General features: G+C 43.8%; 2 protein-coding genes and 1 long non-coding RNA gene across 5 annotated transcripts; 1 reads left to right on the top strand and 2 right to left on the bottom strand.

Annotated features, from left to right (window-relative positions):
• Positions 1–22,537: 22,537 nt before the first annotated feature.
• Positions 22,538–77,745, bottom strand: TRIT1 (tRNA isopentenyltransferase 1). 2 transcript variants are annotated; one of them, XM_044945207.2, is made up of 11 exons: positions 77,649–77,745; positions 37,407–37,547; positions 34,594–34,692; positions 33,721–33,866; positions 30,274–30,416; positions 29,564–29,675; positions 29,075–29,187; positions 28,748–28,825; positions 26,067–26,176; positions 25,629–25,746; positions 22,538–23,402 (listed from the first exon to the last, which is right to left on the bottom strand). In XM_044945207.2, the coding sequence occupies exons 2-11, from the start codon at positions 37,476–37,478 to the stop codon at positions 23,233–23,235; spliced, it is 1,161 nt and encodes a 386-aa protein (XP_044801142.2). In that variant the 5' UTR covers positions 37,479–37,547; positions 77,649–77,745; the 3' UTR covers positions 22,538–23,232. The 2 variants fall into 2 exon arrangements, with proteins under 2 accessions (XP_044801142.2, XP_025144811.3); XM_025289026.3 differs by lacking the exon at positions 77,649–77,745 and adding an exon at positions 66,788–66,984.
• Positions 77,746–79,312: 1,567 nt separating this feature from the next.
• MYCL (MYCL proto-oncogene, bHLH transcription factor) lies at positions 79,313–86,251 on the bottom strand. Of its 2 annotated transcripts, none has more exons than XM_006061913.4 (3): positions 85,769–86,024; positions 85,167–85,671; positions 79,313–82,184 (listed from the first exon to the last, which is right to left on the bottom strand). In XM_006061913.4, exons 2-3 carry the CDS (start codon positions 85,660–85,662, stop codon positions 81,586–81,588), a joined length of 1,095 nt encoding a protein of 364 aa, XP_006061975.1. In that variant the 5' UTR covers positions 85,663–85,671; positions 85,769–86,024; the 3' UTR covers positions 79,313–81,585. The 2 variants fall into 2 exon arrangements, with proteins under 2 accessions (XP_006061975.1, XP_006061974.1); XM_006061912.4 differs by lacking the exon at positions 85,769–86,024 and adding an exon at positions 86,031–86,251 and having other exon boundaries at positions 79,947–82,184.
• On the top strand, positions 82,131–83,313 carry LOC123334157. Its single transcript, XR_006551971.1, has 3 exons — positions 82,131–82,268; positions 82,839–82,924; positions 83,067–83,313. It is a non-coding gene; the product is annotated as an uncharacterized LOC123334157 (long non-coding RNA).
• Positions 86,252–109,772: the final 23,521 nt, after the last annotated feature.

The raw sequence follows: 109,772 nt of genomic DNA, 5'->3' as shown, positions 1-109,772 counted from the left end.
CTGAATTACCCAGGCTTCCCAGGTGGCGCTAGTGGTAAAGAACCCGGCTGCCAATGCAGGAAATGTAAGAGATGCTGGTTGGATCCCTGGGATGGGAAGATGCCCTGGAGAAGGAAATGTCAACCCATTCCAGTATTCATGCCTGGAGAATCCCATGGACAGAGGAGCCTGGTAGGCTACAGTCCATGGGGTCGCAAAGAGTTGGACATGACTGAAGCGACTTAGCACGTGCACCCAGTCCATAATAATCTGAAGCACAAAACTATCAATATTTTTATTCTAGAAATGCAAGTTATTTGTCTGATTTTATAGTGATTCTTGCATATCAATAAATTCTCCAGTCTCGGTAGATTTGGACACAGTAATAAAAAGCTACCCCAAGCTGTGATGGATTATGGTTGTTGTTTCTTCTTCCTCCCGGGAAAGGAAGATTCACATTTAAACTATTTAAAAGAAATGTTCAGAACCATCCAACATTTCTTGTTTCTTCATTTTGGTGTTTGTTTTTAACATTTTACTCTAAGTCTTAAATTTACAGATATCAAAGCACTGCATGCATCTGACTGAACAAGAATGAAAATGAACCAATAAAAGCTCAGTGGAAACTAAAATATATACAAGCAGTAGAAGCTAGATAATTAGATGAGAATGATAAACTGGCAAATGTTCTAAAATACAAAATGTTCTGTAAAGAAGGCTCAATGCAGCTAGAGTCCCCCTGCAGCATGGGCCATCCTCCCAGCTGGTCCTGACATCGCTAATCAACCAGGAGATCCTGTCAGCCTACAACCACAGCTTGAATGGAAGAATTCGAGATTTACCAGGCACCACACAAGCATTTCGGAGAAAGCAATGGCACCCCACTCCAGTACTCTTGCCTGGAAAATCCCATGGACGGAGGAGCCTGGAAGGCTGCAGTCCACGGGGTCGCTGAGGGTCGGACACGACTGAGCGACTTCACTTTCACTTTTCACTTTCATGCATTGGAGAAGGAAATGGCAACCCACTCCAGTGTTCTTGCCTGGAGAATCCCAGGGACGGGGGTGCCTGGTGGGCTGCCGTCTATGGGGTCGCACAGAGTCGGACACGACTGAAGCGACTTAGCAGCAGCAGCACACAAGCATTTCAATATTCTAACAATTGGTTCAGCCCTGCCCTTGCTGTGCTCTTGACACTCTTGCTGTGCCCTTCACATTCTTGCCTAATCATCAGCCCTGGGTTGGTAAGATCATTCATTACAGTCTTGTTTGTGATAGCCAGAGTCTGGAAACAGCCCAAGTGTAATAAGGAAGGGACTGGCTGATGAACTCTGCTACACCCCATCATGTCCTAGAAAGCTCACAGAAGAAAGCTCTCTATGGACTGATTAAATGACAGAGCACCTTTTAAAATATAATCTATATTTTGAAATTATTTATTTATTTATTGGCCATACCAGATCTTAGTTGCAGCATGCAGAATCTAGTTTCCTCACCAGGGATCAAACCCAGGGCCCCTGCAGTGGGAGCACAGAGTCTTAGCCACTGGGCCACCAGAGAAGTCCCCAAAACACTTTTTTAAGTGAAAAAGGTAAGATGCAGAGTATAGTATGTCCTCTTTTAGTAAAAGAGGGGTGTGAATGAATAAGAATGCATATCCATATTTGATTGTATTTACTCACCTGAAAAGGATACATAAAAAGCTAATAAAGTGGATTACTTGTAGGGCATGTGCTAAGACACTTCAGTCGTGTCTGACTCTTTGCGACCCCATGGACTGTAGCCTGTCAGGCTCCCCTGTACATGGGATTTTCCAGGCATGAATACTGGAGTGGGTTGCCATTTCCTTCTCCAGGGGATCTTCCCAACCAAAGGATAGAACTGGCGTCTCTTACATCTCCTACATTCAGTTCAGTTCAGTTCAGTCACTCAGTCATGTCCGACTCTTTGCAACCCCATGGACTGCAGCACACCAGGCCTCCCTGTCCATCACCAACTCCCAGAGCTTACTCAAACTCATGTCCATCGAGTCGGTGATGCCATCCAACCATCTCATCCTCTGTCGTCCCCTTCTCCCACCTTCAATCTTTCCCAGCATCAGGGTCGTTTCCAACGAGTCAGTTCTTCACATCAGGTGGCCACAGTATTGGAGTTTTAGCTTCAGCATCAGTCCTTCCCATGAATATTTAAGACTGATTTCCTTTAGGATTGACAGGTTGGATCTCCTTGCAATCCAAGGGACTCTCAAGAGTCTTCTCCAACACCACAGTTCAAAAACATCAACTCTTCGGCACTCAGCTTTCTTTACAATCCAGCTCTCACATCCATATATGACTACTGGAAAAACCATAGCTTTGACTGGACGGACCTTTGTTGACAAAGTCATATGTCTCTGCATATGCTGTCTAGGTTGGTCATAACTTTTCTTCCAAGGAGTAAGCGTCTTTTAATTTCATGGCTGCAATCATTATCTGCAGTGATTTTGGAGCCCCCAAAAATAAAGCCTGACACAGTTTCCACTGTTTCCCCATCTATTTGCCATGAAGTGATGGGACCAGATGCCATGATCTTCGTTTTCTAAATGTTGAGTTTTAAGCCAACTTTTTCACTCTCCTCTTTCACTTTTATCAAGAGGCTCTTTAGTTCTTCGTTTTCTTCCATAAGGGTGGTGTCATCTGCATATCTGAGGTTATTGATATTTCTCCTGGCAATCTTGATTCCAACTTGTGCTTCATCCAGCCCAGCATTTCTCATGATGTACTCTGCATATAAGTTAAATAAGCAGGGTGACAATATACAGCCTTGATGTACTCCTTTCCCGATTTGGAACCAGTCTGTTGTTCCATGTCCAGTTCTAACTATTGCTTCTTGACCTGCATAGAGATTTCTCAGGAGACAGGTGAGGTGGTCTGGTATTCCCATCTCTTTCAGAATTTTCCACAGTTTGTTGTGATCCACACAAAGGCTTTGGTGTAATCAATAAAGCAAAAACAGATGTTTTCTGGAACTCTCTTGCTTTTCCGATGATCCAAAAAATGTTGGCAATTTGATCTCTGGTTCCTCTGCCTTTTCTAAAACCAACTTGAACATCTGGAAGTTCGCAGTTCACATACTATTGAAGACTCGCTTGGAGAATTTTGAGCTTTACTAGTGTGTGAGATGAGTGCAATTGTGCGGTAGTTTGAGCATTCTTTGGCATTGCCTTTCTTTGGGATTGGAATGAAAACTGACCTTTTCCAGTTCTGTGGCCACTGCTGCGCTTTCCATATTTGCTGGCATATTGAGTGCAGCACTTTCACAGCATCACCTTTCAGGATTTGAAATAGCTCCACTGGAATTCCATCACCTCCACTAGCTTTGTTCGTAGTGATGCTTTCTAAGGCCCACTTGACTTCACATTCCAAGATGTCTGGCTTTAGGTGAGTGATCACACCATCATGATTAGCTGGGTCGTGAAGATCTTTTTTGTATAGATTTTCTGTGTGTTATTGCCACCTCTTCTTAATATCTTCTGCTTCTGTTAGGTCCATACCATTTCTGTCCTTTATTGTGCCCATCTTTGCAGGAAATGTTCCTTTGGTATCTCTAATTTTCTTAAAGAGATCTCTAGTCTTTCCCATTCTATTGTTTTCCTCTTTGTTCATTGATTTTGTTCATTTCTTTGTTCATTGATTGCTGAGGAAGGCTTTCTTATCTCCTTACTATTCTTTGGAACTCTGCATTCAAATGAGTTTATCTTTCCTTTTCTCCTTTGCTTTTCGCTTCTCTTCTTTTCTCAGCTATTTGTAAGGCCTCCTCAGACAGCCATTTTGCTTTTTTGCATTTCTTTTCCTTGGGGATGGTCTTGATCCCTGTTTCCTGTACAATGTCACGAACCTCCGTCCATAGCTCTTCAGGCGCTCTATCAGATCTAATCCCTTGAATCTATTTTTCACTTCCACTATATAATCATAAGGCATTTGATTTAGGTTATGCCTGTTCATGGGGTCGCAAAGAGTGGAACAGGACTGAAGTGATTTGGCACGTAGCGTTTCCCCCTGGGTGCTAGGCTACTTGTGTCCACCAGGGGGCAGAGAGAAGCCAGATGTCCAGACACGGGCTCCATGTTTGCCTGAACTTCCAGCCTTTCTTTCTGGTGAGAGATCTTGGTATCAGGGATCTGACCCCCGTTTCTCATGTTACAATAGGATAAACCGGGTGAGGGAGGGATAGTGACCGACCCAGGTGGCAGAGCCAGTTAGGAGTACAAGGGGGACCAGAACCAGGCGCTGCCTGGGGAGAAGGCTTCTCTCAGTGGTGTTGGGAGCTTTTTCTAGGGAACCCCTCCTGAGTTCTTGCTCTGCGGTCTAGAGCTAGTTCAGGCCGTGAAGAGGGACCGCCTCTGGAATGGCCTTCCTTCATCCAGCCCAGGGAATATCCAGGTCAGGGGAACAGGGTTTGGCCTGGGAATCAGGGGCCAAGGGTCATGGTCAGGGATTTTCATCCCAGGCCTTGTTGCTCTGCATAAGCCACCTCACCTTGGATCTGCACACACAGAAACGAGAAGTAAGTGGGGGTTGAAGTTCAGTTCCATGCCCTGCTCCACTTGGCACAGCTAGGGGCCCTGGAGGAAGGCTGGGTCCACCTGGAGAAAGCAGCTTCCTTTTCTGAACCATCAGAAGCACCACTTGGGGTTAAGTGCCCCGGATGATAGCGGTCACTAGGGCACAGGGGTGGGGAAAGGTGTGCTGCTGGCTGGGGCTGGGAGTTGGACCTGGGGCTCTGGGGTTTTTTGAATGAAAGAGCTGTGGTGAGGTGGTCTCGTGCCCAGATTCATGCTCCTGAAATCTTTTCACAGGAAGGAGGGGAGAAAGGAGAAGGAATGGGCCATCGGCGGGCTATCCCCTCAGGAGGCTGGACCTCCCCTCTGAGGAGCTTCCAGCTTTGCTCAAGACATGTCCACCTAGAGCCACGCCACTGCCCTGAGGGGGGGTGTCCAGAGTCTTCTACCTTTCACTCTCCTGGGCCCCTGTGAAGACATCTGGGGGGAGAGTGGCAGTAACCGGAAGTCCAGGCAGCCCCAAAGAGTCCCTGGGCGGAAATGGGGTGAGAAGAAGAGCTCCCCCTGGGATGCCCACCGCAGAGAGCCAGGTGGTGTGCCCAGCCGGGCCTCCTGAGGCCACGTAAGGACCTGGCCTGGGCTGGCCCGGAGGTCAGATTCCTCAGCCTGGGCGCTGCAGGCACAGGAGAGGCGGCCGGTCGTGGCGGGAGGACTCTTTTGTTCCAGGTATTTTCTCAACGGTGGGGCCGGGCTGCCTGCCAGGTGCCAGGGCGCGGCTCTGGCCTCCCGCGCACAAGCAGCTTTGCCGCCAAGCCCTGGCCTGGCAGCTCCTTCCCGCGCTTCCTCTGCCAGGCCCGGCAAAGGGAGAGGCAGGACCTGGGGGGCAGACAGAGCGGTCTGGGCTCTCGGGCCCACCCAGTTTCATTGAGGACTCGCTCAGGGCTCCTGGTGGTGTTTAGCATTTAGAACGAAATTCTTCCAAGAGAATGCGTTAAAGATGTCTAAAAATACAAACTTCAGCTCAACAAAATATGGTAAAAGTGCAGTGTTGGGCGTGGGCTCTGTCTGGATGTGAGTGAATCCCAGCTCCACCACCTCCTAGCTGTGTGAGCATGGCAAGTTACTTCCCCTCTGTGCCTCAGTCTCCACATCTGAGAATGAGAGATGACAGTGCTCTACCTCAGAGAAATGTTATGAGGATTTAACAAGTTATTACATGTAAAGCTCTCAGGCCAAAGTGTGGGGCAGGGTGCGAGGCGTGGAAGTGTTTACTGAGAGCGTGATGGTGACATCAATGAGGTAAATGTCAGCCCAGACTCTTGGCTGCACGGAACAAAAACCGCTCAGCCAAGCTGAATAAAAGAGAAGAATTTAATACAAGTCTACCCCAAGGGTAGGGGGCAGCCAGGCCTCAAGGGAACAAGGTCAGGATCTTTAAAGCCATGGGGCAGGGGACTTCCCTAGTGGTCCAGTGGTTAGGAATCACCTTGCAATGCAGGTGATGTGGGTTTGATCCCTGGTTGAGGAACTAAGATCTCACATGCAGTGGGGCAACTAATCCCGCACGTCACAACTACTGAGTCTGTGCACTTCCGTGAAAGATCCTGCATGACTGAACGAAGATCCCGCGTGCCACAATTAAGACCCAATGGAGCCAAATAAATAAATAAATACTGGTGTGTGTGTGTGGTGGGGAAAACATGGAGAGGACAGGTGAGCAAGCTTGTCTCCCTCTCTGGGCCTCACTTTCTACTTCCTTAAACACATGGCCAAACGTGACCAGCTCTCGGTTCTCGGGGCAGATGAGCTCAGAAATGGACTGGCGTATCTGAAGCCCAACAGCAAAAGCAGGGCAGGGAGAACCCATTCCCTAGTCTGGGTCATGCACCCAGAGCCCATCAGCTGCAGCTAGTGCCCAGAGACGGCAGCACAAGCAGGCTGACGTCCCCCAGAGCATCCACCTGCCCCCCTGGTGCTCCGGAGCACGGAGCATGAGAAACCTGGGCACCAGTCCTGGTACAGCCTCGGGAAATCACCATGTCTCTGGACCCCTTTCCTCTTCCATCGTCTTTTATCTCAGCGCTTGGGTTGTATTATAATGATGTGCTTGTGGATCTGCCTTCCTCGCTAAGCTGTGATTTTCATTCATTCTTTCAACATAATAAATGTCTGCCAAGCACCGCCCGTGTGTTAGGAGTACAGTGATGACTCCAGCTCAGTGCTCGCTCCTTCCCAGGGGCTCAGTCTGGCTTGGGGTGTAGCCATGGGAAATAGGTCACAGCCTCAGTGTCTGTTCTGAAGACTGTCCTGCACCTCTGATACTCAGTGACAGGATCCCACCCTTTTCATTTTATGAGGCTTATAAGGTTCCCAAGCGGTTGTGGAAAATGAGTGTCCACAGGAAATGGCTCGGTGGGGGCATGGCATGGGTGGGCCCCAACCTCCTGCTGCGTGACTGATTCCAGGGCAACAGCAGGCAGCTGTTAAGAGAAGGACTTCACCGGCAAGTGAGGAGCAGAACGGGGATCGTGTTCCTCAGCACGGTGATGGCAGCGCGGATGCAGAGCGCCATGGATGGTGACTGGCGCTGGCTTGACTGTCCTAGCACAGCCTGACCCGGCCGCTGGGCAGTCTCTTGACACTGACTGTGCTCCTCTCCAAGGGGCTGCCAAAGAGTTCAGTGACTAAACAACAACACCTGCCGATTAACAACGTTGTGATGGTTTCAGGTGGACAGCCAAGGGACTCAGCCATGCATATACATGTATCCATTTTCCCCCAAACTCCTCATATCCCTCTTTGGACTGGGTGGCAGACTTAGTCCAGATGGCAGAGGCAAACTTGACTCCTCCCAAGAGGTGCCCAGTGTGTCAGCTCTGGTGGCACAGGCAGCCTCACAGCTGCCAGGGCCTTGCAGGGCAGCCCACAGGGCAAAAGTCCAAGTAGGTGAGCTCCGTGGCGCCACACCTGCGTGAGCTCCGTCGGATGCACTGGCCCATTGAAGACGCAGTGTGATGCCCGAGCCGGTTCACCTTGGGGCACCTGGGGACAGAACCAAAGTGTTTCTGACAGGGACAAAAATAACTCGATAGAGTTTCCCATGAGTTAAACCAAACACTCAAACTCTGAATACAAAGTGAATAGGGTGAAAGTCACGTCATAAAAACACAGCAAACACCAAAGCCTGCTCTTCCTGCGAAACAAGTGGGAGCCGAGGCCTGGGAGCTGATGAGATCATTGAGATCATTCAGGGAGGGCTTGTGGCCCTGGAAGAGAGGAGGGCCCTCGAAACCAGCTTCCACAGGGGGTGCAAAAGCGGGGGGGGGGGGGGGGGGGGGGGGGAGCCCTGACAGCCTCAGCTTATATCCCCAGGGCTGACATCAGTGGGAAGTCCACAGATGCTTGATGACTGGCTTGATTTGTGTTTTATCTTCTGTAGAATATAAAAAGAGCATGTGGGGAAATACATGTACCAATAAAAAAAACAACATGAAACCAAATACATACTTATTTTTCAGATAACTAAATTAAGTATTTGTGAAACTGGATTTCACTCAGAGAGGGGTTAAACTGTAAACAAGATGAATACAAAGTTATCTCAGAATAATGCCAGACTGTAAAGAATTTGCCTGTGCTGCAGGAGACCCAGGTTTGATCCCTGGGTCGGGAAGATCCCTGGAGGAGGGCATGGCAACCCACTCCAGTATTCTTACCTGGAGAATCCCATGGACAGAGGAGCCTGGCGGGCTACAGTCCATGGGGTCACAAAGATTCGGACATGACTGAGCGAGTGACACTTTCACTTACTTTCACTAGTGAATGAAGTGAGTGCAAATTCAATTGCCTTAAGACAACATTATAGGACTATAAAACTAGGGGGGAAAAAAAGAGGTAAGGAAGCACGAAGTTGGTGAGGCCGTGGGGAACAAGGGCCCCATGAGCTGCAGGTGAGAAGAGCATCATGGCCATCTGGACAGCAGCAATAGGGTGCACATCCTGGAGCAGGGCTCCTTAAACTGCACTTTAAAGAAATTCACATAAGCAAAACTGGGAGTTTTCAAAAGGAAATGGAGGTGTCCAGGAACCCCAGGAAGCGCCTGAGGCCCTGGGGAGGGTCAGAAACCAGGAAGTGGGTGGGAAGCCTGCAATAAGCTCTCTCCCCTCTGGGCCTCCCTGGCACATCTGCTTTTTTCCCTCTTTCTCTGCAGATCTTTTTTGCCATGCACCCATTCATACAACCAATATTTATTTTGGGTATGTGCTCAAACATTACATTTCCGTGTTTGATATACTCAGCAAAGATTGAGTTGTAATTTGAAATCCTCGGGAGGAGGAGTCTGATTGGCTCAGCCTTGGGTCCTACACTTGTGCAATCAGCTAGGCAGGGTTTCTTATCTCACAGTGGGCTGGACTCTCTGATTCCTTTTTCCACAGAAAGATGTCTATGTAAAAGTGATCTCTAATTTACATGATCACATCTAATCATGAATGGGATTAGATAAACTGGAGAGGGGATGTCCCAAGGCAGGGAAGCAGGTAACATTAACCATCAACCCACCCAGAACTTCTGAACTGCAGGCTTCCAGCCAGAACATCTTCTTCCTGCTTCCACATTCCCTATCCTTAGAGTCCATGTTCCACACAGCAGCCAAATTGATCTTTTAACTTGCAAATCAGATTATATTCTTCCACTGCTAAAATCAAACAGACGAAACAACAAAAGACAAACCACAAAGTCCTCTTCAACCCTTTCCAGTGGCAATTAGAATTAGGCATGGCCCGCAGCATTCCGCACTCAGGTGTTGTCACCCCTCAGAGGGTCTTCCCTGACTGTCCCACCTGAGCTAGTCACACCTGCCTCAACACAAATTCTCTCCAGGCCCAACCTGAATGTCCAGTTTCATACTGTACCTCCCATTAGGATTCTCTGCAGACAGGTCAATCTCAACAAGCTCCAAAGGGAACTCGTCCGATGCCTGCAGCCAATCCTCAGGCATTCTCTCCCTCCAGTGCTCTCCATATTGGCCAAAGGCCCCTTTTTACTGCCTCACCACCAGCATGTAACCAGTCATCAAGTCCTGTCAATTCTACCTGGTAAATACTGACGCTAGAACCATCCCCCCACCTCTATTGCCTCTAGCTGCCTCCAACCAATTCAGAGTGATTTCTCCGGTAAACCCATTGAGGTTATCTTGGGGTTAATGGTTTACAGGGCCCTCTATGAACTAAAGCCTACAGACCTCGCCAGCCTTTCTCCTAACATTCCCCTGACTCAGTCCTGACACTTTTTCTGGTGTTTGCTTAGATGTCATTTCTTCAGAAAGTCTCCCCAGGCTCCTCTGATCTGGGTCAGGTACAGTCATCTCTATTACAGACAGCATTTATCACATTCACTGAAACAGCCTGCAAGACTTGAACTTCTTTGAAGACAGGAATTGTCCTGTTCACTGATACATCTATAGCACCTAAATGGGGAATAGTAAGCATCCATTAAGTCGGTCGGACAATTTAAACATATGTTGCTAACCATAAAGCTTTTATCTGTTTATTGGATTAGGCTCCCAAAGTTCTCTACTTGCCTTCATGTTAGTCCAATTCAAGTTATCGTGTGCCTGAAGGAAAATACAACTACTTTGCTGGAGTGCTCATTCCAAATAGCTAGAAGCAGCATCAAATAGTAGAAAGAACACAACTCTGAAGCCGGGAGACCAGGCTTCCAGTCACTCTGCTCCTATCTATATTACATAGATTGGAGTTCAGGTGATGTTTTCTTTAGAGAAAGGAAAAAAAAAAAGGATTCACATTCAAAGCAAGTTTGAAAACTGAACCAGATGCTCACGAAATTCTCTGCTGTCTTTATGCGCTCACAGTTAGAACACCTGAAAGGCACAAGTGTCATTATCAAGAAGGCAGTGTCTAAGAAGCACGTGAGGGTTCTGATTGTGAACGTCTGAGGAGGTGGACTGGCACTACTATCTGCCATCAAGAACCCAGCGGTTTGCACGCAACCCCACTCCAGTACTCTTGCCTGGAAAATCCCATGGACAGAGGAGCCTGGTAGGCTGCAGTCCATGGGGTCGCTAGGAGTCGGACACGATTGAGCAACTTCACTTTCACTTTTCACTTTCATGCATTGGAGAAGGAAATGGCAACCCACTCCAGTGTTCTTGCCTGGAGAATCCCAGGGACGGGGGAGCCTGGTGGGCTGCTGACCATGGGGTCACACAGAGTCGGACACGACTGAAGCGACTTAGCAGCAGCAGCAGCAGCAGCTACCTCATTATGCAGATCTAAATCAAATCCCTTATGATTATACAGTAGAAGTGAGAAATAGATTTAAGGGACTAGATATGATAGATAGAGTGCCTGATGAACTATGGAATGAGGTTCATGACATTGTACAGGAGACAGGGATCAAGACCATCCCCATGGAAAAGAAATGCAAAAAAGCAAAATGGCTGTCTGGGGAGGCCTTACAAATAGCTGTGAAAAGAAGAGAAGCGAAAAGCAAAGGAGAAAAGGAAAGATATAAGCATCTGAATGCAGAGTTCCAAAGGATAGCAAGAAGAGATAAGAAAGCCTTCCTCAGCGATCAATGCAAAGAAATAGAGGAAAACAACAGAATGGGAAAGACTAGGGATCTCTTTAAGAAAATTAGAGATACCAAGGGAACATTTCATGCAAAGATGGGCTCCATAAAGGACAGAAATGGTATGGACCGAACAGAAGCAGAAGATATTAAGAAGAGATGGCAAGAATACACAGAAGAACTGTACAAAAAAGATCTTCACGACCAAGATAATCATGATGGTGTGATCACTCACCTAGAGCCAGACATCCTGGAATGTGAACTCAAGTGGGCCTAAGAAAGCATCACTACGAACAAAGCTAGTGGAGGTGATGGAATTCCAGTGGAGCTATTTCAAATCCTGAAAGATGATGCCGTGAAAGTGCTGCACTCAATATGCCAGCAGATTTGGAAAACTCAGCAGTGGCCACAGGCCTGGAAAAGATCAGTTTTCATTCCAATCCCAAAGAAAGGCAATGCCAAAGAATGCTCAAACTACCGCACAATTGCTCTCATCTCACATGCTAGTAAAGTAATGCTCAAAATTCTCCAAGCCAGGCTTCAGCAATATGTGAACCGTGAACTTCCTGATGTTCAAGCTGGTTTTAGAAAAGGCAGAGGAACCAGAGATCAAATTGCCAACATCCGCAAGAGAGTTTCAGAAAACATCTATTTCTGCTTTATTGACTATGCCAAAGCCTTTGACCATGTGGATCACAACAAACTGTGGAAAATTCTGAAAGGGATGGGAATACCAGACCACCTGATCTGCCTCTTGAGAAATTTGTATGCAGGTCAGAAAGCAACAGTTAGAACTGGACATGGAACAACAAACTGGTTCCAAATAGGAAAAGGAGTTCATCAAGGCTGTATATTGTCACCCTGCTTATTTAACTTATATGCAGAGTACATTATGAGAAACACTGGACTGGAAGAAGCACAAGCTGGAATCAAGATTGCTGGGAGAAATATCAATAACCTCAGATATGCAGATGACACCACCCTTATGGCAGAAAGTGAAGAGGAACTCAAAAGCCTCTTGATGAAAGTGAAAGTGGAGAGTGAAAAAGTTGGTTTAAAGCTCAACGTTCAGAAAACGAAGATCATGGCATCTGGTCCCATCACTTCATGGGAAATAGATGGGGAAACAGTGGAAACAGTGGCTGACTTTATTTTTGGGGGCTCCAAAATCACTACAGATGGTGACTGCAGCCATGAAATTAAAGGACACTTACTCCTTGGAAGGAAAGTTATGACCAACCTAGATAGCATATTGAAAAGCAGAGACATTACTTTGCCAACAAAGGTTTGTCTAGTCAAGGCTATGGTTTTTCCTGTGGTCATGTATGGATGTGAGAGTTGGACTGTGAAGAAGAATGAGCACCGAAGAATTGATGCTTTTGAACTGTGGTGTTGGAGAAGACTCTTGAGAGTCCCTCGGACTGCAAGGAGATCCAACCAGTCCATTCTGAAGGAGATCAGCCCTGGGATTTCTTTGGAAGAAATGATGCTAAAGCTGAAACTCCAGTACTTTGGCCACCTCATGTGAAGAGTTGACTCATTGGAAAAGACTCTGATGCTGGGAGGGATTGGGGGCAGGAGGAGAAGGGGATGACAGAGGATGAGATGGCCAGAGGGCATCACTGACTTGATGGACGTGAGTCTGAGTGAACTCCGGGAGTTGGTGATGGACAGGGAGGCCTGGCGTGCTGCGATTCATGGGGTCGCAGAGTCGGACACAACTGAGCGACTGAACTGAACTCTGTTAAACCATAGTGAGCTATATATCTCTGTAAGGAGTGACTGTGACAGATGACTGATGGTGAAGATAAATGCAAATGATACCCCAGTGGTTTGGACATTGCATAATCACCCCTGCTGCTTAGAAAAACAAGCATCTTGCTGACTAGGGGGCAGTTTCTCCAGTGCATTCACTGCTCGCACGTCCAATTACCCTCCCTCACAGCAATCCCCATGCTCCTACCTCTGAAAATCACTCCACTTCTACCTACTTAGTTTCCATGGGAACTGCCCTGTTCTTTCAAGATTCCATCCTACCCTGGCTGATGGGCCGCAAGGTAAGCACCAGATCCAAGCTGAGTTAATGAACCCCTTTCCTGGGACCTTTTTTTTTTTTTTAATTGTGGTAAAATATACATAACATAAAATTTACAATCTTAACCATTTTAAGTGTACAGTTCAGTACTATTAAGCATTTCATAGTTTTGTGCAGCCAATCTCCAAAGCTTTTTTCCATCTTGCAGAATTGAAACTATACCCATTAAGCAACTCCCCATTTCCTCCTTGCCCCAGGCCCTGGCAACTTCCTTTTTATTTTGTCTCTATGAATTTGACTACTTCAGATACCTCATGTAAGTGGAGTTGTACAAGTTTTTTTTTGACTGGTTTATTTCATTTACCATAATATCCTTAAGGTTCATCCAGGCTGCAGAATGTGTCAGAATTCCCTTCCTTAAGGCTCAATAATATTCCACTGTATGTATATACCACATTTTGGTTATCTGTTCATCTATTGATGAACAGTAGGGATTATTTCAACCTTTTGGCTACTGTGAATAATGCTATGAGCGCGAGTGTACAAAAACCTCAAGATCCTCCTTTTAGTTCTTTTGGGTATATATCCAGAAATGAAATTACTGGATCAGATGGCAATTCTCTTTTTAAATTTTTAGGAACACCAAATTGTTATCTATAGCAGCTGTACCATCTGATATTCCCACAAACAGCGCACAAGGGTTTCAATCCCTCTACATCCTCCTCAACACTTAAAACGATTTCCTTTTTTTAATAGAATCCATCCTGATGAGTGTAGATGTTTCAGCACTTTTGAACTTAGAACCAGAGAAAGCATCAGCAGAGTCTCTCAGATGTAAAAGCTGCAAGATGGAAAGTTTAGCTGCGATGGCAGTCCTGTCTCCCTCCACAGAGAAAGCCTGTTTGCAGTGACTGAAGCAAGGGGAACTCGCAGCACCAGAGCAGCGGCGCTGGTGGTACCTGGGGCCTTGATGCTTATCTGTGCTTGAATTTGATGAAACACCTCAGTAATTCTATCCTAAAACTCACTTTCTTGCTAAAGGTAGTTTGAGTCTGGCCTGTTTCATTTGTAACTGTTAAGTCTTAACTAACACAAACATCTTAGTAGAAGGGTTACTTCTTCAGGAATCTTTTTTTTTTTTTTTTTTTTGCCTTTTCTTGTCTTGATTCCTTCATATGTATCAGTTCAGTTCAATTCAGTCATGTCTGACTCTTTGAGATCCCATGGACTGCAGCACGCCAGGCTTCCCTGTCCATCACCAACTCCTGGAGCTTGCTCAAACTTATGTCCATGGAGTCAATGATGCCACCCAACTATCCCATTCTCTGTCATCCCCTTCTCCTCCAACCTTCAATCTTTCTCAATCTTCAATCTCAGGGTTTTTTCCAAGGAGTCAGTTCTTCGCATCACGTGGACAAAGTATTGGAACTTCAACTTCAGCATTAGTACTTCAATGAATATGCAGGACTGATTTCCTTTAGGATGGACTGGTTGATCTCCTTGCTGTCCAAGGGACTCTCAAGAATCTCCTCCAACACCACAGTTGAAAAGCATCAATTCTTCAGCGTTCAGCTTTCTTTATGGTCCAACTCTCACATCCATACATGACTACTGGAAAAACCACAGCCTTGACTAGACGGACCTTCATTGGCAAAGTAATGTCTCTGGTTTTTAATATGCTATCTAGGTTGGTCATAGCTTTTCTTCCAAGGAGCAAGCATCTTTTAATTTCATGGCTGCAGTCACCATCTGCAGTGATTTTGGAGCCCAAGAAAATAAAGTCTCTCACTGTTTCCATTGTTTCTCCATCTGTTTGTCATGAAATGATGGCACCAGATGCCATGATCTTCGTATTTTGTATCTTGAGTTTTAAGCCAACTTTTTCACTCTCCTCTTTCGCTTCCATCAAGAGGCTCTTCAGTTCCTCTTCACTTTCTGCCATAAGGGTAGTGTCATCTGCATATCTGAAGTTGTTGATATTTCTCCCAGCAATCTTGATTCCAGCTTGTGCTTCATCCAGTCCAGCATTTTGCATAAAATACTCTGCATATAAGTTAAAATAGCAGGGTGAAAATATACAGCCTTGACGTACTCCTTTCCCAATTTACAACTAGTCCATTGTTCCATGTCCAGTACTAGCTGTTGCTTCTTGTCATGCATTCAGATTTCTCAGGAGGCAGGTCAGGTGGTCTGGTATTCCCATCTCTTTAAAGAATCTTCCACAGTTTGTTGTGATCCACACAAAGGATTTAGTGTAGTCAATGAAACAGATGTTTTTCTGGAACTCTCTCACTTTTTCTATGATTCAACAGATGTTGGCAATTTGATCTCTGGTTTTTCTGCCTTTTCTAAATCCAGCTTGAACACCTGGAAGTTCTGGGTTCATGTACAGTTGAAGCCTCACAAGGAGAATTTTGAGCATTACTTTGCTAGCATGTGAGATGACTGCAATTGTGTGGTAGTTTGAACATTCTTTGGCATTGCCTTTCTTTGGGATTGGAATAAAAGCTGACCTTTTCCAGTCCTGTGACCACTGCTGAGTTTTCCAAATTTACTGGCATATTGAGTGCAGCACTTTCACAGCATCATCTTTTAGGATTTGAAATAGCTCAGCTGGAATTCCATTCACCTCCATCACCTTACTTATTTATATAGATGGAATATAAATAATTTGTACATTTATAAAGCCCTAAAGGAATGTCTTTGAAGAAGTACAACACAATGGCTAGAGCATAAGTTTTAAGTCAGCCCAAACTGATTTCATATCCTAGCTCAAGAAACATTTACTGAGTGCCTTTCAAGGAGCAGGCCCCTTGTAGGTGCCAGGGATGAAGCAGTTAACAGTGGACAAAAATCCCCATCCTCACAGAACTTTCTCTCTAGTCCTCAGCAAGTATTTGCATGTCTACTCTGCTGGCCATCATGAAGCTCTCTGTACATGTATGCCTGGTTATAAAATGGGAATAATACACTACCCTGTTCATTTGTTTAAAGAAATCATTATGAGGTATGCACTTGCGTGGGTGCTTAGCCACTTCAGTGGTGTCCAACTCTTTGAGGCCCTGTGGACCGTAGCCTGTGGGTCTCCTCCATCCATGGGATCCTCCAGGCAAGAATATTGGAGTAGGTTCCCAACCCAAGGATCAAACCCACATCTCCTATGTTTTCTGTATTGCAAGTGGATTCTTCACCTGCTGAGCCACCTAGGAAGCCCCAAAGTATACACGTACTTAACACAAAAACCTGGCACATGGCGAAGCACTTAAGGAAGAGTAGCCATGTTTAGGGACTTCCCTGGTGGTCCAGTGATTAAGAATCCGCCTTGCAATGCAGTGTACACAGGTTTGATCCCTGGTCTAGGAACTAAGCTATCAAGGGGCAACTAAGCCCATGAGCTGTTAGTTATTGAGTCTGTGCACCCTAGAGCCCATGCTCAGCAACAAGACGAGTCACCGCAATGAGCAGCTCTTGCACCGAAAGTAAAGAGTAGCCCCTTTGCGCAGCAACGAAGACCCAGTACAATTAAAAAAAAAAAAAAGAGTAGCCATGTTTATATTTAGATATGCAGTTGTGTCTTGTCTAAACCAGCCTTATATCTATTGGGTATCCACTGACCCACTGTGTCTCTCACATTCGCCTTAAGACAGGACTCACACCGTGGCAGGACTTACTCTCCAATGAGAGCAACAGACAGTTATAGGTGACAAGTGCGGTAGCAGAATAATGAGGTCAAAGAACATGGTGGAGAAGAACACAAGACTTTGGAGCCACCCACCTGGTTTCACATCCCAGTTTGGCCTCCAGAAAATTACTTTTCTACTTGGTTTCCTCAACTGAAAAACAGACCTAATAACAACAATGATGATACCACCTCAGAGGGCTGTTGAAGGACTTAATGAGTTATTATGTGCAAACTACTTAGAACATGGCTGCTGTGTAGTACTGTATAAAAGCACATGCTAATATCATGTATAAACTGCTATGGGAACATGAAGGAAGGAAAAACTAAGCCTCCCTTGAGGAGCCAAGGAAGCTTTGTCTAAGGAGAGGGCATCACATCTGGGCCTGGAAGTATGTGCAGTTTACAAAGTGAAGAGCAGGGGAAACGGCATTTCAGGTAAATGAGACTGCTCATGCAAGTATAAAGCATATGAAGAAATCATATGCTTTAAAAACAGCAACAACAACGACTAACAGCTGAAGCCTAGCTGGGTGACAGATAAAGCCTGAGGCACCGTTCCTGGCCATTAGTACAATGGAACATCAAGCCAGTCAGTTTCAAATATAATCTTGCCCTGATAACTTCTGGAAACTGACAACATACCATAAATCACCACTTAAGTAGCACTAACTATTTTTTCCCCAACAAAGCAAATAAATCCAATTTATGCCTACCACTTACTGGGCATTGCAGCACCAAACACTATGCTGCTTTCAAAAGGACCTCATTTAATTCTTACAATGTCCCTTGCAATGGAGGTAGTAACACGATTTTATAAACAAGGCAACTCAGGCTACTTGAGCAGAGCTTTCCCTGGGTCACACCAACAGCATATTAGACAGGCGGGCCTTCAGCTGCAGGTACAAATAGCAGTTTCTTTTTTTTTTCACATCAGTCTGGAGGTAGATGGTTACAGCCCTGACAGTGCTATCAAAATGCCTTCTGACTTCCCTCTCCACCACCTTTAGGGCATTAGCCATTGGCCCTAAGGCTCACTCAGTCTCATGTTAACTGTAACACTTTAATACTCATTTAAAAATCTCAGCAGCCAAGAACTTCTCAAGCTTTACTTTTCGAAATGTTTCAAAGGTCAGCTCCTATCACTCGCTGATTTCACAGATGGGGATAAGAGACGTGCCCCTAGCAAGCTATCAGAGCTAATTAGATAAGCCAGCGCTCTTTCCACGAGACTAATTTAGTGTAGACTGCAAGTCCAAAATCTGTTCTCCCATTCTTTTTTGGCACATGGCTTGACTCATTTCTCAGCCTTCTTTGCAGGTAGATATGGCCACATGACTAAGTTCTTGCCAAGGCAAAGTGAGCAAAATTATGTGTGCCATTGCAGGGTCCCAGCCTTCCTCTACGCTTTGTCCCCTTCCCACTGACTGGAACCAGAGATGACCCAGCTTTAACCAGGCAGTGCTGACAACGCCCCCCAGACGATGGAGAGGCAACGTGATATGGATGGAATCAGTGTCCCTGGATGACAGCTCAGCGGAGCTGCCCCACTGACCTGGACCGCTCACTTCGGAAATGCTAACTCCCCTCAGAGTTGTTACGTGAGAAGGAAACAAACTTCTTTGTTCTTTAAGCCACTGCATTGTTGAGTCTCTGTCACAGCAGCTTAGCCTTTTACCCTAACTAATACAACCATGCAGAGGCCTTTGTATGTATTCAAAACAGCTTTACAAATGACCTGTTAGCCAGCTTTTCAGAAAACAGTCCTAACCACCCAAGTAGGTGATAATCAAATAATGAAATTCCTTTCTGTGCCTACTATCCCAAGATTTCTTCATCCCACTTAAAGGCTATTTAACAATTAAAAAACAGATTACTTATGTAGAAACCCACCAACTTCGAGGCTTTCACACAATTAATTCAACAAACACTGAACTTCCTAGATGCTGGGGATATACAGACAGGTTGCTGAATTTGTAAAAGCCTTCTTTCTAGTTTTTTCTTTTTTAAATGTCATGCTAAGTGTTTTAAGCAGAAAAATCTTTGTAGAATGTGGAACTGAGGCTAAGACTATAAATAATTACTGAGAATTGTCAATACAAAGGTTCAAACCACAAACCTAGGCTATAGATGAAATGCTCTCTTGCTAAACTCAAAATATTTTCAAGACTAAAAATCCACCTCTTTCCAGAGTCAAAATATTTCCTGTCTACTTCAAACAGCATTGTCTGAACTACAAGAAGTGTCTAAAGCCTCATCAAGATTTCTACTTTATCTGTCAATTCTCTCTCGAAACTGAGGGGAGGCCAATTCATGTTGATGTATGGCAGAGGCCACCACAATACTGTCAAGCAATTATCCTCCAAAAATTAAGAATAAACTGAGGGGAAAGGTTTTTACTAACAGAGGTAGATGGCCCTAAATAGCTTGCTGAGAGTTGGAGCTCCCAAAGCCATTTAGACAGCACTGCCACAGACTAGAGACTCTAGGTACCTGCGCTGAAAGGCTCTGCTTGTCTAGGGATTAACCGGGGCACTTCTTGTCCTCACTCTAGGCGGAACAAAATGCGCACAGGGGGCCCTCTCCTGCTCTCAAATGAGATCTGGTATGAGGCTGGCAGCTGAGTGAGGAGACCTGAGCTTTGTGTTGGCTTTGTCACAACTTGCTCTGTAACTATGAAACATCCGTGTTTGGGGCCTCAGTTTCCCCACCTGTACAAGAAGGTGCTAAAGACCCTCTCACCTCTACATTTATGACAGTCACTAGGCAGAACTGTTTCCTTCCCTACTGCTGCTGCTGCTAAGTCGCTTCAGTCATGTCCGACTCTGTGCGACCCCACAGACGGCAGCCCACCAGGCTCCCCGTCCCTGGGATTCTCCAGGCAAGAATACTGGAGTGGGTTGCCATTTCCTTCTCCAATTCCTTCCCTACACACAGCAGCAAAGTCATTCACGGGGCAGCAGGCTGAAAGGGGCAATCGACCTCAAGGCAGGGCCTCAGACCAGGACACCACGTGGACTCCTAGTGAGGAGAGACTGGCTAGTGAGGATTCTGCCTTCCCCAAGGCCCTCTGCTGCGGGTACAGGAAATGTTATCTTGCTGAATTGACAGTTTCTAAGAACCCGGCAAAGAATCTGCCTGCTGACGCAAGAGATGCAGGTTCAATCCCTGGGTTGGGAAGATCCCTTGGAGAAGGAAATGGCAACCCACTCCAGTATTCTTGCCTGGAGAATCCCGTGGACAGAGGAGTCTGGTGGGCCACAGACGATGGGGTCATACAGAGTCGGACACGACTGAAACGACCAAACAAGAATAGGGACAGTGGGCACAACCACAGTGCTTCAGACTGAAGCGTTTCGTAAGTACTGGGTGCTTGGATTCTTGTCTTTCAAGAAATCCCTGATTGCCAGCTGCCACAGAGATAATTGGCATGGTTAGTTCAACGAGAAATTGTAGCTCCAGGTATTTCAGATGAATGCATTAAAGGCTTTTTAAGGAAGGATTATTAAAACTAGTTTTTCCTGCTTCTCCATTTAAATTTTTTTAAGGTTTAAAACATACTTAGCAACTTGAGTGAAGAGCATTTCAGAGACTAAGGTTCCTCTTTAAATTCTGCCAGCTTAACACAGGGCTCAGCAGCTTGAACCCTGAGTTCTGTGGCCTCGCTTCAATTCCAGCTTTGCCATGTACTGGCTTAGGTACCTTTGCTGAGCCCGTCTCCCCACTGGGAAACATACACAAAAGCAGTCTCTCTCTCCAGGGCTGTATGAGAAGCTAATGTATATACGCTGGTGGTGCTGCCTGGCTCACAGCAAGGATTCATCTCCACTTCCAGAGGGAAGGTGCCACCTCCCACCCCATCAGCTCCTGAAGCAGTTAATACACGGATTGGGAAAATTACACCACATCTAATATAGAAAATAAGATGATGTGGATTCAATGACAATTTCTTCTTTGACCAAAAAATACACTTATTCTTGAGATTCAAATCAGGTAATGTGGGTAAGGATCAATAAAACTCAAGGGACCCAGGACACCCCACAGACTGGGGGTGAGGGGTCGGGGGAAGGCAGTGAAGTTGTGAAATCTGGCTTCCAGATCACGTGCTACTGTGTGCAGTCTTTGCTCCAGACTCGTGCTGTGCCACATGCACCTCAATACACACCTATGCATGCACGCGCGCACACACACACCAACACACACACACACACACACACCAAGGAGGGGCAGGGCTGCAGATTACCTGTACTCACGGCTAGGGTCCTTTCTTTACAGCCCTTATCACAGCTGTAATTCTGTAACTATTTGACTGATGTGGGCTTTTTTAATCACTGAACCCCCAGAGTCTAGCACAGCACCTGGCTCAGTTCTAAAATATGTGCTGGCTGAATGAAAAAGCTGGACACAGCCTGAGAATTCCTCAGAGGCTAGTTTTGGCCTCACCCTGGCATCTGAATGAAGTTTAGCAAACATGAGTGAACCCTGCTTAACGCCTGGTGTCAATGGTAACCTTCAGGAGGGTGGTAAAGAAAAGAAACAGGAGACCTGCCTGAGGAGGCAGGAGAAAGCCACGCACGCTCAGGTATTGCCAACAAGGAAGGAAGCAAATGAAGCCAGTGTGCACTACTTGTTATCTTTTGGGTAAGGGGAAGGAACAAGAATACACATTTGCATTTGTTCTTATTTACTTAAAAAGACTCATGAGATACACATAAAAAAATGAATAAGTGATTATCTAGAGGAGATTATCAAGAGGAGAAGGGGATGGAAGTAGGAGTGAGATTTCTCAATGAATATCTCTTTTTATATCATTTTGATTTTTGAACTATATTAAAAAAAATCTAAAAAATAAAACTTCTGCATAGTTCACAATACATTCACCAAGAACTGCTTCTTAAGGTCTGGTAGAAATGCTCCTTCTTCCATGATCCCTCTTCTTTCTTCCCTCCAAGTGAAATTCTACACAGCCTCTATGGTTTTTGATATTCTCTTACCTAAATTTATTGTGTATAGATAACAATATTTCAAGCTCTATGAAAGCAAGAATCACATTTCATTTTGTCTCTGTATCCCTCTAGCCTACTCAGGGCCTCTCATATAGTGTGTGTGTGTGCGTGCTAAGACACTCCGTCATGTCTGACTCTTTGCGACCCCATGGACTGTAGCCCAACAGGCTCCTCTGCCCGTGGGGATTCTCCAGCCAAGAATACTGGAGTGGGTTGCCATGCCCTCCTCCAGGGGATCTTCCCAAACCAGGGATCGATTCCAGGTCTCCCAAATTGCAGGTGGATTCTAGATTCTAAACAAATAAAATATTGCATAAGTGGGTAGTTACTGCTTAATAAGTACAGTTTGTTTGGGATGATGAAAAAGTTCTGGTTGCACAACATAAATGCTGCTGAACTGTGTACTTAAAAATGCTTAGTTTTATGTTACATTCATATATGGCTGGTAGCTCAGTTCACTCCAGTAAGAGAGCTTCAACTGGAAATAACAAATCTCCAATTAAAAAAGAGTCCTCCTGGGACTTCCCTGGCGGTCCAGTGGTTAAGACTCAACACTTTAACTGCAGCGGGCACGGGACTGATCCCTGTTTTGGGGAACTAGGACCCCGCATGCCAAACAAACAAATGAAAAGACCCTTTCCAGATGTTTTCCAGGAATACAATTAAGTGCTCATAAACATCTGCTAAATAAACAGACATATTAAGAACGCTGACTTTGAGAAAAAGCTCTCATGTTGAAAACAAAGCACACAATATATAAGTTAGACATCACATATACATCTTTTTAAGCACTAGAGAAGCTCCTAAAAACTTTTTCTTTATTTAACTTTTAATAAAAATAGATTCCTAACTCAGTAGGAATATACCAGTGATTATCACACAGGAGGAACTCAATAAATGTCAAAAGTCTTCAGACTTTAAGTCCCAACCACCTCAGTCTGATTCACTGCTTCTTCATGGAATTCCTGAAACTGGTTTGGTTCACTTGGTTATCTCACTGGGGCTGATTCTTTCCTACCATTCACTCCCATCCAGAACTCCAGAATTGTGGCTCACAATAACTCAGTCAGCTATAAAAGTGTCTGGAAATTAGGTATTTACAGCCAGAGTCAAGGACATAAAACTGTTTTTAAAGGGATACAGTGAATCCCAGTAGTTATCACCAAGAAGATCAAATGTTAAAAAGTGCAATCTGTCCCTCTTTTAAAAATAGAACCTCTAAGATTAAAAGAAAAAAACAAAACCCTTTCCCGAACTCATCATTACCAGACCAGACACATCAGCCATACAGGGAGCTAACAAGACCTACTGTTTCCAGGACAGAGAACATGAGACTTTAAAACCACAGCACTGAATGAAAGAACTGGACTCTTGCCACCTTTGCAAAGGTCACTGGACAAGTCCCTTAAATGCTGGCTTTCAGCTCTTTATCATTCTGCCCAAGAGATTCCTTTTCTTTAAGCTCTTTGTCATGGTCTGGGGAAACACTCTGACTTTCTACGGTGGTGACGGCATCAGAGTCCAACCTTCTTCTTTTCTTCAGTTGGTGCAAGTGGGATTTGGATTTCATATGTGCTAAGACAAAACAAAAAAAAAAATTAGGATTTTCTACAATTAATTAATTCTGGTAGCATACAAAATTAACCATATAATTCTTGTCTCTAACAATAACAGGATCAACACATGTATTGGTATAGCTGCTTAGCATTTTAAAAGAAGAATAAGTCATATGCCCAGCTACCTAGCAAACTAGAGTGAGCTACAGACCACAAAACACATCTATCTGCTGGGTGCTTTCTATCACTAACCTGTACAGCAATCTTGTGGGACAGTATTATTCAGCTCATTTTTTTATACAGGAGACTGAAGTTCATGGAGGTCTTATATCTTGTCCAAGGTCATACAGCAGGTAAGCTCTTTGGTTTAGCTATAGCTCAAAAAGAGATTCAATTTTCCAGAATAGGGCTCTAGATTCGATTTTCCCATATGTGGCTGCCTGTTACAGATACATTTCAACCCATGTGGCTCAAAAGTTACAAATCCAAATTCTTGTCTGTATTGTAGGCCTACAGTACCCTGAGCTGTCTTCTCACTTCTTACCAGCTCACTCAGGCTGCCCCTCCTGGTGTAAGAACCCTCTGCCTGCGTCAGATAAGCCATCTGAATGGCTAACCCAGACACTCACACTCTCCAGCACACAATGCACAGAGAGATCACAGTGAGTATTCTTCTGATGGTCCCTTTCAAGGGGTCACAGAAGCAGTAAAAAGCTACTCTCGGCTGATATCAATTTCTGACCTTTCACCCCAAAGGCAGTTCTCAGCTTGTACCTCAAAGATGTTCCTTTTTACTAGCCTGCTCTTTTTCAAGGAAATCCTATTTGGAAATACCTACAAGGACAGAAAACGAGATTAAACTCTCTTTTACACTTACTCAAAACATCATTTTTAGGGATTTAGAAGCAAAGTAGGAAAGGAAGAGGTTAGAAGTCAAGGAAAAATTTACTTGAGGGAAAAAGTCAGCTTTTGTCTCCAGCTAGAGCCTAAGGCAAAAAATGACCTCTGGACTGACTCCCCATGGCAGCAGGAGATGGGAGCAAGGACTTGACAGATGGCACTATAGAAGGCTCACACAAGCTCCACTCACAAAGGCTCACAAATGTTGCTTCTCTATGGCAATCCCTGAAGGACATTCGACAAATCGAACCACTAAGTTTCCTTTAGAAAAAACAATCAGGCACTCTCTTTCTCTTCCCCTTTCATCATTATGAACCAACGATAATCGAGGCTTCTTCTGCTGCCTGGGCAATCACAGCCATCCCCAGACTCTGACAATGCGGTTCATTTTGCCAGCGTTAACAGTTAACAGAACTCATAGCTCTATTGGTTGGTATGGGGAGAAAAATCTACTTCTGTGAGAATCCCAACCATGCAAAGCAGTCCTCTGAACGGGAGGATTCCAGTCACTGGGTAAAATACAAGTCCTACTTGTGCGTAAAAGGAGTGAGCTTTAAACAAGTTTCTGAATACCACGTAAATCCAAGGCTTGGCAGCTAGGGCCCTTTTGGGCTTTGCTGGATGACTGTAGAAATCCAACAGAGAACCGCAATGCGGCTGACTCTGTGGCAAAGACAGACCTAGATTCTGAAACAAGGAACTAGAACCTTGGGGCAGGCCAATCCTGGGTTGTTTGGAAGCACCTTATGAAGAAGAGTACCGTTTCACCACTATCTTTCTGAGTATCTGACAGTCTTGCTTCCACACAGTTCCCCTTAACACTTTTCATCACAGTTTATACGACCAACAGCATTTCAGCACATTACCTTAAAAATTACCGGAGATACCACTTTTGAAGAATGTACTCAGGAGGAGTATCTGCACTTCCTGTCCCCTCTTAGTTGTTTCTGCCCCTTTGGTTTCTTGGGTGAGTTGCCTGGCTTCCCTTAAAATCCTACTTCACCCTCACTGAGGTCTAAACATGAGAGGCCATGAAACTCCTCCAAGGGAGGATTACAAAAGTCATAGGAGCTCTGGAAAGTTAACTGCCAACCTCTCAGTATAAAATATCTACTTGAGGCAAAGGTACAGGGCATACAATCTTCCTTTGAAATTCAGAATACAGAGACAACTCTCCCGTTTGAGAAGGCCTCCATGAAATCTGAACACAGGCTACTAGAGGAATCTGGCCATCTTTTTACAAACAAGCAGACTCCCACATTCAAGCTACCAAAGCCCTCAAATTTCATGAAGTCAGTGTGACCCGCCCTTACAGATTTCTCTGTGTTCTACCCCTGACTCTTACCTGCCCATTCACGGTCCCCAATGATGATTCGATCACAGAGCTCACACATGTGATAACTTCTCTTGTTCTCAGTTTCACTGCCTGGCATCTTTACTGGAGTGGCTGCAGGTTTGTGGCCCTGAAAGAACAAGGCAGGGATGGGGAAGAAGCATTTGTTCAAAGAGATCTGGATACCATTCTCTGATATTAAGAGGAGTGAGATTTTCCCAAGATTCCTTTTTTTCATCCCAGAAAGCAGGTGGGCTGTGAACAGATTTTAACAACAACCTTTCTGAATGTGAAAGTAGAAACACAGCCTCCAGGGATCTAAAAGCAGCCAGCCCTTCTGCTCTATTCCATGGAAAAGAATGCTTCATTCCCCAGCATAGCAACAAAGGTGTCAGCTACACAAAGCTCCCTGAAAATCAGACAATAGACGGGACCATGATTAATAATTACCTGGATGAAACTTCGCACAATTTCAAGCGCAGGTTCAAGAACAGACTCCTCCCACTTCGAAACATCAGATACTTCTAAGCCATATACTGGGGGGACACTGGTACCAGGTCCTAATGATGACAAAGAAAAGTCGCGAGAGGTCAGCTTCCAAGACCCAATCTACTCTGCTCCCAGGACTCCAAAATCCTCAAGGGAAAGATACGGGGCCAAAGGAATAAATATTCTGACCATGCCACTCCTTTTAATCAGTAACACAAACCGAACAACTACACACAGTCCAAGAAAGACCCAGAAGGTTGATGGGTCTGGATCCAACACGTCTGGCTGTATAATCTAGAGTCTGAGGTGTGGGATCTTCCAGATCACTCAGGAAAACAACACACAGTAACAGCCCCGGTGGCCACTGTATGGGCTGCGATATAAAAGGCAGCATGTTATAGGGGGAAACTAGCAGCTTGAAGTGAACACCTGTTCTAAGGTCCATATCATCTGATGGTGCTGTCACTCTGTGGCAAGAGAGTTCACAGCTTTCTTTAGAAACAGACACTAATCTCAGGTTTGTGTATCTCCCTTCAGCAGTCTGGCACTCACAAAACTCATTAATACCATACTGATAATCACGGGCTGGCAGCAGCAGGGTATCAGCCAGGGAGCTGCTGAATCTGAAAATTAGAAAAAAGCCTTGGAACTGAAGTAGTTGCGCCCTGTTTCTAAGAAACAGATCCAGAGAAGTCAGAGAAGTATTCACAAAATACCCTGTGGCGAATTACTTCTGAACGGAGGTAAGACCGGAGGTAGCCAAATGTACAGCTACAGGCATTTCATCCAACTGAGCCAACCATGCTTAGTCTCTGCTGCTGGCTCCCTCCGTGTGCGGACACACTAAACTGTCTTCCGCATCTAGGTTAAGTCAGTTGCCTAAAGGCAAAGGGCATCACCCCATGGACAAAAACACAAAGTCCTCGGAATGCCAACGGCTGGCAGGTGCTGGCCTTTGGACTGTGCCAACCACAAATAAGTGTTCATAAACTGGACTGGGCTGCACCTGCCACCACATGGAAAGGTGAGACTGGGAGGGTGCAGGCAGCATCCACAGCACACCTGGCCTTGGCTAAGCTCTGCACCTGTTTCCAGGCCACTCTATATTTTCCTTTCCCTTCTAAGTCCTTTGTTGGGCTTCTGTGCCCTGTCTCAGCACCTTTCAACAAGTTCTCGGCTCCCAGCTGCTATTTCTGGCTCAGGTCCAAGGCCAAGCTGGGGTGGGGAAGTCCCTCTGGCTTTGTGCCAGAACCGTATCCCAGCAGACCAGCCCCTGGCCAATCACACGCGGTTCCTGATTTACAGGGCAGCTGTGCCTTTCACTCCAGCACCAACGCTGTGTGGGCACACACACGAATGAGGAACGAGCATATGACGCACTGTGCCATCAACCCGAAGTGACTCAGAGATGGGGGGGTTATCGCGGCTTTACCACAGGAAGAAGTTCCAAATCATTACCCCCCAAAACCCCATCTTTTGTTACAGACTAATTGTTAGGTCTGGTGAGAAAAGAGGCTGTGTTAGAAATCTGTAGTAGTGAACTTCAGTTTCGGCTGACAAAAAGACTTCTGTCTAGAAGGATGTGCAGAGCAAGCAAGGTAAGTAGAAGAAGTGCATGGAGAACGCTGGCAGAGAATGAGAACTGAGAGAGCGATCCGTCCAACACGGACCAAGGCATTTCTGTTCAGAGGCACTGGGGCAGAGGGGAGGCCTCGGCTGTACTCATCTGTAACTAACTGAGAGCAGAAATTCAATGGCAAAGGTGAACAGGAGTTGATTCAAAAGCATATTTTAAAAGTGCCCAAAAGATAAAAACAGGGTTTCATTTATGCTTAACCTCCTTTAAATTAATCTTTTAGCTCATAACCACACCATTCCTGACCCAAGGCCCAATACTAATGGTATCCAGCTAAAGGTATGGGCTGAAGGAAACAAGCATGGTGGGTGTACAGCTGAGCGTGGACTTTGGAGTCAGGCCTGCATCCAGTACTCTACTGCTTATTAGCAAGGGGATTTTGAGCAAGTTATTTAACTTCTCTAAGCCTCTATGTACTTACCCTCAGAAAGAAAAGGAAAATGCCCACCTTGAAGTCCCAGTAATAAATGTATTGCACCCAATTTAGTGCTAAGGATATAGTACAGGGTCCAATGAATGAGAATTTCCTTCCCTTTTCCTTAAAAGTGCTATTCAACTGAAGTTAAGAGGTGCAGCAGCCTGAAACACCATGTATCTGAACACAAAAGTAATGCTAGAAGAACTGGTAAAGGCTTTGTCTTCTTATACTACTTATCTGGCCCCAAAACCATTTTAATTAGGAAAGCCTTCCTAGAGACATCTAATTGTTCTTCAGCTATAAAATTTGAAGCTAAGATCAACCCCAAACACCAACTCTACTAAGAAAATATTGCTACCTTGCTCTTACTAGCTTACAGACAGTACTCAGGTGTTCAAGGCATAAGGTAGCTTCTTCCTCAGGAAGAAGTGTTTCCTGAGGTATCAAAAGAAAATACCCCTGGATAATCACTTATGCAACACCCCCAGGTCAGATCCAGAAACTAAAGTTTACTTTTTGGGTGAGCTGAGAATGCCGACGTTCTATTGAAAGCAGACCCAGAGCATAAGGAAAAACAATGAGACTTACTGCTCAAAAAACGGTTTTTAACCCATCGATTTTGCTTCCGGGCATATCTCTTAGTCACTTGTTTCAGAGCCTCAATACCTGAAAGACAAAGCAGATATAAGAAGCTCTAAGTACTTCTCACTCTGCCGCAAGGAAGGTCCAGCCAGCCTGGCATCGGAGAAAACTAGCCACATCAGCATACTGGTGGATACTTGCTCCGTGAAAATCTCCGTTCTGAGCTGAAGGCCATTTGGGACTCTTTCAGCCTCAGTTCTTTCTCAGACCATACCAGCTAGACACTCTATCACCCAAGGATGTCCAAGGCTAGGTTAGATGGAGAATTCACACCTTTCTTTAGGAGCTGGTTTCTAATCTCTGGTGTGCATTTTCCTTCAGTGATCAGGTACTCGTGAAATTCCTTGAAGCCAATTGATTGGAAGATACCATGTTGATAGTCCTGGCTGGGAACAAGAAAGCATCAGCGGATAAGCCATTGCATCTGAGAGCTAGAGGGCCCTGGAGATGATCTAGCTGAACCATTTCATCTCACAGATGGAGAAACTGAGATCCTGAGCAGTCAGCACCTCTCTGAAATCCTTCCTCTACACCCCCCAATCAGCTCCCAAGTTATTTCTGTTGAAAATTAACTCCTGGGAATGTTGGTGAGATTAGAAAACTGCAACTGTAACAAGTACACCAACATCCTTCCCACAAGCCGAGCCAATGCCAAGGACAAAGGCTAATAAACAAGTAGATCCAAAGCCAGTATTGTGTTTATGGTCTTTTGACCATAAGCAAGGAATGAAGAGTACGTGGAAGTAACAGCCAAATTCTCACCTATTTTCTGCAACTTTCTTCTCATTATAGCGTTTGTGAAAATCTCTTAGTTCATCCAAGAGACCAGCAGCAAGCATGTTATCCACCCTCTTATCCAAGCGTTCATCTAGAACTTGAATCAAATTAACTCATCAACCAGCAAGCCTGCCGAAGGTGCGTACTATACATGATGAATGCATAAGCTGCCACAAAGAAGAGAATTTGTTCAAATGGAAGAAAAAGTTCAGAGTCCAAAGATTATCTAATAATTCATAATTATATTCAGTCACAAACTCTACAATTCAATAAAAACAGCAAGAATGAGGCACATCATCTTATTATATAAGGAGAAAGCACTAGCCGATTCAGAGAGTCAGGCCTCCTTCCACAGGAGACTTCTCTTTCTCCTTTGGATCTCTCTGGATAGCAGCTCCCTTCCCATCCCATCTTATCTCACCCTTGGTATCTTATACTAATGCCAGGAATACCTTTACCTGCTTTCCAGACCGGTACCCAGGGAAATGACACTGTGCCTTTGGTAATGATAATAAAATTAATAGTGACCACTTGCTCAGCACTTATTATGAGCCATTCATATGCCACTAAGAACATATTTTTTCAAAACAATGTTTTATTGAGGTATAGTTGACTTACTCTAAACATTTATATACAGCAATATATTACTATAAGCTTTATCTCAGATGGACTCGGGGATACTAAAGGACTTTTACCTGTCTGTTCCGCATGAAGCCAGAGGATGCATGGGTTAGGGAACTTCAGAGGGCCTCCAAGGGGACCACCACCTTCCTCCGCATGTTGACGATGAAGAAATTCACTATGAGAGATTCCCGTTTCCTCAAACACTTGCAGGCTCCTAAGTCATTTGAAAGAGCAGAGTAGGCACATCCATATAAACCATTCAGTTCAGTTCAGTCGCTCAGTCGTGTCCGACTCTTTGCGACCCCATGAATCGCAGCACGCCAGGGCTCCCTGTCCATTACCAACTCCCGGAGTTCACTCAGACTCACGTCCATTGAGTCAGTGATGCCATCCAGCCATATCATCCTCTGTCATCCCCTTGTCCTCCCGCCCCCAATCCCTCCCAGCATCAGAGTCTTTTCCAATGAGTCAACTCTTCGCATGAGGTGGCCAAAGTACTGGAGTTTCAGCTTCAGCATCATTCCTTCCAAAGAAATCCCAGGGCTGATCTCCTTTAGAATGGACTGGTTGGATCTCCTTGCAGTCCAACGGACTCTCAAGAGTCTTCTCCAACACCACAGTTCAAAAGCATCAATTCTTTGGCCCTCAGCCTTCTTCACAGTCCAACTCTCACATCCATACATGACCACAGGAAAAACCATAGCCATTAGGAAATATTAATTCTCAAGTAACAGGAGAGTGGCTATTTATTATAGAATGCCTCATTGTCATTTTCACCGTTTAAGCCCCTGAACGCATGAAAGTCTAGGGTTATATGGCAATCCTATAGCTACTCAGAAAAGAGTTATAAAGAAAACTTAAAAGAAATAAAACTACCCTTCTAAACATACATAAAATTCTCTGAAATCTTTAGGTTCAGCAACAACAGGTTTCTTCTACACAAACAGAATAGGACATATTCACTTTCAAGTAAGCAGTAAAAGCTTGCTGGGATACCTTGTTATAAGCCAACAAGTCTAGTCTCGCTGGAATGCCTTTCCCACAGTACAAAAGTATGTTGTATATCCAGCTCATCAACTTTCTTTTTAAATATGTCTAATGAAGAATGCTTCAGACTAATTCAGTACTCTACTACACACACAAAGATCACTGAAGAAAGAATCCACATACTTAAGCCACCATCTACTCTGTTAGTATCTACTGTGTTATGCAGCACTAGGTAATTTAACTCTCAAATCTATACTCTACCACTCTGGGTGATAGCAACTTATCAGCTTGAAAGTGATCTATCCCTTCCTGATCCAATTCTACTTCCTGAAACCTTAACACAAGAGTAGAAACCCCTCGTCTTCCCCCATCACTGGTCTCTCAAAAGAGGACTTACGAGGGAAAAAAAAGTAGTTTAATAGATATCTTACTTATCTGGAGGTTAGAATATACAGCCTCAAACAAAAAGAAAGATGAAAAAGGTCCTTGGATCTTCTTTTAGAGACTCTAGAATTCCTGCTCCGAACCTATTGTTCTTACTAAAATACATTCTCAACTCATTACTATTCTACAAGTAGCAAAACAAAGAGAAATGATAAGAATTGATTAATAAAGGGAATAGATAATCATACCATAAAACAATATAGAAATAATGTTCATTTAGTATCCCTGAGTTTTCAAAAAAAATTTTGGAAGATTTCTATTAAAACGTTTACAATAAAATGTTTGACTACTGGAAAATATATACTTCATTTATCTAGAATATGCATTATTAACAGGGTGATACTGACCTCAAGGGACAAAAAACACTTAGATATCATAATCATGTGCAGCCTTCCAAAGGGTAACCGTAACCAAAATCTTCAAGGAGAGGAGGGAGGGAGTTACAACAAGAGAAAAAATTTTCTAAAAAAGCTTCAAGAGCAGATTGGATAATAGAGAAGGCTTAAGAAAACATTGATCTAGAACACTTATTTGAGTGGAATATTTCATAACCCCTATCAATACCAAAGGTTGCTACAATATTTAAAGTGTATAAACATCCATATAGTAGATCCTCATTAGAGCCTCTACTCTGCCAGATATGGTGTCACCTCCAGCACTGCATAAAAATACACTTAAGTGGTGATCATACTGTAATGTATAGAAATATCAAATCACTATGATGTGCACTAGGAATCAACACAGTGTTCTAGATCAATTATACTTCAAAACAAAAGAAAAAGAAATCAGATGTGTGGTTACCAGAGGCTGGGGTGGGAGAAGGGGGAACTGAATGAAGTTAGTCAAAAGATACAAGCTTCCAGTTACAGATAAACAAGTACGAGGCATGTAGTGTGCAACATGATAAATAAAACTAACACTGTTGTAAGCTATAAATGAAAGCTAAGAGGGTGGCCTAAGAGTTCTCATAACAAGAAAAATGTTTTTCTTTTTTATTTTCTATCTATATAAGTACACTAAACTTATCGTGGTAATAATGTAATGGTGTTTGTAAAAATAATCATTATGCTGTATACTTTAAACTTATACAGTGCTGTATGTCAATTATATATCAAGAAAACTGAAAGGAAAAAAGTAGGTGTAATAACTGATAAAATGAAGATGTGGTCAGAAGTGAACAGAATATGGAGCCAATGAAGATGCATATTTATGGAGGAAAAAATAAACCATCTAATACTAGGGAGGGAGGGAGAAAAACACACCTAACACATGAGACTTCAATTTCAAAATAACCTAAGAAAACATGGTTAATGAACTAAGATCATCTCTTTCTTCCCTTCAAGAAAGCCTCCATGTGTTAAGGTGAGCTGATCAATATAAGACAATTTATAAAACTCACCTCCAAAAAAATAAATAAATCAAGTTATGGAAAAAAACAAAATTAAAACCTGCCTCCCAGTGGGCAGTGTGCTGGGGCAGAACTCAGCCACTGCTGCATGCCAGAAAAAATTTATATGAAAACTGTTATACAAGCAAAGATCAGATAGAAAACGAAGCAAGAGTACACAGTCCTTAGGGAACAGCTGTGCTGTATTACGAATTTTAAATGTGACAGCAAAGTAGGGTGCAACTATTAATTGAGGGAATTGGACTAAGGCAGTAATTCAGGGCCTTCTAACCTGCTGTCGGAGAAGGCGATGGCACCCCACTCCAGTACTCTTGCCTGGAAAATCCCATGGGCGGAGGAGCCTGGTGGGCTGCAGTCCATGGGGTTGCTAAGAGTCGGACACGACTGAGCAACTTCACTTTCACTTTTCACTTTCATGCATTGAAGAAGGAAATGGCAACCCACTCCAGTGTTCTTGCCTGGAGAATCCCAGGGACGGGGGAGCCTGGTGGGCTGCCGTCTATGGGGTCGCACAGAGTCGGACACAACTGAAGTGACTTAGCAGTAACTTGCTGTGCTAGAACACATCAATCTCCACTAGATGCTATTACCAAACCTGTCTCACCACCCAGGCACCCTGAAGAACTGACTGCCCTCTACCTCTCAAGGGGCTTGGGGTCAGTGGCCCCAGCTTTCTTACCTGGCCACTTTGCGCTTGTCATGTGGGTGCAGCTTGGCAGCCATTTCCGGGTCAACCTGGCTTAGGCGTTTGTGGAGAACATGGCCATCCTCCTTTTCAAGCTCTACTTTTCGGTCGATCACTTTCTCAGTGCCCATCTCCTGCGGCTATCAAACAAAGGTTTAGAGGTAAATTTAATTAAACAATTCAACAAACACTGATACCCTGTATGTGCCAGGCACTTTGGTTAAGTGTTAGGAACACAACTGAGATCAATCAGAAGGTCTTGCCATATAGTGAGAGATCATAAACAGAAAATCCCAACACACCACGGTAGTGCTATGAGGCCACAGCAAATAAAGAGAAAGAGGATCTACTGTCTAGGCAAGTACTCAGGTACACTGCTTCCTTATCAGAAGTATGAGCTACCCTGACTAATACATCTATATTAACACATCCAGAAGTCTAGCTTCTCACCAAGTGTGATCCAAGAATGGACCAGAATTTCCAGCACTTTATACTGAATAGTTTGGAAAGTCCTACCCTATGCAATACCATCTCTGTAAAATAGGTTGATGTCAGGTATCTCCCTGACATACCGATTGTTACAGCTATGAAATGCTGAATCAGACTAACCTACTGTTAACTTACATGGCGATGCTAATTAGTCCACAGAGAAGCATCTTTCCCACATACAGCCCCTGCCCTTAGGCCAGCCTAGGGGAGCACACTTCACATATGGAAATTGGCACTTGCTTCAGAATATTAGGTAGGAAAATTAGTACAGTTGCTGAGTATAAAAAATAGGCAAGAGTCAACTTTCCTCCCAATAAAATCAGCTGGCAAGAAAGAAGAACCCATTTCCTCATTGAACTACAAGGGAACTAAACATACCTTAGCATTGACAAGAACTTTCCAGAGCAGAGATTCGATGTAATAATTGGTTCCTCCCACGACAATAGGAATTTTATCTCGGGCAAATATATCTTCAATGTGAACGTTAAGAAAGACATCAAAATATTTAATATCAAGAAGATAATGCTGACTCACTTGGAAGTAGGAGATTAGTAAGAAACCACATTCGTCATATTTTTTATACTAGTCTTCACTGTTTCTCATGACTTCTCAGAATCATTTCCTATCAGTTCTGGAGAGATCTGTATAAACCAGAGACAGATGCATGATGGTAATTCCTTCCAGTTCTAGAACCTTCTAAGCCTTGCTGCTCAAATTCAAAGCTTGCTTAGTATTCCAAATCAGCTTAACAAGCACAAGCCTAAAGAACTCTCACAGAACCAAGTGTCAGCTGCTCAGGAAGCCACAAAAATGACATCCATTATGTGACTTTGCCTTCTAAGGCAAATTATGAGCTGGTTTCTCTAAGCCGTGATTCTTAGACTCAGTCAGTCTTCACCATTCTGGGGTAGTAGTATATATTTCACACTTGAAACTCTACCAGATGACCTGGGAAGCACAGGATGTAAAGACAAACAGATTTCAATTACCAGCTCCAACACTCGGCAAGTCATTCAAGCTGTCTAAGCTTCAGCTTTCTTACCTATAAAATTCTCCTGAGTTCTTATGAGCATTACATGTGACAATGCAAATAAAACCCCTAAGACAATGCCTGAAATACTTTTTTCTACTGAGTAAGCACTCCATTTACTTTAGTCATTATTGTTCTCATACCCCTGCTACTTGGAATTCTTCTCTTTAGAATCTCTGTTAAACAGATAATATCTACTTTAAGAGGAACTGTGCTTCTGAGGGTAACTGATAAAGAGACTTTCAACCCAGATAAAGACTCATTTATACACTTCTTCCCCTTGCCAGCCACTCTGTGGGCACAGAGAGATGACCTCTTTTCTATCAGAAACCCTCTACAAGAGGTTGGGGTAGGGTGGGGAGAAAGATGTTACCAGTCAAGGATTATAAGAAATATGTCCATTTTTTAAAAAGAGAAACAAATTATATGTCCCCCCTTTAATTACGTATAAGATTCTTCCTCCATAATGCGTGGAACTACAACTTCATCATTTTCACTGCTGATACAGTACTTAAATGAACAAGGCACATTTTATTTATTTATTTTTTTTTTAAGGCACATTTTATATATTCTTCTCTAAGGAGGAACTTGGGTATTTATATGTTTTTGCTGTTAAGAGCAATAATGTTGTTAAAATGAGATCTATCACTTATCTCCTGGTATACTTGTGGCAAGGTTTCTTTAGGATAGAAACCTAGGAACTGAAATAGTTGCAATACACTCTTACCAATGGCTAGTGGCTAGTGTAAGTCACTCGGTCATGTCCGACTCTTTGTGACCCATGTACTATAGCCCTCCAGGTTCCTCTCTTCATGGAATTCTCTAGGCAAGAATACTGAAGTGGGTTGCCATTTCCTTCTCCAGGGGATCTTCCCAACCCAGGGATCGATCCTGGGTCTCCTGCAATACAAGTAGATTCTTTACTGTCTGAGCCACCAGGGAAGCCAGTATTCTTACCAATAAATTCTTGTATTGGTAATACAAGAATATATCCAAATCTAGCTATTTTCCTTTAAAAAAAAAAAGAAAAGACTATTATGGGCATAGATGGTAGTGACAGCTGCTCAATGTGAATATACTTAAGACCACTGAACTGTACACTTATAAATGATAAATTTTATGTACATTTTAACACAATAAAAAAGAAAAAAATTGAATTAAAAAAATTTTTAAAAAAGACTGTATCTACAAAGTCCTTCCCTAATCTCACATAACTACTCAATTACATGTTATTTCATTTGTTTTAAAGTTTCATTAGGAAAAAAAAAAAAGACATTTATTTAACTCTGAAATCCATCTGGAACTTATATCACATATAATAAGGACCTGATTTCACTTAAAAAAAAAAAATTAACTGCCCCAGGAAAAATTATTAACTACTGCATTATTTCTTCATTGTTTTGAAACGCCACCTTGATCATAAAATACATACATATATACATACACACATACAACTTCAAGTTGTATCTGGCTTTTCTTATCTGTGCTATAAATTTGTCTAGATTATATAATTTTCATGCTATAACAATTATTATGACTTTTCAATATGTTTTAATATATAGCAGTCCATATAGTAAAGGCAGTTTGGACATTAAAATATAAGGGCAGCCCTCTCATGTTGTTCTTTTTTCCAAAATTTCTTTGGTGTTACCCAGAATTATTTTTTCCTATTATAATCCTGTTATATTTCTAAATTAATTTCTTGTCCCCATTTAAAGGATGGGAAACAAGCTCAGTGGGTAAATACTTTACCCAATGAAATGACATTTATATGGTCAAAAGAAGCAGTTCTAAAACTAGGACACAGGTTTTCTGGTTCCTAAGTCAGTGTTCTCTCCACTAAAACAGTACTTTCTAAATTTTAATATGCCTATGAATCACTTGGGACTCTAGTTAAATGCAGACTCTGATTCAGTAGGTCTAAAATGAGGCCCAAATCCAGCACTTCTATAAGCTCCTAAGTGATGCTGACCCTGCAGTCTGAGGACAAGATTCAGCAGCAAGGACACTGTATCTTTCAATCCAAAGAGTTCTGATGGGGATGCTACTGTTGTCTTGGGTATCTCTGCTTAGGAGAAACTGTCAGTACAAAGAAAAGTTCTTTCTTGGCTTGGACTGCCACGCAGCCACCAAGCCTAGCTGCTGTCTCCCTGAAGGATATCAGAGCAGTTGCTTTGTTCCTGAAGTCCACCACTGTGTAATTCGTCACGAGAGGATCCACAAAGCTGATCATGTGGTGCTGGCACAGCCTCTGCTCTTGGGCAGAAACTTTATTGGTGATGATGTCGAGACCTTCATAAACCTAGGGGAAAGAAAATTAGCGTGAAAGTCATGTATTCCATAAGATGCACAACTCATGGGCAGAAATGATGATCTATTGCTCGCTGCAGCCAAACACTTGACTGACCCAATCACCAGAGGAAATGTGTTCTAACCAGAGCACAGCCAGATCCACATAATCTAAAACAAAAGATGCAGAAGAAATCAGAACACTTTTTTTTGTTTTAAATCAAATAGTGGTTACTAACTTAAACTTAAAGATAAAAAGTATATGTAAATCGGTGCCCAAATAAGAACTAACTCTGTAAGATTAACTGGAGGTTCTTTGGCCTGAACTTCGAGCCTTTAAAAGTGGGCAGGTTGCTTTAATTACTCTACTTATCACAAGTCTCCAAAAAGGTAACATGTTGTGTTGCACATAGTTCTACTTCAAATGTTTAGATATTTTTTGGATTTAAATGGCTCTGAAAGATTTTCAGAATTTGTGTGAGACTGGCTCCATTTGTAGAAAAGTGGTCTATCTACAAAGATATATATAAAACACACATATACACACTTTGAAGTCAAAACCCCTAATACTGCTGAACTCTTAGCAGAAACACTGTGCCAAATTACTGCTTCAGAATGTCAGCAAATACAGTCTAAATACTCAGAGGCAATATCCTGTCTGTAAGCTCTTGATCTGCCAATTCAACTAAAAAGTTCAAGTGTACTTTTTCTAAATGCAAGGTCTCAGATGGAGAACAGATCTGAAAATACTAGTTTGAAAATAGGGATGAATGCTTTAGATTAAATGTTCTCTCTGTAATCACTGATTCTACAGGGAGCACTGAATGAACAAATAATAAGTTCCATAGAGCCCACAAAGATGTTAAGAACGTTTTTTATCTCACATTTCCCTTTACTTAAATGGGTGTCAAGTAAGTACAACAATAAAGTATAATGGTTAGGAGGAAGGACCCTGGCGCCAGGCTGCCTCAGATCAATTCCTAACTCTGCCACTTACTAGTTATTTGTACTTGGAGTAGTCAGTTTACAAATCTCTGTGTGCCTTAATGCTTCAGCAGTAAAATGAGGATAATAATATCTATCTTATATGGTTGTTGTGTAAATTAAATGAGTTAATACTTACTTAGTTTTTGCCTGTGCTTAGTTGCTCAGTCGTGTCTGACCCTTTGCAACCCTGTGGACTGTAGCCCGCCAGGCTCCTCTGTCCATGGGGATTCTTGAGGCAAAAATACTGGAGTGGGTTGCCATGCCCTTCTCCAGGGGATCAAACTCAGGTCTCCCGCATTGCGGGTGGATTCTTTACCATCTGAGCCACCAGGGAAGCCCAAAAATCCTGGAGTGGGTAGCCTATCCCTTCTCCAAGAACTTCCCGACCCAGGAATCAAATCGGGGTCTCCTGCATTGCAGGTGGATTCTTTACCAGCTGAAAATTCCATATAAAGGTCATTATATTACTACTATATACTACTATATATACTACTGCATTATATTACTACTATATACTACTATATATTACTATATATACTACTGCATTATATTACTACTATATACTACTATATATTACTATATATACTACTGCATTATATTACTACTATATACTACTATATATTACTATATATACTACTGCATTATATTACTACTATATACTACTATATATTACTATATATACTACTGCATTATATTACTACTATATACTACTATATATTACTATATATACTACTGCATTATATTACTACTATATACTACTATATATTACTATATATACTACTGCATTATATTACTACTATATACTACTATATATTACTATATATACTACTGCATTATATTACTACTATATATTACTATATATACCACTGCAACAACAGAAGGAGAATGGACAGTAACTTCAGTGTCACTATCACTCTGAAGCCTCTGTGCTCTTAGCTACTGAGGTTACATAACGAACAAGGATATGAACTATCTTCGAACAAAAAGAAAATGGTTAATGAGTAAAACAGCACAAGAAAACATATAAACAGAGCCATAGAGAAAGAACTAGCTCTGCCTTTAACCCGTTTATCTGTGCCTGACAACAGAATGACGTTCTTACGCCTGAGCAATGACGGAATCTTAAAATTGTAGGGAGCTCTTTTCTTTGTATCTTGAACAAGACTTCCTTCAAAAGTTATGAAGTGCAGTAGCATATACTGGGATCTGCTGTGCAAGATAAGAAAACTATAGGAGGGAAAAAGAATGAATAATTGTTTGTTCCTCTCCTTTTCCCACAGCCTTTAATTGGCTCTGCTGTAGTTTAGATTTCAAACGACCCAATGTTAAAAGAATTTACACAACTTGATTTTGCCAGTAGAGAACTTCTGACTATAAGTAGATTCTCATTTTTTTAAATTTATTTATTAATTTTATTTTATTTTTAAACTTTACAAAATTGTATTAGTTTTGCCAAATATCAAAATGAATCTGTCATAGGTATACATGTGTTCCCCATCCTGAACCCTCCTCCCTCCTCCCTCCCCATACCATCCCTCTGGGTCATCCCAGTGCACTAGCCCCAAGCATCCAGTATCGTGCATTGAACCTGGACTGGCAACTCGTTTCATACATGATATTTTACATGTTTCAATGCCATTCTCCCAAATCTTCCCACCCTCTCCCTCTCCCACAGAGTCCATAAGACTGTTCTATACATCAGTGTCTCTTTTGCTGTCTCGTACACAGGGTTATTGTTACCATCTGTCTAAATTCCATATATATGCGTTAGTATACTGTATTGGTGTTTTTCTTTCTGGCTTACTTCACTCTGTATAATAGGCTCCAATTTCATCCACCTCATTAGAACTGATTCAAATGTATTCTTTTTAATGGCTGAGTAATACTCCATTGTGTATATGTACCACAGCTTTCTTATCCATTCATCTGCTGATAGACATCTAGGTTGCTTCCATGTCCTGGCTATTATAAACAGTGCTGCAATGAACATTGCAGGGTACACGTGTCTCTTTGCCTTCTGGTTTCCTCAGTGTGTATGCCCAGCAGTGGGATTGCTGGATCATAAGGCAGTTCTCCTTTTTAACACTGAGATTAACATTAAGGAAATGCACAGCTGCAAATGTATAATTACCAGCCCTTACCTCCAAAAAAGCCAAAATGTAAACACAGTCTCTACCAGCACATTCTAACAGATATGTAGATAAATTTGTAGATACATTTTCATCCTATATTCTGCTTTTAGGTATATTTTCTGGAGCCCCTTAAAACGGCCAATTTTAACAAACACACATACATAAACCAATCCCAGAATTAAACTCACCTTATTTGCTGAAGGCAGTGGCTACCTATTGTACTATTTATGGTATATACAAAAAAGCCAACAAATACCAGGAAGAATAGTTTTAAATAACCAGAGTTCTTGCTCACAGAGTTAACAAACTAAAAACTGTAACGGAATCTTGGTTACCAATGTAAATTGTTATCTTTGAGCAACTTGTTAGTAATCCTTTGTCTCCTGTACCAGCAGACTAAAAGAAACTGAGCATAAAGATATGGGTGATACAAACAAGGTATCTGAAAAAAGAATTACTGTTAATGTTTAGGTATAATATGCTTTTATAGTATAAAAATATAGAATTTTTATTATATTTTTTACTGAATAATAATTGCCAACATCCACTGGATCATGGAAAAAGCAAGAGAGTTCCAGAAAAACATCTATTTCTGCTTTACTGACTATGCCAAAGCCTTTGACTGTGTGGATCACAATAAACTGTGGAAAATTCTGAAAGAGATGGGAATACCAGACCACCTGACCTGCCTCTTGAGAAATCTGTATGCAGCTCAGGAAGCAATAGTTAGAACTGGACATGGAACAACAGACTGGTTCCAAATAGGAAAAGGAGTACATCAAGGCTGTATATTGTCACCCTGCTTATTTAACTTATATGCAGAGTACATCATGAGAAACACTGGGCTGGAAGAAACACAAGCTGGAATCAAGATTGCCGGGAGAAATATCAATAACCTCAGATATGCAGATGACACCACCCTTTATGGCAGAAAGTGAAGAGGAACTCAAAAGCCTCTTGATGAAAGTGAAAGTGGAGAGTGAAAAAGTTGGCTTAAAGCTCAACATTCAGAAAACGAAGATCATGGCATCCGGTCCCACCACTTCATTGGAAATAGATGGGGAAACAGTGGAAACAGTGTCAGACTTTATTTTTCTGGGCTCCAAAATCACTAAAGATGGTGATTGCAGCCATGAAATTAAAAGACACTTAATCCTTGGAAAGAAAGTTATGACCAACCTAGATAGCATATTCAAAAGCAGAGACATTATTTTGCCAACAAAGGTCCGTCTAGTCAAGGCTATGGTTTTTCCTGTGGTCATGTATGGATGTGAGAGTTGGACTGTGAAGAAGGCTGAGTGCCGAAGAATTGATGCTTTTGAACTGTGGTGTTGGAGAAGACTCTTGAGAGTCCGTTGGACTGCAAGGAGATCCAACCAGTCCATTCTGAAGGAGATCAGCCCTGGGATTTCTTTGGAAGAAATGATGCTAAAGCTGAAACTCCAGTACTTTGGCCACCTCATGCGAAGAGCTGACTCATTGGAAAAGACTCTGATGCTGGGAGGGATTGGGGGCAGGAGGAAAAGGGGACGACAGAGGATGAGATGGCTGGATGGCATCACTGACTCGATGGACGTGAGTCTGAGTGAACTCCAGGAGTTGGTGATGGACAGGGAGGCCTGGTGTGCTATGATTCATGGGGTCGCAAAGAGTCGGACATGACTGAGCGACTGAACTGAACTGAACGGTGTTTCTACATAGCAGTATGTAACATACTGAGGTATACAGTATATTAAAGTACTGCAAATGAAAGCATACGTCTAAAAAAAAGAGAAATTGAAGCTGCGTAGATAAAGGATTAGTGGTTGCCAGAGGCAGGGGTATGGGGTGGGCAAAATGGGTGAAGATAGTCAAAATATACAAACTTCCAGTTATAAAATAAGTAAGTTATGAGGATGTAATGTACAGCATAGTTAATAATAACTACTACTGCATATTAACAACTTGCTAAGAGTAAATTTTGGCGTCCTGGTGGCTCAGATGGTAAAGAATCTGCCTGCCAATGCAGGAGACCCAGGCTAGATCCCTGGGTCAGAAAGATCCTCTGGAGAAGGAAATGGAAACCCACTCCAATATTCTTGCCTGGAGAATTCCATAGACAGAGGAGCCTGGAGGCTACAGTCCATGGGGTCACAAAGAGTTGGACACGACTGAGTAACTTACACACACACACACACAAAACAGTAAATTTTAAAGGTTCATCCCAAGAAAAATAATCTAACTATGAATGGTGACAGATGTTAACTACATTTGTCATGGTGATCATTTCACAATATACACAAACATCAAATCATTACATTGTTTAACTGGAACTAATATATATGTTGTATGAGAATATATCAGTTCAGTCGCTCAGTTGTGTCTGACTCTGCAACCCCATGAACTGCAGCATGCCAGGCCTTGTCCATCACCAACTCCTGGAATTTACTCAAACTCATGTCCATTGAGTCGGTGATGCCATCCAACCATCTCATCCTCTGTTGTCCCCTTCTCCTCCTGCCTTCAATCTTTCCCAGCATCAAGGTCTTTTCAAATGAGTCAGTTCTTCGCATCAAGTGGCCAAAGTATTGGAGTTTCAGCTTCAACATTAGTCCTTCCAATGAATATTCAGGACTGACTTCCTTTAGGATGGACTGGTTGGATCTCCTTGCGTAAGAATATATATACCTCAATAAAAGAATATTAGAAGTGATTCAAGGTAATGTTTAGGGCTTCCCTGGTGGCTCAGCAGTAAAGAATTTGCCTGCAATACAGGAGATGTGGGTTTGATCCCTGAGTTGGGAAGATCCTCTGAAGAAAGAAATGGCAACCCATTACAGTATTCCTGTCTGGGAAATCCCATGGACAGAGGAGCGTGGCGGGTTACAGTCCATGGGGTTACAAAAGAGTCAGACACAACTCAGCACTAAACAGCAAAGTTATGTCTATAATGATGTTGCTTCACTCTTTTCCATTCTAATATGACTTTTGGCAGTTATTGATATGCTGTTAAAATTGTGTTTACAAATGACTATGCAGCTTGTGATCATAATAACTGTGTATTACAAAATTTTACTCATGAATAAAATTGTTAACAAGCAAGAAGGCAAGGGTAGATGAAAAGCATAGGTAAAATATATCTATATCTGCACTGTACAAGAGCAAGAATGATGCTGAGAACATATTTGTTAGTAAGACACAAGAGATATGAATCACTGAATCAAATACATGGCTATGACTCAAGTAAAACTCACAAACATTATTTATAGTAATAATATTGTTTTATGCTTTGTCTTTCACAGAGAAAAAGAAAGTTTATATAAATCAACTATACTACTTCAATTTTTAAATTAATTAATTAAAGTTTATCATGACTGGTGTCTGAGTTCCAATAATGGGGGAGAAAGAGATCATCATTGGAACAAGACTAGCTAAGCTTTCACAATTATTGAGCACAGGTGACAGATACATGGGAGTTCAACTACTACTTGCTCTACTTTTTTATATCAGGAAATTTCTATAACAAAAAGACTCTTTAAAAAAACCTGGATGCACTTTATTAGGATGGTTATTATTTAAAAAAAAAAAAAAAAGTTGGTGAAGATGTAAAGAAATTAGAATCCCTGTACAATGCTGGTGGGACCATAAAATGATGCAGCTATGGAAAACAGTACGGCAGTTCCTCAAAAAGTGAAAAGTGGAAATATCATAAAAAAGTGAAAGTGACAGTCGCTTAGTCGTGTCCTACTCTTTGCAACCCCATGGGTGGCAGCGCACCAGGCTCTTCTTCCAGGAATTCTCCAGGCAAGAATACTGGAGTAGGTAGCCATTCCCTTCTCCAGGGGATCTTCCCCACCCGGATTGAACCTGGGTCTCCTGCACTGCAAGTAGATTCTTTACTGTCTGAGCCACCAGGGAAATACCTGATTCAGCAATTTCACTTTTAGGTATGTACTCAACAGAACTGAAAGAAGGGAGTTGAACAGATATATATATATATATATATATATATACACACACACACACACACCCATGTTTACAGCAGCATTTTTCACAACAGCCAAAAGGTGACAGCAACCCAAGTGTCCATCACAGATAAATGGATAAACAAGATGTGTCCTATATTTACTTACAAGGGAAGATTATTCAGCCTTAAAAAGAAAGGAAACTGACACTTGCTATAACATGTGTGTGAAGTCACTTCAGTCATATCCAACTCTTCATAACCTTATAAACTGTAGCCCGCCAGGCTCCTCTGTCCATGGGATTCTCCAGGCAAGAATACTGAAGTGGGTTGCCACACCCTCCTCCAGGAGATCTTCCTGACCCAGAGACCAAATTTGCATCTCTTACGTCTCCTGGTTTGGCAAGCAGGTTTTTTACCACTAGCACCAACATGGGTGAACCCCAAAGACATTATGTCAAGTGAAATAAGCCAGTACAAAAGGACAAATACTACATGATTCCATTTATTATATGACATGTATCATATTACTAGATGACATATCGTCAAGGTCTGAGACAAAGTAGAATGCTGGTTGCCAGAACAGTCCCTGTCATTCTGCCAGGGGCTTGGGGCAGATCGGAATGGGAAGTCAATGTATAATGGGTACAAAATTTTAATCTGGGAAGAGGAAAAAAGTCCTGGAGATGGTGAATGATGATGGCTGCAGAACAATCTGAATGTGCTTAGGGCCACTGAAATGGTAAAATGGTAACTTTTTTGTTGTGTACATTTTCCCAATAACTTTAAAAAGGCTTGATAGAATTCAGACACAATGAGAAGCTAATGAATATTAGCAATAAGATAAAATTTTCAAAGATTTGTTGAATTTTTCAATTCTTTTGAATATATAACCCAGAAGTAGAATTGCTGAATCATACAGTATTTTTCAAAATTATTCAGAGGGCTGGTAATGTTCTATTTCTTGAACTGAGTTGTGGTTACACAGGTATTTTTACTTGTTGATAATTTATTGAACTATGCAGTTATGAATTATGTGTTTTATGGTGTACATTATTTATCAATTAAAACCATACTGCTAGGCCCAAAAGTAAAACAGAGCAACATTTTATATATTTGCATTAAGGACAAACATGTAAACAAACCTGGAAACCAATCAGTTTTATAAATGTCACATTTGGTTCATATTACTATAAATGTCACAATTGGGCTTACAATTTTATTACCTGCCTAGAAAGCATCATTCCACCAGAATAGGTTAGGTATGCTGCTGATTGCGTGACATTCTGCCTATTTCCCAGCTTTACCTATAGTTTCAGTGAAACTCTGAAACTATCTACAGCACAATCAGCTCCAGGTGCTAGAAGAGCTAAAGGGATCTGTGTTATCTTTTAAAGCCAGCACATCACTCTGCTCCATTTCCCATTCTCCCATTGGACACCTGTGATCTGTCCTCACAGAAATGACTGGATATAATTTTTTTTTAATTTTTAAATAAAAATAAATAAAAGAAATGATGGGATAAAATGCTTCTCCACACAAATCAGATTTTGACAATACTAAGGGAACTCTGGCCTCTTTTTGAGGCCTGATAAATGCAATACTCTAAGAAACTGCAGGTTTAACCTACTTACCCAATTATCAACAAAACTGGCTTATCTCAGTAGACATTTACTGAGAGTGCACTATGAGCAAGATAATTTGCAAGATGTTAGGTGTGCAAAGACTTAGAAAAGGTCCTTGTCCTCAGTCTCTCCTTGCTATTCTTTGGAATTCTCCATTCAAATGGGTATAACTTTCCTTTTCTCCTTTGCTTTTCACTTCTCTTTTCACAGCTATTTGTAGAGCCTCCTCAGACAGCCATTTTGCTTTTTTGCATTTCATTTTCTTGGGGATGGTCTTGATCCCTGTCTCTAGTACAATGTCTCGAACCTCCAACCACAGTTCATCAGGCACTCTGTCTTATCAGATCTAGTCCCTTAAATCTATTTCTCACTTCCACTGTATAATTGTAAGGGGTTTGATTTAGGTCATACCTGAATGTTCTAGTGGTTTTCCCTACTTTCTTCAATTTAAGTCTGAATTTGGCAATAAGGAGTTCATGATCTGAGCCACAGTCAGCTCCTGGTCTTGTTTTTGCTGACTGTGTAGAGCTTCTCCATCTTTGGCTGCAAAGAATATAATCAATCTGACTTCAGTGTTGGCCATCTGGTGATGTCCATGTGTAGAGTCTTCTCTTGTGTTGTTGGAAGAAGGTGTTTGCTATGACCAGTGCGTTCTCTTGGCAAAACTCTACTAGCCTTTGCTCTGCTTCATTCTGTACTCCAAGGCCAAATGTGCTTGTTACTCTAGGTGTTTCTTGACTTCCTATTTTTGCATTTCAGTCCCCTATGATGAAAAGGACATCTTTTTTGGGTGTTAGTTCTAGAAGGTCTTGTAGGTCTTCATAGAACTGTTCAACTGGGGATGTCTGGCATCGTCTAAAAACATTTTTAGTTGTCACAAATTGGTGGTGGGGGTGCCATCTAGTGGGTAGAGGCCAGGGATGCTGCCAAACACCCTTCGATACACAAGACAGCCCCTGCCTCCACAACAAAGAACTACCAAGCCCCCAAAATGTCAAGAGTCTCAAAGTTGAGAAACCAGATTCAGAGAAATTTCACCTTGGAGATACTCTTCCCCAAATCTGTACAGCCTAAGGTCCCCCTCCTTTAAGCTCCAATCTTTTGGGGCTGTCATGCTGTGGGGTGGCTCCAAGGAGTGTGCTAATCAGAAGAGGCACTGGGCAGATCCTGGAGCTCTGTCTGAGGGCTGGTTGGCTATGATGCACCAACACAGTTGTCCACAAGCAAAGGGAAACACTGCCCCCAACCAGTTCGGTTCCATCCTCCAAGTTATCTTCCCCCTTTTGACTTCATTTACTTCCTAATCCAAATTATATCCTGAAATCCTTTCCTCACTTTCTCTGAAGGCATTTTCTTGCCTCTAGGGATTATACCTACCTTGAAAACCACAATCTTGGATTATGCGTTAATCTATAATAACTATCCATCCACCTTCTCTGCTGGCTGATCCCCACTGCTCTGTGGATATCTCACTCACTCAGATCACTAGGAAACCCTGACTGCCAAATATAACATTTTTTCTACTAAGCTCTCAAAACACATAATGGAGAATACAAAAATCTGATACACCCAAACTTTCCTTCATAAATCACCTCCTTTGGGACTTCAAATGGCACTGTCTCTTCCAGGTTTTCTTCCTATTCACAGGACCTTCCACTGATCTATTAGCAATGTCTGTCATGGGAAAAGGGGGCTCCCTCAGTGGCTCATGGTAAAGAATCCACCCGCAATACAGGAAATGCAGGTGACTCGGGTTCGATCCCTGGGTTGGGAAGATCCCCTGGAGGAGGAAATGGCAACCCAGCAGTATTCTTGCCAGGAAAATGCCATAGAGGAGCCTGGCAGGCTATAGTCCACAGGGTCACAGAGAGTCAGACACTACTGAGCTACTAAGCATGTCATGGGAACAATACTGAGAAATGGCAGTCTTTACAGCATCTATCTGCCATTTCTATACTATAAACTTTCTCTGGGTGACCCCCAAGGCCTCTATAACCATTTTTGTGTGTGTGTTGTTAACTCCCAAAATCCTATCTACAATCTAGTTCTCTCTCATGATGTACATTTAACTCCCTCGTAGACATTTCCATCATCAGTGAGAGCTATAAAATACAGTATTGATGTGGTTAACAGTAAGGACTCTAGATCTGATTGCCAGGATTTAAATCATGGCTTCACAACTTACTAGCTATGTAACCTTGGCCAAGGTATTTAACCTCTCTGTGCCTCACATTCCTTATTTATAAAGTAAGTGAAAGTCACTCGATCGTGTCCAACTCTTTGTAACCCCATGGGCTATACAATCCATGGAATTCTCCTGGTCAGAATACTGGAGTGGGTAGTCGTTCCCTTCTCCAGGGGATCTCCCCAACCCTGGGATTGAACCGGGGCATCCTGCATTGCAGGCGGATTCTTTACCATCTGAGCCACCAGAGTAGCCTAAGAATACTGGAGTGGGTAGCCGATCCCTTTTCCAGCAGATCTTCCCAACCCTGGGATTGAACCGGGGTCTCCTGCATTGCAGGCTGATTCTTTACTAGCTGAGCTATCAGGGAAGCCCCATTTATAAAGGAAGGATAACCTTAAATCGAACTTCAAAGGATTATTGTAAAGATTAACTAAATGATACAGTGAAGCACACGGAACAGGCCACCCTATAGGAAGCAGCAATACAAAGCTGTCATCATCTTTATCACCACCCCAAGCAGGCGCCTGAAACCTGCTATGTCCAAAACTGACCTCCTTACCTTTCTACCCATACCTGAGTGAACCACCAAATCACAGTAAAAACTAAATGATCCTAGTATCTCTCTCTCTCACATTTCTAATCTCCCTCAAGTTCTATCCATATGAGTTCCTAAAATATTCTCAAAGCTTACCACCATCACATTGCCCACTACCATTATCAACTGAAGGCTTTATGATTTCTCAACTGAACTGTTCCATCAGCTTCCTCATTGATCTTCCTTCCTTTAGGGTATAACCCCTCCAATTTAGTACACACTGTAGCCAGTGATTTTTCTAAAATGAAAATCTGGTCTCATGAGTCCCCAAACTCTTTAGCATCACCTCTGATGAAAGCCTGCTTTGAGATCTCTCCCCAATCTGTGCCTGTCCTCCATGCTCCCACATTACGTCTACCACAGAACTTCTTGTACATGAGAAATGCATCGATCTCCTCCACTAAACTACAAGTTCTGAGGGAAGACTGTATTTTATCTCTAGTTCCAACATGTAGCACAGTGTCTAATACATGGCATATATTCAATGGATACTCCGGGCTGGAGGTATAGAGTGCTAGATTTTATGCTCAAGTTATGTTGCCTCATTTCACCAGTGAGGAAACAGAAATGTAGATACGTTAGGCAATCTGCCCAAAGTCACCCAGCTATTTAGTGGCAGAGAGGAACTGTGAATCCATGTCTTCCTACTTCACAGTCAGTGTTCTTTTCCTACTGTGTTGCTAATCTCTGCTCCACACAATCAGCTTTATGAATTTGGAAAGTCAGTTTTTATTCCTGGAACCTCAAGTTCCTCACATCTAGCAACGCTTCTAGTTCTAATAGCCTAAGTTTCAAGAAAAGTTTTGGCACAGGAGGGTGAAAGGAAAACAAAAGTTTTTTAAGATGTTGACACTCAATAGAAAGGTGATTTTCTTTTTTAATTAAAATAATTTGAATCTGGTTATTCAGCTGAAGAGATGTTGAAGAGCAGACAAAAGGTCAGTCTCTTGGCTAACTTTTCTTTCTTAATAAAATGATAACTTTTAAAATAACTTACACTTTACTAGATTAGAAACAATGAATTAGCTGCAGGAACATCACGGCAGGCAACTACTTCTTTTAGCTTTGTTTAGCAGAGATCCAACTGCAAACATGCTGAATAAATCAGACAGATTAAGATGCCTCGAGAGCAGGAGAACCAGTACCTTGACATGTTTAGTCAGTCTGGTAAGAGAAGTGGTTTGAAATTTATAGTGCCAGTGATGGCTTTTACTTTCCTACAGAGATCTCTCTTCAAAGGAAAAGGGACTAGAATCACATAAGGCTATGATTCCTAAATTAAAAGTGCATACATAATATGTATGTATGTGATGTATTCTTTCAGCGAATCTATCTTTGTTGTTGTTGTTGTTGTTATTCAGTCACTAAGTCGTGTCTGAATCTTTAAGACCCCATGAACTGCAGCACGCCAGGCTTCCCTGTCCTTCACTATCTCCCAGAGCTTGCTCAAACTCATGTCCATTGAATCAGTGATGCCATCCAACCATCTCATCCTCTGCTGCCCCCTTCTCCTTTTGCCCTCAATCTTTCCCAGCATAAGGTTCTTTTCCAATGAGTCGGCTCTTTGCATCACATGGCCAAAGTATTGAAGCTTCAGCTTCAGCATCAGTCCTTCCAACGAATATTCAGGCCTGATTTCCTTCAGGACTGACTGGTTTGATCTCCTTGCAGTCCAAGGGACTCTCAAGAGTCCTCTCCAACACCACAGTTCAAAAGGACCAATTCTTTGGTGCTCAGCCTTCTTTATGGTCTAATTCTCACATCCATACATGACTACTAGAAAAACCATAGCTCTGACTATATAGACCTTTGTCGGCAAAGTGCTATCTCTGCTTTTTAATACAATGTCTAATCAATCTTACTTGGTGGCAACAAGCATCTGAAACATTTTGATGTCTAATAAATAGAGAGATCAGAACAGAGAATGCAAAATTAGCACATACTTTTAAGTGAAAATATGAGAAATTTTGCAATGCAGAGCCTTTGCAGTGGGTGCTTAGAAATCCACCTGCAAACACTGATGAAGCATGGATATAATGAAATTCAGACATAACATAACCAGTCTAATCTCCTGAACTTTTGTACTGAGAATACGAGGCTCAGAGAGCAACCCTGGCCACATAACTGATGGCAGGGGAGGTAGGACTAAAGCAGGGTGCTTTGCCTATAACCCAAGCGGTTTCTGCTGCCTTTTGGGGGGGGGGGGGGGGGGTGGACCATGACACATGGCATGCACAATCTTAGTTCCTCAACCAGAGATCAAACTGCAGCGGAAGCACAGTCTTAAGCACCAGACTGCCAGGGAAGTCCCCTCTGCTGCCTCTTATCAGTGGAATTTTTCTCCTCATTTGACCCTAGTCTGTTTGCTTGCCTGAAGTAATGAATTTCTACTGAGGTGAAATTAAATTTGAGAAGCTGAGGAGAAAACAGTTACCATACACTGAACCCCTTCAAAGTTTTCAAGAGGAAACATGACAGGGCCTCCCTGGGAGTCCAGTGGTTGGAATCCACCTAGCAATGCAGGGAACACCCATTCGATCCCTGATCTGGGAAGATGAGCCACACGCTGTGCAGCAGCTAAGCCCATGCGCCACGACTACCCGCCCGAGTTCTGCGCACCACAACAAGAGAGAGCAGCGCCACTCACCGCAGCTGGAGGAGGCAACAAAGACCCAGCGCAGCCCAAAGTAAAGAAAGAAAGAGTCAGTGTGACAGAAAGCTAGAAATAGACACGCGGACAATGCCATGTGAATATAATGCTAAGACAGAAACAAAAGGGCTGGTTTAAGAGAAGAAAACAGAGTTAATGATAAAGCTTCTATTCTGTGGTCATCTTTACAGCCTCAAGATTGGCCCACTCTTGATGGCTTCACTGATACTTTTTCTTAGGATAGAGAATAATAGCTGAGGTGCTCCATTATTTGGAGGTGTATGTCTAAGGCAGGGAGAGGAGTGTAGCACACTGGATCCAGAAAATCCAGGTTCAAACCTGGCTCTACTACCCAGTGGTAGCCTTCATGTGGCAGGTTTAGTCTCTAATTTCTCTTTGCCTCAAGTTTGCCTCTGTAAAATGGGGATAAAAACAGCACCTACACTCCTTGCTGGATTATTCTAAGGAATAGAGTTAATACATGCAAAGTGTTTAGAGCTGTGCCAGACAGATGGTAAGCAGTACACACAATACTCGATATCTATATTTTCCTCGGCTTTTTGTGGTGAGATCCCTGACTAGGGTTTGAAAGAACAGAACTGCAGAACACCAGAGCTGAAAGGGGTTTCAGACACTGTGACAAACAGATACTGTATGGCCCACAAAGTGTAAAATATTTACTATCTGGACTTAAACAGTTTGCCGATCCCTGATCTGATCCAATCAGTTTCCCCTCCCTAACACAACCAAGAGGAAATTAAAGCCTAGAGAGCAGTAGGAACTTTCCAAGGTTATATATACAGTGGTTAGTGACAAAGCTGGGACTAAAACCCAGTTTTCCCAGTAAATAAAACTGCCTACCAGGCTAAATGGGCTTCCCTGATGACTCAGTGGTAAAGAATCTGCCTGCCAACAATGCAGGAGACTGGGGTTCAATCTCTGGTCTGGGAGGATCCCCTGGAGAAGGAAATGGCAACCCACTTCAGTATTCTTGCCTGGGAAATCCCTAGGAAAGAGGAATCTGGCAGGCTACATTCCATGGGGTCACAAAGAGTCACACACGACTTAGCAACTGAACAACAACAACCAGGGTAAAATAAATGAGCCAATGAAGACCTCAGAGTGAAAACTAGGACTGTAAGTTAGGACAGAATACTGGCTCCTGAAAAGTTAGGCAAATCACGTAATATGAATCAACAGTATTTACTGACTACCATAAGCCCATGCATCAGCATTTTTTTAATGCTCTCTGGGTGATTTCAAAGAACAGCTGAAGGTGACAACCACTGTTCCAAGTATTGTGCTAGGCAGCAAGATGTGGAAAAAAGAGAGAGAGAAAGGAAAGTTGCTAACCAAAGGTATGCAGACCTAAGTAAGCCTGGACAATGCAGGATCATCTACATGAGACTCCAAGACGAGAGTAACATGCAGAGTGAAGGCAAGGAGGCCCTGGATGTATTTTCATTTACACTAGAGAATCAACATCTTTTATTCATATCTGTAAATTCCAACAGCTCAATGGATTATCAACTTCAGGCATGAACTCTTTCTAAAAGAATGTTAAAGCTAACTTGTACTCCTAAAAAGTGTACAAGAATATACAAATTAAAAGCCTTCATATACAAAAAAAAATCATAAAAGTCAAAAGACAAATGACCAACTGAAAAAATATTTTCAATTCATGAGACTGAACAAATCAATAAACACAAAAATGAAAACCGCTATATAGAAGTAAGCACAAGAGATATTGAACAGGAAATTCAAAAAAGAAAAAGACAAATGGGCAAGGCACCCTTGAAAAGACAATTTATCTCAAAATGAAATTTAAATAAAATCTATTTGTTGTCCACCAGACTGACAACAATGAAAAAGGTGGATAACACACAGAATTGCAAGGGTAAGGGGAAACAGACATACCACAGGTAAACCTTATTGAAAGCAGGCTGGCAATATGTGTACACTCACGGCTGATTCACATTGTGTGTGGCAAAAATGGCAAAAGCCAACACAATACTGTAAAGCAATCATGCTCCAATTAAAAATTTTTAAAAATTGATAACAAGATAAAAAAATGTAATGTGTGCAACTCAAACAAAAAACAACAGACCCAATTTAAAAATGAGCAAAGGACCTGAACAGACATTTCTCCAAAGACGATACATGAATAGCCTACGAACACACGAAAAGATGTCCAACAGTCACTAGGGAAGTGTAAACCCAAACCACAGTGAGACACTACTTTTAGACCCACTAGGGTGGCTACAATCTTTTTTAAGGTAAGTGTTGGAAAAGACGTGGAGAAACTGCTGTCTTCATACATTGATAGTGGGAATGCAAAATGATATAGCCACTGTGTAAAACAGTTTGGCAATTCCTCTAAAAGCTACAGAATTACCATATAACTCAGCAATTGTACTCCAATCCTAGGTATATTCCCCAAATAATTTAAAACAGATACTCAAATAACATGTAAACCTATGTTCACAGCAGCACTATTCACAAGAGCCTAAAGGTGCTAACGTCCATCAGTAGATGGATAAACTGTGATCTATCCATACACTGGGATATCTATTCAACCATAAAAAGAAATGAAGCACCAACACACGCTACAATCAGTGTAAGGGAAAGCAGTCAGACATAGAAGGTAATGTGTTATATATCCCATTTATACAAAATATCCAAAACAGATAAAATCTATCTGCTCCTAGATAAAATCTATCTGTTCCTAGATACAATCTATCTAGGAACTAAAAGCAGACTGGTGGCTCCCTGGTGCTGGGGGAAAGGGAAACTCAAAAGTAATGGCTTAATGGTTATGGGATTTTCTTTCAGGGTGATGGAAATGTTTCAGAACTAGATAGAGGTACACTGTGAATGTATTAAGTGCCAATAAATTATTATTATTTTTTTTTGGCTGCACCTCAAGGCATGCAGGATCTTAGTTCCCCAACCTGGGATCAAACCAGTGTCCTCTGCAGTGGAAGTGTGGTGTCTTAACCACTGGACCACCAGGAAAAGTCCCTGAATTTTTCATTTTAAAATAGTTAATATTACATTAATTTAACCTCAATAAGAAAAATTTAAGTACCTCCTCTAATAAAGCTCTTAGAAAACTGGAAGAAAGTAACACGTGCACCCACCCTCTCATCTGGCAATCCCATTCCAGAAATTTACCCTGAGAGAGAATTACACAAATAGGAAGAGATGTGTATGCAAAGATGTTTGTCTCAGCATCATTTATTAAGCAAAAAAAACCAAACCCAAAATTAAACTTATTAAATGTCCTTCAGAAGAAACATGGTTAAGTAAATTATGATACGCCTATGAAATGGAATACTACACAGAGATCAAAAACAATAATGTAGAAAGTTGTACAGCTTACACTATCTAATCTCACGACCTATTATAAAGGTACAGTAACTAAAGACAAAGTGATACTGGCAAAAGAATAGACAAACAGATCAATGGAACAGAACAGAGGCCCCAGAAGTAGACTCACAAAAATAGTCAACTGGTCTTTGACAAAGGTGCAAAGGCAATTGAACAGAGAAAGAATCGTCTTTCAATATCAGATCTGGTTCAACTGGACATCCATACATATCTCAGAACCCTATATAAAAATTCAAAGTAGATCACAGGTCTAAATGTAAAATGAAAAGCTGTAAAACTCACGTGTGTTTGTGTGAGTATATATATATATATGTGTGTGTGTGTGTGTGTGTGTGTTGTATATATAAACTTCTTTTTTAAAGAATAGGAGAAAAATTAGCATGTCTATGAGTTGGCAATGTGTTAGTGTTTTGTTTTTTTGTTCTTGCTTTTTTTTCTTTTTGGTCGGGTCCCCTGCTTATGTGATCTCAGTTCTCAGACCATGGACTGAACCTGGAGCCATGGCAGTGAAAGCACCGAGTCCTAACCACTGGATTGCCAAGAACTCCCTGCAGTGAGTTTTTAAGATATGACACCAAAGATACAATCCACAGAAGAAAAAATAGATGCACTGGACTTAATGAAGATGTAAAACTGTTCTGTGAAAGACACTGAAAAGAATGAAAAAATAAGATACAGACTAGAAGAAAATATTTGCAAATAACATTCTATATAAAAGATTTGTACCCAAAATACATTTTTTAAAAACCTCCTAAAATTCAACAATAAGACAGCCCCTCCCAAAAAGAGATCAGACAGATATTTCACCAAAGATATACGGAGAGAGCAAATAAACATATGAAAAGATGTTCAACATCATTAACCTTTAGGGGAATTTGAATTAACCACAATGAGATTCCAGTACACGCCTCTTGGAATTGTTAAAATTAAAAGCAACAACAATACCAAATGCCGAAAGAATACAAAGAAACAAAAATTTTCATTCACTGCTGGTAGGAATACAAAATGGTAGAGTCATTTTGAAAAACAGTTAGTAGTTTCCTAAACTATTTTAGGAAACTATTTTCTTAGTTAACCAGTCCTGTAAAGTTAAATCATTACCTATGTTTATAACAGCTTTCTCTAAACTGGAAATTCAGACGGCGTTTCATAGATGAAAGGACACATAATGTACAATGGAATAATACTCAACAATAAAGAGAAACAGACTCATGTAACTACACGGAAGAATTTTAAACGTATTTTGCTAAGTGAAAAAAGTCAGACCGTGGACTTCCCTGGTGGGCCAGTGGTTAAGACTCTACACTTCCACTGCAGAGGGCCTGGGTTTGACCCCTGTTTGGGAAACTGAGATCCCACATGCTACCACGTGGCCAAAAAAAGGTCAGACCCCAAAGGTTGAGTACTGTATGACTCCACGAATATGACCTTCTAGAAAGGCAAAACACAAGTGGAAAACAGATCAGCGGCTGCCAAAAATCGGTGTAGGTAGAGGAGGTGACCACAAAGAGGACACTCAGGCCATTTTAGTGAAGAAAGCGGCTCAGCATATCTGATGGCAGACACCTGACTCTCTCCATTTGCAACACCCAAAGAACTGCACACAGAAATGAATGTACTCTACCGTATGCAAACTTAAAAATAATACTAACCAGAATGACTGAGGAACCAGGACAGAGTGCAGTCTGCAATAAATGAATCTAATTATATTACAGATGTATGACATAATCTCACTGAAGGGGGAGAAGGGGAGTTGACCTAAATAACTTTGGAAAACAATGTTATGGCTAGATACTATATGGCTAAAACGGCAAAATGAATTATACACATACATTATACTCTAGTTGGTAAATTTGTTTCTCACAGGATTAACTAGTTCAACTATTTTACAGGTTGTACAAAAAAATAAAATATTTGTAGACAAGGAGAGCCAGGTTTATTACTCTGAGGAAGAAGTCACAAATAACAAGAAGGAAAGATCAGAATAAAACCTGTGATGGAAAAGAGTCAGAGATATCAGTATAAACTCAAGTTTATTTTAACATCTACATAGATAGATACAGAAATAAACATAGATATTTGGGTATGCATGAATTAGTGTATGTACATATGTTGCCTAGCTCTTCCCATTGAAGGGACTAGAAGCAGGACCAGAAGCGATGATATCCTAGTAGCAACAAGCACAATTAACACCCAGTACTTTGTATCTGAATACCACTCACCAGTAAAAGGAACCAAGGCTCCTTGGAAAAATGGCTGATTCTAGAACTGAAACAGGACAAATGTAAGATGAAAGCATCTTGCAGTGCCAGAAAGTAAAGAAGTGCTAAACAAACAAATACAGGCCATGCCAAAGGATGCTAGCATCAACATGAAAGAGCACCCAATAATCAAAGCTGAAACAGTCTGAACAGTAAAATAAATAACTCAGTACAGGATTATGGCAGAAAGCAAAGAGGAACTAAAGAACCTGTTGACGAAGGTAAAAGAAGAGAGTGAAAAAGCTGGCTTAAAAGCCAACATTCAAAAAACAAAGATCATGGCATCCAGTCCCATCACTTCATGGCAAATAGATGCGAAAACAACAGAAAGTGACAGACTTTATTTTTAAGGGACTCCAAAATCACTGCAGATGGTGACTGCAGCCATGAGATTAAAGATGCTTGCTCCTTGGCAGAAAAGCTATGACCAACCTAGACAGCATATTAAAAAGCAGAGACATTACTTTACCAACAAAGGTCCATATAGTCAAAGCTATGGTTTTTACAATAGTCATGTATGGATGTGAGAGTTGGACCATAAAGGAGGCTAAGCACTGAAGAATTGATGCTTTTGAACTGTGGTGTTGAAGAAGACTCTTAGGAGTCCTTTGGACTGCAAGGAGATCCAACCAGTCCATCCTGAAGGAAATCAAGCCTGAACATTCACTGGAAGGACTAATGCTGAAGCTGAAGCTCCAGTACTTTGGCCATGGGATGCGAAGAGCCGACTCATTAGAAAAGACCCTGATGCTGGGAAAGACTGAAGGCAGGAGGAGAAGGGGATTATAGAGGAGGAGAAGGTTGGATGGCATCACTGACTCAATGGACATGAGTTTGAGCAAGCTCCGGAAGATGGTGATGGACAGGGAAGCTTGGTGTGCTCCAGTCCATGGGATCGCAAAGAGTTGGACACGGACTATCTTTGACATCCCTGTGTAAATCTATAGTTACTTCAAAATGTAAAAGCTAACAATAATGTAGAACAGGGTTTCTCAACCTCAGTACACTGTATTGACATTTGGGGCCAGGTAAACCCTTTTTGGGGAGGAGCTGTTTTAAGTATGGTAGGATGTTCTGCAGCATTCCTGGCTTCTGCCCACTAGATGCCAGGAACCCACCTTTCCATTTGTTACAACCGAAAATGTCTCCAGAGATTGTCAAGTGTCCCCTGGGGTGGAGGTGGGAGGGTAAACTACCCCAGATTGAGACCACTGATACAAAGTTATATACATTAACACATAAAGAAAACTGTAACACATTGTTAAGGGTTGGGGGGGAGGATGGGCAAAATACAGAGCAGCATGAAATGTATGAGTCAACTTATGTTAAAAAGAATCACATGAATGAACCTGAGGAGGTTAGGCTAAGTGAAATAAGCAAGTCACAAAAAAGACAAATATCATATGACTCCGCTTATATAAGTTATGTAACAGTAGTCATCAATAACCTCAGATATGCAGATGACACCACCCTTACAGCAGAAAGTGAAGAGGAACTAAAAAGCCTCTTGATGAAAGTGAAAGAGGAGAGTGAAAAAGTTGGCTTAAAGCTCAACATTCAGAAAACTAAGATCATGGCACCTGATCCAGTCACTTCATGGGAAATAGATGGGGAAACAGTGGAAACAGTGTCAGACTTTATTTTTCTGGGCTCCAAAATCACTGCAGATGGTGACTGCAGCCATGAAACTAAAAGACGCTTACTCCTTGGAAGAAAAGTTATGACCAACCTACATACCATATTGAAAAGCCGAGATATTACTTTGCCAACAAAGGTCCGTCTAGTCAAGGCTATGGTTTTCCCAGTGGTCATGTATGGATGTGAGAGTTGGGCTGTGAAGAAGGCTGAGTGCCGAAGGATTGATGCTTTTGAACTGTGGTGTTGGAGAAGACTCTTGAGAGTCCCTTGGACTGCAAGGAGATCCAACCAGTCCATCCCAAAGGAGATCAGTCCTGGGTGTTCACTGGAGGAATGATGCTGAAGCTCCAATACTTGGGCCACCTCATACAAAGAGTTGACTCATTGGAAAAGACCCTGATGCTGGGAGGGATTGGGGGCAGGAGGAGAAGGGGATGACAGAGGATGAGATGGCTGGATGGCATCACCGACTCAATGGACATGAGTTTGAGTGAACTCCGGGAGATGGTGATGGACAGGGAGGCCTGGTGTGCTGCGGTTCATGGGGTCGCAAAGAGTTGGACACGACTGAGCGACTGAACTGAACTGAACAGTAGTCAAAATCAGACACAGAATCCAGGATGGTGGTTGCCAAGGCTGGGAGGAAGGAGGAATGGGGAGTTATTACTTAATGAGTACAGAGTTTTAGATTTTTTTTAATTTGAAATATCTAATTTTCTTTATTTTTTAATCATTGTTTTTTATTGAAGTATAGTTGATTTACAATGTTGCATTTATTTATGATGTATAGCAAAGGGATTCAGTTATATATATACACACATTCTTTTTTTATATTCTTTTCCATTATGGTTCATAATCAGATATTGAATATAGTTCTCTGTACTATACAGCAGGGCCTTGTTTATAGAGTTTCTGTTTTGCAAGATGAAAAGAGTTATGGAAATGGAGAGTGGGTATACAACACCATGAATGCATTTAACACCACAGAATTGTATAGTTAAAAATGGTTAAGATGATAAATTTTGTTACATGTATTTTATAATTTTTGTAAATTGGAAAAAACACATATACATACGTGTATGAATACACAAACAAAAGGTCTAGAAGGATGTGCACCAAAATGTCGAAATGGTTATCTTTGGACACTAAGATTATGGTGATATTTCCTTGGAACTTTTGTATATTATTTGGATTTTTTTTAAACAAGCATGTTTTCTTTTTTCCAAACACAAAAAGGCTTTGTTCTCCATCTTTTTTCCTTACAATGCTTCCAGTTCAGTAACCAAAATCCTATTGGTTCTGTCTCCAAAACATCAAAATGATTAACCCTTTTCCCAGCCACAAGTCAACTCCAGCCCCTCTCACCCAGGCTAATGTAACAGAATCCTAAACTGTTTATCCCTCTCTAACCCATTCTCCACCCAGCCTCAGAGTTACCGTCTGAAATATTTCCTATCATTCCCATGTTTAAAACCCCAAACCCCATGGCATGCCTCTCAAGAGCCTCAGGGTCTGTATTTTTAGTTTCCCCTCTGACTACTACCCTTCCAGTGTCCATGCCAATGACAGCTGCTGGCCACGCCTTGAAAACATACCATGCACTTTCACCCTCCCTTTACTTTGCTCATGCTGTTCTTTCATCAGGAATATTCTTTTTCCTTCTCTGCCCGATAAAATGTATACAGTGGTATATGGGAAAAGAATGGGATGAAGATGAATGGATAAACAAATAGGAAGAGATGGAGAAAAAAGCACAGAATAGCACTGAGATGAGAGTTCAAGAAGTAATTTTTAGGGGTGAGATAACAATAGTGTCTACCACCTAAGGCTGTGGTGAGCATATTAAATGAGATAATACACGACAAACTTTTAAAACACTGCCTGACATATATTTTTCTATTGTTATCATTTTCGGTATAATTATTATTCACAGCACAGTGGTAAGAGCTTGAACTCTGGCTGCTATGAGGAAGGAGCAGTGGTGAAGCTCCAGCTCAGAAGCTCTGGGTAAACTGAAAAAGGGAACCTGGTCTGATTCAAATTATCTAAAGAACCCAACAAACTACATAAGAAACCACAACCAATTCGGTTAAGCCATACTAGAGTACATACAGAGCACACAGGTGAATTCTTGTGTACCCCAAATAACTTACACCCCTCATATAAATACTCCTTCGTGAAATAAGGTGTTTCAGCACCCAGCCCCCAGCACTGAAACATCAGAGCAGCACCTCATCCTCACAAATCTGAAACTGCAACCCACATGTGCTCTCTTATGTCTTCCCATTTAGCCAGTAGCCACTTCTCTTTCCTTATATAACATGGCAGATTTAACTCTAAAGTTCTTCCCACAGCTGCAAAAAAAACTAAATATATGTGTACAACCCACCCATGCTTAATACGGTAGCCAAAGGAAAACCAAATTCATTCACAATGGAGGTGAACCCAGGGACCTAGAATGAATATATATATATAAACATATTTTTTTAGATGATATATTTTTTAAATACCCAAAATTTTGGGTATTTCCTCTGGTCCACTCTCATGCTTAGTCCTTTAAAAGACTGCCTCTGTCAGTTGTGGCAAGGGGACTCTGGACAGCCCTCATTCCTCTCAGTTAACAGGTTTTTGTAGCTTTCATTTTCATGTCCTAGTAAGCCACTGTAACCCACTATCCCATCTCTTCTTTCATATCCCTCCCCCATGAAAGCCAGATCTCCCTGAGCTCTATCAGACAAGCAGTCCTTTGGTTTAAAAAAAAACACTGCTCCTAAATTATGTCCCAAAGCAGACAAAGAACGCAGAAGTCCACATTTATTAGATGACACATAGCCTGCTCACTCGTCAGACTGCCAAAAATAACTTGCTTCTCCTCTTGGAGGTTTAGGCAAACACAAGGGAACTGTGCTCCTATGTATGACTACTGCTTCTCCACAGAACTTGAAGAACTAATAAGGCATTAGAGATACTTCCTCTCTATAAACCCAAATAGAACACTTTGTTTATTTTCTCTTGGCATATAGTTGGCAGTCTGTATTTCCAGGCAGCCACTGTACATCTTTTGGCAAGTGCCTTCAAATTTCTCAGTACAATGTTTCATCCAGTCACTAAAGGCGAAGCATTGTACCTTAAATTTACATGCCAAGAAAAAGACTGAAAAAAAGACCTTCAGTATCATCTTCCTGCAATATATCAGACACTACACGAGTTAGAAGATCCAGATCCAATTCTCAGGTGTGCAAGTGTCTTGTAGTGTGATCTCTAGTCTGCTCTTTAATCTTTCTGCAACTCAGCGTTTCCACCCTGGAAAACAGGGATTGTATTACCTGTCCTTTGAATTCAGACTTTTACTGCTAGCTGAGAATATGTATGCTTCTACAATTTGTGAAACTGGAGTTTGGAAAACTCAGAAAATTAAGCACAAAGGTTGTTTTTCACTTTTGTCAGACCTACCATGAAAAGTCCACAGTTGAGCCCAGAAGTCCCTAAGCAAGTGATTCCTCAGAGAGTTAGTTCTGACTTCGTACTCAACAAACCACTGACGCAAGAATAAGAGGTGAGAGGCAAGGCAGGGCCTCAGGTGTTATCTGGCTATAAAAGCAAGTCATTATCTACCACATTCTGTAACAATATTATCACCCTAGACACAGGACCCTTAACACCCCGTGGTTTTATCTCAAAGAAGCTACCTCAATACTTAGAGCACGTACTTCTTCAATGTTTACAAAAACAAGTACGTTCCTTGGATGAAAACTGCCCTGCTGGGATTGCCTTGGGGATGACCCAACAATTAAGGTAGGACAAAAGGATGATACAAGAAGTATGAGGCGCAAGACAATTTAAGATTTAAGACAGTGTTTTACAATCCTTTCTGAGTTACTGGTATACTTCTGAGATTATTAAAATTCAAATGCTGGTTTAGAAAGGTCAATCTGGAAACTTGCAAAAACTTTCTAATTGTCGCACTTTCCACTTGTTCACCCTTCAGTCTCTGTGGCTCTTGTAACAAGTAAGTTTACTGCTCGTTCTAGGCTCTCTACAAGCCCTTCGTTTCTCCTCTGTTCCAGTAAACATTCTCTGCCTTTGGTACCATCAAATTATTCACATTAAATTATGCCTCAGCTGCAGTAAGTTTTAGCCCCCTAAGCAATGCATCACATGGCCACCACTTAGTTCAACACTCAACTTGATATATCATGATGAATTCACACTACAATTCACAATATGAATCCTAAAATACATTTTATATCTTGACCAAAATGTAACATATTCCTGTGAAGGATGCTGCTGCTGCTGCCAAGTCACTTCAGTCGTGTCCGACTCTGCGACCCCATGGACTGCAGCCCACCAGGCTCCCCCAACCATGGGATTTTCCAGGCAGGAGTACTGGAGTGGGGTGCCATCGCCTTCTCCGTGTGAAGGATGAGTGTCATACAAGTTAAGAAGTACTCTCTAATGACTGACTGCCACAGCTCCTGCCTCATGCAAAAGGGAAGACAGTTTTGCGTATAGAGAAGAACTGAGCGTGGAAAGTAGAGACCTATGTCCAACTCTAGGTCTGCTACACACTGTAAGACCTGTTTGTGAGGACAATAAAGCATATATAGAAGCATTTTATAAAAAGTGCTATACAAATTTAAGTTATGATTCTGCTTGTGGATTTAACTGAAACTGTTCTTTCAAGAAGCTGGTTAATAAAAAATAAAATGAGAAAAGAAGCTGGTTAACTCCAACATTAAGAATATCATTCACTGGGACTTTACTGGTGGCACAGTGGATAAGAATCTGCCTGCCAATGCAGGGGACACGGGTTCAATCCCTGGTCCAGGAAGATTCCACATGCCCCAGAGCAACTAAGCCCGAGAGCCGCAGCTACCAAGCCCTTGTGCCAGAACTAGACTGTGTGCTCTGGGGGCCTCGAGCCACAACTACTGAAACTGCTTGCTACCTACTGCAGCCCAAGCGCCTAGAGCCTCTGCTCTGCAACATGAGAAACCACGGCCATGAGAAGCCGGTGCACCATTACAAAGAGTAGCCCCTTCTCGCCGCACCTAGAGAAAGGCTTCGGGAGGCAATGAAGACCTAGTACAACTAAAAATAAGTTAACTTTTAAAAAAACAGTATCACTTGTTTACAAGTTTGCCAAAAATTTTTTGAGTCAACCTCAAGTCACTGAAAAGCCTTATCACTTTCTATTGCTTAAAAAGCAAGCAGAGAAAAAAAAAAAGCAAGCATAGTAACACTACCCTATCAGGGGCATGGTAAGCAATGGTAGAAATGAAGAACTATGTACACCCACAGTGAATGGGGCAGAGATACTTTATTTCATTAATTGAGATGAAAAGTAAAACTCAAAGGTCAAAGTTTTCCAACGGGTATGAGAGGAAATGTTATGAATATCCCAGGTATAATCAAAATTAAACACAATCTTCCTTGGTGGCTCAGACTGTAGAATCTGCCTGCAATGCAGGAGATCTGGGTTCAATCCCTGGGTCAGGAAGATGCCCTGGAGAAGCAGATGGCTACCCTCTCCAGCATTCTTGCCTGGAGAATTCCTGGACAAAGCCTGGTGGGCTACAGTTCAGGGTGTCACAAAGAATCACGAATGAGCGACTAACTCTTTCATAGCCAGTTCAGAAAGCTCAGTTATCGTCAGAGTGTTTTTCATGCATTAATCAATCCTCATGGCATCCCAAGGATGAAAGAAATTTAATTCTCATATTCTAGTTACTTACAACCACAGGAAGAATCTAAATGGATCAAGATGTGTAATTTCGATAAGACAGGCCAACAAATATTTCATCAAATGTTAAAGATCTACCATATCATCAGCACTGTACAAGACACAAAGTGTCTAACTGATGTGGCCTATTTTACCTTGAGCAAGACCTCTAGCAAGCTCAACCTTGTGGTACACAGATATGAGTAAAGAAACATTTCTGAATAATGGATAACAGCTATTACAGAGCAATCACCAACCCTTATTGCCAGGACCTGCCAACTTACTTAAAAACAGATGTAAAATTAAGATGTTCTATTGAGAACACTTTCCTGACAAGTGTGGTATATGAGGAAGAGCGGGAAACAGGGACCAACAGTGTATTGTTTTAAGTAAGATGGTCAGAGAAGGCTTCAATAAGGTGACATCTAAGTAAAGACCTAAACAAAAAGAGTAAAAGACGCACACTCATGGAGGGGAAAAGGTTTCCACCAAGCAGAGGAAACCTCTGAGCGTAAGATTCCTAATGTGGATCATACCTGCTGCATTCTCCACACGCGTGCTAGACTTCCCCCATGGATGTAAGATCTAAAATTTGTAGTCTCTCTCCTCTCCACCTCCCACTCCCGTACCTTGCAAATCATCATGAAAATCTCAGTTCAAACATGTATTAATTTCCTTTGTTTCATGTTCAGCTGGACTAAAACTCCTTGAGGACAAGGACTGCAGTTTTGTCTCTCCAAAAGGGCCTTGCAGAAAATAGCACCAACCATATTTTTGGGCTTCCCTGGTAGCTCAGATGGTAAAGCGTCTGCCTACAATGAGGGAGACCCGGGTTCAATCCCTGGGTCAGGAAGATCCCCTGGAGAAGGACATGGCACCCACTCCAGTACTCTTGCCTGGAGAATCCCATGGATGGAGGATCCTGGTGGGCTACAGTCCATGGGGTCCTAAAGAGTCGGAAACGACTGAGCGACTTCACTTTCACCATATTTTTAGCACTTACTACCTGCCTCCTATTATATTAAGTGTTTTACATATTTAATCTGTTTAACCATTGCAATAATATTGTGTTACTAATTTTATTCTTCCTATTTTACAAAAGAAACAAAGACATGGAGAGGTCAAGCTAAGGTTGCATATCTTAGAAAAGGCAAGGCTGGGATTTAAGCTAAAGTCTGTCTCTCAAAGTCAGCAGAAAGTAGAGGTTGCAAACAAATATTTGTTGAATTATCCCAATCACCTGGTATGTGCTGATGGTCAGTTCAGTTCAGTTCAGTCGCTCAGTCCGACTCTTTGCAACCCCATGAATGGCAGCAGGCCAGGCCTCCCTGTCCATCACCAACTCCTGGAGTTCACTCAAATTCACGTCCATCAAGTTGTCACCCGAAATGAACTAATGAGGGTGGAGATCATGCCCTAGAGATTTATGGGGTACAGTGGGGAGAATGACTGCCCCTCCTTGCTGAGGTTCAGCAGCAGGCATTTCACACCAAGCATCTCATTTCCTCTGTAAAAACTCTTAACTTGTAATTCTTCCATCAGAGATTTGCCCCAAATGTCACCCACCCTCAATCGAAGCACAAATCACGACCTAATTATTTAGGTCACCTTATTTAGGCCGATGGCAGATTACGGAGGAGAATCCAGGTCTCAAGACTATCCACGGTGATCCATTCCCTCAGTAGACAATCATAGATGGTAAATGATTTATCCTGGTTTCGCTGGAAATTCTAAACAGCAAAAGCTCTGGAATAATTTTCAATCAAAAGGTATGTATTGGACACCGATATGTCAACCTTGTAAGTTAAAATACCATCGCCTCCACATATTCGCTTTGAGACAACGCGGTGGTCGTTTCGCCTCCCAAGGTGAACTCCCTCATCCGTAAAAGGAAAATAATAGAACCCACACACCAGACAGTAAAGTCGTCAGCAGTAAATGAGATGTTGGCACGGTGTCTCGCGTATGGTGGGCGCCTACTAATTATGGCCCTTCCTCTGCCTCCTCTGCCCCACAAGCTTCGGAGTTCACCCACTTGCACCAAGCGACAAGATATCCACTCGGCCAAAGGCCCGCACGCGGCCTCCGGTTCCCCAGGCCGGGGACAGCCGCACTGTCATACCTGCATAGAGTCAGCGCTGACAATCTCGCCACCGAGCCGCTGGCCGAGCTGTAACGCCAGGGTGGATTTGCCGGTGCCCGTGGCCCCGAGAATCACTACGAGAGGTAGTGTCCGCTGCAGGCTCTGGAGCCCAGGGCCCACAGACACAGCTCTTGCAGCCGCAGCCGCCGCCATCTTGGAGACGTCTGCGCTTGCGCCGGATCAGCTGTCCCCATGGCAACCGTCAGTGCGCCTGCGCGGACCTCGGGCTCTTGAGGGAAAGGGCGGAGGGGAGGAGGAGACAAGGGACTAAGGTCCCCAAGCTCGGAAGCTCCTGCCATCAACTAGCTAGTGTGAAAACCTCAACTACCTCTTCTCTTAAATGGGAACATATCAGCCGTATCTAAAATAGATTTATACCTATTATTCTTTTTTAAACTAGCACCCACTTCTTTTTCTTCATAGCCCTAATTATAGTATGAAATTATGTTTTGACCTCTATTGTTTGACTTTGTCTCCAGACTGTTCTGTAAAGGCAAGGAACAGATTCTGCCTGGGACATTACTGTATCTCCAGTACAGTGGGTGCCTGTGTGCGTGCTAAGTTGATTCAGAAGTGTCCAACTCTTTGCAACCCTACTGACTGAGCAACTTCACTTTCACTTTCCACTTTCATGCATTGGAGAAGGAAACGACAGCCCACTCCAGTGTTCTTGCCTGGAGAATCCCATGGACGGAGAAGCCTGGTAGGCTGCAGTCCATGGGGTCGCAAAGAGTCGGACAGGACTGAAGCGACTTAGCAGCAGCAGCAGTAGCAAGAACTTCAGCCAGCCAGGCTCCTCTGTCCATGCGATTCTCTAGGCAAGAGTACTGGAGTGGGTTGTCATGCCATCCTCCAAGGGATCTTCCTGACCCAGGGATCCAGTATAGTACCTGATACCGAAAAGATACCCAATGATTTGTTAATGGAGAGAATGTCTTGCCTACTTAGTGCTACAGCCAGTGAGCTCAGAGGTGTGACCGTCTCTAGGATCAGATCTTCCTAGTTCTCAGGAAAAGAGGGCTGCTGTTATGTTTTCATCCAACAACTCAAACTCAGACACAATCAGAAGACAAAACAAAATTTGTCATCTCTTTGGTGAAAGGATGCAAGAGATGGGGTGAGAACAGAGAGAAATGGAGAAGGAAAATGGCAACCCACTCCAGTGTTCTTGCCTGGAGAATCCCAGGGACGGGGGAGCCTGGTGGGCTGCCGTCTATGGGGTCGCACAGAGTCAGACACGACCGAAGTGACTTAGCAGCAGCAGCATGAATAAGTGCCTATTTCAATTGTGAATTAATGATGGCTTAAAATATTACATTTTTGCAAATAAAACTTAACACTGAGAGCTGCTTAAGAGCAGGAATACCTTGTTTTATTCTTCTTGGGATCCCCCAGTTCTTAGTATGGCTTCAGATTTAGAGCAAGTGGAGGTTAATAAATGTATAAATGAATTTAAAAAAAAAAGAACAGAGAGAAAAATAAGCAAGTAAACAACCTACAACTTACAAAGAGGAAAAATAAGGAAGGTAGAAGGGATATAGTAACAACCCTCAGATTAAAGTAGGGATGGGGAAAAATCGGGTCCAGAGAGGACCAAAATTCTGAAGACTCCACAACCTTTAAGAAAGGGCTTTGGGGGGATTCCCTGGTGGTTCAGGCATTAAGATTCCACACTTCCACCACAGGAGGCAGGGGTTGGATCCCTGGTCTGGGCATCTGGATCCTGGGCAACTGGTCAGATGAGCATGGATTTGAATTCCAACTCTGCCACTTATCAGCTGAGTGACTTCACACAATTAGCTTAGCCTTAGTTTTGTCATCATTAAATACCTCTCAGGGTTGCCATAAGGAGAAAATGAAGTAATGTCTGAAAAGTGCCTGCTACAATGCCCTGGCACATAATAACCACCATTTGTTGAACACTTTGGGTTATTATAATAGTAACACCCCATCTGCCTCACTAAAGAGGTAAGAGCAGCCGCCTAAGGGTAGAGAAATTTCCAGTAATGTGTGAAAGTGCCTAAATACCTATTCTACTCACCCCTTGTTAGCAAGTTCAAGAGTTCTAATTGCTTTCTCCCTGGGATTACTACTTGGCTCTGCCTAGCTCTCAGGTCATGTCACCCTTGGGCCAGAGGAATCACCCCTGGATGGTTACAGCATGTGATAGACCTGTCTAGAAATGACAGCCAATAAATACATTTCTCAATCACTTGGATCACTACTGGCATAATGGCTACTCTTGCAAACCCAGTGTCAACCTTGTAGTCACATGTCCCAGGGTCCCCTGTACCTCCTTTTCTCAATCCAGCCTGCTTTGATCAAAAGCCTTGTTCTCTCCAATTTGTGGTACCCGCCTGGGGCCGGTTTTAAAATCGAGATGTGTGGCCACATATTGGCAGACAATCTCACATGATGGTTGTTAACTGTAGAGCCTTTGCCTGGAGATTTTCTGAGGGTACAGTTACCTTGACAACCACCAGAAAGAAGGAAGGCCAGAGAAATGATGCAAATAAAGCAAAAGGGAGGCTAATATCATGATGACAATCTGACCATGACAGAGGAGGCTCACTTACAGGTGGGAAAGCACTGTCTGAGTCATGACCAGGTAACTGTTGTGAGAGAAAGAGAGAGAGAGGGAGGAAGGAGGGGGAAGTGGAATTTACTAGTGAGAGACCAGAAGAGGGAGAGGCTGGTTACCGAGGCAACGGGGGAGCAAGGAATGAAAAAATGGGGCTTCACCACAGCAGTAGAAAATTGATTCTAACCAAGCAACACAGGACTGTTGCTATAGAAACAAAGAGAACAGGGATCCTATAGACCATGAGGAGAATTATCACTGAAATACTGAGCAGGAATTTCATTCTGACTCCTAAATCAGAATGGAGCCTGTAGTCCTAAACAAATGAGGAGAAGGGAGAAGTGAGGGGGAAAAAAAAAAAAATCATACTATTTCCATTCATTGTAATTCTAATTCTGCCAGCCTCACCAAAGGAGAATTGGAACATATTTTTAAATTTCTCTAGGCTGTTTTTTTGGACCTAGGTCTCTCTAATGATCTTCTGAACTCTAAACTATACTAAGAATAGTTCCTTAAAGATAACCTGTAACTTGAAATCCTAATTGGAGAGATTAAGTTCAAGTAAAAATTGGGAAATTGAAGTCTATGATCAGGAGTTAATAAGTATTTCTAAGAAACAATGTGCTCAGACATGTCCAACTCTGTGGCCCCCCAGGCTCCTCTGTCCATGGAATCCTGGAATGGGATGCCCTTTCCTACTTCAGGTGATCTTCCAGACTCAGGGATCGAACCTGTGTCTCTTGTGTCTCCTGCATTGGCAGGCAGATTCTAGCACCACCAAAACCCTCTAATGGGAGCACTGCAGGGAAATAAAGAAACAAAAAGTTACAAAAGGGAGTCAGAAAAGCTATTTGTAGTCATGCCCAGGTATTAGCCCTGACCCCTCTCTGCTTTGTATGAGGCCAGATGGGAAGCACCTCAACCTATTCAGAAAGACAGCTCAAGAGGAAAGGCAGTCTCTCACTTAAAATACATATGTATATCTAGAGGTGGAGGATTCAGAAGCCCATCTTCAATATATTCCACAGCTTACTGACTATTTGGAGTAAAAAAAAAAATAGTTTAAAAGGCAAAAATGCAGGCTTTCCTGGTGGCTCAGAGGTAGAGAATCCACCTGCCAATGCAGGAGACACAGGTTCGATCTCCGATACAAGAAGAGCATACATGTCACGGAGCAACTAAGCCTGTGCACCACAACTATTGAGCCTGTGCCCTAGAGCCCACATACCACAGCTGAAGGCCATGCACCTGGAGCCAGCGTTCTGCAACAGGAGAAGGCACCGGAGTGAGAAGCCCCAGAACGGCAACTAGAGAGTAGCCCCTGCTCACCCTTATTAGAGAAGAGCCCGCACAGCAACAAAGACTCAGTACAGCCAAAAATAAGTAAAATTATTTCTTAAATGCTGGGACAGGTTCAGTCTGGAAGAGCACGTCTAAAACGCAGGAATGAGATACTAGGGAGACGAATGCTTGGAGGATAATACTTCCTGCCTGCCCTTCTTTAAGTCCACAGTCTGCCACCTAACTGTCACTGCCTGTGTATGTGTATGCTCTATCCTAGGCCAGATATAGCCTGGGCAACATCTACATTGCCTTACCTTACCGTTAGGAAACTGAAATCAGTACGGGGGGTGGGATGGGCGCGGAAACGTGGCTGAAAAGGAGAAGTGCAAAAAGGTAGAGGGAAAATCTGGACAATGACCCAATTAAAAAAATTTTTTTTTTTAGAAAGAAAGGTAGGGAGAAGCCATTAGAGTGGAATGATCATTCAAAATGGAGCATCCAGAAAGTTTGAACTTTCTGGAGTTCTAGAGGATGCTACGACATTTACGACAGGAGGAGGAATGTGTCATGAAAGGCCTGAAGCATCTGTTTCTAAAGTAAGAGAAGAAAGTTGGTTCAAAGACAAACACTAGATTTTTGGTACAATCCAAAGTGCCAGAAATTCCCTGGTGGTTCAGTGTTTGGGACTCCATGCCTACACTGTCAGAACCCTGGGTTCAATCAGGGAACTAAGATCCTACAAGCCACATGGTGCAGCCATAAAATTTTACTGTAAATCACAATTAGGGGGACTTCCCTGGTGGGCTAGTGGCTGGGACAATCCACTCCCAATGCAGAGGGCTCAGCTTCATTCCCTGGCCAGGGAACTAGATCCCACATGCCATAACTAAGACCCAGCACAGGAAAAAAAAAAATCACAAATTAGGTATTTCCCCGGTGGTCCAGTGGTTAAGCAACTGCCTTTCAATGCAGGGGACGTGGGTTCAATCCCAGGTCAGGGACTAAGATCCCTCATGCCTCAGAGACCTTAGCCCATGTGCCACAACTACTGAGTCCATGTACTACAATCCAACACAGCTAAATAAAAAAATATTTTTTTAAATCACAAATTAAAAGATAAAGTGCTTTGCAGCCTGATCCCCATCCTAAATTTAAAAAAATGTTTCCTGCAGGGATGTTTCATGATGAACTTGGTGCCTGTATTTGTTTCCTCAGGCTAGCATAACAAATTACCACAAACTGGCTTAAAAACTGGCTGGCTTAGAACAACAGAAATATATTCTCTCATAGTTCTAGAGGCCAGGAGCCCAAAATCAAGGTATTGGTAGGGTCACACTCTGTGCTTCCCTCTAGTGAAGAATCCTTCCCTACCTCTTCTAGCTTCTGGTAGTTTTTGGAAATTCTTTATATTCCTTGGTTTTCAGCAGTGTGACTCTAATCCTGCCTGTCTCACTCTAAGATGACTGTAAGATGCCTGTGGCCATCTTCTCTGTTGTGGGTGTGTCTCTGTCCCCACCTCCCTCTCTAGGATCCTAGTCATTGGATTAGGGACCATCCTAATCCAATATGACCTCACCTTAATTTGATGATATTTGTAAAGACTCTATTTCCAAATAAGGTCACATTCACAGGCTCTGGATAGGCATGAGTTTAGTTGGGGGACAAAATACAACCCAGTACAGTGCCTGTGAGTAATTACAACACCCTCCATTGGTTTGGTGGATGTCTGTTTCCATTACTGTTTCCATTGGTGATTGGCCAGCTCAAATCTGGGAGCATCAGAGTGCTCAGAACAAGTGAGGGGAAGAGAGTGGAGTTCACCATGTTGTAGGATTTATGTTGTGTTATAGAGTTTTCTCCAAAGCACACCAGAAGAAGGAAACTTCTAGGACTCAGGGAGGTTGAGTGATTTGCCCAAACATCACATAGGTAGTAACCCCAAGTTCCTGTTCTCAAAAGGAGCTCACTTCCTGCCTTCCCATATTGCCAAGGGAGCCTACACATGCACAGGGATCCCCAAAGGCTGCAAAATCAGAGTAGGGAGGTGCAAAAGGAGAAAAGATGCAGAGCCATCAGAGGTCCTTTCTGTTTCTAATTTCATGGCTTCTTCAAGCCCCCTCCTCTGCTTCTCTGGCCCTTTCTCCTTCCCGTGACTTAGCACTGTGGGCCTTCATCAGCTTTGTATCTTGGTGAGTCTTAAATCTGTATCTTCATTTCAACCGCCTTTCCAAAGTTTTAATGTCACATTTCCAACTTCCTGTTGGGTGCTCTATTTTGAATGATCCCACCACCTCAAACTCAATTGTGTCCCAAACCACAATCGGTTTCTTTTCTTGACTTCCCTATTTCAAAGAATCACAGAGGATGTTTGTGGTAAAAGGATCCTTTTAGAAATCTAGTGCAACTCCTCTTGTTTTACAAAAATGAGACCACCTGGCCTGAAAATCAGACCAGATCCCTCCCCAGATTTCACATAACTTTCCCAATCCTCTCTTCCCCATAGCTATTCCCTTAGCTTAGAACACCTTCTTCCTCTTCATTTAGCCAAATACTACTGGGACTTATAGTTCCAGTTAAAGTCACAGTATCTCCAACAAGAACTCTCTTGATGACTCCAAAGTGCTCTCTTCCCCTTCTGAGGCTTGCAGCCCTTGTTTGAGACACATATTGACTTATTCTGTCAATATGTCTATATGATCATGTTTGCATGCTCATAAACTTCCATTAAAAGAAAAAAAAAAAAGCAGAGACATTACTTTGCCGACAAAGGTCCATCTAATCAAAGCTATGGTTTTTCCAGTAGTCATGCGTGGATGTGAGCTGGATCATAAAGAAAGCTGAGCACTGAAGAATTGATGCTTTTGAACTGTGCTGTTGGAGAATACTCTTGAGAGTCCCGTGGACTGCAAGGAGATCCAACCACTCAATCCTAAAGGAAACCAGTCCTGAATATTCATTGCAAGAACTGATGCTGAAGCTGATGCTCCAATGCTTTGTCCACCTGATGTGAAGAACTGACTCATTGGAAAAGACCCTGATACTGGGAAAGATTGAAGGCAGGAAGAGAAAGGGATGACAGAGGATGAGATGGTTGGATGGCATCACTGACTTGATAGACTTGAGTTTGAGCAAGCTCTGTGAGTTGGTGATGGACAGGGAGGCCTGGCATGCTGCAGTCCATGGGGTTGCAAAGAATCAAACATGACTGAGCAACTGAACTGAACTGAAACTTCGATAAGGAACCATCACTTCATATATCATTGTTCTTACTATGTGGCAGGAACTATTCTGAGCACTTACATACAGTAATTTATTTTTAATCTTTTCAACAGTCCTATGAGGTAAGTATTAATATTATATCCATTTTAGAGAAGGAAACTTCTAGGACTTGGAGAGGTTGAATGATTTGCCCAAATATCACGTAAGTAGTAACCCCAAGCCCCTGTTCTTAACCATTATACTATGCCATCTATAGCAACTTCTGTGAATATTTTTATATCTCCACAAGACCTGGCTCTAACCCCTTATTCCAATGTTTTTCTAAGTGTGACCACAGGATTCCATCTTCCTCCTTGCTTATCAGCAAGGTAGATTCTTGGCCCTGACCTACTACATCAAGGTTTTGGGGGTTTGTTTGTTGTTTAGTTGCTAAGTTGTGTTCAACTCTTTTGCAACCTCATAGACTGTACTAGTGGAGAAGGCAATGGCACCCCACTCCAGTACACTTGCCTGGAAAATCCCATGGATGGAGGAGCCTTCTGGGCTGCAGTCCATGGGGTTGCTGAGCGTCGGACACGACCGAGCGACTTCCCTTTCACTTTTCACTTTGATGCATTGGAGAAGGAAATGGCAACCCACTCCAGTGTTCTTGCTTGGAGAATCCCAGGGACGGGGGTGCCTGGTGGGCTGCCGTCTATGGGGTTGCACAGAGTCGGACATGACTGAAGCGACTTAGCAGCAGCAGCAGCAGCAGACCGTACTAGCTCACCAGACACCTCTGTCCATGGGAATTCCCAAGCAAGAATATTGGAGTGGGTTGTCATTTCCATCTCCAGATTCTTAAGACTCACCCAGGTGTGAGGATCACTGTCTGAACAAAAACACACATTAGAGGATTTAATGACTGAATGGAGTCATTGACTTCAGTTCAGTTTGAAGACACTGCAGTGCCCAGTAAGGACAAATGGAGGGCCCATATGTGCAACAGCGTCATGGACTCCCACCCCCTGCCTGCCATGGGGCATGGAATGCTGTGGACCAGTCAGACTCAGGTCTTTGCCCTTCTTCCCTTCTCTGCTCATCTCAGTCTCCCAAAATCCTGGCTACTCCTTCCGTGATGATTTATTGCCTCTTGAGGCATTAATACATCTACCCCAGATTATTTTAAGTACTCCTTCTGGGAAGATTTCTTATTTTACCAATCCCTTCTATCACCTTTTAAATATGACTAATTGGTGTTCTAGGTGGGGCTTGCTAAATGGTTTAAATAATACTAATCATTTACTAAGCACTTAGTATTGCTCACAAAAACCCTAAGAAGCAGGTGCTATGATTTATACTTGCTTTACAAATATGGAAATTGGGACTGGGAGAAGTTAATAATTTGTCCAAGGTCACAAAGCTGGAAAATGGAGAGCTTGATTTGGAACTGAGCTCTGTTGGTTGTGGGAGGTTACCTAACCATACTACTTCCCACAAGTTTAGAGGTGATTCAACAGTTACTTCTTGGGCACCAACTTGACCCCTGGCACTGAGTATTAATTGTTTAATAACTCACCTGATTGAAGACCTTAAGATCATATTTAGGTTTACTCACCAAAAGAATGGCAATCTTAAAACAGGCGCGTGCATGCTCAGTTGCTTCAGTCATGTGCAACTCTTTTCGACCCTATGCATTATAGCCCACCAGACTCCTCTGTCTATGGGATTCTCCAGGCCCGAATACTGTGGCAGGTTGCCATGCCCTCCTCCAGGGGATTTTCCCAACCCAAGGATGGACCCCTCATCTCCTGGGTCCTCTGCATTGCAGGCCTGGTGGCTCAGACGGTAAAGAATCTGCCTGCAATGCAGGAGATCCAGATTCGATCTCGATCCCCTGGAGAAGGGACTGGCTACCTACTCCAGTATTCTAGCCTGGAAAATCCCATGGACAGAGGAGCCTGGAGGTCTTCAGTCTGTGGGGTCCCAAAGAGTAGGACACCACTGAGGGACTAACACTTTCACTTTCCTTTTTTTACCCACTGAGCCACCTGGGAAGCCCAATCTTAATATGGTTGATCCCTTTAGCAGCAGTTCTAAATAAAGACATTAAGAGCTGTCCACCAAGCTTAAAGTAGAAATGTCCACACCCCCATGGAACTTTAGCTGACGTATTTAGAGACCTCCCCTTTACCCTCCCTAGTCACCCAGTCATCAGTCATCTCCCACTGGTTATCTTATCCTTCGAGTCCTCTTTCACACTCCCTATCACCTTCCAGATCAACAAAACCATCCCCACCCCCCACCTGCCCTCACCGCCTGCCCCTCCACCCTCTCCCGCCCCCACACCCATCCCTTCTCCTTCTAAAGTGCATATTCTGAAATATTCTGACTCCAGGGGCACTTAAGATAAATTCAGCATTTCTAAGATAGTTCAACCTGTCTCAGTCCCCCTAAAATAGCTACCAATAGGGGCAGGAGTTAAGCACTCCATTTAGCCTTTGATTGTCTAACAGAGCAGATGGCCTTTCTTTCCCATGCCACGTGTGTCTTCTCAGCTGTTCCTTATTATCTACGTCCACATCTTTGGGAGGGGTATGTAGTCCCTTAAGTGTACTATTCAGAGAAAAACCTAATTTGCAGAAAATTTTCTCCGAAATCCAGGAATAAACTCCTGGCTATTTTCAGACAAAGATAGAGGTGGGAGTCTGCAGAAGTGAGCTAGGAAGGAGCTTAAAATACTTCACATTCCAGAAACACCCTTTCTTCCCCCCAGGAGATGGCTTTATTCCCACTCCTTTCTCAGCAGTTTCAGACTCAAAGGAACTGAAGCTTAGAGTCAGGCAAGTCAGGCAGTCTGCCCTAGCTGTCTGGGCTCAGACAAATGACTTCAATGTCTCTGAGCTCCAATTTGCTCACCTGTGAAATGGGGCTGATACCATCCTTTCCTCCAGGTTACTGTGAGAATTAAGCTATGTAAAGCAACATTAGCATCAGCTTTAGGCCCCGTACCTAGGAGTTCTTAGGATTTTACTGAACACTCATGAATAAAGGGTCTAGTAAAGGGAGAGAAGCCCCTACAAATTTTCTTATTTCTTAACAAATGGCCTCGAAAGCAGAATGGGGACTTCCCTGCTGGTCCAGTGGTTAAGAGTCCATCTGCCAATGCAGGGCACATGGGTCTGATACCTAGAAGATCCCACATGCCTCGGGGCAACTAAGCCCATGCGCCACTGCTAGTGAGCCCGCACTCGGGAGCCCATGCGCTGCAACAAGAGGCCACCATAATGAGAAGCCCTCGTACTGCAACGAAGAGTAGACGCTGGTCGCGCAACTAGAGAAAGCCAGAGCACGGCTACAAAGATCCAGCACAGCGAAAAAAAAAAGATGTTACACTCAGTGGGAACAGAGCGACTATAACTAAAAGAGGGATATGGAGTTTTAAGGAAAGTATCCCAGTAATCCAAATCTGTTTTTATCAAACAGCTATTTATGCCCTGGCTTTGGGGACCTAGGGGTCATAGGGGTGGAGTGGGAAGTTTATCTGACAGAAGACAGGTTTTGGGATTTGGATTCTGATCTGTGACCTTGAGCAAGAAACCTGTCTGGGGGACTTTCTGGTGGTCCAGTGGTTAGGACTCCGTTCCACTGCAGGGGGCATGGGTTCCATCCTTGCTCAGGGAACTAAGGTCCCGCCAGCCACAAGGTGTGGCCCAAAAACAAAAACAAAAAAACTGTCTGGGCTCTAGTACCAAGTGGCGAATATTGCTTACTTACCAGGTTGTGATGAGAGTCACTTTGTAAATGTGAGGAATTTATAGTAGCTTTTGGACTCAGGCTTCGTAGGAATGCAGGTGGGCAATATCGACCCAGGTCTCAGCTGTAAGGCAGGATTACATGAGATACAGTGGCCTTCTCCTACTATGATGCTCATAGTTTTTCTGACCTGCACCCGTTTTCCTTTCCTAGTCCTAGAAGGGGCTTCTCTGGGGCAAGACGAAACTACTCAACCCACAAACGTGGCAGAGTGGCTGGTCACGGGCCATTTGCTCCACTTCATCCCAATAAGTAGCAGGCACAGTGGCCCCAAGGAGACAGTTCCAGCAAGCAGTTAAGTGATGAAATTCCCTACTTCCTCTACACATCGCATGATAACAAAAGAAGCTGATCATTATTATGTGGTGGTGAAGACCTCTGGCTCTAGAGATAGGCAGAGCTGGTTTCAAATCCCTTGAACTCATTTACTTGCTAGCTGTGTAACATTGGGCAGTTATGTTTCACTCTTAGAACCCTGGTTCCCTCTTCTGTAGTCCTGGCACATGATTGGTGTGGTCTAACATGTAGGAAGGAGCAAGGTGCTTAGATATAGGCAGTGCTCCATCAGGAATGGCTATTACTAAAGTCTCCCCTCTTGCATTTAGAGAGGTTTCTGAGAACTATGTTCCTGTATTAATCAAAGGAGAAAGAAAAAAAAATCACGTTATATCACCGATTCTCATAAAATTTTTAAAAAGACATCCTGCAAGGGAACTCCCTGGTTGCCCAGTGGTTAGGACTCTGTGCTTCTATTGCAGGCAGCTTGGGTTTGATCCCTGGTCAGAGAATCAAGATCCTGCCAGGCAGTGCATGCACGCATGCTCAGTCACTTCAATCATGTCCGACTTTTTGTGACCCTATAGACTGTAGCTCTCCAGGCTCCTCTGTCCATGCAGATTCTCCATGCAAGAATACTGGAGTGGGTTGCCATTTCCTTCTCCAGGGATCTTCCCAACCCAGGAATCGAACACGCATCTCTTATGTCTCCCGCACTGGCAGGCAGGTTCTTTTACCACTAGCACCACCTGGGAAGCCCACAAGGCGGTAGGCATGGTTAAAAAAAAAAAAAGGATTAAAATACCTATGGTAAGAAAAGTACCACCTGAAAAGATTTAAGGCTTTACAGTTTAAAAGCAGTTTAAAGTCTGGTGGTCTAGTGATTGAGACTCTGCACGGTCACTGCCAATGGCCCAGGTTCAATCCCTGGTAGGAGAACTAAGATCCCACAAGCCTTGCAGCTGAAAAAAAAAAAGTCTACATTTAATGCCTGCCAATCCCTGTGATAAGCTTCCCTCGTGGCTCAGTTGTAGGGAGTCTGCCTGCTAATGCAGGAGATGTGAGTTCAATCCCCTGGAGAAGGAAATGGCAACTCACTCCAGTATGCTTGCCTGGGAAATCTCATGGACAGAGGAGCCTGGCAAGCTATATAGTTCACAGGGTTGCAAAAGAGGTGGATGCGACTTAGCAACTAAATAGCAACAGTCCCTTGGGAAATAGCATTTATCCTCATCTTACAAGTAGGGAAACTAGGGCTTTCAGGTAAAGGTAAAAGGCACAGGATGAATTAATGGTGGAACACCAGGATTTCAAGCCTTCTAAAATACAAATTCAGCACTCTGGAATTCACAAGACAATTTTGTGTTTACTGAGTACTGAACTTACGTTGTTTAGACATGTTTGAAATGGCATTTCAGGAAACCAGGGTGGAGTGACCAGGTTAGCAACATGGTTAGAGATCATTTGTGACTACCCTAAAATACAGTGTCCCTTGGTTCTGGGGGACATGGTGGGCATAAGCTGCCCCCCACCCCCCCGCCTCTGACATATTTGAGAAATCTTTTATTAGAAGATGTCCCAGAAGGCAACATTTTAAAATCAGGCAATCAGTATTCACAACTAAATACAAAATTTCAGGTAAATCTACCTTTTAAAAATAAATCAGACTTTTGCAACAGGAGAATTGCCCCAGAGTTTTGTTTTTTTTTTTTTCCTTGTACAAAAACAATTAACACCACTTTGCAAAAGGCATACAAAAATACAGTATTAAAAAAAAGACTGCTCCCAGCATAATACCCAACAGCAGCTTATAAAACACAAGCTCTTCAGGTGAGACATCAATAACCTACATCCCACCTGTTCTCCAAAGACAGTTCCAGAAGTCAGTTGGCTCCCCAAAACCATGCTCCAGAAGCAGGGGGCTTTTTGCAAGTTCCACTGGGGTTCTCTGAGGCCAGGAAGCAACCTCAGGAACAGACCATCATGCATAACAGGTTTAGAAGTAGCAGCTGGCTTCCCAGAGCCACATATAGTACTCTAGAATTCTTCCCTCCCCCATTTTCAAACCCCCATCCAGTAGGCACCTGCTGCCCTGGGCGGAGTGCTGGAAGGGCCGATCTTTCTTCCAGGCTAGACTTAGGGGCTGCTGAGGTTGCCCACGTGACACTTGTTGGGTTAGGTGACTTTCTCAGCCCGGAGGCTGTGCCTGGAATCTACCTGGAGAGGCTGAGCCCAGTTGGGTAAAATCCATCATGGTCCACTGAGCAGAGCTCCTGGAAGCTTCTTAAAAACCCACCAGGAAGCTAATCCGCCTTCTGGAGCACTGGATGAGTCCCAGCGGCTCTCCCAGTAAGAACTGCAATAAGGCCCAGATTCTGGGAATGGGATTCTGACTCATGTCAGGCTGGCAGAGGGCCCAAGGGTGGCTAGAGGGACAGCAAGCTCCTTGGAGTTGCAAGAGAAGCACAGGTTTGTATGGTTCTAGCATCACCGACTCAATGGACATGAGTTTGAGTAAACTCCAGAAGTTGGTGATGGACAGGGAGGCCTGGCGTGCTGCAGTCCATGGGGTCACAAAGAGTCAGACATGACTGAGCGACTGAACTGAACTGAGTAGAACTTCAAACTTATCAGTCAGGGGTTGAGATGAGAGGGAGGTGGGAAAGAGGAAGTGGTACAGCTCTTCCCCTTCAGGTGCCTGACATCTGCTTTGAGAGGATTTCCAAGATGGAAAACACCTGGGCAGGGAACACATTCGCAGCCAGGACTCCAAACCTTCCCCCAGCCACAGGCTGGGACCCTTGCCCTGTGTCCTGGGGAAGTATTCTGACCTGTGGGAAACGGCCTTAGAGCCCATTGCATAACAAAAGTGGAAGGAAACCAAAAAAGTTCCTGGTGAGGATGGGATGGTCTCTGCCTTCAGAGGAAAGGGCCCGGAGGGCCTTGAGACAAAGAATCTAAGAGGCCAAGCGCTTTAAAAGTTCTCAAGATCGCAGCATGGAGAGTGGGAGGAGGGGTGTCACCTAACATGGGAATATATGTTAAAGGTTTCTGACTCCTCAGCTACTGTAAAGTGTCTGACAGTGAGGTAATGGTCCCTGTTGATCAAGTCTGCGAGCTCGTCTTCACTCAAGACAGCTCGTATGTCTCTTGGAAAAAGGAGCCTGGGGAGAGCATCCAGGCCCAGCTGTCCTAGCGTCACCCCAGAGACACCAGTGGGAGCATCCTTTCTCAGTCTAAGGCTCATCCGCAGTGTGAGATTTCATGCAGGCTGGAGCCCCCTGACAACGTCCACCACCTGTTGCATAGCATCTGTCAGGCTTTTCTTCAGAGCTAGTGAGCTCAACAGACCCCAAGTCTCCTCAGTGCTGCCTGCCTGAGAAGCCAAAGGTGCCAGAGAAGCCACTGCGCTCCCGCAAGTCAGGGCAGAGGGAGAGCCGGGTTGCAAGGTTTCCAAGAATGCGAGCCCTTCTTGTGTGTGCACCGGCTGCAATGCATTCTGGGAATCTATTGTCCAGGCCACCCCACCTGAACCGAAATGTGCAAATTCCTAAGGGGGAGAGGGGAGGTTAAAAAATAAACTTGGGTCTCTGTGAAGACAGAGCAGTCAGACTTTGGTCAGTTAGTAGCCACTGAGGTATGCGATTCTCTTCTGCAGCTGTTGCTGCCGACACCGGAGCTGCCTTTTCTCCGTAGCCATCCTCTTCTCAGCTCCCACTAGGGCTTGCAAGTATTCCAAGGCCTTGCTCAGGATCACTACTTTGGGGGCCTTGGAGCAGGTGGCCAGGGTAGGGACCTGATCCCTCAGGGCCAAGAACCTGGAACGGAGGTCATTCCGCCTTTTGCGCTCCAGGAAGTTATGGTTCTTCCTCTTGGTTACGTCCTCAGTGTCAGAACTGACAGGTTTGGGGTTGCAGGGCTGGGAAGGCTCGCTTTCTACAGGTGGGAGACTCACAATTTCTTCATCTGCCTCATCTTCCTTTTCTTCTGGTGCATCTCTCTCCAGACCGTCTTCACGGGGCCCTGGCTCTGGAGCCTCTCCTTGGGAGCAGCTTTCTGGAGGAAAACGGGCAGCATAGTTGTGCTGTTGTTGATGGATGGAGATGTGGAAGTGTTTCATGCAGGGGTCCAAAGGGTCTGCTCGCACCGTGATGGTGACTGGCTTCCGGACACCCAGGGACTGCCTCTTCTCCACTGTCACAACGTCAATTTCTTCACCCTCTGTCCGAGAAGAGAGATCAACAGAAGAAACACACCCCATGAGAAACACATACACAGACCCTATGCTGGAGTTTGGGAAAGGAGGTGACATCTTCCCAATTTTGATATAAACAAATTCAAGTGGGGAGAAAGACAACTGATTCAATTGTATCAAGGCTAAGGGTGGTGTGAAGGAAAGGAAGGGAAATAAGCAAGAAGGAAAATATTCTCCAATTTCTCTTTGCACAGCAAGGCTTAGATAAGAACAAAAGGCAGACCCAAGCCAACAGCCCCCAGTCTGCACAGGCTCTCCCCTCCCCCACTGACGGGATGGAGAAAAAGAGCTATCGGCCTGGGACAAAGTTTTAACTATAAAGATCTTCCCCAGTCGGGCTCTTTCATACCCCATCAGAATTGTAAATGAGGGGTCTGTGGGCAGAGCTGCCCTTTGTTCCAGCCCAGCACAGCCTGCACTTGGGAATTGTTACTTTTCACAAGTTATAAATCCTATTATTCCCCCACCTCTCTATTCTGCCATCCCTTTCAGCAGAAGAGTCAGAGAAGGGAGGGCTACAACCCATCCCTCCTCACCCACAGAGGGGAGGGAAAGGGTTTCCCTTAGGAGCATTTTGCTCCTGGGTTCAATGGGTTTCTAAAGTCATCCATCATTTATAGGTCGCCTGCCCCACCCACTTTCCTGGACCAGAAGAGGATTGGATTTGTAATCGCAGGTCGGCAGAAGCCGCAGGAACTTCACAAAGGTACAAAAGACCATTTCCAAGCTACCTGTTCTAGGGGGTCAGGAGTTGGGGGGCAGGAGTTGAGCGGCAAGGGAATGTCTTGATACAGGGGCCAAAACACTAGCAACACCTGGACATGCCTCTATCATTCCCTTACTCCAAGATCTCTTAGGTTACCCCAACCAGGAGAGGGACAATTAGGGGAGAACGTTACTGCTCCGCACTGTTTTGCAGCCTCCACAGAGAAGGCCACCTTTATGCATTTCAGCCTGACAACAGAAGAGCTCAGTTCTCAGCCTCTTTCGCAAATCACGAAGCTTGAGCCCCTTTGTCAGGAAGGCTTCCATTGTGTGGACAATCGCATTATTTCTCCATTAATAAAACCTGACCATTCAGCCCTCCTGGCCCCAAGACCTGTGATTGGCTGGCTGAGCTGAGTTTGGAATGCGGTCTTACTCAGCCCCGAGCCCCTATTGGCTGAGCTTTGCCGTCAGTCACTCTCCCCACCCCCCTCATTGTTTGCAATCTGTTGCATTTTGTTCTGGGCCATGTGGCCTGTGAGTGAACCAGGAGCTTGCAAACAGGTTCAGGGTAAAGGGCAGGTTAGAAAATGATTCAGGAGGCTTTCCCACATCCCAAACCTTTAATACTTCAGAGTTAAGCCCCATAGCTGGGGAAGGTTCTGCATAAGAAAAAAATAATGTGAGACACCATTCTCCTTTTCAGAGAGCATGTCTAACTCTACCCAGACAAGGACATGTCCTCAGCTGGATGATCAGGTCAAACTCCCTAACATGCAAAGGGAGAAACTGAGACCCAGGTCAGCCAAGTCCACACAGCACCTGTATAACACTCTGGATCTAAAACTAAGATCTCCAGATTCCCGAAACAATGCACTTTCCACTCTACCATAACAGCTTTTGTAAAGATACATCTTTATTGGTTTCTTGATCTCAAAGTTCCCATTCCAGCCATTAAACAAACAAGGTCTTGGTGTAAAAAGCAAGCAGGTTAAAAATGACCTTAACAAAAGCAAGCAGGTTAAAAGTGAACCGGGAAAAAAATTTTTGACTTTTAATTGTGTTTCCTTCCTTATGTTCACCATTAAGTGTATGACAACCTCCAAACCCATTCCCCAGTTCCCTCTAAATGGTCATGTAAATTATTCTTAAAAGCTACTTGAGTTTTCAGTCCTGATTTATCTGACACAAGCCTCAGTGTGCACCCTATAAAACACCCTCCCCAGTATTTCTCATGGGCACCTCGAAGAAGAGGTTAGGCTAAGAATGACATAGTCTGGTGGCACAGATGCAGCAGGCTGTGCTCAGTGAGATGTACACCTGCATTCAAGGATGGGGCAGGGGAGCCTGGAGCTCCATATCTGTGACCCCCAGCACTAACCCCAGAGCTTAGCACAAAGTAGAGGCCAGTGAACATTTGTTGAATACAAATGAAGCAGCTGAAAGCCCTCAGATGAATTGTTCCTAGAGAACACCTTCCCACCACAGGCCAGAGCAAAATGGTAAGATGTACCACTTCTCAGATAACCAATAAGTTCCTCTAAACACCAGAGAAGTGCCTGGTTGGGATGGAGGATTGAGCAAAAGAAGCTGGCTGGATGGCAGGAAGCTGGCGTTCACTTCTGGCGATTTCCTATTTCTAAGCCTCGGTTTTTCCATCTGTTAATGGGGAGCAGTCATTCCTCCACTACTGTCTCATGGATGATGGTGAGGATGAATACGTGGTAAGAGGTGGGGATGGAGGAGGAGCCATTATTGTCATTTTAAAATAAAGCAGGCAGGAGACCAGGTTTTTTAAAGGATGAAGGCTTTGGCTTTGCACAAAAGGCTTCTCAGCTTCTCTCCCCAAGGGAGTGAGTTTCCCAGAGAAAGAGACAGCAACAAAAAAAATTCAAGTCTGTTGTGACCCTTAAGGGACCCCTTCCAGCCTTCGGAGGGCAGAAATCCCCTATGGTCCAATCCCCGTATTGTTCTCCCTAAGCGCCAAGCCTCACCCTGTCTCCCTTGTCCCCTGGGGCTCCAATCATCATCAAAGGGACGCTGGCTCCCACGCCACTTCTTCAAACTGTTTACTAACACTCCCACGTGCCAGACAGACACCGCTGGGGGCTACACCGGCAGCTTCAGCCGAGGAAGAGGGAGGTGGCGGAAGGGCTTGCGCAGACCCAGTTGCCTGACCTCAGCGGCAGAGGTTTGGCCACCCATGGGGTGCCCCCTCTTGGATGACCCGGGGCGGTCCTTACCCGAGTCGCTTGGGCTCTCGGACCCCGAGCAGGCCTGGGTCTTGGGCTCGCCCAGTGGACAGGGGGCAGCGGGCGCCGGGTTGCCGGCTTCGAGGCTGGGAGCGCAGTCCGGGGCGGCGGGCGCCTTGGGCGGGTTCCCCCGGGGCGCGCCAGCGGCGAGCCGGTCGCTCACCGCTCTCTCCAGCCGTTCCCGGGCCGAAAAGCCGCTCCACATACAGTCTCGGCGGATGATGGAAGCGTAGTTCCTGCCCCAAGCTTTCGAGTGACCCCGGGATTCTGCATCGTCCCCGGCGCCCCCTCCGGGCCATGGCTCCAGAGGACCAATTCCGGGGGCCGCATCTCCGTCGCCGGGACCGGAGCTCCAGGGCGGCGACGTGGGGGGCGACGGCACAAGCTCGAATTTCTTCCAGATGTCCTCGCTGGGCGCCGTGGAGCGGTAGAAATCCTCTCCGCAGTCATAGTCGTAGAAATAGTGCTGGTACGAGTCGAAGTCCATGTCCGCTCCCTGCGGGAGGGAAGGGGGACGTGCTGACCCAGGTGCGGGCCCAGGGAGGGAAGCGTCCCCCGGCCCCCCAGTACAGCTGGCTGCCAGGCTCTCGTACCTCTCCAACCTCACGGCTTGGAGCCCGCGCCCTTCCCTAGCGTCCCGGGCAGCCCGGCCCCGGGTCAGCGTGCCTGGGGAAGCCGCTCACAGCACGCGGACTAGGCTGCAGGGAGCGAGTTCAAAGCAAACTTTGCCAGCGCCGCCCGAAGCGCAGCTCCGAGGGCCCGGCCGGGTCGGGCGGGGGCGTGCTGTGCCCAGAAGGCAGCCTGCAGCCCGTCTCCCGGGACTCGCGCCCGTTCCCAGGCTGCCCGTAGCCTCACCTCGCTCCCGCCACCGGCCACCTGGAGCGGACCGGCTCCCCGCCCGCTCGGGGCAGCGAAGCAGCCCGCACACTTGCACATGCGCGCCACCGAGTGCGAGGCCCGCACACAGGCGCTAGCCCCCCAGCGCGCGCTCCCGCCCCCGCTCGCGCACGGCGGCCCGGACGCTCCCGGGAGCGGCGCGGGAGCGCGAGATGCAGGCGCATTGTTTCCAGGCTGCCTTATATCTCGTCGCGCGCCCGCGGCTCAGGGACAGGGGGCGGGCCCTACGGGACCAGCCCCGCCCACGCCCCGCCTCCTCGGTCGACAGGTGGGGGCTGTGGAGTCCCAGGCCCATCAAATGAATTGCACAGTGGGGAGCGCGGAGCTGGCGGCGGGCTGATGCGGCCCGGCGGTCGCCCGGTGGGGTTGTGACTCTAGCGAGGCTCGGGAGGTCCTCTGGAGGCCGAACGAGAACGGAGCTCCTTGAAGACTCTGGGTTCAGGAAAACTGCTCCCTGTTCCGCGAGCCTACTTCCCCGAGCTCGTCCCGTTTAGTTCTGGTACATCTGGCCCTCGAGAGGTGAGGTAGTAGGGTGCAGCCGCACCTCCACCGCGCCACCTGGTGGTCCTCAGCCTTAAACCCCAGCCCTGTCCCCGGCACTGTCTTCCTCACCCTTGGGCCCCCCTTCATCAGCTTGGTGTTCCCAAACCTGGACGGACCTCAGCGAAGCAAGGTGGTGAAGATTCCGGAGCCTGAAATTTAAACTTTCTGAGCTTCAGTCTCATCTATAAAATGAAGGGATGGTAATACCTCACAGGACTGTTGTGAGGATTTAAGAAGATACAGTATCTAGGGAAGGGAACTAGGCCAGGAGAGGCAAGCAGAACAAACTTAGCCCCTGGTGTGGGTGATAAGGAGAATTTTCCCCCAAGAACAGATCAAGGCGATTCCCCTCCCTCAAACCACACACAAAACACTCTGTATGAGCTGTTCTAATACAGGAAAGAATGGGAATTTGGAGTCTGGAAACTTCATTCAAGCCTTTGTTTTGCTACTTGCTAGCTCTACAGTCTTCCGAGAAGGCAATGGCACCCCACTCCAGTACTTTTGCCTGGAAAATCCCATGGACGGAGGAGCCTGGTAGGCTGCAGTCCTTGGGGTCGCTAAGAGTCGGACACGACTGAGCGACTTCACTTTCACTTTTCCCTTTCATGCATTGGAGAAGGAAATGGCAACCCACTCCAGTGTTCTTGCCTGGAGAATCCCAGGGACAGGGAAGCCTGGTGGGCTGCCGTCTATGGGGTCGCAAAGAGTCGGACACGACTGAAGCGACTTAGCAGCAGCAGCAGCTCTACAGTCAAGTCCTTTGAAGCCTCTATTTACTTATCTGTAAAATGAGAACCTCGATTGTAGCTGTATCTCTGGCCAAGATGATGGACATATAAACCTTGTATCCTCTTCTATGCAGACTTCCTTCAGTAGAAGAGGAAAAGCTAAACTATGGGGTATTCTATTCAGACCAAGGAAAGTAACCTGGGGTAGCAGCCAATACATCTAGAATGCTCTAACTAGCCTTTAAGGTCTGGTCTACAAGCAGCAGCCCGATTACCTGCTGTCTTTCTCTCCCACCACTGTGGTCTAAGAACACCAAACTACTCACTGTTGAAATCCCAGCAGAGGGATGTGAGATGTGCAAGGAGTTCAGTGTGGTTGGAGCATGAGACACTAAGCATGAGTTGATATACAAGTTGACAGAAAAGGAAAGAAAGATGACAGCCTCAGTTTTACATATGTTAGCTAGAAGGTGCATGTGGACATCTTTGAAGGCAGCAACTAGTTCTTACTAGCTTTGCAATTTAAGTACATAAAACAGCTTGTGATTGAACTTACTAAGTGACTCAGCCAACCAGATTTTATTGAGCGAGCCTGCATGTCCTGCTTTGTGCTGAATGGAAGGCACAGATCAGAGAGGTTCCAGGTTGGTTGCAGCCCTGAGGCAGAGGGGTTGGAACTGTCTTTTGCGAACTTGTTCTCTGGTCTACAGATATCTGAAATGGTTGCTGTAATAGTCCAAGTTCTTGGTTACAAAAGACAGATACATTTAAGCAGAAAATCATTTTGCTGGGAAGATTTGGGGCATAGAATCCACGGGAGGCTGGGAATATGTGCTTGAGAAATGGATCTTCTTTCTCTATCAAGATGAGATTCATTACTCAACAGCCCCTCCCCATGGTTCATTGTAGTAGGTGATTTCTGGAGACAACTAGGATGTGTCCTCACCTCAAGAACTAGAATAGAGTAAATGGAGTTGTCTTCTGAGAGTTAGGCTGCTCCTTCACATTGCATACTTTGTTTTCCTCACCAGACTGTAGGCTCGTTGAGGGCTAGGTCAGATGTCAGCCTTGCTGACTGCCGCAACTCCAGAGTTTAGAACAGAGCCTGACACATAGGAGGTGCTTCGTAAATGTGTTGCCTGTTTGGAGACAAGTCTAATGCTTTAACGTAGAAATGTGCCAGTCTACCTACTGGAGACAGAATCACTGTCAGGCTCAGTCTAGACTGTAACCTGAATAAAGGTATTGATACAACTAAAGAGAAGGAGGTGCTAGTAAGAAGGAGTCTGTACAGTCAACGAAACAGAGATCAAGAAGCAATCACCAGAGTGTCATCCTAGCCCTGTCTGGGGACAAAGATGCTGGTCCAGGAACAAGGGAGATGGAAACATCATTCTTTGAAACCACCCAGTTCACCGCCCCTCCCCACTTCACTTGCGCTCTGGATCACCAAGCAACCTGCTGAAAACCACACTGTTCCCTATGTAGATCCGCCCACAGGGAGAGAATGCACTTATCAGCGAACAAGAAGATCCAGTCTGCTCCAAATCCCTGCTTCCCCTTATAACTTAATGAATTGGCATCTGATTTGAAATATTACTCTCCTGAGCCTGGTTAATGTGTGTCTGTTCTGCAGAGATGCTGCTGCTTTTAGGGCTAACAGCTCTGGCTTCTGAGTGATGTCTGGACCTAGGATGGTGATGAATTCATGAACTCAAAAACTGAAAAAATTCATTTTTTCTGCAATTTTAAATTTTATTTCCTTTTTTAGAAACAATTATGTTATTTATTTGACTGTTTCGGTTCCTGGTTTCAGCGCACAAACTCTCTTATGGCTCATGGACTTAGTTCCTCTGAGACTCCTGAGATCTTAGTTCTCTGATCAGGAATCGAACATGCTTCCCCTATATTGCAAGGAAGATTCTTAACCACTGGACCACCAAGGAAGTTCCTCCTTTACTTTTCTGAAAACATATTTTGAATAAAAAAATACATGTAAATCATTTTTCAAAATCAACTAAATGTTCAGTTCATTTCAGTCACTCAGTCGTGTCTGACTCTTTGTGACCCCATGAACCACAGTACGCCAGGCCTCTCTGTCCATCACCAACTCCTGGAGTTCACCCAAACCCGTGTCCATTGAGTTGGTGACGCCATCCAACCATCTCATCCTCTGTCATTCCCTTCTCCTCCTGCCCTCAATCTTTCCCAGCATCAGGGTCTTTTCAAATGAGTCAGCTCTTTGCATCAGGTGGCCAAAGTATTGGAGTTTCAGCTTCAACATCAGTCCTTTCAATGAACACCCAGGACTGATCTACTTTAGGATGGACTGATTGATCTCCTTGCAGTTCAAGGGACTCTCAAGAGTCTCCTCCAACACCACAGTTCAAAAGCATCAGTTCTTCAGTGTTCAGCTTTCTTTATGGTCCAACTCTCACATCCATACATGACTACTGGAAAAATCATAGCCTTAACTAGATGGACCTTTGTTGGCAAAGTAATGTCTCTGCTTTTGAATATGCTGTCCAGGTCGGTCATAACTTTCCTTCAAAGGAGCAAGTGTCTCTTAATTTCATGGTTGCAATCACCATCTGCAGTGATTTTGGAGCCCCCCAAAAGTAAGTCTGTCACTGTTTCCGCTGTTTCCCCATTTATTTGCTGTGAAGTGATGGGACCAGATGCCATGATCTTAGTTTTCTGAATGTTGAGCCTTAAGCCAACTTTTTCACTCTCCTCTTTCACTTTCATCAAGAGGCTCTTTAGTTCTTCTTCACTTTCTGCCATAAGGATGGTGTCATCTGCATATCTGAGGTTATTGATATTTCTCCCAGCAATCTTGATTCCAGCTTGTGCTTCTTCCAGCCCAGCATTTCTCATGATGTACTCTGCATAGAAGTTAAATAAGCAGGGTGACAATATACAGTCTTGACGTACTCCTTGTCCTATTTGGAACCAGTCTGTTGTTCCATGTCCAGTTCTAACGGTTGCTTCCTGACCTGCATATAGGTTTCTCAAGAAGCAGGTCAGGTGGTCTGGTATTCCCATCTCTTTCAGAATTTTCCACAGTTTATTGTGATCCACACAAAGGCTTTGGCATAGTCAATAAAGCAGAAATAGATGTTTTCCTGGAACTCTCTTGCTATTTAGATGATCCAGTAGATGTTGGCAATTTGATCTCTGGTTCTTCTGCTTTTTCTAAAACCAGCTTGAACATCTGGAAGTTCACGGTTCACATATTGCTGAAGCCTGGCTTGGAGAATTTTGAGCATTACTTTACTAGTGTGTGAGATGAGTGCAATTGTGTAGTAGTATGACAAGGTTAAAAAATAAAAGGTAATCTTCTCCTCTCCCCTTACCACCCCTGATTCCCACCCACCAAAGGCAACTACTGGTTTACCAGGCTTTTTGTCCCTCATATTTCCTTCCATATTTTGACCAATACAGGTGATCTAATTTTAAAATGGGGGGAAGGGCATATAAACAACAGAAATTTATTTCTCACAGCTATTGGCTGGGAAGGTCAATAGGAATTTTTAAATTCCTATTTACATTTAAAATAGAAGGAGATGGAAAAAAACATATAAGGAGATGTAGGGGTTTCCCTGCTGACTCAGTGGTAAAGAATCTGCCTGCCAATACAGGAGACACAAGTTCGATCCCTGATCTGGGGAGATCCCCTATGCCTTGGAGTAACTAAGCCCATGTGCCACAACTGCTGAGCCTGTACTCTAGAGCAAGGAAACCATAACTGTTGAGCTACATGCTGCAACTTACTGAAGCCCATGTGCCCTAGAGCCCGTGCTCCACAACCAAGAGAAGCCACTACAATGTAACTGGGAAAAAAAAAAAAGTTCACGCAACAGTGAAGACCCAGCACAGCCAAAAATAAATACATGAAAATAAATAAAATTATAAAAAATAGAATAGAAGGAGATGTAACTCTTACATTTTCTTTTCCATCACACATACTTTATCTTCCCTTATTCATCCAAGTAGAATTACAGATCAATTCCTTGTCCTTGGGTGTGTGCTCAGTTGTGTCCAGCTCATGTGACCCCGTGGACTGTAGCCACTTAGCTCCTCTCTCTATGGAATTTTCCAGGCAAGAATATTAGAGTGAGTTGCCACTTCCTACTCCAGGAGATCTTCCTGACCCAGAGATTGAACCCGAATTTCCTGCATTGGCAGGCAGATTCTTTACCACTGAGCCACCTGGGAAGCATCTTTTACAGATCAATCATGAAATAAATATTCAATATGTATAATGTTTTGACTGTAGAGTATGGTTTATGGATCGTAACTCTGACTACATTTCCTTTATTTTTTTAGATTTTCTAGTTGGTGCTTGGAGGATCTTCAGTTGCTGCATGTGAACTCTTAGTTGTGGCCTGTGAGATCTAGTTCCCTGACCAAGGATTGAACCTAGGCCCCTGCATTGGGAGCACAGTCTTACTCACTGGACTGCCAGGGAAGTCCCTTCATTTTCTCTCTTAAAACATTTATTTTCAGAGTTAAATTGTAATTTTTCTTTTTGGCTTAGATATCAATGTAGATATTCCTTTCTATGGATATTTTTAATCTATGTAAGTGAATTTAACCCTTCACATTCCCACAAGAGCTACAAAGGTTGCTTCATATGGTCAAACATGTCAGGTAATCAATCTATTAGTTCCATTTCTTTCTTGGAAACATCCCTCTAGGAGCCCTTTGTCTTTCTATTACAGTTTGAACTTGATCTCTAGGTCTGTTTCACAACTGTCATTTTGCAACTTCCCTTCACCATCATCCTGGAAATTCCCTTTGCTTCTCTCCTGTTTTGGCTCCCCCATTTTCTGGAGCTCACTGCTTCTTCTTTCTTTCTCTTTTAAAAAAATATTTATTTATTTGGCTGCACTGGATCTTAGTTGCAGCCTGCAGGATCTTTGTTGCAGCCCGTGGACAGTCTATTTGTGGTGCATGGGTGCAGTAGCTCCATAGCATGTGGTGTCTTAGTTCCCTGACCAGGGATTGAACCCACATCCCCTGCATTGCAAGGCAATTCCTAACCACTGTACCACAAGGGAAGTCCCTGCTTCTTCTCTCTTGATTTACTTCCTCACATTGGCAGAGCATATCCTTTAGCAACTGCCTCAGAAAGGCTACTTGGGAAGTAAAAATTTTGATCCTCGCATTTCTGAAAATGACTTTATTATACCCTCACAGTTGATTGATAGTTTGGCTGGGCATAGAATATTAGATGAGAAATAATTTTCCCTAAGAAATTTAAATGGACAGGAATAGGCAAATTTAATTCAGATGACCATTATATCTACTACTGTGGGCAAGAATCCCTTAGAAGAAATGGAACCAGTCAGAATGGCTGCGATCCAACAGTCTATAAGTAATAAATGCTGGAGAGGGTGTGGAGAAAAGGGAACCCTCTTACACTGTTGGTGGGAATGCAAACTAGTACAGCCACTATGGAGAACAGTGTGGAGATTCCTTAAAAAACTGGAAATAGAACTGCCTTATGATCCAGCAATCCCACTGCTGGGCATACACACTGAGGAAACCAGAAGGGAAAGAGACACGTGTACCCCAATGTTCATTACAGCACTGTTTATAATAGCCAGGACATGGAAGCAACCTAGATGTCCATCAGCAGATGAATGGATAAGAAAGCAGTGGTACATATACACAATGGAGTATTACTCAGCCATTAAAAAGAATACATTTGAAACAGTTCTAATGAGGTGGATGAAACTGGAGCCTATTATACAGAGTGAAGTAAACCAGAAAGAAAAACACCAATACAGTATACTAATGCATATATATGGAATTTAGAAAGATGGTAACAATAACCCTGCGTACGAGACAGCAAAAGAGACACTGATGTATAGAACAGTCTTATGGACTCTGTGGGAGAGGGAGAGGGTGGGAAGATTTGGGAGAATGGCATTGAAACATGTATATCATCATGTATGAAACGAGTTGCCAGTCCAGGTTCGATGCACGATACTGGATGCTTGGGGCTAGTGCACTGGGACGACCCAGAGGGATGGTATGGGGAGGGAGGAGGGAGGAGGGTTCAGGATGGGGAACACATGTATACCTGTGGCGGATTCATTTTGATATTTGGCAAAACTAATATAATTTTGTAAAGTTTAAAAATAAAATAAAATAAAATAAATGGAGTAGCCCTCATAGTCAACAAAGAGTCCAAAATTCAGTACTTGGGTGCAATCTCAAAAATGACAGAATGATCTCTGTTCGTTTCCAAGGCAAACCATTCAATATCACAGTAATCCAAGTCTATGCCCCAACCACTAATGCTGGAAAGCTGAAGTTGACTAGCTCTGTGAAGATCCACGAGAACTTCCAGAAACTAACAGCTAAAAAAGAAGTCCTTTTCATCATAGGGAATTGGAATGCAAAAGAACTAAGTCAAGAGATACCTGGAGTAACAGGCAAGTTTGGCATTGGAGTACAAAATGAAGCAGGGCAAAAGCTAATGGAGTTGTGCCAAGAGAATACGCTGGTGATAGCAAACACTGTTTTCCAACAAAACAAGAGATGACTCTACACATGAATATAACTAGATAGTCAATAGTGAAATCAGATTGATTATATTCTTTGCAGCCAAAGATGGAGAAGCTCTACACAATCAGCAAACACAAGACTTGGAGCTGACTGTGGTTCAGATCATGAGCTTCTTATTGCAAAATTCAGGCTTAAATTGAAGAAAGTAGTTAAAATCACTAGACCATTCAGGTATGACCTAAATCAAATCCCTTATGATTATACAGTGGAGGTAACAAAGAGATTCAAAGCATTAGATCTGGTAGAGTGCCTGAAGAACTATGGATGAGGTTCATAACATTGTACAGGAGGCAGTGACCAAGATCATCCAAAAGAAAGAGAAATACAAGAAGACAAAGTGGTTGTCTGAGGAGGCCTTACAAATAGTTGAAAAAGAAGAGAAGCAAAAGACAAAGGAGAAAGGGAAAGATATACCCAACTGAATACAGAGTTCCAAAGAATAGCAAGTAGAGATAAGAAAGCCTTCCTAAGTGAACAATGCAAAAAGACAGAGGAAAACAATAGAATGGGAAAGACTAGAGATCTCTTCAAGAAAATTAGAGATACCAAGGGAACATTTCATGCAAAGGTGGGCCAATAAAGGACAGAAACAATAAGGACCTAACAGAAGCAGAAGATATTAAGAAAAGGTGGCAAGAATACACAAAAGAACAAGATGAAAAAGGACTTAATGACCAGTGTGGTCACTCACCTAGAGCCAGACATTCTAGACTGTGAAGTCAAGTGGGCCTTAGGAAGCATGAATACAAACAAAGCTAGTAGAGGTGATAGAATTCCAGCTGAGCTAGTTCAAATCCTAAAAGATGATTCTGTTAAAAGTACTGTACTCAATATGTCAGCAAATTTGGAAAACTCAGCAGTGGCCACTGTACCAGAAAAGGTCAGTTTTCATTCCAATCCCAAACAAAGGCTATGCCAAAAGATGTTCAAACTACCGTACAATTACATTCATTTCACATGCTAGCAAGGTAATGCTCAAAATCCTTCAAGCTAGGCTTCAGCAGTATATGAACTGAGAACTTCCAAATGTACAAGCTGGATTTAGAAAAGGCAGAGGAACGAGAAATCAAATTGCCAACATCAGTTGGATCATAGAGAAAGCAAAGGAATTCCAGAAAAACATCTACTTCCACTTCATTGACTATGCTAAAGCCTTTGACTGTGTAGATCACAACAAACTGTGGAAAATCTTTTTAGAGATGGAAATACCAGACCACCTTGCAGGTCTCCTAAGAAACCTGCATGCAAAAAAAAAAAAAGAAAGAAAGAAAGAAAGAAACCTGCATGCAGGTCGAGAAGTAACAGTTAGAACCATACATGGAACAATGGACTGGTTCAAAATTGGGAAGGAAGCATGTCAAAGCTGTGTATTGTCACTCTGCTTATTTAACTTTGATGCAGGGTACATATCATGTAAAATGCCAGGCTGAATGAAGCACAAGCTGGAATCAAGATTCCTGGGAGACATACCAACAACCTCAGTTCTGAAGGTGATACCACTCAAATGGTAGAAAGTGAATGGGAACTAAAGAGTTTCTTAATGAGGGTGAAAGAGGAGAGTGAAAAGCTGGCTTGAAACTCAGCATTCAAAAAACTAAGATCATGGCATCCAGTCCCATTACTTCCTGGCAAATAGAGGGTAAAAAGTGGAAACAGTGACAGATTTTATTTTCTTGGGCTCCAACATCACTGCAGATGGTGACTGCAGTCACGAAATTAAAAGATGCTTGCTCCTTGCAAGAAAAGCTATGGCAAACCAGGACAGCAGAGATACCACTTTGCCAACAAATGTCAGTATAGATAAAGCTATGGTTTTTTCAGTAGACATGTATGGATGTGAGAGTTGGACCATTAGGAAGGCTGAAAGCCAAAGAATTGACGCTTTAGAATGGTGGTGCTGGAGAAGACTCCTGAGAGTCCTTTGGACAGCAAGGAGATTAAAGCAGTCAATCCTAAAAGAAATGAACCCTGAATATTCATTGGAAGGACTGATGTTGAAGCTGAAGCTCCAATACTTTGACCACCTGATGTGAAGAGCTAACTCATTAGAAAAGATCCTGATACTGGGAAAGATTGAGGGCAAAAGGAGAAGGGGGCGACAGAGGATGAGATGACTGGATGGCATCACTGACTCAATGGACATGAATTTGAGCACGCTCCAGGAGACGGTGAAGGACAGGGAAACTCAGCATGCTGCAGTTCATGGGGTCACAAAGAGTCTCAAACAGCATAGCCACTGAACAGCAACAACAATAAGACATTTAAAGGCATTGTTTCCTGTTTCTTAGCAACAATTATGGCTGTTGAGAATATTGATATCATATGATATACAAACCTTTGTATGTGACCAGTTTCTCCCTCTGGAAGCTCTGACCTTCTGATTTTTTTTTTTTTCCCCATTGCTGTGTTTTGGTGTGGCTCTGTTGTATAATAAAGAATTTGACTGGCCCTTGTCTCCTGTCCCTAGTAGTGAAAGTGAAGTCGCTCAGTCGTGTCCGACTCTTTGCGACCCGTGGACTGTAGCCCACCAAGCTCCTCCGTCCATGGGATTCTCCAGGCAAGAATACTGGAGTGGGTTGCCATTTCCTGTCCCTAGTAAGTAGCCTCTAAATTCTTCAAATTTTCAGAGTGATAGGACTGTCTTTGTTATCAGGGCCCTGATAATTCGTTTTCATGCAATTACTCGGGCATCCCCTAATGGCTCAGCAAGTAAATAATCCACCTGTAATGCAGGAGACGTAGAAGATGAGGGTTCAATCACTGGGTCGGGAAGATCCCCCGGAGGAGGAAAATGGCAACCCACTCTAGTATGCTTTCTTGAAAAATCCTGTGGACAGAGGAGCCTTGCAGGCTACAGTCCGAAGGATCGCAGAGTCAGACACGGCTGAGGGACTAAGCATGCACACAAGGTTACATATGGTGGTCCCCTGGATAAATTAAGATGACTTAGGATAGGGGTTGGTCAAACAAGAAAGACCAGCCTTGTGATTAGGAGGATTGGAGCATCAAGCCATGTGACACTGGTCTGATTTCTAGATAAAGAAAGGGGGCTGGAGATTGAGTTTAATCATGTGGACAGTGATTCAACCCATCATGCCTATGTAATGAAATCTCAGTAAAAACTGGACACTGAACCTCAGGTAAGCTTTGTTGGTTAACAATACTCTGTATCCATGTGCGGGGAGGGCGATGTGTTCTGACTCCACAGGGAGAGGACACTGGAGGCTTCACATTTGGGACCCACAAACCTTGTCCCTGTGTGTCTTCTTTTGGCTGGTTCTGATTTGTATCTTTTTTTTTTTTTTTTTCATAATAAATCTGTAACCATAAGAAAAGCATTTTCCTGAGATCTGTGAGTTGTTCTAGTTGTATTATCAAGCTTCAGGGGTTAGGGGGAACCCCCTGACTTTGTAATCAGTTGGTCAGAAGTGTGGGTGGTTTGCAAACCCCTGAGCTTGTAGTGGGGGTCTGAAGGGAGAACAGTCTTTTGGAGGACTGTGAAACTTGACCTACTCTGCAAAACTGGTGTTAGAACTACCTTGCAGGATCTTTCTGCATTATGAACCTTCAAGTCTGGAAATCCATGCACTCTGCAATTATTATTTTTTTGGAAACATTTCCCCACTCCATTCATTACCTTTTCTTCTCTTTTTCTGAAATTCTTTTTGTCCTTTTCTTATCTTTTCTTCAAGTTCTACTTCTATGTGTGCATATGACTTTTCTTTACTTTTTTTCCCCCTTCTATTTGGGAGATTTCCTCAACTTTCAACCTATTGACTTAATTTTTGGATTATTATATTAAAAATAATTTTTAAGAGCTCTTTCTTTGTTTCTCAAATGTTCCCTTTTTGTAACTTCCTATTTATCACCCACCCCCACACACATGGACACAATCGTCCCCCTTCTTTTCCCCCTGAGGCTATTAATAATAGTTTTATATTCATTATAAATTTTGAAGTTTTCTTCTGCTACCTGTTTTCCCTGTTTCTTTGGGATCTGTTTCCACCTCCTCTTTTGTTTTGCCTTTTTTTTTTTCCTGTTGTTGTTAGAGACTTTCATCAAATGTCTGGTGATCCTTAATGTCAGCTTTTATTTACATGAAAGAGTAAAATATTAAAAGCTCACTGAAAGCTCTGTGTGTATGTGGCGGAAGGAGGGTCTATCAATTATGGAACTTCACTAATGGGTGATTATCCAGGTGAAATTAGGCAGGTAAAAATGCAGGTATCTGGCATTTTTACTTGAAACTCTTCAATTGTCTATATATGTGGGTTCTTAAATTTCCACATAGAGAAGTCTCCTCTAATCTACCAAGGGCAAAGTTTTAAGTTTCCCAGTGTTCTGGGACCCAAGAACGGGCAGGGGATGGATGAGAGGGTCTTATAGTTTAGCAAATCCCCCCTGATTACAGTACAGTCCATCACTCCTATTTTCAGCTGTGCCAGTGTTCCCATATCCATAGCCTCTCAATTCAATCTCCTGACAAGCTGGAAGAGGGCAGTCATTTGGCTGCAGAGGTTGAAGGAGGAGATTTAGGAGTCTAGCTCCTTATGCTTCCCCGCAGGCCTCCCCTTTTAGCCCATCCAACAACTTGCCTTCAAAAGTATCCAGCACCTCCCATTCCTAAGCTGTTCTTGGGTTCTGAGGCAGATATAGACTTGTTTCTTGTTGATACTTCTCTCTCCTTCTCCCCACTCCCTTGATAAGGAATTATATTTCAGCTTCCTCTGGCCTTTTGCTAAGGCAGCCAGCCCTTATCCATCCAGCTCCCACATCTCCCAATTGCTGTTGTCTCTCTGCTTTCTTTCTTTTTAAAAATTAAAGAAGAGAATTCTTTGGTGGTCCAGTGGTTAGGATCCCTCACGTCCACTGCAGGGGGCACAGGTTTGATCTCTGGTTGGGGAACTTAGATTCCAATACTGCACGGCTTTGCCAATAAATACATAAAAATAAAAGTAAAATTCACATAACATCAAATTCACCATTGTAACCATTTAAAGTGTACAATTCAGTAGTTTCACAGGTGGTGCAACCATCACCTCAATCTAATTCCAGAGCACCTTCTGCCTGCCAAACCTATAACCATTACATGGTCATTCCCTACCCTCCTACACCCTGGCAACCTTTTTTTCCACTTTCTGTCTCTGTGGATTTGCCTATTCTGGACATTTCATATAAATGGGATTATATAACAGCCATGGCTCTTTGCATCTGGTGTCTTTCACTAAGTATTGTGTTTTCAAGGTTCACCCATGTTACAGCATATATCAAGACTTCATTCTTTTCTATGGCCCCTGAAGAGGAAACTTGGTGTCTAAGTAACTGGACTCCTGGTGAAGACCCCTATGTTTTAACTTTTTGAAGAACTGCCAAACTGTTTTCCACAGTGGCTTCACTATTTTACATTCCCACCAGTGATGTATAAAGGCTCTGATTTTTCCACATTCTTGCCAGCGCTTATTTTCAATTATTATTATTATTATTATTATTGCCATCTTAATGGATATAAACTGGTATCTCATTGTGGTTTTTTGAGGTGTGGGGTACACCTTGAGGCTTGTGGGATCTTAGTTCCTCGACCAAGGATCAAACTTGGGCCGCTGCAGTGAAAGTGCCAAGTCTTAACCACTGGTGGCTGTTGTTTAATCGCTCAGTCATGTCCGACTCTTTGCAACCCCATGGATTGCAGCACTCCAGTCTTCCCTGTCCTTCATCATCATCTGGAGTTTGCTCACACTCATGTCCATTGAGTCCATTGGTGATGCCATCCAACCATTTCATTCTCTGTCATCCCCTTCTCCTCCTGCCTTCAATCTTTCCCACCATCAGGGTCTTTTCCAATGAGTCTGCTCTTCGCATCAGGTGGCCAAAGTATTGGAGCTTCAGCTTCAGCATCAGTCCTTCCAATGAATATTCAGGATTGAATAACCACTGGTCCTAACCACTGAACAACCAGGGAATTCCCCTCATGGTTTTGATTCACTTTTCGCTAACTAATAATATTGAGCATCTTTTCATGTTTATTGACTGTTAGTATATTTTCTTTGGAGAATGTCTATTCAGATCCTTTGTTCATATTTTAACTGAATTGTTTGTCTTCTTGCCATTGAATTGTAAGAGGTATAGTCTGGATACTAGACCCTTATCAGCTACATGCTCATGCTCAGTCGCTTCATTCGTGTCCAACTCTTTTCGACCCCATGGACTGTAGCTCACCAAGCTCCTCTGTCTGTGGGATTTCCCAGGCAAGAATAGCAAATTGGGTTGCCATTTCCTCCTCCAGGGGATCTTCCTGACCCAAGGATCAAACCCACGTCTCCTGAGGCTCCTGCATTGCAGGCAGATTCTTTACCACTGGGACACCAGAAAAGCCCTTATCAGATACATGATTTGAAAGTATTTATCCCCATTCTGCGGATTCTTTTTTCACTTTTTTCCTAGTGTCCTTTAATTCGCAAAAGTTTTTACTTCCGATGAAATTCAATTAATCTACTTTCTCTTTTGTTGCTTGCTCTTTGGGGCATCATATCTAAGAATTCATTGCCAAATCATGTAGACTCATCTCTATGTTTTCTTCCAAGAGTTTTACAGTTTTAGCATTTATATTTAGAGCTTTGATCCATTTCAGTTAAATTTTATGCATGGTGTAAGGTTTGGGTCTGACGTTTCCTCTTTCTTTCTTTTTTTCATGTGATCATCATCACTATTTTCAGAACACTTTCATCACCCCTAAAGAAACACCACACCCATTATATAGTCATTCCCTTCTCTTGTGAGTTTATATTTTTCTTCCTAATCCATATACTGTCATTTTAATGGAATTTCAGGAATCAGGGGAGATAAACCCATGTGATCAATCCTCATGTTTAGCCAAAAATCTGCTCCTTTCAAACAGCAACAATTCTCACTTTCACTAGGCAGATTCCTGAGCCAGGTGGTCTGAGAGGGCTTTCTGGAGGAGGGAAATTTGATATGAGCCTTAAAGATGTTTAGGATTCCAGTGGAAGTTAAAGAGATGAGGTGGGAGAAGATGAAAAAGGAGAGTTAGGGAAGAGAAAGGGGGAAGGAGGGAAGAGAAAGGGGGAAGGAGGGGAGAGGAAGGGCATCAACACCAGAAAATTTAATCCGATTAAAATCTGATTTCTTATCCCAAGTCTGTGGCTCTGCTTGAGTTTCACTGAAAAGCAATCCTTTCCTTAGAACCCTAAGAAATGTGGCCTCACTTTGAGTGCAGTGAGAAAGGAGTTCTGGAATCTTTGCACCTGACTCTGCTGCCAACCTGGGGAAGGGGCCTGGTCTAGAGAGGCAAGGGCAGCTTTCAAGAAAAAAGACAGGTAGGCCACGTACAAAACTTCTGTTTGCACGCTGTGTCACGCTGAGCCGGCCCGCACTGCCTTTCAGTTTTCTCACCTGGAAAGTGGTTATAGTTATCTAGTAGCACTATTGGAGAATTAAATAATACTGTTAGCCAAGTGTTTAGCACAGTACCTGACCCAGAAGAAAATTTTTAAAATGCCGTTTTCCTTTTTTTCTTTGGAGATTCAAGGTAGACAATATGCATGGAGTCTTAATCAAGGCCTTGAATGTCTGGTGAAGGAGTTTGAACTGAAGCTGAAAGCAGTGGAGAATCATAGGAGGTTTGTGAGTGGAGGAGTGACACAGATATATCTGTGCTGTGGGAAGATGGGTTCTGGAAGAAGAGTCTAAGCATAATGCAGGAGAGGGAGCCCTAGCTCTGCACCTAACTGACTCCATTTTCTCATGTGAAAGTGAAAGTCACTCAGTTGTGTCCGACTCTTTGTGATCCCATGGACTATACAGTCCATGAAATTCTCTAGGCCAGAATACTGGAGTGGGTAGCCTTTACCTTCTCCAGGGGATCTTCCCAACCCAGGGATCGAACCCAACCCAGATTCTTTACCAGCTGAGCCACTAGGGAAGCCCAAGAACACTGGAATGGGTAGCCTATCCCTTCTCCAGTGGATCTTCTGACACAGGAATTGAACCAGGGTCTCCTGCATTGCAGGCAGATTCTTTACCAACTGAGCTATCAGGGAAGCCTTTCTCATATGTGCCCTATGCATATGAATGGTCCTCATTGGTGTTTCACTAGCGGACTATGAATTATATGAAAACATAAACCCTAATACAATCTGGTGCTGACAAGTTTGCCTTTTTTAGAAATAGACCTGATGGGAGTGAAGGGGAGCTGATGTAGCAAGCCTGAGCGGTCACATGGGGGGTGAGATGGGACTTTGAGATGCTCTGGAGGTTGTGGTCATGGCTGTGGCCCAGGGGCCCTACAGGCACTGCCCTTCATAGAGGTGGAATGCTACATGCCTGGTGCATTAAGATAATTGTGAAACCATCTGAACTCCCTTTAAGAAACTTTTTCCATGAAAAGTGACATCCACACCTGGGTGCTGAGCTCGGAGCACAGGTGGAGCCAGAGAATCACCTGGAATGACTCTTCTGTCCACTAGAGGGAAACACAGACTAGAGAGACAGTGACTCCTGTGTGTAGGAGCCCCAAGGCAGCCAAAGGAGCTGCCGCCAGGGGCCTGAGTTACCTAGGCCCAGTGCTGTGCTAGAAAAGTCTGCACTAGCTCAGTGAGAGCTGGTTATTGCCTTTTCAGGAATCATGGAAGCTGGTTGTTACATGGGGTCATTAAAAATTAAATTAAGACTGCCCTGGTGGTCCAGTGGTTAAGAATCCAGCTGCCAATGCAGGGATATGGGTTCAATCCTTGGTCCAGGAAGATTCCACATGCTGCAAGGCAAGTAAGCCACAATTTAGTAGTTGTACCACAGCTACTGAGCCTGAACGCCCTAGAGCCCGTGCTCTGCAGCAAGAGGTCACTGCAGTGAGAAGCCAACACCACAACTAGAGAGTAGCCCCCACTTGCAGCAACAAAGACCCACTGCAGCCATAAAAAATAAAATTATATAAATTTTATATATTTACCAGGGATTCCCTGGTGGCTCAAATGGTAAAAGGATTGCCTGCAATGTGGGAGACCTGGGTTTGATCCCTGGGTTGGGAAGATCCCCTGGAGAAGGGTATGGCTATACACTCCAGTATTCTGGCCTGGAGAATCCCATGGACAGAGAAGCCTGGCGGGCTACAGTCCGTGGGGTCACAAAGAGTCGGACATGACTGAGTGACTTTCACTTTATATACATTTACATATAAATAAATATTAAAAACAAAGGTCGTAGAGACTCCAAACTCATCATTCCCCACTTGTTTTTGCTGTATTTTACTATTATCTATTGTCCCTGTTATGGTGGAAGTATTATAGAATGCTGTGCTACTGTACAACTCCAACTTTGATAGCTTCACATTGACCACGGTGGAGTGTTTACTCTGTGGAAGCCTGCAAATGCTACAAATCAGGTTGTCCCCGTCCCCCTATCCCATTCCAGTTGTTAAATATTTACCAGGACATCACTGCCTAGGCCTTTCCCACATCATGTCTTTTGCCAAACACAGACTCAGAGATATTCCCATGGATGGAGCATCCAATCTCAGCAGGCAGAGGCTGTAAGAGTGTGAGTTGAGGGGGAAGGCAGTGGTTATTGCTGTGTTGTTGCAGGAGCTTGGCCTGGAGGCCCTCTCTCAATCTCAGGCTTTGTGCAATGTACGCCCTCCATCTGAAATCTCTTTGAACAATGTACAACGGAGATTGTACATTGCACAGTCTCAGGCTTTGTGCAATGTACTCCCTCCATCTGAAATCTCTTTGAACTTGAGTGCTCAGGCATGCCTTTCTGTGAGTTCTGAGATCACCCAGCACTAGGAAGTTTTCCCCCACCAGAAGGGATGCTTCCTGAGAGCCAGGGAAGCACCCTTCCGGATCTATCTTCCCAGGCCTGGCTCCAGTCCCTGAGCCAAAACGTTGGATGGGCTACACAGAATACTGTGCAGGAACAAGCAAGACACTGGTATCAGACAAATCTGGGCTCCTCCACCCCCTCACTGCTGATCTGAGAAGGACACTTCACAATCTGGTCTTCAGTATCCAATTTGTCAGATAAGGATAGGAATACTCGTCATGCATGGCCGTCCTGAAGATTAAATGAGATTATCCATGGGGAGCTCTCCCTTGGGCCTTCCCATCACCTAGAAGGTGTTCCATGACATAGAAACTATTTTTGTTATACTTGTGGAATGGTCGGGTGGGTGCTGAATTTAAACTGCCTTTGCGTCCCAGACCGCCCTGACACTCGGTGTGTCAACGAAGGGGCGCGGGACAGGAAGGACCAGGGGGCAACAAATCCGTGGTGGCTCTGCTGGCAGACCTCCCCAGTACACAGCCAGGAAGTGAACCCTCCCCCGACTCCAAGGTTGGGACTTGCGGGCTGGAGGGCGGGCAGCCGGACGTCGCAGACCCGGGGGTGTGTGTGCAGGAAGCGGTGGCCGGGCCTGTCCAGGAGCCTCAAAGTGGCGGAAGGGAGGGAACACCGGCACCTGCATTGTGCAAGGACCGCTCCCGCTGAGTCGCCGCAGACCCCCTGGCGCGCGTTCTTGGCGTTCGCTGCTGGGGCGGGGCCCGCGGCTTTCAGGCAGGTGGTTACTAGGCAGAGAAGACTCCATCCACCTTCACGCCTTCGGTCATTCAGGCATTGATCTGTTACAGAGCTGCGGAGGCGCTGGTCCATAATCCCGAGGATCTTCCCAGCTGTTGGCTCAGTGGTCAGACGGCTGGGTTAGAATCTCAGCTCCTCCACTCTGTAGCTGTGTAACTTGGGTAAATGACTTAACCTCTCTGGACTGTCTTCGGATGGAATGTTGGGTTAAATGAGTGAATAGTAACTCCACTACTCTGTTGAGTGTTGGATTAAATGAATTCCATGTGAACCACTTGGAATCATGGCAGCAACCAGTCAGTATTAAGTGTAGGATCTTTTCAAAAAATAATTTTTATTTTTGCAAAAACTGTTTCATGAGTGGAGGCTTGGAGGATGCACTAGAGGCTCCCCAAACAGTTGCACACTTGGGGGTCTGAACAGTGGTTTTAAAGATATTGAAAACTGATTGCCAACCTTTGAGAACTGTGAAATTTCACCTGAAACTCAGATTTTGACTTCTTTTTAAAAAGATTGATGGTCTGGGAAGCTTGTGTTTCATAACATGCTATTGAGTATTGTGCTAGCGGTACTCTTTATAGCGGTAGTCTCTTTATTTATAGACTATTTTCATAAGTCTATTGCAAAGTGGTGTTAATTGTTGTACTAGGAAAAAAAAAACCCCTTGTTGCAAGGGTCTGCAAGGATAATTTCTTTTGAAAGGCAGATATTATATTTAAGTTGTGGTTATTGATTGCCTTGGTTTTAAAATGTTGCCTTCTGAGACATTTAAAAAAAGATTTCTTAAGCATGTCAGAATGGGGCAGTTTATGCCATTTTTATAATAGGACAGTTTATGCCCTGAGCCAAAGAAAGGAGCTGAAGTTCTTTGAGATTTCACAGCTGGGCTAGAGGCCAGAAGTTAGTGATTAGGTGGAAGGTGTTGGAGACCTTACCAAGAAGTGGAGTGGAGTTGGAGGGAAGGAGCAGGCAGGTGACAGGTATTTCAAAACATTGTATGGAAAAAACCCTAACAGAACTTTTTGGGCAACCCAATAGAATTGAGGGACTTCCGAGGTGGCTCAGGGGTAAAGAATCCACCTGCTAATGCAGGAGATGCAGGTTTGATCTGGGGTTGAGCACACATGTACATACATAGAATTTCATATACACATAGAATTGAAAGCGTGTGAGGAATAGGGGAAAAAGAGGAGACAAGTTGACTTTTGGGTTTCTGGCCTGAGGGAATGGATGGGAGGTACACCCATCCACTGACCTGAGGGTCCAGAGAACAATGAGTTTGTTTTTAGCCAAGTGGGGTCTGAGACTCTGTATCAGTCATGAGATCAGTGAGATAAGTGGATCTGGTGCTCAGAAGAGAGATGCGAGACAGGAGGCCTGGCAAAATCACCCCAGGGGTGTGTGGGAAGAACAGAAGGTCAGAACGGACCGAGGACCTGTTTCCATTAAGGGATTAAGACACTGAAGGAACTGGAAGAGGTAAAAGGAGGAGGAGAGGAGGCTGCACTTTGGGTCCAGAATCTCTTCCTTTCACACTTCCTGCCTCCCCTGGGAGCCTTATCCTCCTTCAGCAGCATTAAAGTCCCAGGACTGAGGAATAGGTAGGGAGGAGGGGCTCTGACCAGAGCCTGATGTTGCCTGAAGGGGAAGGTGGAGGCAAGATGCCAGTCAAGTTCGGAACACCTACCTAAGTGCCCTTCAGAAGCTCTCTCTTGCAGCCCCACCCCTGGGTCACTTGGTGGGCTTCTGGGACACTATTGGGAAGGGGAGCTCAGAGGAAGAGCCGAGCTGGGCCCCTCTGACAACAGAGTGAGCAAAAGGAAAACCAGGACATTCTCAGATGTGGGAAAGTTACAAGTCCAGAGGTACCAAGAGCTGCCGCGTGGTAGGATAACTACAGGTCAGGCAAACCCCAACCCTTGTGACCAGGAGGTATTGCAATTGTCATCCATAGAGGCCAGCAATCTTTCTTGGGAGCCAGAGATCTGGGCTGAGCTTTGATATGTGCATTGACTTTTACTATGTGCCCGACACCATCATGCATGTTTTATCTAATTGTCATAAAATTTCCTACGGAGGAAATACAATTTTCTGCATTCTTTTAAAAAACATATTTATTTATTTGGCTGCCTTGGGTCTTAGTTGCATCATACAAGATCTTTTGTTGTAGCACATGGATTATGTATTGTGACACTCAGGCTTCAGTAGTTATGGCGCGCTTGGGTTTACCTGCCCTGCAGCATGTGGGATCTTCATTCCCTGACTAGGGATGGAACCCGAGTCCCCTGCATTGGAAGGCAAATTCTTAACCACTGGACCACCAGGGAAGTCCTGCAATATTCTGCATTTTACAGGAGAGGAAACTGAGGTGCAGAGAACATAAGTAATATGCCAAGGACATGCTACTGACTGAAAAGCAGAGTTGGGAGGTCAAGGGTAGAACTCAGGCTCCATCACTGTGGTTTCTCCAGGGATCGCCCCCCCTTCTATGATGGCTTCTCAGTCTCCTTGACACTTAGGCTCTACCCTGGACTTCATCCTCGCCTTCACACTCAATCAAAAAGCAGTTACCAAATCCTGTTGATCCTACCCCCTTTACAGATCTTGCATCTGTCCCCTTTCCTCCACTCCTGGAGTCACCACCCGAGCTTGGACCTCATGGTCTCTTGTGTTCGCGTTTCCATCGGTTTCCTCCTTGGTCTCCCTGCCTTCCAGTTCTCCCACCTCTACCTCCATCTGTCTTCCACATGAACTTCCAAAGGTCTCTCTTAAAACCCAAATCTGGCCATGTCATTGTCCTTAACACCTGCCAACAATATCCTGTTGCCCTGCAGATAAAGTGCAAATGCCCTAGCAGGCCCTCTGTTCCAGTGGTGACCTCACCACTCCCCTGACCTGCTCCAGCCAAACAGGATCTGCTTCATCCTCCTCTGAACAGGCCCTGAACTGGGCTTTCTTGACTCTGGAACTTTGCACCCACTGCTGACTTGGCCAGCCACAATCTCCCTTCTCCATCTCTGCCGACTAAAGTTCTGGCCACCCTCAAAGGCCCAGCTTCATGGAAGGCTGTTTTTCCAGAGCCAAGTGTATCTTGGATGAACGTTCTTGGTTTTCCTGACTCTCTCCCCACTACTGGGTAGCATGAGCTGCTGTGTGTCTCTCCCCCTGTGCCCAGCACAGTGCCTGACATACTGGAGAGGTTCTGTAATAGAGTCCCTTAGCCTCATCCACCAACTCCTCTATCCTGGCTCTGACTGCAGGTTCAGGCCTGGATTCGCTCCAGCAACAGCTCCAGCTCCAGCTCAAGCTCCTGGTTCATCCCCAACTCTGATTCTAGCTCTGGCCTGCTTCAAGCTATAGCTCCAGCTCCTGGCCTAGCACCAGCTTTGGCTCAATATCCAGGACAGGCTTAGCCTATAGCATTGGTCCAAAATCCATCCAACCATTTCCTACCCTCCCACTCTCCAGATCCACTTTCCTGGACTGAGGTTTTTCCTGCCTCAGCACTCCCCAGTTGGAAGGAGAGAGCATGGGAAGAGACTAAACAGAGCCCCACACAGTCTGCTCTCTTCTGGGATCACCCCTGCCATCAAGTCACATCACTGTGTTAGGTGAAGCACATTGACTGAAACCGCCCACCCTGGCCAGGCACCATAGTAACCATTTGCATGAATTGTTTTACGACAGGAGATCCTGATAAGGAATACGGAACTAATAAGCCACCACCAATAGGAAGAGTTCTGGAAAGGTCGAAAGGAGACACCGCGTGTCCGTCCACTTCACAGAATCCCTCTCGCTAGCATCCATCTTGGCTGAGCGATGCGTGCGCCAAGACTCTGAATTAGAATGATTGGCCAAAGACCACCCGGAAACTAATCCCATCACCATTAAAACCCGAGACTGCAAACCACGCAGCAGAGCTGTTCTCCTGGTTCCCTTACCCTACTGCTCTCCACCCGGGTGCCCTTCCCAATAAAACCTTTTGCTTTGTCAGCACATGTCTCCTCGAACAATTATTTTCCGAGTGTTAGACAAGAGCCCAGTTTCAGGCCCTGGAAGGGGTTCCCTTTCCTGCATCAACTGCAGCATCCCAGCCCAACATCACAGCCCTGACCAGTGCTGTGGGGACAAACAGGCCCAGGTTCAAAGCAAGAGCCTGTCATTTACTGGATGTGATCCTTGAGGCCCAGTCCTTTTGTCTGCAAAATGGGACAACAGTCAATGTAAGAATAGCTGGAGACAAGGCTGTGGAGTTCCTACAGGCATGGTGCCTGGCACAGAGTAGATGTCAATAACCGCGAGGGCTTTCCCTGCAGATGACCTTCACATTCCAATGCACATTGCATAAGGGCTCTCCTGTCACCGTGACACTGGTGGGCCTGCACAGCCTTGTTTCTAGGCTTCTGGCTGGGACTGTTGTCCCTAGAGCCTATTGGGCAATGGGGACGGAGCCAAGGTGCCCTCCTGGAATAGTGGAATCCCTGCCTAGAACTCCATGTCCCTGACGTCAGGTGCAAACACAAATGCACCAGGCTCTGGGGGAAAGGCCATTCTTCCTTCTTTGTTGTGGGCTGACTATGTATGTTTTGGTGGGGGAGACAGGGTACCTTCTTCTCCTCTCTGATTGCCTCACTGAGTTTCTATCTCATCAAAGCTCAGAAAGCAAGGGTTGCTATAAACAAGGGAACTTGAGGATCCTATCCCTCAAACCCAGGGACCACCATCAGTGGGAGTCTGGGTGTGATGTGCAGGTGTATGCATGTCTAAGTATGGATGTATGTGTGGCATGGTGTGTGGTGAGTGTAGGCATGCTAAAATATCATGTGTAGTGTGTATTTGTAGGCAATGTGTGGTCTATAAATGATGAAGGGTAATTGGAGGGCTGCGCCTATAGGTATGTGTATGGCGTGTGCATGTGTATGGCGTGTGCATATGACTTTTGTGTATGGATAACTGTAACGTGGAGACAGAAGTGGGCCTGGGTATGGGTTCTAAGCAATATGTGTATGTGGTGTGTCTGTACGTGGTGTGGGGCAAGGGGAGAATGTGAGCTGGTGAGTTTTGTTAGGCAGTAGGCAGTGGGGAGGTGTTAGCATATCTGGGATTCCTGCTGAATTCTCTGAGGTGACACAGGCCAAGGTCATTGTCACTTGCTGAAAGAGCAAAGAAGGGCAGTAGAGGACGAGTCAAAAGAGTTGGGTCTGTCTTCAGAGAAGACCGACGATCCATGTCCAGCTGACTGCCCTGCCCTGACTCT

This window comes from Bubalus bubalis, chromosome 6, assembly GCF_019923935.1.
Source record: "Bubalus bubalis isolate 160015118507 breed Murrah chromosome 6, NDDB_SH_1, whole genome shotgun sequence".
Lineage (NCBI taxonomy): Eukaryota > Metazoa > Chordata > Mammalia > Artiodactyla > Bovidae > Bubalus > Bubalus bubalis.
This window is presented reverse-complemented; position numbering and strand designations above follow the sequence as displayed.

Excerpts from the sequence above, each read along its gene's own strand:
- TRIT1 (XM_025289026.3), bottom strand. The coding sequence starts at position 66,961 with ATGGCGGCGGCTGCGGCTGCAAGAGCTGTGTCTGTGGGCCCTGGGCTC. Across the intron at positions 34,693-37,406 it reads GGAACAAAGCAACTGCTCTG|ATTGAAGATATATTTGCCCG; the intron begins ATATCCTTCAGG and ends CTTAACGTTCAC. Across the intron at positions 23,403-25,628 it reads TGGGGACCGTGAATGGGCAG|CACATATGAAATCCAAATCC; the intron begins GTAAGAGTCAGG and ends GTTTTGTCTTAG.
- MYCL (XM_006061912.4), bottom strand. The coding sequence starts at position 86,111 with ATGTGCAAGTGTGCGGGCTGCTTCGCTGCCCCGAGCGGGCGGGGAGCC. Across the intron at positions 85,672-86,030 it reads TGGCCGGTGGCGGGAGCGAG|GGAGCGGACATGGACTTCGA; the intron begins GTGAGGCTACGG and ends TCCCTCCCGCAG. Across the intron at positions 82,185-85,166 it reads CGAGAGCCCAAGCGACTCGG|AGGGTGAAGAAATTGACGTT; the intron begins GTAAGGACCGCC and ends CTTCTCGGACAG.